This window comes from Hemiscyllium ocellatum, chromosome 27 (genome assembly GCF_020745735.1).
Source record: "Hemiscyllium ocellatum isolate sHemOce1 chromosome 27, sHemOce1.pat.X.cur, whole genome shotgun sequence".
NCBI lineage: Eukaryota > Metazoa > Chordata > Chondrichthyes > Orectolobiformes > Hemiscylliidae > Hemiscyllium > Hemiscyllium ocellatum.
This window is the reverse complement of record NC_083427.1, coordinates 8,530,602-8,674,780: the sequence shown is the minus strand read 5'-3', so window position 1 is coordinate 8,674,780 and position 144,179 is coordinate 8,530,602. Positions and strand designations below refer to the sequence as shown.

The 144,179-nt window shown below is 47.2% G+C and overlaps 4 protein-coding genes across 10 annotated transcripts; 1 reads left to right on the top strand and 3 right to left on the bottom strand.

Moving 5' to 3' along the window:
• Window positions 1-32,837: 32,837 nt before the first annotated feature.
• Window positions 32,838-46,082, bottom strand: LOC132828614 (gastrula zinc finger protein XlCGF49.1-like). Of its 2 annotated transcripts, none has more exons than XM_060845669.1 (3): window positions 45,503-46,082; window positions 37,805-37,875; window positions 32,838-33,925 (listed from the first exon to the last, which is right to left on the bottom strand). In XM_060845669.1, the coding sequence occupies exon 3, from the start codon at window positions 33,812-33,814 to the stop codon at window positions 33,197-33,199; it is 618 nt and encodes a 205-aa protein (XP_060701652.1). In that variant the 5' UTR covers window positions 33,815-33,925; window positions 37,805-37,875; window positions 45,503-46,082; the 3' UTR covers window positions 32,838-33,196. The 2 variants fall into 2 exon arrangements, with proteins under 2 accessions (XP_060701652.1, XP_060701653.1); XM_060845670.1 differs by having other exon boundaries at window positions 37,840-37,875.
• An 8,358-nt stretch (window positions 46,083-54,440) lies between these two features.
• Window positions 54,441-125,487, bottom strand: LOC132828646 (zinc finger protein 850-like). The gene is made up of 7 exons (XM_060845697.1): window positions 124,336-125,487; window positions 120,713-121,593; window positions 112,026-112,194; window positions 107,781-108,023; window positions 82,756-83,046; window positions 61,409-61,543; window positions 54,441-56,018 (listed from the first exon to the last, which is right to left on the bottom strand). Exons 1-7 carry the CDS (start codon window positions 125,485-125,487, stop codon window positions 54,822-54,824), a joined length of 4,068 nt encoding a protein of 1,355 aa, XP_060701680.1. The 3' UTR covers window positions 54,441-54,821.
• Window positions 65,612-71,761, top strand: LOC132828728 (zinc finger protein 239-like). 6 transcript variants are annotated; one of them, XM_060845843.1, is made up of 3 exons: window positions 65,612-65,661; window positions 66,118-66,246; window positions 70,743-71,761. In XM_060845843.1, the coding sequence occupies exon 3, from the start codon at window positions 70,842-70,844 to the stop codon at window positions 71,625-71,627; it is 786 nt and encodes a 261-aa protein (XP_060701826.1). In that variant the 5' UTR covers window positions 65,612-65,661; window positions 66,118-66,246; window positions 70,743-70,841; the 3' UTR covers window positions 71,628-71,761. The 6 variants fall into 6 exon arrangements, with proteins under 6 accessions (XP_060701826.1, XP_060701828.1, XP_060701825.1 ...); XM_060845845.1 differs by having other exon boundaries at window positions 65,612-65,666; window positions 66,118-66,216; XM_060845842.1 differs by having other exon boundaries at window positions 65,612-65,666.
• LOC132828730 (gastrula zinc finger protein XlCGF71.1-like) lies at window positions 78,632-107,875 on the bottom strand. The gene is made up of 3 exons (XM_060845848.1): window positions 107,804-107,875; window positions 106,588-106,694; window positions 78,632-83,287 (listed from the first exon to the last, which is right to left on the bottom strand). The coding sequence occupies exon 3, from the start codon at window positions 83,188-83,190 to the stop codon at window positions 82,576-82,578; it is 615 nt and encodes a 204-aa protein (XP_060701831.1). The 5' UTR covers window positions 83,191-83,287; window positions 106,588-106,694; window positions 107,804-107,875; the 3' UTR covers window positions 78,632-82,575.
• Window positions 125,488-144,179: the final 18,692 nt, after the last annotated feature.

Here is a 144,179-nt window from a genome sequence, read left to right as displayed (position 1 = left end):
TAGTGATGGCTGAGTAATATTATTGCCAAATTTTTAATTCAGAGATCCAGATAAGGTTTTCGGGGGCCAGGTGTCGAATCCAGGAGCGAGAGATGGTGGAATTTGAAATCAACAAAACTCTGGAATTAAAAGATTAAGATGACAATGAATCCATTGTCGAATGTTGGAAAAAAAGCATTTGATTCACCGATGTCCTTTAGGGAAGGTATCTGCCATCCTTACCTGATCTGGCCTACATATGACTCCAGACCCACACCAATTAGGGATGAGCAATAACTGCTGTCTAGCCATTGACGCCCTATTCCCATGAATGCATAAGGGAAAATTAAACATGAGGGAATAGCACCTGGTGGACAGACGTAGGAAATAAAGTCGAAACTTAATTGTAGGACAATAACACTAACCCTGCTTTGTTGCCCTGTTGCATACTGTCTCCTACAGGGATCAATTTCAAGATATCACGCTGAAGATAAAGGATGCCGAGGTATAGAATGGGCAATGCAGAACAGGCTAGCCAAATTCAGCATAATGAATTTTTGGTACTTCAATGTGTTGTGAGACCTTGCAGGTAAGCTTCTTACATTCTAACGTGAAATGCAACACATTCTAAGATCTATAAAAGACAGAGGGAAATGATTGCAAATTAAGGAGCTCAAAAGACAGAATGGACCAGCTTTTCCAAAGAGGAACACACCGCTTAATGCTCTGACATCTTGGAAGAAGAATCAAAGGTGCTTTCTTCCAATGACAGGTGATGGGCTGGCAACATACCAGATAGATTGCAGCACAATCCAAACTATCGTCACTTCCAGATCTTTCGCAGCAGATTATGAACATAATTGCACTCTGAGATGCTGGTATCTGGACTTCGTTTCTCTGTCAGATTTCAAGTACCTTCTGCTGAGCTGTCTCAATATATTCTGATTTGAACCTTTACACTTCTATTATGTGAACTAGTCTCTAAAAGCGCCTGATCAGTGTCTCTTCATGAGCTATGATATTTACCCTCCCTCTCTGTTTACCTTTCCTCCATCCAGCCGACTCCCACCCCTCCATTTCTCATGTATTTGTTATCTATCTCTCACATTTTTACAAGTCTCTATACCATTCTTCTTTCTTTACCTGTCTTCCCTACCTCCTCCACATTATCTCTCTGTCTCGCTCTCTGTCCGTAAATTCTGATGAGTCATTGATGAGTGAAATTGGAATTGTATGGTCTGACAGCCTGATTGTAGGCCGGAAGTTCTGGATATTATCAATGAGCTGGACGTCGTACTCCATCTATGGATAAAGGAATCAGTGTTTGATGAATCTAAATCATCAAAAAGGTCGCTTCCTGGAATTGTTGTCAGGTTCACAGGTGCAGTCACTCACAATTTGACTTTCTTGTCCACGGTGACCATTCCCTCTTCAAGTTTCACCTCGTGTCCACTGGTGCACCAAAGAACCACTTAGAATCTCCTATTGTTTATATCCACATCTGATGGCTTGGATTTAATGCCCTCACTTTTAGTATTGGGTTTGCCCAACTGTTCTTCAGCGTAGATTTCATTTAATACACGTTAAGTCTTGCTAAATTTTGACCGAGCTAATTAGTTATACCCTATCTATAAGAATTTGCTGTCCCATTATATTGAATGCATGAAGGTTCAGCAGCAATATACTTGACCATGAGGAACGAAAATTCACATGAACTACGTTTATTAAACAGAAAAGATGCAATCATGCCTGTGTGAGATTCCTAATGAAGGGCTTTTGCCTGAAACGTCGACTGTCCTGATCGTCGGATGCTGTCTGACCTGTTGTGTTTTTCCAGCGCCACATGTTTTGCCTCTGATTCTCCAGCATCTGCAGTCCTCACTTTCTCCTACCTTCCATAATCAGTTTTGAAACGGACTTCCTCTGGTTTACAGTGAGTTCAATATTCAATGCTTTCTCTTTAAGTTACGCACAACATCCGTCAGTTTCCTCACTTGATTTTCAAAAGGTTGCAAATATGCAGCGAACCTTGGCAATGAAATTGATTCCACTGAATACCATCTGTCCTCAAGAACGTGGAGTACAGAACATAGAACAGTTCAGCACAGTACAGCTCTTCGGCCCTTGTGCTGACCTTTTATCCCACTCTAAGATCAACTAACACACCTTCCCTTTACTTTACTATCACCCATGCACCTATCCAAGAGTCGCTTAAATGCCCTTGCATGTATCTGCCTCTACCACTACTGCTAGCAGTGCATTCCACGCACCCATCATTCTCTGTGTAAAGAACCGACCTTCTGACATCTCCCCGAACCTTCGCCCAATCACCTTCAACTTATGCTCCTTTGTGATTTCTGCCCGGGGAAACAGTCTCTGATTATTCACTCTATCTATGCCTCTCATCACCTTGTACACCACTATCACGTTGTTTCACTCATCCTTCTTCTCTCCAATTAGAAACGCCTCAGCTCCCTCAACCTTTCTTCATAAGACATATCCTCCAGTCCAGGAAGCATGCTGGTAAATTTCCTTTGCAGTCTGTTTAAAACTTGCACATCCTTCCTGTAATGAGGTGACCAGAACTGAACACATTATTCCAACAGTGCTCTAGCTATTAAGCACAATCCCTCTGCTAATGGAAGACAACACACTATACACCTTCTTCAAAACCCTATCAACTTTGGTGGGAACTTTGAGGAATTTATGGGCATGGAAGCCAAGATCCCTCTGTTTGTCTAGAATGCAAAGAATCCTGCATTTAACCCTGTAATCTGCATTTAAATTCGATCTTCCAAAACGAATCACTTCACACTTTTACGGGTGAAACTCCAAGTACCATTTCTCAGCCCAATTCTGCATCCTGTCAATGTCCCTTTACCAACTATGACAGCCATCCACACTATCATAAGACCATAAGACATAGGACTGGAACTAAGGCCATTCTGCCCATCGAGTCCACTCCGCTATTCAAACATGGCTGGTGGGTATTTCAACTGCACTCACCCGCAATCTCCCCGTAGCCCTTAATTCCTTGTGACATCAAGAATCTATCAATCTCTGCCTTGAAGACATTTAGCGTCCCGGCCTCCACTGCACTCTGCGGCAATGAATTCCACAGGAACACCACTCTCTGGCTGAAGAAATGTCTCCGCATTTCTGTTCTGAATTGACCCCCTCTAATTCTAATGCTGTGTCCACGGGTACTAGTCTCCCAACCTAACGGAAACAATTTCCTAGCGTCCACCCTTTATCATCACTCCACCTACCTTCGTGTCATCAAAAAATTTACTAATCTACCCTTCCACTTCCTTATCCAAGTCATTTATAAAAATCACAAAGAGCAGAGGTCCCAGAATAGATCCCTGCAGATCTTCAGTTACCGAGCTCCGAGCTCAACACTTCCCATCCACTACCGCTTTTTCTCTTCTATGGGCCAGCCAATTCTGTATCCAGACAACTAAATTTTCCTGTATTCCATGCGTCCTTACTTTCTGGATGAGCCACTATGGGGAAACTTATCAAATGTCTTGCAAAAATCCACATACAATACATCCACTGCTCTACGTTCATCGATGTGTTTTGTCACATCCTCAAAGAATTCAATAAGGCCTGTGGGACACGACCTTCACAAAGCCACGCTGACCATCTGGAATCAAATGACTATTGTCAAAGTAATCATAAATGTTGACCCTCAAAATCCTGTCCAATAAATGACCCACAATAGACAGGTCAGGAATTACCAAGATAATCCCTATTCCGTTTCTTGCACAAGGGAATAACATTTGCCATCATCCAATCAGCAGACACTACTCCAGTAAACAGGGAGGACACAAGAATCATCGTCAAAGATGCAGTAACCTCTTCCCTTGCTTCCTTGTAGTAAACTTGGGTGTCTCCCTTTGGGCTCAAAAACTTATCTATCCTGATGCTTATTTTTTCAACATTTTCAACACAACATAACATCAACATGTCCGAGCACATCAGCCTGTTTTTTCACGCAGTCCTCAGAAACGAGAAGGTCCCCCTTAGTGGTGAACACTGAAGAAAAGTATTCATAAAGGACGTCTCCTACTTCCTTCAACTCCAGGAAAAGGTTACTTCCACTATTCTTGATGAGGCCGACCCTCACTCTGGTCATTCTCTTATTCCTCACACAATTAGAAATTAGAATCCATACAATGTGGAAACAGGCCCTTCATCCCAACAGGTTCACACCGAATATCTGAAGAGCAAGCCATTCAGACCCATTCCCCTATCCTTAACATCCTATATTTACCCCGATTAATGCACCTAATCTACACATCACTGAACACTATGGACGATTTAGCATGACCAATTCAAGCAACCTGCACATCTTTAGATTGTGAGACGAAACTAAAGCACACGGAGGAAACCTACGCAGACACAGGGAGAATGTGCAATCCTCACACAGACAGTCGCCCAAGGCTAGAATTGAACCTGGAGCTGTGAAGCAGCAGCGCAAAACACTGACATACCATGCCACCACATGGAGTACAGAATGCCTTAGGATCTTAGGCAATCCGACATAAATGATGTGGAGGAAGGTGTAGGTGGTCTGATTAGCCAGTTTGCAGATGGCACTAAGATTGGTGGAGGAGCAGATAGTGAAGGGTACTGCCAGAGAATACAGCAGACTATAGATAGATTTGAGAGGTGGGTGAAATTGCAGATGGAGTTCAATCGGGACAAATGTGAGGTGATGCATTTTGGAAGATCCAATTCAAGAGCAAACTACACCGTAAATGAAAAGGTCATGAGGAGAATTGATGTACAGAGAAATCTAGTTGTTCAGGTCCATTGTACCCTGAAGGTGGCAAGGCAGGTCAATAGAATGGTCAAGCAGGCAAACGGCATGTTTTCCTTCATTGGACGGGGTATTGAGGACAAGTGTTGGCAGGTCATGTTCTAGGTGTATAAGACTTTGGTTCGGCCACATTTGGAATACTGCGTACAGTTCTGGTCGCCACATTACCAAAAGGATGTGGATGCTTTGGAGAGGGTGCAGAGGAGTTTAACGAAGATGTTGCCTGGTATAATGGGAGCTCGCTATGAAGAGAGGTTCAGCAGATTAACATTATTTTCATTAGAAAGACGGTGGTTGATGGGGGAATCTGATTTAGTTCTACAAAGTCATGAGAGATATAGACAGAGTGGACATCAAGAAGCTTTTTCCCTGAGTGGTAGACTCAATTACTCGGGGTCATGAGTTCAAGGTGAGAGGGGAAGAGTTTAGGGGAGACGTGCGTGGAAAGATCTTTACGCAGAGGGTGGTGGATGCCTGGAATGTGCTGCCAATGGGAGTGGGAGAGGCGGCACGATAGCGTCATTTAAGATGTATCTATACAAATACATGAATGAGTAGGAAGCAGAGGGATACAGACCCTTACAAAATAGGCAACCAGTTTCGATAGAGAGTCAGGATCAGCGCAGGCCTGGAGGGCCAAAGGGCCTATTACTGTGCTGTAATTTTCTTTGTTCTTCGTTCCTTGTTCTACCCGATAAAGCTTTTTCATGCCCACTTCCAGCTCTCCTCAGTCCATTTTTCAGTTCCTTCCTGGCTACCTTATAACCTTGTAGAATCCTGTCAGACTCTTGCCTCCTCAACCTTAAGTAAACTTCCGTCTACCTCTTTGACTTGATGTTCCACATCTCTTGTCGCTCAACGTTCCTTCATCCTACCATCCCTTCCTTGCCTCAATGGGACAAACGTATCCAGCACTATCAGCAAGTCCTCCCTGAAAAAAACCTCCTCGTTTTCCTGTGAACACCGTTTTCCAATTTAGGACCCCCAGTTCTCATCTAATTGCCCCTTCTCCAATTATACACTTTCCCACACCAGCTGTCTTTGTCCCTCTCCATGACCATAGTAATGCTCAAAGGGTTGTGATCGCTATCACTAAAACGCTCTCCCACCGAGGTGTCCCAATGACAACTGGCCTGGGGTTCGTTGCCAAGCACCAAATCCAATATGGCCACCACCACCTCCAACCACGAGTCGGCCTATATACATATTAAGTCAGGAATCCTTGCTGGATAAACCTGACAAAAAAACTGTTCCATGTGAACGATTTGAACTAAGGAGCTTCCAATCAAGAGGAGGGAAGTTAAAGTCACCCATGACAATAACCTTGTTACTTTGCACCTTTCCAAATTCTACCTCCCAATCTGCTTCACCGTGTCTCTGTTGCTATTGTGGGGTCTGTAGCAAGCTCCCAGTAAAGTGACTGCTCCCTTCCTGTTTCGGACCCCCACCCATATTGTCTCAGTAAACAATAAGCAATGCCACTCCCTCACCTCTTTTACCTCACCCCTCACCCCCATTCCTTTTGAAATACCTAAACACTGGAGCATTCAAGTCAACAGTATTGAACACGATATCATAATTACAAGTAGTAATCAGTCCTCTGCGGTCATCATCCTTATTGCTGATATTTCTTACGTTAACGTTTCGGAGAAGATTTGTCGCTCGGGTGCTCGTTGTTGTGGTTCTGTTCGCCGAGCTGGGAATTTGTGTTGCAGACGTTTCGTCCCCTGTCTGGGTGACATCCTCAGTGCTTGGGAGCCTCCTGTGAGGCATTTCCGTGATCTTCTCTCCGTCATTTATAGTGGTTTGTCTCTGCCGTTTCCGGTTGTCAGTTCCAGCTGTCCCTTGTAGTGGTCGGTATATTGGGTCCAGGTCGATGTGCTTATTGATTGCATCTGTGGATCAGTGCTATGCCTCTAGGAATTCCATGGCTGTTCTCTGTTTGGCCACACTGGTTCCCTCCATCACACTTAACCTATCATATTATAACACCATTATCTTCTACATTCGCTCATCTTCCTATAATTTAACTAATCTATCACAATGCAATACCATTTCTGTCACTGGAGCCCTGTAACATTATCCTGGGCATGCATTGTAACACTAAGTCAACTACATTACTGCCATAATAACTTCCATAGTAGCTGACAGTTCAATAGGTGGATGGAGGTGGGATTAATGGTGATAGGTCGGCGGGGGTGATGTGGAGCAGATAGTTTGAAAAAAAGATGGACCGGTAGGATAGGTCATGAGGGTGGTCCAAGTTGGAAGGTTGGATCAGGGATAAGGTGTGAGGAGGGGAGATGAGGAAACTGGTGAAATCCACATTGATGCCATGGGGTTGGAGGGTACCAAGGCAAAAGATGAGGGGTTCTTTTTCCAGGCACCGGGTAGTAAGGGAGTGGCAGTGGAGGAGACCCTGGACCTGCATGTCCTCAGCAGAGTGGGAGGGGGAGTTGAAGTGTTCAGCCACAGAGTGATGGGGTTGGTAGGTGTGGGTGTCCCAGAGAGCTTCTCTGAAGTGGTCTGCAAGTAGGCATCCTGTCTCCCCAATGTAAAGGAGAACGCATCGGGAGCAACGGATGCAGTAAATGGCGTGTGGAAGTGCAGGTGAAACTTTGATGGATGTGGAAGGCATTTCCCCTGCCTCAACCTTATCCTAGTTCCAAGCTTCCACCTCAGAACAGCTGTCATGACCCGTCCTACCTGTCCACCTTCCTTCTCACCTATCCACTCTACTCTACTCTCTGACCTATCACCATTACCCCGACCTCCATCCACCTGTCGCACTGTCAGCCAGCTTCCCCCAGCCTCCACCCTGCCATTTATCTCTCCACCCCCGAGGGTCCCAGCCTCATTCCTGATGAAGACTTTTTGCGCAAAACGTCGATTTTCCTGGTCCGTGGCTGCTGCCTGACCTCTGTGTTTTTCTAACACCACACTCTCGACTCAAATCTCCAGCATCGGCCGTTCTCACTTTCGCTTATTTTTCCAATAGTGGCCTAACCAATGTCCTGCAGAGCTCCAAATCCGATACTCAATGCACTAACCAATAAAGGTAAGCACACCTGAAGGCCAGGCAGCATCTGAGGAGCAGGAGAATCACACACTTTTCAACTCTCCTCTCCAGTATCTGCAGTCCTCACGTTCTCCTGGTGTACACCTGGACCAGAGGGGTAACAATATCCGGGGGTGTGGAGTAGGCAGTTTGCTGATGCTCTTGGGGAGGGTTTCAACTAAATCTGGGAACCTAAATTGTAGCTCTAGTGTCCAGGAGATTTCGAGTAAAAAGGTCAGAATTAAGGTTTCAAGGTCGCAAGATGAAACAAGCAGGCAGGGGTTGGTTTGAAATGTGTCAACATCAATGCCAGTAGCATCCGGACTAAGGTGGTTGAACCTGCAGCATGGATTGGTACCTGGGATTTTGATATTATGGTCATTTCCGAGATATGGATAGAGCAGAGACAGGAATGGTTATCGCAGGTTCCAGGGTTTAGATCTTTCATTAAGAACAGGGAATGTTGTAAAAGAGAAGGAGATGTGGCATTGTTAGTCCAGGGCAGTATTACTGTTGAAGAAAGGATGGTTGAGTGCTCATCTACTGAGGTAGTATGGGCTGAGGTTAGAAACACGAAAGGAGAGGTCACCCCGTTGGGGGTTTTCCACAGGCCTCCAAAAAGTTCCAGAGATGTAGAGGAAGGATTGCAAGGATGACTCTGGTAAGGCGCGATAGTAACAGGGTAGTTGTTATGGTTGACATTAACTTTCCAAATGCCAACTGGAAACGCCATAGTTTGAGGACTTTAGATGCGTCAGTTTTTGTTCGATGTGTGCAGGAGGGTTTCTGACACAGTATGTCGATAGACCCACAAAAGGCGAGGATACTGGCTAATGAACCGGGCCAGATATTAGATTTGAAGATCGATGACCACTTTGGTGATCGTGACCATGGTTCCTTTATGTTTACTTTTGCAAGGTATATATGGCATGGCGAGAGTTATTGCTGAAGTAAAGGCGATTAAGATGCGATTAGACAAGATTTGGGATTTATAAATGCAGGGATGAGCACAGCTGAAATGTGGAGATTGTTCAAGGAACAGTTGTTGAATGTCTTTGATAAGTATGTACCTGTTAGGCATGGAGGAAATGGTCGAGCTCAATGGTTAGCACTGCTGGCTCACAGCGCCAGAGACCCGGGTTCAATTCAAGCCTCAGGCAACTGTCTGTGTGGAGTTTGCACATACTTCCTCCCACAGAGGAAACCAGACCGGTAATCCGGTTTCCTCCCACATCACAAAGATGTGCATTGGCCATGTTAAATTGCCCGGAGTGTTAGGTGGATAAGGCAGGGGCAAATGTAGAGTTGGTGGGTTGCTTTTCGGAGGGTCGGTGTGGAATTGTTGGGACGAAGGGCCTGCTTCCACACTGTAAGGAACGTCATCTAATCTGAAGTTGAATCTCTTGTCATGAGGGACGGCTCGGTGACTCAGTGGTTAGCACTTCTGCCTCACAGTACCAGGGGCCAGAGGTCGGTTCCAGCCAGGGAGGAATGTCTGTGAGGAGTTTACACATTCTCCCCATGTCTGTGTGGAGTTTATACATTTTCCCCATGTCTGTGTGTGATTCCTCCCACAATCCAATGATCTGCAGGTTAGTTGAATTGGCCATAGGATTTTGCCCGTAATGTTCAGGGATGCGTAGGTTAGGTGCATTAGTCAGTGGTGAATGTAGAGAAATGGAGTAGGGGAATGGGCCTGGGTGGGTTACTCATTGGAGGAGCAGTGCGAACTTGTTTTGCCAAAGGGCTAGGTTCCACACGGTAGGGGATCTATGTTGAGCAAGAAAAAAAGCTTCTGTAAAGATGAGACGTGTAGACTCATTTTGGGCGCTTGACTGTGACAAGTTAGCTAGGAAGGGGCTAAAGGAAGAGCTAGGAATGAGACAGAAGGGCACATGAGAAGTTTTTGGCAAGCAGGATCGAGGAAATCCTTCAAGCTTTTCTCCTGTGTCAGGAGAGTTCGCCCTGGAGGAAGTTTTCAGTAGGGATTCGAAAAGTTCCAAAGATGTAAAGGTAAGGAAACTAAAGATGATTCTGGATAGGAGCGAGAGTAACAGGGTGTTTGTTATGGGGGACTTTAGCAATCGAAATATTGACTGGGAATACTATTGTTCAAGTACTTTAGACGGGTCAGTTTTGTCTACTGTGTGCAGGATGTTTTCCTGATACAGTATGTAGACAGGCCAACAAGGGGTGAGGCCACATTGGACTTGGTACAGGGTAATGAACAAGGTCAGGTTTCAGATTTGGAGGTAGGTGAGCACTTTGGTGATCGTGACGACAATTTGCTTACCGTAGAGATTGAAAGGAATAGGTATATACTGCAGGTCAGGAGCTATAGCTGGGATAAAGGCAATTAATTTGCACTGAGGCAAGATCGAGGATGCGAAGGATGGAGAAGGAAACCGCAAGGATGGGCACAATTGAAATGTGCTGTTCATTCAAGGAATAGCTACTGTGTGTCCTATATAAGTATGTACCAGTCAGACAAGGAGGAAATGGTCGAGCAAAGGAGCTGTGATTTACTGAGGAAGTTGAATTTCTTGTAAGAGGAAGAAGGAGGCTTATGTAAGGATGATACGTGCAGTCTCATTTATGGCGCTTGAGCATAACAAGTTCGTCAGGAAAGACCTAAAGAGAGAGCTAAGACGAGTCAGGAGGGGACATGTGAAGTCATTGGCCGGTAGGATCAACTGAAACCCTAAAGCATTTTACAGTTAAGTCAGGAATAAAAGAATGACCAGAGTAAATAAAGGACAGGAGTGGAAAGTTGTGCTTGGAGTCCAAGGTGATAGGAGAGGCGATAAATGTTTTTTTTCGTCAGTATTCACACAGGAAAAATGAAATGTTCACAAGGAGAACACTGAGATAGAGCATATGAGACGATATGAGAATGAGGTTAACAAAGAGGAGGTGTTAGCAATTCTGGAAAGTGTGAAAATACAGAAATCCCCTGGGCTGGATGGGATCTATCCTAGGATTCTCTGGCAAATCATTGAGGAGATTTCAGAGCCTTTGGCTTTGATCTTTATGTCGCCATTGTCTACAGAAATAGTGCCAGAAAACTGGAGAGCAACAAATGTCCTCTTGTTCAAGAAGGGGAGTAGAGACAACTCTGCTAATTATAGACCAGTGCGCCTGACTTCGGTTGTGGGTAAAGTGTTGGAAAGGATTATAAGGGATAAAATTGATAATCATCTAGAAAGGAATAATTTGATTACGGATAATCGACGTGGTTTTGCGAAGGGGAGGTTGTGCCTCACAAATTTAATGAGTTCTTTGAGAAGGTGACCAAACAAGTGTATGAGGATAAGACTGTTGATGTGTTGTATATGGAGTTCAGTAAGGTGTTTGATAAGGTTCCCCGCTGTAGGCTATTGCACAAAATACGGAAGCATGGGATTGAATATGATTTGGCTGTTTTGATCAGAAATTGGCTAGCTGAAAGAAGACAGAGGGTGATGGTTGATGGGGAATGTTCCTCCTAGAGTTCAGTTTCTAGTGTCTAACACAAAGATCTTCTTTGGTGCCACTGCTGTTTATCAGTTTTTAAATAAGTGATCTGGATGAGGGTGTAGAATGAGAGATAAGTGAATTTGTGAATGGCATTAAGGTCTGTGAAATTGTGGATGGTGTCAAAGGATGTTGCAGCTTTCAGAGGGACAAAGATAAGAGATTCGTAAAAGTGCTGAGAGGTGGCAAATGGAGTTTGGTATGGAAAATTGTAAAATGATTCACTTTGGAAGGATTAACAGGATGATAGAGTACTGGGCCAATGGCAAGCTTCTTAGCATTGTGGATGAGCACAGAGATCTCAGTGCACATGCATATATATCTTAGAAATTTGCCACTCTAATTGACAGGGTTGTTAAGAATTTGTATGGTCTGTTGGCATTTATTCATAGAGCAAACACGTTGTGGAGCCATGAGGTCACGTGGCAGGTGTACAAAACTCTGGTGCGGCTGCACTTGGAGTATTGTGTCCAGTTTTTTGTCACCGCATTTTAGGAAGGATGTGGTAGCTTTGGAAAAGGTGCAGAGGAGATTCGCTAGGATGTTGCCTGGACTGAGGGGCTTGAGACTGTTTTCGTTAGACAGAAAAAGGTTGAGAGGTGACTTAATAGAGACATACAAGATGATCACAGAATTCAATATCGTGGATAGTGAGAGCCTTTTTCCTCGGATGGTGATGGCTAGTACGAGGGGACATAGCTTTAAACTGAGGGGTGATAGACATAGTAAAGATGTCAGGGGTAGTTTCTTTACTCAGAGCAGAAGTAACGATGTGGAGCCGTCTACCTGCAACAGCAGTAGGCTCACTAACATTAAGAGCATTTAAATGGTCAATGGATTCGCATATGGATGAAAATGGAATAGTGTAGGTTAGGTGGGCATCAGATTGGTCCCACAGTGGCTTTTGTCTAATAGGAAATTGATGATTTTTTTTTAAATGCAAGAGGGCATTTCATAAATATCTGCTTCAGTGTTACAGACTATTGGATAATTATGCTTCTAAATTAATTTTGTTTCAATGACCCTTCGTAGAGCTCTTTGTTCTTTATTGCATTTTGTGTAAAAGTGAGCTGTGCCACATTGAATGCAATTCCTGGCCTATAAAACACTTTATATACTTTTGTTTAAATAAACCTTGCCACAACAATAGTAAATTTATTTAACTGGGCCATGCCATACTGAACATCTAAATGCCTTTTACACAATAGATGAAACGTTGATGAGTCTCATTCACAGTCTCAGGAAGATGTGGAATATTATGCGCATTACCCATGATTCCTCAGGCTGCAGGCTGAGGTCGATGAATCGGCTGTGCTCACAAACCAAGGACATGAGCCCTTATGATGGAGGGGCCCGGGAACCGATGTTTCCAAATGTCTCAGAGAATTCGGTCTTTCGTTTTCTGCTGGACCTGTTGTTAATTTGAAATCTGCAATCATTTTCTTTTGTCAGGAAGAAGTATAAAAGGATGTGACGCAAGGGCAATTATATGCATTTAAGCCACCAATCAGCCATCATTGCATTGAAAGACTGGAAATGTTTGAAGGGCTGAATGGCCTATTCCTATTCCATTGTTTATCGGGGGAGAAAATGTCATTTGAACCTGAGTGCAGTCTCTTGGATTTTGTTTTGAACCCGCACATTTTGAAGTGCATTCTATTCAATCAAAATATAAGCATGACTTCAGGATTAGCTGTGTCTTTTGTTTCAATTATTATCATTCCTATTCTTATTTGATAAAAATGAAAACTGGCTAATTGTGTCTCTAGAGCCTGAGAACAAGCATAAATGTGGCGTTCCTTCTATGCATTACACAACTTACCCAGAGCAGCAGATAGCTATGCATGGAATACCAAAGGGTCTGGTGTTTGCCATTTACTATCCCATCATTGCAGCTGTCGGGGTTCCAGGTAATGCATTCAGTTTTGATGAAGCAAATCACGATAAGTGGTATGAATGTTTCAAATTATCAAAAGAAAATTGCCTTATGGGAACGACATACCATCTTCCATTTAACTGCAAATTTTCGACTGTATTATGTGTTAATTTCACCTCCTGCCAGGAATACATGTGTTCTTAAAGTATGTAATGACACAATATTTTTAATGTGAACGGTTCACATTAAACTTCACAGAAAGAATTTCTAACATTAATGGTATAATTTCTTCATTTTCAAATTGACCATTCTCCTTATCAATGACATGGCTTCTATGCCTTCTTAATTCGATCAATTCGTACTTCAGATCATTTACTCTCTGATTTTCGATGCCTATACAATTGTCATATTGTTCTTACTGTTCTTACTCAAAGTGTGTCATTGAAAACGATATCACCAGACCGAAATTGCTGTATAATTGTGATACCTGCATTGGTGTTCTATACTGACATATCACAACATTATCATGTTGTAAAGACATAAGTTAAATGTCATTCTTGTCGTCAAGTTTGGTGAATTTTCACACTGCAAGCCACGTGTTTTTTTTAATGTTGTTTCTACAGGCGAATGCAAGCTAGAGATAAGATGTAAATGTTGTCCCATTTAACTATTGGCACCTACTATTTGGAATGGCACATTGTAATTATACTGAGGTTATCGTGTGATTGCTGTTCATAATGAGATTGGTTTTTAACATTCACTTGATTGATCTAGCAATTGCAAAGACAGGAAATGATCTTCTGAATTAATTTCGTGAATGGATACTTTTAAACTTTGAGTGTTTGATAGAAAAGAAGAAAACTATTTGTCATGACGACTTTGTTAGTGAACTGCATTGCCTGGAGAATTGTGTAACACAGAGGTTCTATTCTCAATCCTTGAAACCCGAAGCCAATATTGATTTTGAACAGTTCCAATGTTTTGATGATCATTGTTGGATCTCAATGCATTGCTGAATCTTACTTTCAACTAATGGGCCATTACGAACAGAAAAACAAGTTTATAATGAAAGCAGAAGTTTCCAATGCCGGATGGTGGCTGAAAGTAGTGATGCTCTCAAAGATCCTTCACAAAAGATAGTCCTACTTGGACGGAACCAAGCTTTTTTTCTTCCTACTCCCACTCACTCTGTCTCTTACACCGATATATGTACACTTTTGTCTTCTCAGCACGCATTGCCCTGACAATAACTTCTCTGATTATGTTGTGAAAGTGTCTGTGTCATTGTCCAGTTCCCAGAATTGTCATCCTCCTCATCCTCCAATGATTTTGCATTTAATTCCTTTGTGTCCTTTCACTCAGCATTGTGGTCCCAGCACAGTTCACGTCGAATATGGGGTATCTGAGGCCAAATCTCTTGCGTAAGCATCCAGTGTTTGTCGGGTTCATTGTCACTGCGCAGAGTTCGGAGCAATAATGAGGAGTCATGGAGTCACACAGCGTGCTAACAGTCCCTTTGGACCAACACGTCTGTGGGGACAATCACCCCATCCTATTTTAGTCCCATTTGCTAGCATATAGTTATATCCATCTCAGTATTTCTTTCTCATATGCCCTTCCAGATGCCTCGAAATGTTGTAACTGCACCTGCCAACAGCACCCTTTTTCTGGCAGCTCTTTGCATACACGGGCTACGCTTTGCGTGAAAACATGATTGATTGGGTCTTTTTTTTCTAAATCCTTCACCTAAAAACTCTAGTTTTGGACTCCCCAATGTAGAAAATTGGCTATTCACTTTATTCAAGTCGCCATAATATAAGAATCTATAAGGTCACTCCACAGATTCGGACACTCCAGGGTAAAAGTTCCAATCTGTCCAACCTCGGTGTATAGTTCAAATCTGCCTGCTTCAACAACACCTTTTAAATCATTCCTGCACCTTTAACAATATCCTTCCTATCGACGGGCCAACAGAATTGTGCACAGGTTTCTAAGAGTGGTCTTTTATCCAATGTATGGCCGCAACATGACGTCTCAACTTCTAGATTCAGTGCTATGACGAAAGTAGGCACGCATGCCAATTGCATTCTTCAGCACACTGTCGACCTGTGTTTCCACTTTCAAGGAATTCTGCACCTTCACCTTAGGTCTCTTTGCTTGGCAGCACACCACGGGGCTCCAGCATTAAATCTAGAAGTCCACCTTTGCCTGAGTAAAATGGAACGATAATACAGCAAATGTAACTCCATCTGCCATTCCGCAGCCAATTGGTCATCCAATCGAGGTACCATTGTACTCTGAGTTGATCTTCTTTATTACCCATAGCACCATCTATTTCAGTGTCATCTGCAAACTTAATGATCCCACCTCCTATATTCATATCTAAGTCTTTTATGTGAATGAAGGAAAGGTGAGAAGCCAGCTTTCAAACAAACAAATACAAATAATACATCAAAAACAGGTTGAAATTGAAATTGTCGTTCGAAAATCAAATCAAAGACCCGTCCCATCATGGTTACCCTCTCTTCCAAACGTTTCCGTTATGACGAAGACACTAAAGCCTAAACACACGTACTAAGGTCAGCTTCTTACAATATTTGTGGAGGTTTTCAATTCTAAGGGATCTTTGCTTCGAACTACTTTCTACATTTTCTTATTGACTTCGTCAGGGTGAGAACAAACTTCAAATGATCAACAGGGGAGACAGCATTGTGTGATAACAAACATTCTGTCCAAAAACTACAATTGTACAATTCCTCATGAAACTGTGATTTTTTTTATTTTAAATCAGTGGTTCAGTGCTTAGCATTGAAAACTCACAACATCAGAGACGTGGGTTCGAGTCACCCTCAGGCGAGTTGCTACATGGAGTTTTCACACTCTCCCCATGTCCGCACGCATTTCCTCTGCATGCTCCAGTTGCGGCCCACAATCCAGGGATGTGCAGGCTAAGTAATTAGTTAGGCAGATGCTGGTTCAGAAGGCTAGAATTGTTGCATGAGGCTAAATAGAATGATATTCATTTGGTTCATGTAATCTGGATGGTTCAAATACCCTGCTTCCAGTTTGTATGGATTCGATAATTCAAAGCAACTGCACAATTTTCTGACATGTAGTAAACATTCCCAATTTAGTAAACATTTTGAGGCAAGAGCATGTTCTTATCTCAGTAATATATTCACCATCTTTGTTTTGCTTCCAAACTTCTTAAATACTGCATTCCTGTTTTTCAATGGTACTATTCCCTGTCATCACTTTTAGATACGTTATCTTGACTAAATTGAAGATTTTGATTGATTTGATTTGATTTGAATTATTGCTGTCACATGTACGGAGGCAGTGAAACGTTTGTCCTGTGTACAGCTCAGTGCAATCATACCGCTAAGGGCATTAGGGAAGCAAAACAGAATGAGGGTTGCAGTGAAGGTGCACAACCAGCAAATTCAACATTAAATTTAAAATTTGTTAGCACCACTAGTAAGTCTAATAATAGACAATAGACAATAGGTGCAGGAGTAGGCCATTCAGCCCTTCGAACCTGCACCGCCATTCAATATGATCATGGCTGATCATTCCTAATTTGTATCCTCTTCCTGCCTTATCTCCATAACCCTTGATTCCACTATCTTTGAGAGCTCTTTCCAACTCTTTCTTAAATGAATCCAGAGACTGGGCCTCCACTGCCCTCTGGGGCAGAGCATTCCACACAGCCACCACTCTCTGCGTGAAGAAGTTTCTCCTCATCTCTGTCCAAAATGGTCTACCCCGTATTTTTAAGCTGTGTCCTCTGGTTCGGCACTCACCCATCAGCAGAAACATGTTTCCTGCTGCCAGAGTGTCCAATCCTTTCAGAATCTTATATGTCTCAATCAGATCCCCTCTCAGTCTTCTAAACTGAAGGGTATACAAGCCCAGTCGCTTCAGTCTTTCAGTGTAAGGTAATCCCGCCATTTCAGGAATTGACCTCGTGAACCTACGCTGCACTCCCTCAATAGGCAGAATGTCTTTCCTCAAATTTGGAGACCAGAACTGCACACAGTACTCCAGGTGTGGTCTCACCAGGGCCCTGTACAACTGCAGAGGCACCTCTTTGCTTCTATATTCTACAGTGGGGTAAAAGCTGATTTTGGTACGCGTGTTTAACCTTTTTGGTCCTCTGCACAGTAGAAGAGGTTGGAAGAGATGATAGCCACGATGGGAGGGTCTTTGATTTGACGTTCTAACCATGGTTTCAACCTGTTTTTGATGTATTGTTGGTATTCGCTCAGTTTAAATATATTGAAGGATCATAGGTTTGCCTCAATGATTATTATAAACAGAGAAACAATAATGTATCGCAAAAGGGTCACTTTTTAACTCGAGGAGAAAACCTCAGTGAGATCCTGTAAAAGGTTATTTTCCTTTCTTAGAGCTAATTGATTGTGTTGTTTCAGCATTACTCTCATGCACAAACATGGAACTTTCCTGTCTCTTCACAATCTTTTCTTTTAATTTCTTATTTCTTACAGCGAATGTTGCAGTCACTGTGATTTTGTCCCGAAACAGTTGCGGTCTGTCCAGATGTACCATTTACTACCTGGTGTCTATGGCAGTCACAGACCTCTTGCTCATTACCACGGCTGTAATATTGAACCGGATCACTGGAATTTATTTCCCATTCAGTTACTTGTCCATCACACCAATATGCAGCCTTCGTATTGCTGTAATCTATGCAGCTGTTGACAGTTCTGTCTGGTTAACGATCGCTTTTACCTTCGATCGATTCGTGGCCATCTGTTGCTCGAAGCTGAAAGCACGGTACTGTACAAAGAAAACAGCAGCATGGGTAATAGGAACAATTTGTACATTGAGCTGTCTACGAAATTCATGTTTGTATTTTATATTTGAACCTTTGTACACTATTAACAATGTTGCCTGGTTCTGTGAATTTAAATTAACATACTACACATCACCTATATGGGTCATATATGACTGGTTTCATGTAATTGTGACTCCTTGTTTTCCATTCATTTCGATTCTCCTGCTCAATGTTCTGACAATCAAACACATTCTGACCGCCAACAGAGCACGCAGAAGACTCAGAACCCCAAATAATGGAGAGAAATCGGCTGACCCAGAGATGGAGAAGCGGAGAAAGTCTATTATTTTACTCTTTGCCATCTCTGGCAGCTTCATCCTGTTGTACTTGTTACACTTCATGACCATAGTTTACGTACGAATTCCAAACAATTCTTATTACTCGGGTTCTGACGTTAGTGAGGCATCCTTTAGTCTGGAGGAAATTGGAATCATGCTTCAGCTTTTGAGCTCCTGTATAAACCCATTTATTTATGCAGGAACTCAGAGTAAATTCAGAAGGGAATTAAAGAATGGATTTATCTACCCGTACAGTTTAATTGTAAAAATATTTGAATGATGCAAAGGTAACATCAAATTGTAATTTTGTATTACATCCCATGTAATTCAATATTACATTCCGCATTTAATTTTCCTATCCATCTCATGGTTGACCTTCAATGCATAAGTTGACCACGTTAGCACATTTTGACGTTTACAATAGTTTTAATTATCCACAAAGTCATCTCTATAAGCTGTTCTCGTTTAATTTCTACCTTTACTCTGCATACTGACTCAATTCTGACGCAAACCCACGCGCTCAGCGAATTTAGCTCCATGAGGATAACGACCAATCCAATCTCATGATTAATTCATAACAATGAGCAACGAAAATATGGAAATTTGTACCCATCCTGGGTGTTGATTTAATGTTCAGTGCTATGATCCGCTTTGGAATAATAAGACACTCTTTCATATCAAAATATCACATGTTGAATAAATCCGTTCCAGAGCCACTGTACAGCACCAAATATCAACGACCTGAGGAGGTTGTGGAGGAAACATACAATCTAATGATACATTAATTCCCTTCCTACCCTTTCCATCCACAATTAGGAGAACATCTCTACTGTTAAGAAAGATTATACACTGGTTTTAATACATTTCAAATGCAAATGGCAACAAATGATTATGAACTTCACAGTGATGAATCAACTCTCTCAATCAATTTCTTGAATGTGATATTTACCAGAGGCTTTGGAGTAATTGAATTTCGGAGAGATTACTTGGGGAAATAGAACTTATAGTCAGGTATGGGAAACAAAAGTGGAAACTTACTGATAGGTCAACAGCAACAACAGTGTATTACTGCCCTGCTGCATACTGCCAATTTTTGGCTTCCTGACAGGATCCATTTGAGAAATCACACTAAAAACAATAGAGGCAGGGAAAAAGAATGGGCGTTGTACAACAGACTAACTGGAATTCACCATCATGTAATTATAAAAAAAAGGTTTACTACTTCAAAGTGTTGGCTATTTGACGTTTTTCTTATATGCAGTGAGACATTCTAGATAGATTTCATAGATTCTCATGCGGAACACAATACATTTGAGATCTGCCTGCAATTGAAAATTCTCTGGCAAACCTCCTCACTGTAGAAGGCAGACAGCAGTGGTCGAAAGTTGTTTGTTTCAGACTGGATATCCGTGATTAGTGGCGTTCCACAGGGATCCCGACTGGGACTACTGCTGTTCTCAATACATAAAAATGACTTGGATCAAAATGTAGGTGGGTGAGTTAGTAATTTTGCAAATGAGACAAAGATGAGTGGAGTTGTGAATCATTTAGAAATGTCACCAAAGGATACAGCCGGATATAGATCAGTTTACTCTAGGTCAAGTCTGCATAAGAAAGGAAGAAGTCTTGTGCATTCTAAAAGGCGTTAACGTGGACAAATTTCCAGGTCCGGATGTGATCTGATTAGATCAGATTCCCTGCAGTGTGGAAGCAGGCACTTTGACCCAACAAGTCCACACCGACCCTCAGAAGCAAAACCCACCCAGACCCATTCCCCTACATTTATCCCTTCACCTAAAACTGCAGGCAATTTAACATGGCCAATTCATCTAACCTGTACATTATTGGATTGTGAGAGGAACCCGGAGCAAACCCACGCAGTAATAGGATTACTTTCATTACAAAAAATGAAGGGGGGCCTGATTGACGTCGACAAAATCGTTACAGGTATAGGCAGGATTGATAACAAGAAGCTTTTCCCCAGAGTCAGGGATTCAATTACTCAGGGTCATGAGTTCAAGGAGAGAGGGCAAAAGTTTAAGAGAGATATGTGTGGAAAGTTCTTTACACAGAGCGTGGTGCGTGCCTGGAATGCATTATTAGTGAAGGTGTCAGAGGTGGGCATGATAGCATCATTTAAGATGGATGAATGGGCAGGGAGCAAACGGATACAAAACCTTAATAAATAGGTGATGGGTTTAGATAGAGGACATGGATCAGTGCAATGGTGGAGGGCCGAAGGGCCTTTTCCTGGGCTGTAACTTTCCTTGTTCTCTGTTTGTCCTTCATTACAGACATGGTCAGAGAAGTGACAGATGGGATTTGATCCGTCAAAGTGTGAGGTGCTGCAGGTTGGGAATCAGTTGCTCAGGAAAACTATCGTCAATGACAGGACCCTGAACAGCATTGATTTACAGAGCAATCTTGGGGATCAAGACCACAGCTCGCCCAAAAGTGGCCACGCAAGTAGATAGAGTGGTAAAGAGGGCTCATCGCGTGCTTGCATTTATTGGTTAGGGAATTGAGTACAAGATTCAGGATGTCATGTTGCAACTTACTTACAATTTGGTTAGGTCAGGCTTAGCTCTGATTGAGAGCTAAGTTCTCAGGGAACATAAGAACTGACTGGAAATGTTGTACTATATAATCAATCCCTTGGTCCTCCAATGCTGATGTTCCCAATTGCCCAACCTATTCTTTTTTCTTTGTCAATTTGCATACCTTTTATTGCATCTAATACTATCTCTAACTTCCCTTCTAAACCACAGCTTGAACACTGTGCCGTTTGTACATTTGCAACAGACAAGAATAGATGTTGTTTTTCCAAGTATATCCACTCATTGTTTGGATATTTGCCACCGCTTATCCAGACATTCTTTTCAGCAACATTACCAAATGTAATTGCCAACACATGTGTCAAACCCGAGGTTTCCCTTCCAGAGATTTAGGACACTCGCCTCAGAATCAATAATTTCATTCTCCATCTTGATGAAGAATTCCACCATATTATGGTCGCTCATCCCCAATGAGTCTCTCACGACTACATGACCCCTTATGTATTAAAGTAATTATTCCTTTATCAGAGGGTTAGATAGAGTGGACAGTGAGAACCTTTTTTCTTGGATGATGATGGCTAGCACCAGGGGACATATTTGTAAATTGAGGTGTGATAGATATCGGACAGATGTCAGAGGTAGTTTCTTTCCTCAGAGCAGTAGGGGCATGGAGCAAACTGTCTGCAAACAGTAGTAGACTTGGCAACTTTAAGGGCATTTAAATGGTCATTGGATAGACATGTGGATGAATATGGAATAGTGCAGAATAGATGAGTTTCAGATTGGTTCCACAGGTTGGTGCAACACTGAGGGCCGAAGGGCCTGTACTGCACTGTAATGTGCTCTGTTCTATGCAATTATACTCCCTCGGATGGTGTGTTCACTGCCTGGTTCTTCAACATATTGATCGAGGAAATCATCCTTTTTATCATCCCTTTTGCAAGGTATTGCGACTCATTTAATTCATCCAATCTATATGAGGACGCAAATCATGCAGAATTACAGATTTTTTTGCCACATGCAACTCCGATTTCCTGTTTAATTCCATTGTCACCATCACGACTGCAGTTTGTGATGCATCACTGTTTATTTTTGGCCTTTGGCATTTCTCAATTCTACCCATACCATTCTACATTTTCTAAGTTAATATCTTTCCTCAATATTGTGTTTATGTTCTCTTTAAACAGTAAAATTACCCCACCACCTGTTCATTTCCATCAGTCCTTCCGAAATACTGAATACCCCTATATGTTCCATTCACATCTCTGGTCAACCTGAAATCATGTCTTCATAATCCCGACTATGTCGTACCAGTTGTATGTCGTTTTGCATAACTAATTCATCCACGTGATTAAAATGCTCCAAGCGTTCAGGCACATGGTCTTATGGCTTGTCTTTATTTACCTTGGCATTATTTTATTATGGTCTTTGATTCCTCTGCCTATCTCTTCTCCTCTTTCCCTTGCACTCTTTTGTTCCTGTCCTTGATTCCCCTTCCTCCGATTTCTTGCCAACTTCGTGATTATTCCTCCCAACAACCCCCTCCCCTCCACCCAGACAACCACTCCAGCAAGAACTCCTCGGACCTTCGTTTTCCTGCTCCTCGGATGCTGCCTGACTTGCTGTGCTGTTCCAGCACCATTCTAATCTTGACTCTAATCTCCAGCAACTGCAGTACTCAGTTTCGCCATCAGTCCCAGACTTGCCTACGTGTAACATTTCCAATTTGCAATGGCCCCAGGAATTTGAAACCCGTCCCTTCTCACAAAATTTCTTTAATCTCGTTTATATCCAATCTATCTTTTGTTCTCTATTCTGACTAGCAGCAGCACAGGTAATAAACCTGAAATCGCTACCTTTAAGGTAGTACTTCTCAGCTCGCATCAGAATTCCCAGTATTCTGCTTTTAGGACCTCATTGGTCTTTTTTTCCCCATACATCATTGGCACTGATATTTACCACGAAAGGAGGTCTGTTCTCCCTCGCCTTCCAGATGTCCTGTAGCTGCTCTGGCATAATGTTGATCCTAGCACCAGGAGACAGCATATTATCTTAGGGTCCCATTTATGGCCACAGAAACGCCTGACTATCTAAACGCCTACAATTGAATCCCTTATGACTATTGCATTCCCATACTTTTTGCTCTTCCCCCTGCAGCAAAGCCAACTGATGTGCCACAAATTTAGCTGCTGCTACTTTCCCCTGATAGACCATTCCACCCAACAGTTTGCAAAGCGATATATCAAGGATTACAGGGAGGAGGTAGGAGAATTGGTATAATAGAACATAGAAATATACAGCACAGAACAAGCGCCTTGGCCCACGATGTTGTGCTGGAGATTATTCCTAATCTAAAATAAAATGCGCACCTCAATTCACTGCTGTCCATGTGTAATTGCTTAGATGTCCCGAATGACGCTGCTTCCAACGCACTGTCAATGCATTCCATGCATTCACAACTCTCTGTGTAAAAAACCTACCTCTGACGTCTCCTCTATACCTTCCTCCTAATATCTTCAAGCTAAAAACCCTCGTGCCAGTCAATCCTGCTCGGGGGAAAAGGTCTCTGGCTATTTACTCTATCCATGCCTCTCATTACATTGTATACCTTGATCAGGTCACCTCTCTTCCTCCTCTTCTCCAGAGAGAAACGACCGAGCTTATTCAACCTTTCTTTGCAAGGCAAGCCCTCCAGTTCAGGCAACATCCCAGTAAAACTTCTTTGCACCCTCTCCCAAGCCTCCACATCGGTCTTATAATAGGGCAACCAAAACTGGGCAAAATATTTCAAGTGTGGTCTCACCAGAGTTTTGTAGAGCTGCAGCAAAACCTCACAGCTCTTAAACTTGATCCCCCTGTTAATGAAAGCCAAAACACTAGATGTTTTCGAAACAACCCTATTCACTTGGGCGGCAAATTTGAGGGTTCTGTGCACCTGAACACCAAGATTCTGCTTTTCCTCCACACTGCCAAGAATCCTGTCTTTAATCCTATATTCAGCATTTGAGTTCGACCGTCCAAAATACATCACTTCACATTTATCCAGGGTGACCTCCATCTGCCATTTCTCAGCTCAGTCTGCATCCTGTCTATGTCACGCTGCAGCCTGCAGTAGCCCTCAGTAGTAACAAGGGTACCTCCAACCTTTGTGTCATCGACAAGTTTACTAACCAACCCCTCAACCTCCTCATCCAAGTCATTTATTAAATCTACAAAGAGCAGAGGCCCAAGAACAGAGCCGTGTGTCAAGCCACTTACCACTGATCTCCAGGCAGAATACGTTCCATCTACAAACACTCCCTGCCTTCTGTCAGTCAACCAATTCTGAATCCAGATAGCCAAATCTCCCTATATCCCATACTTCCTGACTTTATGAAAGAGCCGACCATAAAGAACCTTAACAAAAACCTTGCTGAAGATTACATACACCACGTCCACCTTCGTCGAGCAGTCCAGTCAACCCCTCAAAGAACTCAATAAGATTTGTGAGGCATGACCTGCCCCTCACAAAGCCATGCTGACTGCCTTTAATCATGCTCTGCTTTTCCAAATAGTCAGAAATCCTACCCCAGACTTCTTTCTAGAACCTTGCTGACCATAGGCCTAAACCCGACTGGTCTGTAATTGCCAGGGATTTCCATACTCCCCTTCTTGAAAACAGGGACAACATTCGCCTCCCTCTGATCCTCTGGTATGACTCCCGTGGGGGGGTATGGAAGCTTAGCAACCTCCTTTCTCGCTTCCCAGAGCAACCTGGGATAAATCTGGCCTGGCTCTGGGGACTTATCAATCTTAATATTTGCCAAAATTTCCAGCACATTAACTTCATCAATCCTGATCTATTCAAGCCTATTTCCCATCTCCTCAAAGTTCTCATTCACAATAAAGTCCCTTTCCTGAGTGGAAATTGAAGCAAAAAACTCGTTTAGGGTTTCCCCTAACTGCTCAGAGTACACGCACAAGTTCTCTATGCTATCCCTGACCGGCCCTACCTTATCCCTGATCATTCTCTTATTTCTCACTTATGAGCAAAATGCCTTTAGGTTCTCTCTAATCCTTCCTGCCAAACCTTTCTCCTGCTCTCTCCTGGCTCTCCTCAGTCCATTTCTGAGCTCCTTTCTAGCAAGCCTGTCATTCTTTACACTGTGCTACACCCTTGTTTCCTTCACCTTATATAAGTAGCCTTATTCATTTTGATGAGAAGCTCCTCTGTTCTCGTCATCCAAAGTTCTTTAATCTTACCTCTTCTTACCTGTCTCAGAGGAACAAATTTGTGCATCACTTGCAACAATTGCTCCTTAAACAGTCTCCACACGTTTGTTGTGCCCTTTCTGTGAAACAATTGCTCCCAATTGTACTTCCCAACTCCTATCTGATAGCGTCATACTTAATCAGGGGAAAAAAATCTTCCCATGGCAACTGTTCCTTTCCCTCCCCATGGCAATGGTAAATGCGAGACAGTTGTGATCACTGTCACCAAAGTGTTTTCCCACCACGAGATCTGACACCTGTCCAGTCTCATTGCCGAGCACCAAATTGAAAATAACCTCTTCCCTTGTTGGCCTGTCTACATACTGAGTAAGGAAACCTTCCAGAACACACCTGAAAAAAAGACTCCATTCAAATCATCTGCACTGAGGAGGTTCCAGTCAATATTGGGTAAATTGAGGTTACCCATAACAGCAATCTCCTACATCTGCATTTTTCCATAATCTGCCGGCTTATGAGTTCTTCGAACTCCCTACTGCTATTAGAGGATGTGTAGAAAATCCCCAATGCTGGGGCTGTTCCCTTGCTGTTCCTAACTTACACCCATACTGACTCAGTAGCCAAACCTTCCTCAACAACCTTCCTTTCTGTAGCTGTGATGCACTCTCTGATTAGCAATGCTACACCCCCTTCCTCTTTTCCACCCTCCTTGTTGTTTTAAACGTTCTAAACTCTGGAACATCAAGCAACCATTCCTGCCCCTGTGAAACCCACGTCTCCGTTATGGCCACAACATCATAGCCCCAAGTACTGATCCATGCTCTAAGTTCATCTCTCTTATTTCTGATCCGCCTTTTGTTAAAGCAGACACACTTTAACCGATCCCTTTGTTTCATCATATGAAAAAACTTTCTTTTAAGATTCACTGCATCCTGTAACTGCCCCATCCACAACTGTGCGCTCTCAAATGTGTACCTCTGGTTCCCACTCCCCTGACAAACTAGTTTAAACCCTCCCAAACCGCACTAGCAAATCTCCCACCCAGACATTTGTGCCCCTCCACTTTAGGCACAACATTCATGCACAGGCCTGTCTACATACTGAGTAAGGAAAGGCATCCCAATGGTCGAGGTATCTGAAGTCCTCCTTCCTGCAGCAGCCTAAGATGCACTGGCTGACTGTTGCTCATCATCCCATGGCACCAGTAGCATACCAGAGATCACTACTCCACTCGTCCTACTCCCTCGCTTCCAGCCTGGCTCTCTGTAGTCACCTTTCAGATCCTCAATTCCTTTCCTGGCTATATCATTGTTGCCAATATTTACCACGATTTCTGGTTGCTCACCCTCCCCCTTCAGAATCCTGTAAATCCAATCGGCAACATCCCGGACCCTGGCACCGGAAGGGACACCTACCTTCCAGGAGTCCTGATCTGACCACAAAATCTCCAGTCAATCCGTCTAACTATTGAGTCCCCTACACTACCGCTTTTCTATTCTCTCCCATTTCTCCTGTCCCCACCAGCAGTATCCAAGGCGGTATACTTACTGCTGAGGGGAACCGCCACAGGGGATCCCTGCTCTGTGTGTCGGTTCTATTTCAGAAAGTAGGTCCTATAGGGGAGTAATATCTGGATTATTCCCAGTGCTACGAGCTAATGAGGGTTGGAGGAATAGGAGGATAGAGCAGATGAATGCATGGCTGAGAAGCCGATGTATGGGAGAAGGATTCACATTTCTGGACCATTGGAATCTCTTCTGGGGTAGAAGTGACCTGTACAAGAAGGACAGGTAGCAACTGAATTGGAAGGGGACCAATAGACTGGCAGGGAGATTCAGGAAGATTTACTAAAGGTGCTCGGGAGTATTTAAGCTAGTAAGGAGGGGATGTAGGACCCAGGGAGATAGTGAGGAAACGGATCAATCTGAGGCTGGTACAGTTGAGAAAAGAAGCGTGTCAAACAGTCAGGGCTGGGAGGGATAAAGCAGAGAACAAGGTAGGATTGATAAATTAAACTGCATTTATTTCAATTCAAGAGGCATAACAGGGAAGGCTGATGAACTTAGGGCACGGTTAGGAACATGGAACTGGGATGTCATCCAATTACAGAAACATGGCTCAAGGATGGGCAGGACTGGCAGCTTAATGTTCTACAGGATACAAATGCTCCAGGAAGGGTAGAAAGGGAGGCAAGAGAGGAGGGGGAGTGGCATTTTTGATATTTTCCCTCAGCTGTACCGAGGGAGGATATTCCCAGAAATACATCCAGGGAAGTTATTTAGGTGAAACTGAGAAATAAAAAAAGGATGATCACTTTATTAGGGTTGTATTATACACCCCATAATAGTCAGCACAAAATTGAGAAACAAATTTAAGTGTGTAAAAGACAATTTTCAGATTCAGTATGTGGATGTACCTTCTGGGGAAGGTGCAAAACTTGACCTACACTTGGGAAATAAGGCACGTAAGGTGCCTGAGGTGTCAGTGAGGGAGCACTTTGGACCAGTGACCGTAATCCTATTTGTTATAAAATAGTGATGGAAAAGGATAGACCAGATCGAAAAGTTGAAGTTCTAAATTGGAGAAAGGCCAATTTTGACGATATTAGGCAAGAACTTTCAAAAGCTGATTGGAGGCAGATGTTCACGGGTAAAGGGACGGCTGGAAAATGAGAAACCTTCAGAAATGAGATAACGTGAGTCCAGAAACAGTATAATCCCTGTTAGAGTGAAAGGCTGGTAGGTGCAGGGAATGCTCGATGATGAGAGAAATTGAGAGTTTGGTTTAGAAAAAGAAGGAAACATATGTCAGGTATAGACAGAATAGAACGAATGAATTCTTAGAAGAGTACACAGGCACTAGAAGTATACTTAAGAGGGAAATCAGGAGGGCAAAAATGGGACATAAGATAGCTGTGGCAAATCGAATTAAGGAGAATCCAAAGGGTTTTTATAAATAGATTACAGACAAAAGGGTAACTAGGAAGAGAATTGGACCACTCAAAGATCAGCCAGGCAGCCTTTGTGTGGAGCCAGAGGAGGTGGGGGAAGAAAATAAGTGAGGATTTTGCATCAGTGTTTACCCTCGAGAAGGATACAGAAAATATAGACTAGGGAAATGGATGGTGACATCTTGAAAAATGTCCATATTTCAGAAGAGGAAGTGCTGCATGTCTTGAAATGCACAAAAGTGGATAAATCCCCAGAACCTGATCAGGTGTTCCCTAGAACTCTGTAGGAATATCGGGAAGTGATTGCTGGGCCCCTTGCTGAGATATTTGTATCATCAATAATCACAGGTAAGGTGCCAGAAGACTGGAGGTTGGCTAACATGGTGCCACTAATTAAGAAAGGTGGTAAGGACATGCCAGTGAACTATAGGTCAGTGAGCCTGATGTCGCTGATGGGCAAGTTGTTGGAGGGAATCCTGAGGGACAGGATGTACATGTAGTTGGAAAGAGGTTAGAAATATGGTGCTGGAAAAACACAGCAGGCCAGGAAGTATCCAAGGAGCAGGAGAATCGACGTTTCGGGCATAAGCCCTTCTTCAGGAATGAGCCCCTCATTTGTGCGTGGGAAATCATGTCTCACAAACTTGATTGAGTTTTTTGAAGAAGTAACAGGGGATTGCTGAGGGCAGAGCGGTGGATGTGACCTATATGGATATCAGTAAGGCATTCAACAATGTTCCCCATGGGAGAGTGGTGGGCAAAGTTAGATCTCATGGAATACAGGGAGATCTAGACATTTGGACACAGAACTGGCTCGAAGGTAGAAGACAGAGGGTAGTGGTGGAGGGTTGTTTTTCAGACTGGAGGACTATGACGAGTGGACTGCCATAAGGATCGGTGTTGGGTTCTCTACGTTTTGTCATTTACATAAATTATTTGCATGTGAATGCAGGAGGTATAGTTAGCAAGCTTGCGGATGACACCAAAATTGGTGGTATAGTGGACAGCGAAGAAGGTTACCTCAGATTAAAACGGGATCTTGATCAGATGGACTATGAGCTGAGGAATGGCGGATGAAGTTTAATTTAGAAAAATGTGAGGTCTTGGGAAAGCAAATCATAGCAGGACTTAATGATAAGGTCCTAGGGAGTGTTGCTGTATAAAGAGACCTTGGAGTGCAGGTGCTCAGCTCCTTGAAAGTAGAGTAGCATTTAGATAGAAATGTGAAGGTGGCGTTTGGTATGCTTTCCTTTATTTGTCACAGTATTGAGTACAGGAGTTGGAAGGTTATGTTGCAGCTGTACCAGGATATTGGTTAAGTCACTTTTGGAATACTGCGTGCAATTCTGGTCTCCTTCCTATCAGAAGGATGTTGTGAAACTCAATGGTTCAGAAAAGATTTACAAGGATGTTGCCACGGTTGGAGAATTTAAGCTGCAGGGAGAGGCTGAACAGGCGGGGACTGTTTTCCCTGGAGCATCGGAGGCTGAGGGATGACCTTATAGAGGTTTATAAAATCATGAGGGGCATGGATAGGATAAATAGAAAAAGTATTTTCCTTAAATTGGGGGAGTCCTGAACTTGAGGGCACAGCTTTAAGGTGAAAGGGGAAAGATATGAAGGTGACCTAAGGGGAAACCTTTCCATGCAGCGAATGGTGTGTGTATGGAATGAGCTGCCAGAGGAAGTGGTGGAGGCTGTAAAATTGCAGCATTTCAAAGTAATCTGGATGGGTATAGAAATAGGAAGGGTTTGAGGGCTATGAGCCAAGGAGTAGCAAATGGGACTGGATTAGATTAGGATAGCAGGTCGGCATGGACGAGTTGGACTGAAGGGTCTGCTTCAATGCTGCACATCTCTATGACTAACAGGGATAATCCTTCCAATTTAAACAAGTTCAAAATCCAGTGTAAACTTAGTTTTTTCTTTGTTCAACTGGCTGTCTCCTAACACAGCGCCAGTTCACATTCAATATTCGTCACTTGTTTGAGCATAATGCCTCACCAAACCCCAAATGGTTATAACTTTTGAAAAACAATCAACCTGCAATTGACTTCCAGATTTGACCTCATCAACAAATTGCAGTTCGTTTGTTCTCCTCTCTCCTTTTTTAAAAAAAAATAAAAGCTGCTATTCGCAGTTAAAGGTCAACTTTACCTCTCTGCTCAGTGTTACCAGGCAGGTAACTTTTCACAATCTTCAACAAGTGCTTCAATTAGAAAAATGTTCTAACATTCAAAGCCCTGGTGCTGGAAGTGGGACAGTGAAGATTTATAATTGTTTTGACAGTGCAGTTTTAACGGCAAAAGGGCCTCTTCAATCCTGTAGGATTCTATGACCAACATATCACCAAGCCCCAGGATCCAAATTGCTTTGTACATAAAAATATTGTGACATTGTGACGAGAATGACAGGCTTTGTCTCAGACAGCAATGAAGGAACAATATGTGTCCAACATAACAAAGTGACCGTTCATTTATACAGTACCATTCGTATAATAAAAATTACAAATCATTTCATGGGAGTGCTATAAAAGCAACATTTGGCACTGAGTTACGTGAGCAGCTATTAAATTTGTCATCAGGAAACTGAAACCAAAACATCACTTCAGGAGCAGTTGGAATTGTCAAGACTCTCATAACCTGAATATAAAACAGAAAATGCTGGAGAAACGCAGCAGCTCGGACAGCATTTGTAGCAAGGAACCAGAGTTGACATTCCGAGTCCAAGTCTGGACCTGAAACGTTAACTCTGCTTTCTGTCTCCCAGATGCTGCCAGACCTTCTGAGTTTCTACAACAACTTATCTTGGTTTCAGGGTTCCTCATTTCATTTTATGCAAGAATTCATTGACTCTTATTTGTTCACACTGATAATGTGACTGCTGATATATCCTGAATCTGCGAACTGCTTTGAAAGCAGAAAGAATGAGCAGAAAGACCAAAGCACAAACAGAGATGGTGGTTGCTTACCTGTTCCATGGACTTGCTCAGTTATCTCATCTGTTGAGAAACTGGCGTGGTCAGAAGTGACAACAAGGATCAGATTCTGCTTTTGATGTTTGCATCAACACCCGCTGCTCATCGCATCCAGGAACATAGAAACATTAGCAGGCCATTCATGATGGTGAAACTGCACCACCATTCATGATAATCATGATTGTTTGAATTCTTTAATGTTTCTCACTCACCTTCTCAAGCCCTTGACAGCACTGCTAATTAGAAGTCCAACAAACGAACTTCCTAAAATATTGACATCCAAACTTTTATCATTTATTTTACACGTGCACTGAACTCTGCATTCCTACAAAAATGGATAATATTGCATTTCCCCACGTGATTTTCCAACTCAAGTGCGCTTGCTCATTCACTGAGCCTGACTCAGTCCCCTTGGAGGAGAAAGTGAGGACTGCAGATGCTGGAAATCAGAGCTGAAAATGTGTTGCTGGAAAATGTTCCTCATTCCTGAAGAAGGGCTCATGCCCGAAACGTCGACTCTCCTGCTCCTTGGATGCTTCCTGGCCGGCTGCACTTTTCCAGCAACACATTTTCAGCTAAGTCCCATTGGAGTTGGAGAGTGTGCTGCTGGAAAAGCACAGCTGGTCAGGCAGCATCCGAGGAGCATGAGAAATGACGTTTCGGGCAGAACCTCTGGGCATTTCCAGCGTCACACTCTCGACTCTGATCTCCAGCACCGGCAATCCTCACTTTCTCCTAAATCTCCTTGGAATTGCTTTCTGTTTTCTTTGAAAGCTAAGTGGGATTGTGTGTTTTGTAAACCACAAATTTGTCTGTCCCTCCGAATCATTAATAAACATCGTGAACACCTGGGGCCCAAATATCGGTTCTTGTGCATGGCCACTGGTCAACGGGTGCCAGTGTAAAAATGATCCTTAAGGGCTCAATGAGTTCAGTCAGTCTAGATGATGTGAATGAAGTGCCCCATGATAACATGCTACATGCTTCCCTCCTCTCCTGTTTAATACCATGCCCCACACCATTATTACTATTTGGTGGCTCAGGAATTACTTCAACTGCTTGCCCCTGCTGTTCTGCCCACCCACATAAACACACAAGTTGTTCCTCTGATTGTAGATTCTCTTTTGCTGACAGCCTGACCCTAGCCCTTGGCAGCACAACTCCACCTCCTTCATGTTTGTCCTTCCTAGACGTTGAAAATTCTTGAGAATTCAGTTGCCAATCCGGGTCACTATGCAGCCACGTTCCTTCAATCATAAGGCAGATACACTGGGCACTGACAGTATATGATTGGGAGAAAGACTAGAGAACTGCATAGATTCATGGCAAAGAGCAAGGGAAAATAGGCGGCACGGTGGCTCAGTGGTTAGCACTGCTGCCTCACAGCGCCACGGACCCAGGTTTAATTCCAGCCTCGGAGTTTGCACATTCTCCCCGTGTCCATAGTGTTAGGTTCATTAGTCAGAGGGAAATGGGTCTGGGGGGGTTACTCTTCGGAGGGTCGGTGTGGACTTGTTGGGCCGAAGCGCCTGTTTCCACACTGTAGGGTATCTAATCTAATCAAAATGTCAGAGACAGCTGGACTAGTGGAAGGGAGACAATACAGGGAATTCATCAACCTGCCTTAGTCATGGTTTAAACAAAGTTCCCTAAGCTCCTCACACTGGCTTTTGAGGATGAAGGATATGGCAGAGAAGAACAGTCCTTTGAAAGGAGCTAACTAGTCTTCGAGATGCTAGAAAGACTCAACACACTGTGCGTTTAACAGAAAGTTGATTTATTCAATCTTTACCTCAAGTACATGATCAAACTTGAGTTTACAAACATCAGAAACAGCCCTCCACAAAACATGGTTGAGAGATGGACAGCCACTCTGACAAGTGGAGGTCATTGGATGAATCAGAAAATTTCACACAGTCCAGGTGAACATCTCTACACAGTACAAAGGCATTCACATGCAGCGAGTTGGGATTATTTTCTCAAATTCATCCTGTAGATTTGTCTTTATATTTGAAGTGCATCCACATTATGATTAAATATCATCCTCAGAAAGAGATCCTAATGTCTGTGGTTCATTCCTGTGCATACTTAAATAGCAGAAACCCCTGACTGTGATTACTTGTGAACTCGCTGATGTTTCAGTAGGTGGGATGACTGAGTGAACCCCTTCCCACACTGGGTGCAACTGAATGGTCTCTCCCCAGTGTGAACCCGCTGGTGCTTCAGCAGGTCAGACGACTGGGTGAACCCATTCCCACACAGGGAGCAGGTGAATGGTCTCTCCCCGGTGTGAACTCGGTGGTGTTTCAGGAGGTTTGCTAACTGAGTGAATCCCTTTTCGCAATGAGAGCAGGTGAACGGCCGCTCCCCGGTATGAACGCGCCGGTGCGACAGCAGGGTAGATGACTGAGTGAAACCCTTCCCACACTCAGAGCAGGTGAACGGCCTCTTCCCAGTGTGCACTCGCCGATGTGACAGCAAAGTGGATGATGCAGCAAAGCCTTTGCCACACTCAGAGCAGATGAATGGCCTCTCCCCAGTGTGACTGCGCTGATGAGTTTCCAACAGGGATGGATATTTGAATCCCTTCCCACACTCCGCACATTTCCAGACCTTCTCCACAGTGTGATGACGCTGGTGTATTGAAAGGTCAGATGAGTGACAAAAGACGTGTCCACAAACCAAACATGTGTAGAGTTTCTCCCCATTGCGATCGGTGCTTTGGCCTTCCATGGTCACACTGCTGTGATAAGCAGGCGACAAACAAAAAGGGAGCTACTCCGTCAGAGCAAGAGCAATGCTTGGATCGAGTTTGCTGGGTGCAAATCCACCTGTTCGAATTTCCTGAAAAATTGATTGAGAACAGAAGAACAAAAATGTGAGAGGGAACCCACAAACACCAGACAGGTTGTGAAATCAGGCTGATGGATCTGGTCACATTGTGGAGTGATGTGAACAGCCCAGCTCATTCACTGATGTCCTTCAGGGAAGGAGACGAGTCAGTGCTTGCCAATGACAATGGAAGGAGATCGTGAGGTGAAAGGGTCAGATGGTAAAGGAGTTAATATGTCAACAACTGAGCCAGAACGTCACCAGAATCTTCTACAGGCTCACCCGAGACGGCCCAGGCTAGCAGGTGCATGTCAACACCATCACCACGAGGTCATACAACACCCTGACTTACCCCGCCATCTGAATGAGCAGAAACTTTCTCACTTTCAAATACTAAGATGCAATCTCCCTGTCAGTGCTAATATCACTGTCTTTGGTCCAGAGCTAGCGGAAACGCTGTTTTAAAATTGAAGGTTACTCTGTTAGGGTAGATACAAGGCCTCCATTTTCCATCAGATGGTTGTGTAATTTTGGAACTCAGGAGACGCTGGAGTTGTAGCGTTTGAATATTTTTAACGCAGACACGCTTGAGAGGCCCCAAAATTCAAAACACAAACAAATTAGTCATAACCTTATTGAAGGACCAAACAGTCTATCTCTGCTCCTACATCAAACGTTTCTACGAACAGGAGGCCAGCCAAACATTTTGCTTCCTCTCTCACACACCAGATTTTCCTTTGTCCAACACCGTTCACCTCGCTGAATTACACAGAAACCGTTATTCAGCATCACCCAACTCACTGAGTGTTATGTTTCGAAAACAGGTGAAAGGACACATTACAAAAGGGATGCAAACAGTGCACCGAGATATTGGGAAGGGTGCAAAAAGGTGGCAAATGGAATATGATGGGAAAAATTATGAATTTGTTGATTTTGGGAGAACAAAAGAACGGATATTATTTCATGGGGAAAACACAGCAGAACGCTGAGACAAAAAAGGGGTTGGGGTAGTCATGCACAAAACAAAAGCTACCACACAGGTCAAGTGGGTAATCAGAAAGGCTAATGGCCTGTATTTCAAGAGGGTTGGAGTATAACAGCAGATAAGTCTGACTTCAGGAGGTGGAGTGGACAGCGAAGAAGATCACCTTAGATTACAATGGGATCTTGATCAGATGAGCCAATGGGCTGAGAAGTGGCAGATGGAGTTTAATTCAGATAAACGTGAGGTGCTGCATCTTGAGAAAGCAAATCTTAGCAGGACTTATATACTTAATGGAAAGGTCCGAGGGAGTGTTGCTAAACAAAGAGACCTTGGAGTGCAGGTTCATAGCTCCTTGAAAGTGGAGTTGCAGGTAGATAGGATAGTGAAGAAGGCGTTTGGTATGCTTTCCTTTATTGGTCAGAGCATTGAGTACAGGAGTTGGGAGGTCATGTTGCGGCTGTACAGGACATTGGTTAGGCCACTGTTGGAATATTGCGTGCAATTCTGGTCTCCTTCCTATCGGAAAGATGTTGTGAAACTTGAAAGGGTTCAGAAAAGATTTACAAGGATGTTGCCAGGGTTGGAGGGTTTGAGCTATAGGGAGAGGCTGAACAGGCTGGGGCTGTTTTCCTTGGAGCATTGGAGGCTGAGGGGTGATGTTATGGAGGTTTATAAAATTATGAGGGGCATGGATAGGATAAAGAGACAAAGGATTTTCCCTGGGGTGGGCGAGTCTAGAACTAGAGGGCACAAGTTTTAGGGTGAGATGGGGAAAATATAAAAGAGACCTAAGAGGCAACTTTTTCACTCAGAGGGTGATACGCGTGGAATGAGTTGACAGAGGAAGTGGTGGAGGCTCGTACAATTACTGTCTTTTGAGTAAATGCTAAACAGGTTGTGACCCAACTCACAGGAGTTTAGAAGAATGAGAGGTGATCTCATTGAAACATATTGGATTCTTAAGGCGCTTGACAGGGTAAATGCTGAGATGTTTCCCCTCACGGTAGAGTCTAGAACCAGAGGATAAAAGGAGCATCAAATTACAACTGAGATAAAGGAAAACTTCTTCTTCTGTCAGAGGATTGAGCCCCTTTGGAAGTCCTCGGCTCAGAGAGCTGTGGGGCCAGAGCACTGGGTAGATTTAAGGCCGAGATAGATAGATTCTCGATTAGTCACGGGTTAAATGGATGTGAGGAATGTCAGATCAGCCATCATCCTTTGAATGACAGTGCAGATGCTAGGGACCACATGCAGTGCTCCTCCTGCTCCTGTTTCTATGACGATGAGTTACACAGACTTGTTCATCCAACGCCACTCTGTTCATTGAGTGACAGGCTTCCAATGAAACAAAACTTGCTCATCCCTTTTATCCCAAACTCTTCACCGACCTTACCCCTCACTATGTCTAACGTCCTCAAAGGCTGAAATGCAGGCTGTACGAACTGCACTAAGTTCTGATTTGAATTTCCCCACTATTGGTGAGCACGCTGTGGTGATAAACTCTGCAATTCCCTCCTTAGATTGCCCTGTCATTCTTTAAGACCCTTCTTAAAACCGATTTCTTTGATGCAATCTCAAATTACATGAAAGACGCTTTCTGTGAAGTACATGGGGACCTTGTATTATATACAGGGCAGGAGAAAAAGATGTTCCTTCATTGTCTCTTTATCCATTGTGGACGCACCTTCACCTCAAGCAATGCAGTGATTCAGGAAGTTACCCCATCTCAACTTCTCAATGCTGACCTGGGTATGAGCAATAGCTGTGTGCCTTGTTAGCCCTGTCCAAATCCCAAGAATAAAACTCAATGATTTATACTTGTAAAAAAGCTCCTCTGGAAGTATTTGTGCTTAATAAGAAAACGCTTTAAAATGTTTTGAATCTGTCTGGATGGAATCCTAAATCTCCCTCCCTCCATGATCTCACATTGGAAATCATTGGGGCAAACATAACATGCATCGGAGCATAAGAACGTGGGGCAGGAGTAGGTCATCAAGCCTGCTCCACCAATCAATAAGATCATGGCTGATCTTTTTTGTGGTCTCAGCTCCACTTACCCACCTTCTCACTATATCCCTTACTTCCTTTCTTGTTCAAAACAAATCTACTTTAGCTTCAAAAACGTTTACTGTAGTAGCAACAACTACTTCACTGGCCAAGGAGTTCCATGGATTCACAACCCTCTGGGTGAAGAAGCTCCTTCTCAGTTCAGTCCTATATCTGCTGCCCCGATTTTGAAGCTATGCCCTCTCGTGCTAGTTTTACCTGCCAGTGGAAACATCCTCTCTACTTCTGTCTTATCTATTCCCTTCATATGTTTCAATAAGATCCCACCCCCAACCCCTCCCAACACACCAATTCTTCTAAATTCCAATGAATATAATCCCAGTCTCCTCAGTCTCTCCTCATAAACCAACCACCTTGACTCCGGAATCAACCTAATGAGACACCTCTGCACCCCCTGCAGTGCCAGTCCATCCTTTCTCAAGTAAAGAGACCAAACCTGCACACAGTACTCCAGGTGTGGCCTCGCCAGGGCCCTGTACATCTGCAACACAACTTCCCACTTTTAAACTCAATCTCTTTCGCAAAGAAGGACAAAATTCCATTTGTCATCCGAATTACTTGTCATATCTGCAGACCAACCTTCAGCCATTCGTGCACAAGGACACCCAGGTCCCTCTGCATAGCAACATACTGTAACTTCTTACCATTCAAGTAATAATCCTTTCTACTGTTTCTCCCACTAAAATGGATGACTTCACATTTATTAACGTCACATTCCATTTGCCAGACCTTCAATGAATTCAAAAGTCCTTTTGGAAACACCCAGCAACCTCGCCTCCACCTCTATTCCGGTTCAAACTGAAGCAGCAAGAAGACTGACAAAAAGATCAGGAACTGACCTCCTCATTCAACACCCAAGCAGATCCAAACCCACCTCCTGCTGTGTCCGTCGGTACATCCAGACTTGGTTCTATTAAACAAACAAACAAAACAGACGTTGTTACACGCAGGATCGGAAACAAAAGGATAAAACACTGGAAACTTTCAGCAGGCTGTTATGGATTAGGCCAGACCAAGCAAAACGTTCTTAAGCAGGTAGCCCCAGACAGTAACTTTGTGATTTATTTCGCTAAGTGTACAGTGAGAATTACCCGGAGTAAGTTAGCTCGGTTGACTACCAGGTTTTAAAACAGACAAAAGTTTACTCACAAAATTGCACCATGAAACATGAAGAACTGCTACAGAACTCAGTATATCCAAACTAGATTCATGGATGCTGTTCTGAATATACATAACAGTCCCAATTATCAAAACCTCTTAAAAGAAAAACAGTAAAAATGGAACAAATGCTCACAGGTTGAAGTTAGAAGGGCCGAAGGAGAGAGCGAGAGACTTTAGAAACCTGTTTCCACACAGCTTACTGTTGAATTCCTAACTGGTTCTGGACTGAACTGCTCAGCGAGAGAGCTGACCATTCCCCTTTCATTCTACAGGTCACTTCTAAAACATGACCACTTGGCCTGAAGTCTCATCTGTTTACATATAAACAAAAGGCCTCTCAGTGCCCTTTAATCCCTGTAGCTAACCAGTCTAATCGGAACCGGAAGCTGTTTACCACCCTCTGAAAATAAATAACCACACAGTATCCTTGAGAAAAGGAACAGCTTTTAGGAAAAATGGACCAAATTTGTGACGAGGCCCTGCAACATTCATGGAATGGGGAATGTAGTTAAAGGTGCAGGTCATTGATCTATCCTCAGCCTGCAATAAGACACTGATCAACAGCTGCTGGATAATAACACAAACAGAAAGTGCTGGAGAAACTCAGAAGGCCTGGCAATATTTCCAGAGAGAAAGAGAAAACAAGAGTTAACATTTCGAGTCCAGCGTTCCATCATCAGAATGTTCTTCCTACAGATGTTACCAGACGTGCTAAGTTTCTCCAGCACTTTCTGTTTCTATTTCAGACTGACAGCATCCACAATGTTTTGGGTGTTTTTTTTAAGAAAAGGCTGCTGAATGTTGGCAGACAGAGTTTCCACAACACTCTGCATCCCAGCCAACTCGGACGTTTCCCACCATTCCTTTACCGATTCACAGAAGCATTATGTCGCAGAAACAGACTGCTCAACCCATGAAGTCTACACCATCCCTCGGAGCAGTTTAACTTCTTGCCAAGACCCTAATTTTTCCCCATGAATCTGAAAGACAGTCTCCGCTGAAATAATCACCCACAGCACTGTTGAATGCCTCAGCCGAACCTGCCTCCACCACACTGTAGCGCACTGGAAAACCGGAACCATTCGCTGTGTGATCAAAGGTTTCTCACCTGACACCCGCTGGCTTTGTAAAACACTTTGAAATGACTCCACAGAAGCTGGTATCCTGTCACCAAGTCACCCTCTACAGATACATGGAAGGTCCTTACCACTGATCCAGCTCCTTCAGAGGCAGCTCTTGGAGTGAACAGAACCTCAGACACTCAGAGAACATGACTGCGTAGTACAGGCCCTTCGGCCCTCGATGGTTTCACAGGGTTAGCACAACAATCTGAAGTCTGTCTATCCTACACTATTAGGTTTTCATCCACATGTCTATCCAATAACCATTTAAGTGCCCATAACGTTAGCAAATCTACTCTTTTGCAGGCAATGTGTTCCACACCAAAATTATTCTGAGAAAAGAAACTACCTCTGACATCAGTCCTATATCTATCATCCCTCAATTTAAAGCTATGCCCCCTCGTGGTCACCGTCACCATACTTGGAAAAAGGCTCTCCCTGTCCACCCGATCTAACCCTCTGATTATCTCACATTTCTCATCTGTCACCTCTCGACCTTCTTCGCTGTCCCTCAGCCTTTCCTCATACAACCTTCCCTCCATACCAGGCAACATCCTGGTAACTCTCCTCTGAACTCTTTCCAAAGCTTCCACATCCTTCCTATAATGCGATGACCAGAACTGTGCACAATATTCCAAGTGCAGCCACACCAGAGTTTTGTACAGCTGCAACATGATCTCATGGTTCCAATACTGAATCCTTCTACTAATAAAAGCTAACATACTGTATACCTTCTGAACAATCCTATCAACCTGGGTGGCAACTTTCAAGGATCTGTGTACATGGACCCCGAGATCTCTACTCATTTACACTACCAAGCCCTCTTACCATTAGCCCAGTACTCTGTTTTCCTGTTACTCCTTCCAAAGTGAATCATCTCACACCTTTCTACATTAAACTCCATTTGCCACCTCTCAGCCCAGCCCTGCAGCTTATCTATGTCCCTCTTCAACTTACAACATCCTTCGGCATTATCCACAACTCTACCAACTCCTATTTATTTTTTTTTCCAAAAGTAGGCCCAGGACTCGGAACTCTCACCTCCTTCTGCCTCTGCCTCCTCCTCACTCACTGCGTGCTCCTTCTCCAAGGACACCCGGGCCCTAACGTAACCGCGGAAGAGGGGCAGGCAGTCGGCCCTAACGACCCTCTCCACGGCCCGCTGCCTGGACCTATTTATGGCCAGTTTGGACAGGCCCAGGAGCAGACCCACGAGGAGGTCTTCAGACCTGCCCTCCCTCCTCCGTACCAGGTGCCCGAAGATCAGGAGCGTGGGACTGAAGTGCAACCAAAAGCAGAGGAGAAGGTTTTTGAGAAAATTAAAAGGGAGTGCAAACGCCCACACCCAATATACACATGGTACACGGACTCCACAGCACCACAGAACAAGCAGTTGGGCTGGGAGTCTGTGAACCACCGCAATCTGCGGTTGCAGGGGACTGTTGCATGCAGCACCCTCCACCCCAGATCCCCGAGAGAAAGGGGGAGGACTAACACGTGATCAGGTCTTGAGGCCGACCTCCAAACCGTCACAGTCGACGAACAGGAGTTGCGCGTCGTAGTTGAGGTTACGCACCTGACGGAAAAGATACGTCGCCAGGGCGCACCACCTAGGAGGAGGCTCGACATAAAGGTATCGCTGCAAGGTCTGAAGGTGGAATGTCGCGACCTGGGTGCGGACGCACACCAGCGACTGACTGCCCTCCTCAATAGGGAGACTCAGAACCTGCGCAGCGACCCAGTGCATCTTTTTGTTCCAGAAGAAGTCGACCAACGTTCTCTGGATGTCAGCGACAAAGCCAGGAGGGGGGACCACAGTGACAAGCCAGTACCACAGCATGGCGGCCACCAGCTGGTTTATGACCAGCACTCGGCTCCTGTAAGATAGCACTCGGAGCAGTCCTGTCCAGCGGCCTAGGCGAGCAGAGACTTTGGCCTCCAGCTCCTGCCAGTTGGCCGGCCAGGATTCCCTGGTCGGGCTGAGGTAGACCCCCAGGTAGAGGAGATGGGTGGTACTCCAACTGAACCCCCGTAACTCCTCGGGCAGAGAGTCCACCCGCCACGGACCCACCAGTACCCCGGAACATTTGGCCCAGTTGATCCTGGCGGAAGACGCTGCCAAGTACACGGCCTGGCACTCGCGCATCCTCCCCAGGTCAGCCGGGTCGGTGAAAGTGAGGAGCACGTCGAGGGCATCAGCCGAGAGGACCACATCTGTACACGCGCTGCGCAGAACCAACCCCGACAACCTCCTCCACAAAAGGCGCAGGAAAGGCTCCACGCACAGGGAATACAGCTGGCCGGACAGGGGGCAGCCCTGACGCACTCCTCTCCCGAAGCGAAGGGGCGTCGTCAGGGACCCGTTAACTTTAACCAGACACTCTGCGGCGGCGTACAAAAGTCGGATCCGGGCGACAAACTGCGTCCCGAACCCGAATGCCCACAGAGTCCCGAGCAGGTACTCGTGATCGACGCTGTCAAATGCCTTCTTCTGGTCGAGAGACAGGAAGGCGCTCGGCAGACCAGCCCGTCGACAGAAATGGATCAGGTCCCGGACCAGGTGGATGTTGTCGTGTATCCCCCGGCCCGGGACCATGTAGGACTGGTCCGGGGGAATCATGTGGGCCAGCACGGAAGCCAGGCGAGAAGACACCACCCTGGCAAAGATTTTGTAGTCTGTGCTGAGGAGGGAGACCGGAGGTCCCCTTCTTTGGCAGCAGGACGATGACCACCCTGCGCCAAGAAAGGGGCAGCCCCCCTGCATTTAGACACTCCTCCCAGGACCTGTGCGTAGTCGCTCCCCAGAACGTCCCAGAACGCCCTGAAGAACTCCACAGTCAGCCCATCCAGCCCCAGGGATTTGCCCCTTGAGAGCCGGTCGAGGGCGCCGGTCAGCCCCTCTAAGGTGACGGGAGCGTTGAGCCTTCTGGGGTCCTCCAGGCTGAGCTGCGGCAGGTCCTCCCACAGAACTCTGCGAGCATCCTCGCTGACGGATCCGGAGAGAACAGAGCCGTGTAATAGCTCAGGACGTGGGCCAACAATTTAAGCATGGCCAATTCACCCTAACCTGCACCTCTTTGGATTGTGGGAGGAAACCGGAGCACCCAGAGGAAACCCACGCAGACACGGGGAGAATGTGCAAACCCCACACAGACAGTCGCCTGAGGGAGGAATTGAACCCAGGTCCCTAACGCTGTGAGGCAGCAGTGCTAACCACTGAGCTACCGTGCCACCCTTGTTGGGCTCGGGGGCCTGTTTTCCACACAGTAGGGAATCTAATCCAACATATATAAGCAGGCTGGCAGAGTGCAGAGATCGAGAATGAAATGTGAAATGAACAATTTGAGAGTGATTTGTTTCCTTGTTGATGGAAACAGACTATATTCAACCCTTTGGGCTTGCACAACTATAGCAGCCCCAATATTAATGCCAGCCCTGTGCCCAACTGCATGAAAGCCCAACAGACCTGTCACTCACTCCTCCCCGTCCACCCCAGTTCATCCAACAAGCTCCCAGCTTGCAGCTTCCTGAACCTTGACCCAGGCCTGCACAGGAGTGGGACAGCCCAAGGCAGCCTCCCCATGCTATACCAATTCTCTGACTCAGTGACATAGCTTCATCCTGCTGCTCTTTCCCATCAATTCCCACTACCTCCTGCTCTCTATGGCTGACTGTTTTAAATACGTATTTCCTCCCCTTGCTCCAGTTATAACAGTGTCTAATAGTCAATATTATCCCCAGACCCCAATATTAATTTATTCTTCCAGACCCTACATCCTGCTCATGTGTTTCGAAGACCACGCTTGAACTGCCATTGAGGAAACGTGTTCCAGACTTGTACCAACTTTACGATGAGAAGGGTTTTCTCATCCGTTCCTGAAGAGTTCTCGCTCTCATTCTTAGACCAAGCCGCCTCATTCTAAATCTCTCAAGTAGTACAAATGGTTTCTCTCTTTCCATCTTACCAGTTCCAATTAACTTCATGAAGCCTTGAAAAAACTATGCCAATTATTTGAAATCACATGAATAGAAGTATCAAATGAGCTTAAAATAGGAAATGCTTGTTTAAAAACAAAAGCAGAATTTGTGGAGCAAGAAGCAGAATTAACACTTTCAGTGGAACATGAACACACAGAAACGTGATGCATTTTGAGAGAAGAAATGGGGAGAAGGAATATATACTAAATGGCACAGATGTAAAATGTGTGCAGGAACAAAAGGAGACGCAGATTCATATGCAGAAATCTCTCTCGGTGACAGGACATACTCAAAGGGCAACATAGATGGTACCTTGGGCTTCACGAATAGAGGTAAAGGGAATCAACTCAGAGAAACAATGCTGACATTATAAAGCTCTGGCTCAGTCACTACTTGAGTATTACTACAGTTCTGGTCACCACACTACAGGAAGGATGTAAAGACCCTCAACGGATGCACACACCAGTTACTAAAGTGGTTCCTGGGAAGGAAATTTAGTTACAAAGTTAGTTTGGAGAAATGTCTGTTCTCCTTGAAGACGATATAATGACAGGACCTTTGATCGAGGTGTACAAGATGTTAAGAGGTGCACAAGATGGTAATAGGTGTAGATGAGGGAGACACAGACACAGTTGTAAACAATGATACCTGGAGGAACAGACAGACTTCAGTTTATGTGTAAGAAATGGATGGACAAGTGTTTTCGTTAATATGCTGGTGGTTAATATGCATCATGCATTGCATGTGAAGGTGGTCAATGTGGAGATGATCACAGACTGACAAAAGAAAGATCAGTACGTGAGGGAAATAACGTTGCAGGACTTTGGGGATAGAGGAGGGAATTAGATTAGATTCCACACAGTGTGGAAACAGGCTTTTTGGCCCAACTAATCCATACCGACCCTCCAAACATTAACCCACCCAGACCCATTCCGCCTAACTAATGCACTAAACACTACGGGCAATTTAGCGTGGCCAATTCACTCTAACCTGCTCATCTTTGTACTGTGGGAGGAAACCAGAGCACCCGGAGGAAACCCACGCAGACACGGGGAGAATGTGCAAACTCAACACATGCAGTCACCCGGGGCTGGAATTGAACCCAGGTCCGTGGCGCTGTGAGGCAGCAGTGCTAACCACTGAGCCACTGTGCCACCCCCTAGATAGACCGCATTCTTCCACAGACAGTCAGCACTAACGTGTCAGGACAAATGGCCTCATTCTGTTCCATAATGAATCTCCTATATTCTTTTTTTTAAAAGGCCGTTCTAATCATCCACTGCTTTTTTGTCATTTATATCAATGATTTGGATGCAAATATCGGAGAAATGATTAGTAAGTTTGCAAACATCACCAAAATTATTGGTGGAGTGGACAGTGAATCAGGTGATCTCACAGTACAACAGGATCTTGATCAGGTGGGCAGAGGAATGGCAGATGGGGTTTAACTTAGGTGAGAGTGAGGTGTTGTGTTTTGGTAAGGCAAATCACGGCAAGACTTCAATACTTTGCGGTAGGGATCTAGGGACTATTACCAGACAAAGAGTGCAGCTTCATAGTTCCTTAAAGGCAGAATCACAGGTAGACAGGGTAGTGAAGGCATTCGGTACACTTATCTTGACTGGGCAGTGCACTGAGTTGGGATGTCATGTTGCGGCTGTCCAGGACATTGGTTAAGCCACTTTTGGAATACTGCAATCAATTCTGTCTCCCTGCAATAGGGGAGAGGTTGTGAAACTTTAAAAGATGCAGAAAAAATTTACAAGGATGTTTCCAGGTTGGACGGTTTGAGCTATCGGGAGAGGCTAGAAAGGCTGGGTCTATTTTCTCTGGAAAATAGGAAACTAAGGGATGGCCTGATAGCGGTTTATAAAATCATGAGGGGCGTGGACAGGGTGAATACCTAAAGTCTTTTTCCTAGTGGAGGGGAGTCCGAAACAAGAGGGCACAGGTTTAAGGTGAGACGGGAAAGGTATGGAAGGGACCTAAAGGGCAACTTTTTCGCACAGAGGGTGGGTGAGTGGATGGAATGAGCTGACAGGCGGATGTAGTTGAGGGTGGTACAATTACAACAATAAAGGTGGGTGCATGAACAGGAAGGATTTGGGAGAGATATAGACCAAATGCTGGCAAACGGGGCGAGGTTGATTGGCATGGACCAGTGGCAACGAAGCTCTGCTTCCGTGCTGTCCAGCTCCACGGCTGTATTTAAGCCGAGACACCATTCGGGTCGATCTGCTCTGTGCTCCGTGTTGGGCTCAGTCTCATTTGTCTTACCTCAGGTCGGGAAGCTAGAGGAGGGGTCTCAACCAGGGGATGTGAACCTGCTTTTCCACCCCCCTCCTCCAGCAGCAGCAGAAATAACGATCGCCAAGTGCTGGCGAAACGAGTGCCTAGCAGATCCTGGTGCTTGTTCCGAGTATCCAGCCTGCGATCCTTTCCCATTGCATGCGGCTGCAAAGTGTTCTTGCACCGACCCCCATTGCAACCAGAAGGGACAATGATTCCTCCGGGCTCCGCTTTCTCGTGCGCGGATCCTCCCTTCCGAACCCGTCAATCAACCGACGCATGCGCCCTGCCACGAACTGACGCCACGAAGAACGACGGCCGCGCATGCGTCCCACGGGCCCGCGCCCTTAACCAAGATGGCGGCGGCGGCGGCGATACCGACAGTCTCTCCTCCGCCTCGGCCGCGTAGCCCCCGGGCAGCAGGAGTCTTTGTCCTGGTCTCCCGATCGCGTGGTCACGACACACAGAAGCGGCGCCGGATTCATCTCTCCCTCTTCGCGGCTCAAACCGCTCCGGGGTTCGCCCAGACCTAAGGTCACGACGCCTGCGCCGCGCCGCGCCGCTCAGCTCCCGGGGTCGGGAGGACCGTTAGCCCCGCCTCCTCCTCTCTCTCGAGCCGTTTGAAGGTGGCCATCTGCGCACGCGCGGTACTCCAGACCCGCCCACCGCGCGCGCACGGTTCTCCAGTCCCGCGCACGCACTGTCCTCTAGTCCCGCCCACTGCGCACGCACGGTCCTCCAGACCCGCCCACCGCGCGCGCACGGTCCTCCAGTCCCGCCCACCGCGCGCGCACGGTCCTCCAGTCCCACCCACCGCGCACGCACGGTCCTCCAGTCCCGCCCACCGCCCACGCACGGTCCTCCAGTCACGCCCACACACCTCCTATTGGACGGGAGCTGCCGCCACTCACCCAGACCGATTGTGAGGTGGGCGAAGCGCCCTGGGATGGGGACAGCGTGGGAAGAGGCCCTTCAGCCCCAACTGGTCCATGCTGACCACTCAGCCAATTCCAATTGCCTGCATTTGGTCCATATCCATCTCAACCCTTCCCATCCATGTACCTGCCCAAATGTTTTCTAAATGTTGCTATTGTACCTCCCTCAACCACTTTCTCTGACAGCCCTTCCACGTCTGTGTGAAGAGGTTGTCCCTCAGGTTTCCCTTAAATCTTTCCCCTCTCACCTTAAACCTGTGCCCTCTCGTTTTCAATTCCCCCATCCCTGGGGAAAAAGACTATCTGCACTCATCCTGTCTGTGCCCCTCACGATTTTATACACCTCAATAAAGGTCACCCCATACTCTCCAAGGAATAAAGCCCTATCCTGGCCAACCTGTCCCTATAATTCAGGCTCACTAGTTCTGGCCACATCCTTGTAAATCTTCTTTGCACTCTTTCCTGTTTAACTGTGCCTTGCCTATAACAGGCTGACCAGAACTGTACACTGTACTCCAAATACGGCACAACCAATGACTGATACAATGGTAACATTACGTCCCAACTCCTACACTCAGTGCCTCGACGGATGAAGGCCTGCATGCTAAATGCCTTCTTCACCGCCCATGTCTATCGGTGACAATACTTTCAAAGATCTATAAGCTTATACTCCTAGGTCCCTCTGTTCCATAACACTGCTCAGGACCTTAGCATTTACTATATAAGTCCCACCTTAGTTTGACTCTTCTTATGTCATGGGGTAAATCCTCCTACTTAATTTAAATCAGCAACACGGAAAAGATTTATACTGTGCAATAATGTGTGAAAATTTGAGAGGCCAAGACTATTTAAAATAAATATTAACAACTTTATTTCTTAAAATATACCACAGAATAATTAACTAACAACTATTTACAACTCCTTCCTCTATCCTATCTTTTATCCTCCCTTCTATAATAGTAGCCCATTAAAACCCCAATTAAGGTTTAGCAAAAATTCAAATTTTCAAAACCGGCCAGATGTCGAATTGTTTCATATCTTCCTCAGTCTTCTTTACTTCTTCAGAACTTGTGTTTCAAAGGCCGCGGATCGATAAAGGTACCTTTTTAAGAGAGCTATTTTTCAGGCAGTCTCTACATGCTGGTGGCTTTGCAGTTCACCTCCCAACTGTTCAATTTTCCCCAGTCTTATACCCCAAAAGCATTGGATTGTGTCATTGGCTTTGAAGATTGTCAATATTCAAACCTGACTGGAGTTTGGTATTTTTCATGGTATACTTTAAACTGATTGACCTAATTTGAATCTGTTTTCTCGTCTCCAGGCAACCAGCTAATCGGGTTGTTTGCCCAAATGTTACATTATGTCCTGTTCGAAACTCTTGATGCTGAATCAGGTACTTCTGCTCACTTTTAACTCTCTTAAAGGTACAGTACACATCTTCATAACACTTTGCAAAGTGCAACACCTCGCACTTACCTGTATTGAATTGCATTCGCCAATCCTCAGCCCACTTCCCCATCTGATCAAGATCTCTCTGTAATTTTTGATAACCTTCCTGACTATCAATGATACCTCCTAATTTTTGTATCATTCCTAAACTTGCTAATCATGCCTTGTAAATTCACATCCAGATCATCTATGTAAATAACAAATAAGAAAGGTCTCAGCACCACCTCCTGTGGCACACCATTAGTCACAGGCCTCCAGTCCAAGAAATAAACTTTAACCATTACCTTCAGCTTCCTTCCATTGAGCTGATTTTGAATCCAGTCAGTTAGCTCTTCCTGGATCCCATGTGACTGAACCTTCTTGACTAGCCTGCTGTGCCGGACCTTAGTAAAGGCCTTACTCGGCATGGTGGCACAGCAGTTAGCACTGCTGTCTCACAGCGCCAGAGACTCAGGTTCAGTTCCCGCCTCAGGCAACTATCTGGGTGGAGTTTGCACATTGTCCGCGTGGGTTTCCTTCGGATGCTCCGGTTTCCCCCCACAGTCCAAAAATGTGCAGGTTAGGGTGAATTGGCCGTGCTAAATTGCCCGTAGCGTTAGGTGAAAGGGTAAATGTAGGGGAATGGGTCTGGGTGGGTTGCTCTTCGGAGGGTTGGTGTGGACTTTTTGGGCCGAAGGGCCTGTTTCCACACTGTAGGGAACCTAATCTAAAATCTGTATAGAAAACATTGACTGCTCTACTGTCATCTCTCCTCTTGGTTACCTCTTTGAAAAACTCTAAAGATTTGTCAGACATGACTTCCTGCACACAAATCCATGCTGACTATCTGTACTCAGACCTTGACTGTCCCGCAGTATCCTCCCCAGCAACTCATCTACCACTGAAGTCAGGCTCACTGGCCTGTAGTTTCCTGGCTTGTTAAACAATGGACTAACATTAGCCACCCTTCAGTCTTCGCGAACTTCACCAGTGGCTAAAGAAGAAGCAAAGATCTCTGCAAGGGAGTCTGCAATTTCTCCCCTCGTCTCCCACAATGTCTGAGGATATACTTGATCAGGCCCAGGGGATTTATCCAGCTTAGTGTGCTATAAGGCGGCAAACAGCTCCTCTCTGCTTTATGCATCGGGTCCAAAACATCCTCTTGTGTCCCTTATTTCCTTAGCATCCATGATTCTCTCCTCAGTGTTTACTGAGAAATATTCAGTTAGAATCTCCCCCAGCTCCTGTGGCTTCACACATAGATGGCCATGCTGATCTTTAAGGGGAAACCTATTCTCTCCCTAGCCATGCTCTTCCTCTTCGAGTCATAGAGTTGTACAGCACGGAAACAACTTCGGTCCAACATGTCCACACCGATCAGATACTCATATAGCAGCACGGTGGCTCAGTGGTTAGCACTGCTGCCTCACAGCGCCAGAGACCCGGGTTCAATTCCCATCTCCGGTGACTCTCTGTGTGGAGTTTGCACATTCTCCCCGTGTCTGCGTGGGTTTCCTCCGGGTGCTCCGGTTTCCTCCCACAGTCCAAAAATGTGCAGGTTAGGGTGAATTGGCCATGCTAAATTGCCCCATAGTGTTAGGTGAAGGGGTAAATGTAGGGGAATGGGTCTGGGTGGGTTGCTCTTCAGTGGGTCGGTGGGGACTTGTTGGGCCGAAGGGCCTGTTTCCACACTGTAAATAATCTAACCTCTTGTGATTATCTTTATCCTTATCTGCCAGATCCATCTCATACCCTCTTTTTACTCTTGTGGTTTCTTTCTTAGGTGCGCCTACACTTTTCATAGTCACCTGGGGATTCACTTGAGCACGATAGCTTAAACCCAGTGTACCCCTACCTCCTTTTCCTGACCATAGCTTCAACATCCCTCGTCAGCCAGGGATCCCTAAACCTGCCAGCTTTTCCCTTTACCCTAACAGGGACGTACTGTCCCGGGACTCTTGATATAACACTTTTAAAAGCCTCCCTTCTGCCCTTCGTTCCTTTTCCTTCCAACAGACTCAGCCAACCAACCTCTGCTAGATCCTACCTATGGTCCCAATGTTGGCCCTGCTGCAGTTTAACGCCTTAACCTGTTGGACCAGTCTTATCTTTATACGAGGAATTTGAGTGATGTGCCCTCTCAGAGTAGGCCTCACTACATAATGATCTCAGAAACTTTCTTGGACACATTTGACAAATTCCACCCCACCCTGGGCCTTTTACGCACTGGGTGGCCCAGTCAACACAAGGGAAACTAAAATCTCGATTCCTGATGGAGGGCTCCTGCCCGAAACGTCGATTTTCCTGCTCCTCGGCTGCTGCCTGACCTGACCAGCGCCACTCTCAGCTTGACTCTGATCTCCAGCGTCTGCAGCCCTCACTTTCGCCAAATTAAAATCTTGAGCCAATCCTACTCTGTTATTCCTGCAGGTATCTGCGATCTCTCTGCACGTTCAGCTCCTCTAGTACCCACTTGTAACTTGGGGGTCTGAAATACAGGCCCAACAAAGTGGCTATCCCCTTCTTGTCGTCTAAGTTCTAACTACTTGGCCTCATTTGATGACCCCTTCAGAATATCTTCTCTAAGCACTGTTGTTATGTCCTCCCTTATCAAAAGGGCATCTCCCCCTCCTCGTAGACTTGTACTTCTATTACACCTGTAGCTTCTGTATCCTGGAACAATGTGAGGCAATAACATTAACCTACATTTGTGTAGCACCTTTCACATGTTAAAAGTTCAAAGCTGGAATTCCTACAGTGGATGTAATGAAGCTCAAAGTTACAATGCGGAAACAGGCCACTCAGCCCACTGAGTCTGCACTGACCGTCCCTAGGGCTGTACTGTGGCCCAGTGGGTTAGCAACATCTTTCCTCTAGCAGGGGGACCAGAATTGAACAAAGTATTCCAAAAAAACAGGCTGACCAATGTCCTGTGCAGCCGCGACATGACATCCCAACTCCTTGACTCAATGCACTGACCAATAAGGGCAATTGTATCAAACACTTCACCAACCCGTTTACCGGCAGCTCCACTTTCAAGGAACTATGAACCTGTACCCAAAGATTTCTGGCGACACTTCCCCTGGACCGTATCACCAAATAGTTACGTCATGCCCTGATTAGCCTTACCAATGCCTCCCATTTATTGAAATTGAACTCCATCTGCCGCTTCTCGGTCCGTATGATTGAGGTCCTGTTGTACTCTGAGATAACCACCTTCAATGTCCACTACACCATGAATTTTGGTGTCATCTTACGCTCCATTCCTCAGATTCACATCCAGATCATTTATATAAATTCCCTCCTTAATGGCACTGGCCTTAAGTCCCATGGCAGATGGACTGCTGCAATTCCAAAGGGCAGCTCACCACTTACCTTCCCAAAGGCAACCAAATAAATGCTGGGCAGCTAGCGATGCCCACATCCCTCAAAAATGAATTAATCGGAAAAAAATGAATTAAAAAAAAGCAGTAGACCGAGCACCGATCCTTAGGAGAAAGTGAGGACTGCAGACGCTGGAGATCAGAGTCGAGAGTGTGGTGCTGGAAAAGCACAGCAGGTCAGGGCAGTATCCGAGGAGCAGGAGAATCGACCGTTACGGGCATAAGCTCTTCATCAGGAATGAGGCTTCTGAGCCAAGGGGGTAGAGAGATAAATGGAAGGGGTGGGGGGTGGGGGGAGGCGGATGAGGCTGGGGGGAAGGTAACTGAGAGCGCAACAGGTGGATGAAGGCGGGGGTAAAGGTGATAGGTCGGACATGAGGGTGGAGAGGATCGGTGGGAAGGAAGATGGACAGGCGGGAGAGGACATGAAGATGGTGCTGAGGTAGAAGGTTGCAAATGAGATAAGGTGGGGGGGGGGGGAGGAGAAATGTGTCTGCGTGGGTTCCCTCCAGGTGCTCTGGTTTCCTCCCACAGTCCAAAGACGTGCAGGTCAGGGTAAAATGGCCGTGCTACGTTGCCCATAGTGTTCTGGGATGTGTAGGTTAGGTGCATTAGTCAGGGGGGGAAGTGTAGAGTCATGGGGAATGGGTCTGGGTGGGTTACTCTTCGCAGGGTCAGTGTGGACTTGTTGGGCTGAAGGGCCTGTTTCCACACTGTAGGGATTCGATTCGATTACATATCACAGGCTATCGAAAGAGGAAGGGAAGGGGATAACTGGTGCCCTTGCAGTAATTTTCAAAGCATCTTTGGTCACTGGTGAGGTGCTTAGGAACTACAAACCGAATACTGTCCCTACTGGAGCCGGAAATTACGGGCAAGTCCATCTCATCTCAGTGGGGAATCAGCCGTTAGAACGTTATTGCAAAGAGTTCTGGGCTATAAATGTATCTGCACTTGAAGAAACGTGGATCAAGCAGAGATGATCAGCAATTGAGTTATTCAGGTCAAACGATGCTTGACAAATTTGATTTGCTTTTTCTAGGTAAACAGGAGGTTTGATGCGGATAATGTTTTGGACGTGTTCTGCCTGGACTTTAGTAAAAGGCTTTTGGTAAAATACCTCATGGCAGACTACTCAAGAAAGTAAGAGTCAGCAAGCCCAAAATCTCCAGAGGCTCAGGGGACACCTGATTCCATCGGGGTCCCACAGGGCTCGGTGCTGGAGTCTTGGCTGTTTATGGTTTATGTTAATGATTTGGACTTCAATACTGTTTCGGAGCACAATCAAGAAGCTAACGGATGATATGGAATATTAATACGATCATAAATGATGAGAATGGCTGTGAATTGAAGGAGGGTATCAACGGACTGGTCCATTCAGCAGGACAGTGATAAATGGAGTTCAAACTTCAGGAGGGTACGACGAATAGGAGGACGCTGGCAAGTACTGAGGGTCAGGGGGACACTGTACCTATCCACACATTCTTGAAGGTAACGGGTCATAGAGTCATAGAGATGTACAGCATGGAAACAGACCCTTCGGTCCAACCCGTCCAGATATCCCAACCCAATCTAGTCCCACCTGCCAGCACCCGGCCCATATCCCTCCAAACCCTTCCCATTTATATACCCATCCAAACACCTCTTAAATGTTGCAATTGTACCAGCCACCACCACGTCCTCTGGCAGCTCATTCCATACACGCACCACCCTCTGTGTGAAAAAGTTGTCCCTTAGGTCCCTTTTATATCTTTCCCCTCTCACCCTAAACCCTCTAGTTCTGGACTCCCCGATCCCAGGGCAAAGACCTTGTCTATTTACCCGATCCATGTCCCCTCGTTTTCTTTTCTGATCGACTTGCAGTTGCTGAGCTTATCTTTTTAACACATTTTGAACAAGGTCCTATGTTATGGTCCCAGCTGATGTTCTTGCTTGACAAATCAGATTGGAATATGGTTTGAGACATCACATTTTGTGTTCCTTCCCTTTCACAAGTTGCTACTTTACCGAGACACAAGCATGCAGTGCTGCAGATCTGGTTTAAACAATAAAAACAAATTTTATGACGCATCCTAACCTGCACATCTTTGGACTGTGGGCGGAAACTAGAGCACCAGGAGGAGATCAACGCAGACACGAGGAGAACGTACTAACTCCACACAGACAGTCGCCCTGGGACTGGGATCAAACCTATCTAAGGAAAGTGTAAATTAAATCCTTGTCACAATGTTATAACTACCTCATTCTCAGACACAGGAGGCGATGTTACTGCTTTCCTTTTAATCCTCTTGCACAGCCATCCCTATTTTTTTACTCGAAGATTTGTACCTGTGTACTTGTACCTAAGATGGTACCATTAAAAAGCCACCATAGTAAAACCTTTTCGCTGTACTCCTGTGCTGGAGGACAAGTGGCAATAAAGGACATTCTATTCTGAGTTTAACCTTTCTCAGCTTCATATAACCCCTGCAAGGGTTCGAACAAAATACTTTTGGTCTTGACTTTCAAGTGGAAAGCTATTTTCTAACCTACTACAAGGAACTTCAGAGGAGATTTACCAGGATGTTGCCTGGTCTGGGGGGAAAGGTCTTACGAGGAAAGGCTGAGGGGCTTGAGGCTGTGTTTTCGTTAGAGAGAAGGTTGAGAGGTGACTTAACCAAGATGTATAAGATAATCAGGGGATTAGATAGGGTGGACAGGGAGAGCCTTTTTCCTGGGATGGCGATGGCTAGCACAAGGGGACATAGCTTTAAATTGGGGGGGGGGGGGGTGATAGATATAGGACAGATATCAGGGGTAATTTCTTTACTCAGACAGTAGTAGGGCCGTGGAACGTGCTGCCCGCAACAGCAGTAGACTCGCCGATATTGAGGGCATTTAAATGGGCATTGGATAGGCGTATGGATAATAATGTAACGGTGTAGGGTAGGTGGGCTTCAGATTAATTTCACAGGTCAGTGCCACATGGAGGGCCGAAGGGCCTGTACTGCGCTCGAATGTTCTATGTCCTATGTAACTCTTTACACCAGGAGAAACTGGATTCTCACACCTAACTTCAACCAGAATTTTTGTAAATTGAAACCAAAAGTCTCCTGCGTTCTGCATTTTTCTCCGAAGCAAAAGAATTCACTCCGACTATTGCTAAAGAAGAAGGCAGCTCATGTGTTTCAATATTTACTCTGCCTGTAGAATTCTCACAACGCTGTCTCTCATCTGGTTTTAAAGAAAAATCACAACTCGGGAAAATCTGGCTGTTCAGTCATTAAGTCCTCTCATACTGAGAGACCAAAACACAACTGCACATAATATAATTTAGTTTACATTTTGAACAGTTTTGCACGTAAGATTTTCAATGCTTCAGTCCTCTGGATCATCCCTGAGTGCGAGGAACTCCAAACCATTTGGCCACAGCCTCCATCCTTCCCACTGTCACTTCCCTCCATATCGTTGGCTGCACCTCAGCACAATGTGTGAAACGATAGACAACCGACCCACCACAGCACAGCATCAGTTCTAAACCCCTCGGGTGTCCGAGTCAACAACAGAATCCAATCCCAGCCGTCACTTGTGCACTCTCTGGTGTTTCAGCAGGGTGGAAGACTGGCTGAATCCCTTCTTACACTCGGAGCAGATGAACGGTCTCTCCCCGGTGTGAGTGCGCTTGTGTTTCGTGAGGTCGGAGGATCGTCTGAAGCCAGTCCCGCAGTCGGAGCACCTGAACGGTCTCTCGTCCGTGTGGACGCGCTGATGGGACTTCAGCTCCTTGGAACACTTAAAGCACTTCCCACATTCGGGGCATTTGAAAGGTTTGTCCCCGGTGTGAAGTCGCTGGTGAACAGTGAGCTCGGATGACTGCCTGAACCCGGTGCCGCAGTGACCGCACCTGAACGGTCTCTCGTTGGTGTGAATCCGCTGGTGGGACATCAGTTCCCAGGGACTTCGAGAACACTTCCCACAGTCAGGACATTGAAAAGGCCTCTCGCCGGTGTGAACCCGCTGGTGTCTCCGCAAGTTGGATGGCTGAGTAAATCGCTTGCCGCAGGAGGAGCAGGTGAACGCTCCCTCTGCATCGTGGACTCGGCGGTGTCTGAGCAGAGTGGAGGACTGAGTGAATCCCTTCCCGCACTCGGAGCAGGTGTACGGCCTCTCCCCGGTGTGGACTCGCCGGTGGACAGTGAGTTGAGACGATCGCTTGAAGCCAGCCCCGCAGCGAGAGCACCGGAACGGCCTCTCGTCCGTGTGCACACGCTGATGGGACAGCAGCTCCCCCGAACTTTTGTAGCAGCTCCCGCAGTCTGGGCACTTGAAAGGTCTCTCCCCGGTGTGAACGCGGCGGTGTATTAGCAGGTGGGAGGGCTCAGTGAATCCCTTGCCACACTCCGAGCAGGAGAACGGTCTGTCCACGGTGTGGACTCGCTGGTGGGAGAGCAGGTGGGACAACTGGGCAAAGCCCTTCCCACATTCGGAGCAGCTAAATGGTCTCTCTCCGGTGTGAATGCGCCGATGGGTTTCCACCTTTGATGGGGAGCTGAAAGCCTTCCCACAAACGCCACACCTCCACGGTTTCCCCCCAGTGCAACTGCAGTTGTGTCTCGACAGACCAGACGGTCGGCTGAAGCTTCGTCCGCACACAGCACACGTGTAAGCGTTCTCGCCACTTCCGACGGCGCTCTCACTTCCCATGCTCAAATTCCAACAGCCAAAATCCAATCCGGTCAGATGCTTGTTGGCAGTTTTGCAATTGCAAATGCTTCCTGTCTAATCTCCTGCCAAACGGATTCGAAACAGAAACAGTGGGGAGCGAGAGAGAGAGAGAACCCACAAGATCCCAAAGTCAGGTTGTGCGTGAGCGAAATGGATCTGGCAAACGGACAGAGGGAATGGCAAAAAAAAACTCTGACCGTGAAAGTTGTCCTAAAAATCTAACTGGTTCAGTCACGTCCTATTCAGGGAATAGAATCTGTCCAGACCTACCCTTAGACCCTGGCCTCGATGAGAGAGGAAAGAGGGAGGGAGGTGGAAGGGAGAGATAGGCAGTTAAACTAGAGGAATTTTATACTTGATTGGAACTGCATCTGAATCTCCAAAACCCTCACTGAAGGACCAGAGAAGCAGCAAGCGGTGAAGATGATCATATTTGCATTTCCTCCAAAACACACACTGTCCTGCCCGCCCTGAATGAGTAGAAGCTTCCTTTATTTAACTATTGGGAAGACTGACTCCATGGTCTTCAGGCCCCTGACTCCCTCACCACCAACACCGTCCCTGGCAACTGTTTTAAGGCTGAACACATTATTCATGGAAGTTCCCTCTACTTTTTAAAACTGAAATTAAACATCCAGCTGGCTGTGTCCATCAAACACTCGCAGGACGGATGCAACATAGTGTTAGATACAGAATAAAGCATCCTCTGTGCTTTGAAACTGAAATGAATGCTCCCTCCACCCTTTTAAACTGAGAGTAAAGCTCCCTTGTCACTAACTCCATCAAGCACTCCCCGGACAGGGACAGCACGGAGTCTGAAACAGAGTAAAGCTCACTCTACCTCTCTAAACCAGCCCCTCATAGGGCACAGTAACAAAATACAAATTTACGCTCCTGGAAATTGAAGGAAATGGCATCTTATGAAATTAAAATAACACTTTCCGCAGTGATGACACAGCGCCCACTGCTCTCCCGAGGGGTCTCTGTCGAGTGCACACGTTCCACCACCAAGGGACACTCAACAGGATTCATAACTGCCTCATGTTCCCTCGAACCTCAGCAGCTGTGCAGGTGTGCAGCTACGGCAATGTACAATGCTCAGGGATAGGTGTCCGCACGCCCGAACACGGCAATGTTCAATGCTCAGGGATAGGGGTCCGCACGCCCAATCACGGCAATGTACAATGCTCAGGGATTGGTGTCCACACACCCGAACACGGCAATGTTCAATGCTCAGGGATAGGGGTCCGCACGCCCAATCACGGCAATGTTCAATGCTCAGGGATAGGGGTCCGCACACCCGAACACGGCAACGTTCAATGCTCAGGGGTTGGTGTTTAAAAAATACCAATTGTTATTTATTTGGACATCTATCACTGTTCCTTCATGACAATTTGTCGTCTAACCTGTAATTCCTTACCTAACAGCATTGTGGGAGCACCTTCACCAGGCAATCACCAAGGGAGTCATTGGAAACAGGGGATAAGCAATACTTACTGACACTTGCAGAGAGAAAGACACAGAGTTCATACTTCAGGACATTCAAAACTAATGACAGGGAATAAACATGGTGCAGAATTTGATGGTTAAAATCAGCAGAAGAGAAAATAACTGAAGTGCAGAAAAAATAATTCCTGACTGGGAGATACGATGGAAAGATGAAGCTTTTAAGTCAGCAGCATATTGCCATGGTATGAGCAGTGGTGGACATCTCATTGGGACACATTTGGATAAGTAGCAGAGATGTACTAAACAGCCAAGTACTGTATCATTAGAGACAGGGGAAGGACAGAAGTAGAACAATGCAATGTCAAAATCGATTCTGCCCCTCAGTGAAGGAGATCCTGCCAGTCTGAGAGTGACAGAACCTATTACAAGTAAGAGAGCACCGCGGTGGAAGCTCAAAATTGTTGATGAATGGTCGAAAATGTTCAACTCTGGAATATTCTGCTGGAGACTGCAACTGGAAAGAAATCCAAAGAAATGCCTAGGAAGAGGGTGATATCGCCATGCAATTATGGGGAACGTCACACATAAGAGCAAAGAGCATCTTGGTCTCTGCAAACCAGAGACCGACACACGTTGTGAAGGGCAGGAGGATCCCTGGGAGAGGGCAGACTGGTCCAGACACCAAAATGGCTCAGCAAGGAGGGATTTTAGTTGGGATGCAAGGTGGGAGCAATTAAACCTGAAGGGACATTTGACAAAATTGATGGGTTTATGGTTGGTTTAGATAAGGTAGAGAAAGAAAATTACTGGGAGGTCAGGTTCGAGTCCCACCTGCTCCAGATGGTGTTCAACAACATCTCTGAACAGGTTGATTAGAGAGAGAAAAAAAGTAAGGAAATGGTTCACATTAGCTGATAGGAAATGGATCACTGGAAGCGGATTTTAGACAAGTTCCAGGAATGCTTTACAAATCTCTGGAAGTGGCACAGCAGGTTAAAAGGGTAGTTAAGGAGGCATAAGGGAATTGACCTTTATCTGTTGCATAGTTCTGTTGGAGTGATACAGGAATTTGATTATGATACAACTGGAATACTGTATGCTGTGTTCTGGTCTCCACACTATAGGAAGTGTATGATTGCAATAGATAGAGTGCATAGGGGTTTCACCAGGATGTTGCCTGGTATTTAAGCTCTGAAGAGAGCCTGGATAAGCTCTGTTGTTTCCCTTTCAAGCAGATTATCTTAAGGAGGACTTGATAAAGAGGCATCAGATTATGAGGGGCATGGACATGATTAGACAGTAGCTTTTCCCATTAGTCCAAGGGCCAATGACAAAGGGTCATAATTTTAAAATGAAAGGCAGGAGGTTTAGAGAGAACTTCAGTATTTTCATTTTCAACCAGAGAATGGTCAGGGTCTGGAATGCACTGCTTATGAGGAGAGCTGAGGAGGGGAACCTCACAAACATTTATAAAACTACTTGAAAAACTACTTGAATGTCATAACATTCAAGGCTATGGGCCTAGTACTGGAAAGTGAGACAAGTGTAGATTTCGACTAGCTTCGGCAATACGTCGGTGGAGTAGCGGACAGTGAGGAAGAATGTTACAGGTTGCAGGGAGACTTGGATAAACTGCAGAATTGGGCTGAGAGGTGGCAAATGGCGTTCAGTAAGGTGATGCACTTTGGGAAGAATAACAGGAAGGCAGAGTACTGGGTCAATGGAAAGATTCTTGGTAGCGTGGATGTGCAGCGGGATCTTGGAGTCCATGTACACAGGTCCCTGAAAGTTGCCACCCAGGTGGATAGTGCTGTTAAGAAGGCATACGGTGTGTTGGGTTTCATTGGTAGAGGGATTGAGTTCCGGAGCCGCAATATCACACTGCAACTATACAAAACGCTAGTGCGGTCACATTTGGAATATTGTGTACAGTTCTGGTCCCCGTATTTCGGGAAGGATGTGGAAGCATTGGAAAAGGTGCCGAGGAGATTTACCAGGATATTGCCTGGTCTGGAGGGAAGGTCTTATGAGGAAAGGCTGAGAGACTTGAACCTGTACTCATTGGCAAGAAGGAGATTTAGAGGGGATTTGATAGAGACATATAAGATGATCAGACGATTAGATAAGGTGGACAGTGACAGTCTCTTTCCTAGGATGATGACGTCAGTGTGTACGAGGGGGGATAGCTGCAAAGTGAGGGGTGATAGATTTAAGACAGATGTCAGAGGCAGGTTCTTTATGCATGGAGTGGAAAGGGTGTGGAATGCCCTACCTGCTAATATAGCCACCTCAGCCACATTAGGGAGATTTAAACAATCCTTAGATAAGCACATGGATGATTTGGGGATAGTGTAAGGGGATGAGCTGAGAATAGTTCACAGGTCAGTGCAACATCGAGGGCCAAAGGGCCTGTTCTGTGCTGGGTTGTTCTATGTTCTATACAAACCTGATGGGCCTCTTCTGTACTGGACTGTGTGATAGGATGAAGAAATTATGTGTAATGAGTGGAACTGTCAGGGAGCTCAATACTTACACTCAAAAGCCAATGTCATCCAGGTTCTGGTGACTTGAGTGATAGTGTCAGATTTTCATGTGAGGTTTAGTTGGAGTATCATTACTGCGAATCCTCTTCAAATATTCTGTAAAAAAGTTTAGAACAGTTAGTGTCAAGCTCGAAATTCAGACAAGAAAATTATTCCTTTTGAGTTTTCTGTGTGTATGTCCACCCTTCCAAGCCTCAGCAAAAGCAAATATTTCCAAAATATACCATTGTCAGTACAGGATAGAAAGGAGGCATAAACGGTAACACTGGTTTTGTCTCTCCATAGAGGCTGCCAAACCTATAGAGTTGCTCCAGGATCTTCTGTGTTATTTTAGAAATGCACATTATTCCCCACCTCCTACATCAGGATGGCAGTGCATGCTCCCTGCTTCACATTGCTGCTCATTGTATTGACAGACCCTCAACTCGAGGACAATGTCTACTCACGATTGTGACGTTTTGCACAAGGTCTTCATATAACTGAACAAAACCGCATTGGCGAAGGTGAGGACTGCAGATGGTGGAGATCAGAGTCGGGCGTGAGGCGCTGGAAAAGCGCAGCAGGCCGGGCAGCATCCGAGGTGCAGGAGAATCGACCATTTCGTGCAAAATGTCCTTCCTGATGAAGGGCTTCTGCCCGAAACGTCGACTCTCCTGCTCCTCGGATGCTGCCTGGCCTGCTGCGCTTTTCCAGCACCACACTGTTGGCTGTAACCGCATTGAGTCGAAAAATGCGGTGCTGGAAAAACACAGCAGGCCAGGCAGCATCCGAGGAGCAGGAGAATCGACGTTTCGGGCATAAGGCCTTCTTCAGGAATCTCTGCACTGAAGCTCTTCAGCCACGTCCTGAAACAGACTCGCTACCACAGCCACATCTCCTTCCTCAGCACCTGCCTACGGAACTGACTGACCCCAAATGGACTCCAGACTACATCCAGACCGACACAATTTGGACCCTCTGCCCTGTAACCACATTGGGCTCACTGGGCACATGGAATAGGACATCCTGCAAGGTAGTGCGATGCAGGAAGCAGGATTTTCCTCCCTTTTCAGTGAGACACTTGGACGTGAAAGGCTAATGCAGCAGGCTGGGACAAGTTGTCTCAATTCTGAACAATGAGCAGCACATTCCTCCCTGCCATTCCAGGCATTGCCCTAAACAAATATGGCCGTCACGAAATGCCCCGCTGCATCACTGCCCATAACAAAGATGGCGACCAGGGCCTGCTACCGAGCGGAAGCCTTTGCTCGAGTAGTCGTCCGGTTTGGTTCAAACAGGGGGAACGGGAAGTTTTTTATTCGGGGTTTGCGATATATGCAAGCTGTCCGCAGAGCCTCAATCGCTCCCTCCACATCGCCTGAGCCTTACCGTTTGCAGAGCCAGAAAGGAGACCATCCAGCCATCAGCCTATCCCAGACTGCTCCGGTCACCTTCCGCACCACGCATGCGCACCGCTCTTGTCGTCTGCGCATAGGGGATATTCCTCACCGCGCGGAATTCTGGGCTAACCATCCGCCATGGTTCCATTTCTTTGCCCTGAATTTGTTGCCGTTGCGTTTTGAGGGTGTTCCGCATCACCGGCATGCCCTACACTCGAAGAATAGAAATGTAAAGCCCGGACTGGGGTCTTCTCCAGGGCCTGATTGAGCTGCTGCATCCAGCTTTGTTATTACCCCGCAACCTATGCCCCACTTCAGACTCTGCAGTTCTAACGTTATTTTGATTTGTGTCATCTTAAATGTCAAAATCATTCCCAGCGCAGAGTACAGAATTTAAATAATGAAGTCGTACAAATTTGATTCTCCTGGAATCTTGCGAAGAAGAAACTTTACATCTCTCAGTACACTCACATACAGAGGGATGGATATTTAATGTTTATTTTAAATTAATCCCAATTTTCTATCACGTTTCTCAGTGACACTACTTTACACAGTTTTCAAACAAACCACCTATTCAAAGGTGTGTAAACAGTCAATGTTTATATATAACTCTGAATGTGCAAGGGTTGATAGTTCACAAATGCCAATGCACGGCAAGCCCAGGAAAAGCTGGAGCTGTTCTGGGCTGTGTTTGTCAATAACGAAGTTGGGCAGGTAGAATGAGGTGTTCTTATACTCAGGAGCAAGTGAGGACTGCAGATACTGGAGATCAGAGTCGAAGAGTGTGGTGCTGGGAACACACAGCCGGTCAGGCAGCATCCAAGGAACAGGAGAGCCAATGATTCGAGCATTAGGATTACCAGCATGGTGTTTGATGGGACACTCAACCACGAGTGCCCTACCATAATTTTCCCCTGGCCCCATTCCTCCCTCCCAGAAGTGATAGGGTTTCCTTTCTCCTCATTTTCCAAATTATCATGCTTCTTTTTCAACTCATTCAAATCTACAGCACAGGGAAAGACGTTTAAACCCATCATGTCTGGGCCGCTCAAAGCAATCATCATACTATTCTAACCTCATTTCACAGCACTGGATCCACAGTATTATATGCTTTGGTATTGCAGTTGCATATTTAATATTTCCTTCAGGTTATGAGCGTTCGGCCAAACCACACTTACAGTAAGTGAATTCCAGTTTCTCACCATTCTCTGGGCAAAAAAAAATGTTTCCTCACATCTCCTCCAATTGTTCTGTCCTTATCTCAGGCAAATGTTCCTCATCATGAATCCGTCCATCAAGAGAAAAGATTTTTCCTGTCTATCATATTTGTGCTCCCCATAATTTAAAACATCTCAATCATGTCCCCACTCAATCCTCTTTGCTCTGAGGAAAACAACTCCAGTCTGTCCAATCTCTCTTCATAACTGGAACTCTACAGCCCAGAAAACATCCGAGTAAATCTCCTCTGCACCTTCTCCAGTGTTATCACATCCTTTCTATACTAAAACTGCAAATAATGCTCTAACTGTGGTCTATTCAGTGTTTTATACCATTCCACCATGACCTCTAAATCTTAAACTCTATAACATGAATAATAAAGACAAACACACTATCTGCCTTCTTAACTACTTTAGTCACCGGTAGGGATTATACCTTAATGAACCATTGTACTTGACACAGAGATCCCTCCAATTCTGAGTGTTTTCTAGGGGTCTATCATTCATCATTCATTCCCTTGCCTTGTTTGTCCTGTCTAAGTTCACCACCTCACATTTATTCAGGTTGAATTCTATTTGCCATGGACCAGCCCATCTACCTAGCCTGTCTATATCCTCTTGTAATCCAAGGTTATTCTCCTCACTATTTGTCACCCACCAATAGTTGTAGTGTCTGCAAACTTACTGATCAACCCTTCTACATTCAAATCTAAAACTTTAAATAAACAACAACCTCAAGGGCCCCAGCTGGAAATACCTTGACCATCATGGTTGAGGCACGGTGGCTCAGTGGCTAGCACTGCTGTCTCAAAGCACCAGGGACCCAGGTTCGATTCTAGCCTTGGGTGATTGTCTGTGTGGGTTTCCTCCCACAGTCCAAAGATGTGCTGGCCAGGTGAATTGGCCATAGTGTTAGGTACATTAGTCAGAGGGACACGGTCTGGGTGGTTACTCTTTGGAGGGTTGGTGTGGACTTGTTAGGGTGAAGGGCCAGTTTCCACACTGTAGGGAATCTAATCACTGAGGTAATTGTGAACTTGACTTGAATCTCATGAGCTTTTCCCTTTGCTATCAATCTCCCATGCAGGATGATAGCAAAAGATTTGCTGAAGTTGAAGTAGACTGTATTAAATGCATTATGTTCATCTATGCACCTCTTGGAAACAGTCAATCATGTTGGTCAGATTTGACCTACCCTCAACAATACCATGCTAACTGTTTGTAATTCATGCCTGCTTCTCTAAATGCAAATTCACCTCTCAGAATTCTTTCAAAAAATTTCTTCACTGAGATTAGACTGACTAACTTGGATTATCCTGATGAAGGGCTTTTGCCCGAAATGTCAATTGTACTGCTCCTTGGATACTGCCTGAACTGCTGTGCTTTTCCAGCACCTCTCTAATCTAGACTCTGGTTTCCAGCATCTGCAGTCATTGTTTTTACCCAACTGAAAACATGAGCAATCACTTTGTGAAACACCCTCCATTCAGTTTCTAAGATGTTTTCTATTCAGAATCAGGATGCCACAAGAGTGGGATTGGAATGGGAGGCTGGTTTTACTTGACCAGCACAGACACAGCAGACTGAAAAGCCGCTTTCTGTGCTGTAACCTTTCTATGGTTCTATTTCTGCTTTTAAAACTAAAAGCAATTCATTTGACCTTCAGTACTTTCTGAGGAGAAAATTTCAAAGCTTCTGAGAAAGACAAATCACTTCATTTTCAAATGCAAGACTTTGCAAATTTAAATTATGTTCCTACTTCTAGTCTCTACCAAAAGGGGATACACCCTTTCAGCATCCAACCTGATAGAAGTTTTGTTTTAAAGGGAAGAGATTTGGAAGTCAAGCCATGAGGGAAGTCTCAGAATGCAAGACAGAGGAGCCAACTTATCAGTGCCACAGCCACTGGGTCTTCCACTAAAAGCCTTTGACAGGGTAAACTTGTGAAAGATGTTTCCACTTATGGATATCAGTAGATAATAATTAATCACCAATAAATCTAATGTTCAATTCAGAAGTCCTTTTACCGAATTTTACAGCAGAAAATTCTGTATATGCTCAGCATAGCTGATTCAGAAAGAGTATTTTTTTCAGGTTTTTGCAGTGACACAGTGAAGTTTGATAACATAACTTGTGTTCAGTTCTCCACAATCACTCGCAAAACTGCTGAATGCTCCTGCAGATTTTTTTAAACTTAAGATTTACTGCATCCATTTCACTTTAATTATATAAAGAATGTGGGAGCCATTACTACAGAGTTTCGCAATCCAAACTAAACTGGAAACGTGTGAAGACAGTTCAGCATCCGAAAGTGGCAAGGGCTTTGCCCAGTCATTTCATTTGGCGACACGGAGAGACACCATTTCAAGTATGTGAAGTCAGTTTCCCCAGCTGATTAACAATCTAGCTGCAACTCGTCAAAGCGTTTGAGGGGGGCCCGCTTGTGCTAAAGTGGTAGTGTCTGAACAGGTTAATTGGGAAAAATAGGTTAACTAAAAAAAAATTCAACGCATTTGAGGCACAGTTAGCACATTTTACAGGAAAGATAAAGCTTTGATGCTCTGCATACAGATAAACGATTCAGAAAATAGGATCAGCAGTAGGCCATTCAAGCTGATCATCTCACGCAGCTCGTGGTTCTTGCTTCCCTTCCTGGCCTCCCGCCCACACACTTGGGTCCTTGAGCCCAAAGATCCACATGCAACCCCTTCTCTGGCAGAGAGAATTCCACAGCCCCATTCCTGTCTGGGTGAAGAAAGCCCTCAACTAATTGGCCCCGTCCTAATCTCTCCACTGCAAGCCCTGGTCCTGAACTTCCTGACTTGTTCGCTCCATCCACTTCCTGCGTCAGTTCTTCTGCAAATTTTATATCTTGATTTGACAACTGCAATGATTTTGGAACAAAACAAAACACATCCCCATCATTTTGCATCCTTCCACAGTGCAATTGTATGGCACACTCCCCGCCCAGCGAGTCAGGTGACACTGTAGATGTCCCTGAGAGCTGAACGCATGCGTACTGCGGAACGCTGGTGGAGCATGCGCATTGCCACACCGTGAGTTGGAGCCGCAGCGAGCGGGTGGAGAAAATGGCTGCTTCGACAAAATAGTTAAGTAGGTTGCTGGGGGAGAGGAGTGGAGGTAACGGGGTGGGTCAGAAAGCTTCACGAAGTTGCAGAGCAGGCAGCAAGTGTGAATAAGAAGTGATCCGCCCCCACTTTGAAGTGAAAGGTCACAGTTACTGAAGCTGCCTGTTCGCTGGAGCTCGGCCACCATCTTTGTTTGGGGCAACGACGAGCACGGCGCATGCGGGGCGGCCATGTTTGTTTGGGGCGACGGGGAGCAGAACGCCTGCGTGACAGCTACCTTGAGGGCAAGGGAGAGAGAGGTGCGTGCGCAGTCATCCTGGACCAGCTGCAGAGATTTCTGAATTTCTGTCCTGCACTAACAGGGAGGGAATTTCCACAGGATGCTATAAAGAAAGGATTTACACGCAGCAAGAGAAAAATTGGTCTCTCCTGATTGGATATCCTGAGACTGACAGTAATGGATTTTGTATTTACAGGATTCTCCAAGCAAAAGATTGATGGATGCAAAGTTCAGACCAAACCCTGGATCAATTAGGACCTGAATCAGATGGACATCTGAATATGGAGGGATTAAGGTTTGCCTCCTCTGTCAGCAAAGATCTCAGGTACTAAGGTGACTGGGAATGTACTGAGACTCACAACCTCTGGTGAGATCACTGCTGGAGAACTGCAGTTTAAAAGAAAAGACAGAAAAAGCTGCAGAGTCTCAGCAAGTCTGTGGAAAGGATTACACAGTTAATGTTTCAAGTACGGTACAACTCCCTTTTGGAATCTGGAGAATTGTGTTCACTTCTGGGCAACAAAAGTGTGGAATGATCAAATGGGTTTTCAAGTATTGTAGCACAGATTACGAGACTAATATCTGAAGTGCAAGAGTTATATGAGAACACATAAAAGAGGCAGGGTCATTATGACAGGCTGCTTTTCAGCCTTGATTCCACACCAGCTCTGTAGACCAATCCAGTCTATCTCATTCACTTGCTCTCACCTCAAATTCTAGTAAATTTATTTCCTTAAAGTGCTGAATCAATTTCCTTTTAATGTTGAATCACTTTGCCTATTTCTACTCCCTGGTAGACAATAAGTTCTATATCATAACTACTGTCCATGTGAAAATGCTCCAATCACATCCGCCATCACTGATTAACCCAAAACCTTTGATCCATCCCTTGTCCATCTATGGTCAGCTAATGAGAACAGATTGTCTTTCTCCATCGTATTTCAACCTGTCATAAATCTCATACACCTCAAGCAAAATTCTCAACTACTTTTACTGGAACCATTCTAAGAAATGGTTCTGCCTCTTTTCAAAGAGCCATAATCCTTCCTGAAGTGTGGACACAATACTTGAATTGTGGCCCAACCAGAGCTTTATAAATGCTCTCAAAACTTCCCTGCTCTTTTCCTAACAACAGTTATTCACAGATTTCAAGATTCTTTTGTTTTGCTTACTAATCTCTGAGGAGGAGAAAGTGAGGACTGCAGATGCTGGAGATCAGAGCTGAAAAATGTGTTGCTGGAAAAGCGCAGCAGGTCAGGCAGCATCCAAAGAGCAGGAGAATCGACGTTTCGGGCATGAGCCCTTTCCTGAAGAAGCACAGTGGTTAGCACTGCTGCCTCACAGCACCAGAGACCCAGGTTCAGTTCCCGCCTCAGGTGACTGACTGTGTGGAGTTTGCACGTTCTCGCTGTGTCTGCGTGGGTTTCCTCCGGGTGCTTCGGTTTCCTCCCACAGTCCAAAGATGTGCGGGTCAGGTGAATTGGCCATGCTAAATTGCCCGTAGGTAAAGGGTAAATGTAGGGGTATGGGTGGGTTGCGCTTTGGCGGGTCGGTGTGGACTTGTTGGGCCGAAGGGCCTGTTTCCACACTGTAAGTAATCTAATCTAATCTAATTTTCAGCAGTTACTAATCTCTTAACATAGATTGTTATCTTGAACGTCCAGTGCACCTGAAACCTCAGCTCCCTCTGCCCACACACGGTGTTTATAATTGTACCATTAATTATATATTTCCAATTCCTACCCCTTCAATTAAAATGAATGGCTTCATTGTGAGGCAGATATTCTCCACAGTTTAAAGACTGAGAGGAAATTTCATCAAAGTTTTCAGGATATGAAATGGGAACTAATAGAGAGAGAGGATCGAGCTCAACTAGATGGGGGAATCAAGGACGGGAGGGTATAATCTAAATTTAGAATCAGGTTCCAGAAACTATTCAAGTCCATCCTGATAAACGTCCTCTGCATCTTCTTAAGGACCCTCACACCATTTTTAAAATGTGGGGTGACCAAAAGTGGACATGACACTGGAATTCTGGCCTAACAAGTGCTCTATAAATATTCACCAGGACCTGCCTCATTTTTTACTCAATGCCAACATTTATGAAACTTGAGATCCACATTGCTTTGCTGATTGATGAACATATTTGACAACCTTCAAAGATTTGAGCACATGAAACACAAATCCCTCGCTCCCTACATACTCTGTGGAGTTGTACCATTAATTATATATTATATTTGCCTTTGCCTTCTGCTAAGATAAAATGAAGAAGGTATTCCCTACAATTCAAAGACTCAATCGTTTAGATCAAAGCTCTGGATGTAAGTTTGCTCGCTGAGCTGGAAGGTTCATTTCCAGACGTTTCGTCACCCTACTAGGTAACATCTTCAGTGAGCCTCCGGCGAAGCACTGCTGATCAATTCCTGCTTTCCATTCCTATTAAACAAAAACAATATAGAAAGCAGGAATGACCAGCAGTGCTTCATCCAGAGGCCACTGAAGATGTTACCTAGTAGGGTGACGAAACGTCTGGAAATGAACCTTCCAGCTCAGCGAGCAAACCTACATCCAGAACCTCAATCTGAGCTACAAATCTTCTCCAACCACACTTGATCAAAGCTTTTTGGATGGGCATGGTACTGATATGATAACATAGAACATTCCAGCACTGTACAGGCCCTTTGGCCCTTGATGTTGCGCCCATCTGTGGAACCAATCTGAAGCCCATCTATCCTAGCGGGGGAGGGGACAAACTGGATGTTTAAGAAGGAAATTGAAAGGAAAGTTAGAACAAGGGAAGTCAAGAAAGACAACTGTTATCAGTGAGGCAGAAAACTCAAAAAAGGGATCATGCTGTAAGGTTGAGTGAAATAGGGGTTGATAGGAAGGGTGAGGGCAGTAAAAAATTTAAAATACCTATATTTGAATGCACGAAGCATTAGAAATAAGATGGATGAGCTTGAGGCTCTTTTGGAAATTGGCAGATATGATATTGTGAGGATAACTGAGACGTGGCTTCAAGTGGACAGGACTTGGGAAATGAATATTCAAGGCTACACGTGCTATCGTAAGGACAGACTGACGGGCAGAGGGGGTGGGGTGGCACTGTTGGTAAGGGATGATATTCAGTCCCTTGCACTGGGGGACCTAGAATCAGGGAATGTAGTGTCAGTGTGGATAGAGCTGAGAAATTCTAAGGGCAAAAAGACCCTCTTGGGAGTTATCTACAGGCCCCCAAACAGTAGTATCGATGTAGGGTATAAGTTGAATAAGGAGCTGAAATTGGCCTGTCGCAAAGACGTTACTACAGTTGTTATGGGGGATTTCAACATGCAGGTAGACTGGGAGAATCAAGATGGTATTGGACCTCAAGAAAGAGACTTTGTGGAGTGCCTCAGAGATGGATTCTTAGAGCAGCTGGTGCTGGAGCCGATCCGGGAGAAGGCAATTCTGGATCTGGTATTATACAACGAACCAGAATTGATCAGGGACCTCGAAGTGAAGGAGCCATTGGGAAGTAGTGACCATAATACAATAAGCTTCAATCTGCAATTTGAGAGGGAGAGGGTACAATCGGAAGTGACAATATTTCTGTTGAATAAAGGGAATGATGGAGCTATGAGGGAGGAGCTGGCCAAAGTTCAATGGTGCAATACCTTAGCAGGGATGACAGTGGAGGAACAATGGCGGATATTTCTGTGTATAATGCAGAAGATGCAGGATCAGTTCATTCCAAAAAGGAAGAAAGATCCCAGGAGGAGGCATGGGTGGCCATGACTGATGAGGGAAGTTAAGAAACATATAAAGTCAAAAGAGAAAAAGTATAACATAGCAAAGATAAGTGGGAAAACAGAGGACTGGGAAGCTTTTAAAGAACAACAGAGGATTACTAAGAAGGAAATACGCAGAGAAAAAAATGAGGTACGAAAATAAACTGGCCAAAAATATAAATATAATATAATATAGTTACCTGGACTTTCAGAAAGCTTTTGATAAAGTCCCACATAGGAGGTAAGTGAGCAAAATTAGGGCGCATGGTATTGGGGGCAAAGTACTGACTTGGATTGAAAGTTGGTTGGCTGACAGGAAACAAAGAGTAGTGATAAAGGGCTCCATTTCCCGCTATGGGCAATTTAGTATGGCCAATTCACCCTAACCTGCAGGTCTTTGGACTGCGGGAGGAAACCGGAGCACCCGGAGGAAACCCACACAGACACGGAGAGAATGTACAAACTCCACACAGACAGTTGCCTGAGGCGGGAATTGAACCGGGGTCCCTGGCGCTGTGAGGCAGCAGTGCTAACCACTGTGCCACCGTGCCGCCCACAGATACTTCACTGATGAGTAAATTGTGCTTACTGAAGCAAACTAATTGGCTGAATTTCAAATTCTAGTCCAGGATGTCGGGCTCTTTGACATCAACAGAGATAAACCCAAACTGTCAGAGTATCGATGGTTCAGTTCTGGCTGTGGTCAGCAGCGAGATGCAATCCCTTGGGCCTCACTGAGCCAGGGCTCGGTCTCTTCCTCCCATGACCTCACTCGTGTTTGCCTCAGAAGGGATTGTTCTCGCATGCGTCAGCTGCTCTCGTCTTTCCAAGTGTTGGGGTGTTGGAGATTCTGCTTGAATTGCTGATGAATGAAGTCCATCTCCTTTTCCTTTCTCTCTATCCCCCTCTCCCACCCCCCAAGTCATTGTCCTCGCTGTGTCTTCCTCTTCCTGCCCAGACATGGATCAGTGAAGGACATGACTGAATCAGTTAGGTTTTGACAGCACTTCTCTTGGCCCTCATGGATGACTGTTTGAAATATGTTTTATAGGGCATTGGAAAGGGACGATTTTCAGACAGCAAGCTCAAGGCAAACACCAAGTCAGAGACATTTAATTCGTCAGGACCGGAATGTCATCGGAATTTGAACATGGAAGGTGAAAGCACTTGTAGCAGTGGGGAGAAACCGTACTCTTGTTCTGTGTGTGGACGAGTCTTCAACCAATCATCTGGCCTGTCGAGACACAAAGTTAGTCACAGCGAACAGAAACCGTGGAAATGTGGGGACTGTGGGAAGGGGTTCAATTACCCGTATGAACTGGAGACTCATCAGCGAGTTCACACTGGGGAGAGACCATTCACGTGCAGCGAGTGTGGGAAGGGCTTCACTCAGTCCTCCAGCCTTCTGACGCACCAGCGGGTTCATACGCACGAGAGACCTTTCAAGTGTCCAGACTGCGGGAAGTGCTTTAAAAGCTCCTGGGAGCTGATGACCCATCAGCGTGTCCACACTGAGGAGAGACCGTTCAGGTGCTCTCACTGTGGGGCTGGCTTCAAGTACTCGTCTCAACTCACTGTCCACGAGCGCAGCCACACGGGGGAGAGGCCGTTCACCTGCGCGGAGTGTGGGAAGGGATTCACCCAGTCATCGATCCTGTTGAAGCACAAGCGAGTTCACACGGGGGAGAGGCCATTCACCTGCACCGAGTGTGGGAAGCAGTTCGCTCAGTCTTCCAGCTTGCAGACACACCAGAGAGTTCACACCGGTGAAAGGCCATTTGTTTGCCCCGACTGTGGGAAGCGATTCACGACCTTGTACAACCTGCTGATACATCAGCGCATTCACACCGGGGAGAGACCGTTCACCTGCTCAGAGTGTGGCAAGAGATTTATTAACTCGTCCCACCTGCTGAGGCATCAGCGAGTTCACAAGTAACTTGAGAGAATGGATTTTGTCGCTCGTCACATCGGGACTGAATCATGTTCGTTGGGGTTTGTTTCTGCCGCTGTTAATAAAGGCCAGCGTCCAGTAATATGTGCCAACATTCTGGATGAAAGTCGAAATGATAAGTCTCAGACACGCTGTGTCAACTATTTTCTAATATCGCTGAAACCCATTCGTTCCTCTCGAAGTGCTCTCTCTTTAGATAGAACATAGAAAAATACAGCGCAGTACAGGCCTTTCGGCCCTCGATGTTGCGCCGATCCAAGCCCATCTAACCTACACTAGCCCACTTTCCTCCATATGCCCGTTTAAATGCCCATAAAGAGGGAGAGTCCACCACTGTTACTGGCAGGGCATTCCATGAACTCACGACTCGCTGAGTAAAGAATCTACCCTGAACATCAGTCCTATACCTACCACCCCTTAATTTAAAGCTATGCCCCCTCGTAATATCCGACTCCATACGTGGAAATAGGTTCTCATGGTCAACCCTATTGAAACCCCTACTCATCTTGTAAAATCATCTTTGTCCGGTTTCCTCCAACAAGTGCAAGATATTTCTTTGTCACGAACATTGAGACGATCTGAACAACTGCCTGGGCCTCCGTTGCGTGAGCCGACTGGAGAAAATGCCTTCTGACGTTTGTCCACCTCCATCCCTGGGCGCTCAGCTTTCTCCAGTTTCACTCTCGATGTGCTGTCAGCACTCGGGTTGCCCACTGAGCCCCACCAACCTCGACCCAATTCTCCAAACCCTGCTGACTATTTCCCCATGTTTGCTGCTGCTAATGGTTCGCACTCTGTCTCTTCTGGTTCTGTCCCTCTCACCTTCACATCCATAATCCACCCGAAAATAAACCCTTAACCCCACCGTCCTTTCAGACCTCTGTCCCCTGTTCACACACTCCCTTTCATTCTGAGGCCTTGATGTCACTCAAGGATGTATCCTTGATCTTTCCTATTTCCTTGGTCACACCATCTGAAAGCACTGTGTTACTTTTCATACGGACACTGACAACATCCAGCTCTCCTCACCCAACATCCCTCACCATTCAGATCAAACTATTCATCCCACATCCAGTGCTGGATAAATGCAGTTTCTTCCAGTTATAAATTGGGATGATTGACTTGGTTCGCTCCTGATTAGATTAGATTCCCTAGTGTGTGGAAACGGGCCAACAAGTCTGCAACGACCTTCGGAAGAGTAACCCACCCAGTCCCATTTCCCTCTGAATGGGCAGTTTAGCACGGCCAATCCACCTGACCCGCACATCTTTGGACTGCGGGAGGAAACCGGAGCAAACCCGCGCAGACACAGGGAGAACGTGCGAATTCCGCACAGACAGTTGCCTGAGGCAGGAACTGAACCCGGGTCCCTGGTGCTATGAGGCAGCAGTGCTAACCCCTGAACCACCGTGCTGCCCACGGTGATTGAGGTAGAATAGCACAGCTAACAATTTCAGTTATATTTGACTTTAACATGAGGTTCAGAGTACATGTCCACACAATCATTAATGCCAAATAGTTCAGTCTCACCCATCTCCATCCCAGCCTAGCTTATCTGCTGCTGATACCCTCATCCAGTCCTGTGTTACTGGTAGAGTTGATGATTCCAATGCATTCCTGACCGAGCTCTCTCCCACCCTCCTCTGCAAATGCAAAAATCATACAAAATTCTGCTGCATCAAATCCTGTTCACCAGTTTGCACACTTTGGCTCCTGGACAGGCAATGTCTCAAATTTCAAAATTTGCAACCTTATCTTCAAATCCCCTGTGACCTTCTCCCTCCCTATCTTTGTAATCTCCAGTCACACAATTCTCAACACTTTGACTTGTGTCCTCTAGTCTCCCTGATTTTAATCATTCCGTCATTGGTACCGGGCAGGGGTGGGAAACTCTTAATGTTCTTTTCCTGAACCTTTTCGTCCCTCTCCTGATTAAAGACGGTGTTGCATTTTGGGAAAGCAAATCTTAGCAGGACTTATACACTTAATGGTAAGGTCCTAGGGAGTGTTACTGAACAAAGGGACCTTGGAGTGCAGGTTCGTAGCTCCTTGAAAGTGGAGTCACAGGTAGATAGGATAGTGAAGAAGGTGTTTGGTATGCTTTCCTTTATCGGTCAGAATATTGAGTACAGGAGTTGGGAGGTCATGTTGCGGCTGTACAGGACATTGGTTAGGACACTGTTGGAATATTGCCTGCAATTCAGGTCTGCCTGCTATAGGATGGATGTTGTGAAACTTAAAGGGGTTACAAAAAGATTTACAAGGATGTTGCCAGGGTTGGAGGATTTGAGCTATAGGGAGAGGCTGAACAGGCTGGGGCTGTTTTCCCTGGAGCGCCGAGGCTGAGTGGTGACCTTGTAGAGGTTTATAAAATCATGAGGAGCATGGATATAATAAATGGACAAAGTCTTTTCCCAGGGGTGGGGAGTGCAGAACTAGAGGGCGTAGGTTTAAGAGTGAGAGGGGAAAGATATAAAAGTGATCTAAGAGGCAACTTTTTCACGCAGAGGGTGGTACGTGTATGGAATGAGCTGCCAGAGGATGTGGTGGAGGCTGGTACAATTACAACATTTAAGAGGCATCTGGATGGGTATATGACTAGGAAGGGTTTGGAGGGATATGGGCCGGGTGCTGGCAGGTGGGACTAGATTGGGTTGGGATATCTGGTCAGCTTGGACACGTTGGACCGAAGGGTTTGTTTCCGTGCTGTACATCTCTATGAGTCTATTAACTGGACAGACTGTTTTTAACAAGCATAATCTCCATCATGTTGCCCTATCTGACTCTGTCAAATATTTCTGTTAAAAAATCTTCTTTGAAGCCCCTTAGGATATTTTATCACATGAGGCATATTATACAAATACACGTGGTTACTGATTCACACCAGTTTGTGCACAGTGAGACTGCACAAACAACGATCAATCAGACGAGTGACTGGTTTTCTTGGTGTTAAGATACACATGCTTGTCCTGCTGGGGAGGAGCTGTGGAACCCCCTGCGCTCAGAGGGGAGCTGACTGAGTTGCCGAGCCTGCAGTGAACCTTGAAGAACTGCTATGTGGGACCTTTCCTCTTCATTCACTGACTCCCAGGTGAAGTTGCTTGCACGGTAAAACCGGTCGCTTTGAACCTCAATCTCACTGTGATCTTTCGAGAAAAGGTTATGACATTCTGGTATTCAATTTCACATGGTTTCTCACCCTTAAAACATATCAAAACGATTCACAACTGAAGGACATGGAAAAGATAAATGAGAGGCAGAATAAATTTAACTTTACCTTTCTAAAATAAAAGGCTGCAATGACCTGAGAGTGTGTGAACATGATTCTTTGACTGTGACAGGATAAGTTGACCAAGTTGTGTTTTGAAAAATCTAATAGGTTGCTAATTAATTAATGGACACAGGATATACTAAAACATGAAGTTCTCCTGAATCGCTAAATTGCCGCATTGAAATATTGTCATAATTTCTGAGCACTAGACTTTCGAAAAGATGTCAGGTGTTACTAGGGGACATAGCTTTAAATTAAGGGGTGGTAGGTATAGGACAGATGTTAGGGGTAGATTCTTCACACAGCGGGTTGTGAGTTCATGGAATGCCCTGCCCGTATCAGTGGTGAACTCTCCTTCTTTATGGTCATTTAAGCGGGCATTGGATAGGCATTTGGAAGTTATTGGGCTAGTATAGGTTAGGTAGGATTCGGTCGGCGCAACATCGAGGGCCGAAGGGCCTGTACTGCGCTGTATCCTTCTATGTTCTATGTCAATGCCTTGGGGAGGTTATAGAGGCAATCTCAGAATAATATCAGGGATGTGTGGTTTATGTTCACTTGAAAAGACTGGAGGAGCTAGGATTGTTCTCCTCACAACAGAGAATGCGAAGGAGTGACTGAACAGAGGAGCTGAAACATTTGGAGGAGTTTTTCTAACACCCAGGGAGAAACGATTTGGATGCTCGGGTCGCCCATTGAATATCCTTGGCCTTTGACCTGGAAGGTTTCTTTGTGGTGTGAGATTTCAGATATGGGTGTGACTGAGAAAGCGCAGAGATTCAAAACCCTGGACAGACCGCACCCTACAAATGTATTCCGCTCTGGGCACCACACCCGAAGAAGGATGGACTTTTACTAGCCTGAGAGGATGTATGGAGCAGACTGACTGAAATGAGAATAGGAAAGAGGGGATTCCTTATGAGGGAGGGCTGCTAAAACGAGTCAGTGTCGTTACAGGATTCCTGATGAAGGGCTCTGGCCCGAAACGTCGAATTTCCTGTTCCTTGGACGCTGCCTGACCTGCTGTGCTTTAACCAGCAACACATTTTCAGCTCTGGTCTCCAGCATCTGCAGACCTCACTTTTTACTCACTACAGAATAGAGCAAGGCCAGTTGGCCCATCGGTCAGCATAAGATAGATCAATTGAGTTAACAATGTGGCTTCAAGATGAGTGTAGGAGCAATAGGGTTTAGTTCATGGGGCACTAATACTGTTACTGGGGCAGAGGAAACTGTTCTGGTGGAATAGAAGATACGCGTGGGCAGGGGGGATGTAGGCCCCTGAATCTCAAGCATATGGCAGCATTCCAAGGCACCAATTTCAGCAATCACACCAAAATGTGACAGGAAGGGACAGAGAGCAGCAAGCAGATGTTTGAACAAAAATCAGCACAAAGAGAGAGAGAGAAAACAAGAGGTAATAAGGCAAGGTTAATTGTTCTTTACTCAAATGTGTGCATCATATGTAACAAGACAACCAAGTTAATGGGAAGAAAACAGATTAATGGATGTGAACTTATAGGGGACTCAGTAATTAGCACTGCTGCTGGGATGCGAGTTCAATTCCAGCCTCGGGTGACTGTGTGGAGTTTGCACATTTCTCCTGTGTGTGTGTGTGTGTGTGTGTGTTTCCTCCGGGTGCTCCGGTTTCCTCCCACAGTCCAAAGAGGTGCAGGTCAGGTGGATTGGCTGTGCTAAATTGCCCCATAGTGTCCAGGAGATCAAGTGAATCGGCCATGGGAAATGCAAGGTTACAGGGAAATGGTAGAAAGGTGGGTCAGAGCAGGATACTCTTTGGAGGGTTGGTATGGACTCGATGGGTCGAATGGCCTGTTTCCACATTGTAGGGATTCTATGATTCATTACGGACACCCAGGAGATCAAAGCTAGGAACTATAACATTCAGGAGTCTCTCACCTTTCAGGAGGACAGGCAGGAAGGCAAGGGTGGCAGGTTGGATTTATTCATACAAGATGGAATTAGCACCTTAAGTAAGAAATGCTTCTGGATTGGATGATGTAGAATCCATATGGATGGAGTTAGCAATAGACCCCGAACACTAGCTAGAGAATAGCACTAGGAATAAATCAGGATATAACGAGGGCTTTTAAAAAAGGCAATACATAATCACGGGTAACTTTAATCTTATAAATTGGCTGAGGGAGCTGTGAAGAAAAAAATCATTGAGTGCATTTGGGTTAGTTTGTTATCCATAACATGTGAATCTCACCAGGGATCATGCTGCTTTGGAGAGGACTTATACACTTCATGGTAAGGTCCTAGGGAGCGTTGCTGAACAGGTGTGGTGCAGTTTCATAGCTCCTTGAAAGTGGAGTCACAGGTAGATAGGATAGTGAAGGCGGCGTTTGGTATGCTTCCCTTTATTGGTCAGAGTATTGAGTACAGGAGTTGGGAGGTCATGTTGTAGCTGTACAGGACATTGATTAGGCCACTTTTGGAATACTGCATGCAATTCTGGTCTCCTTCCCATCGGAAAGATGTTGTGAAACTTGAAAGGGTTCAGAAAAGATTTACAAGGATGTTGCCAGGGTTGGAGGATCTGAGCTATAGGGAGAGGCTGAACAGGCTGGGGCTGTTTTCCCTGGGGCATCGGAGGCTGAGGGGTGACCTTATAGAGGTTTACAAAATCATGAGGGGCATGGATAGGGTCAATAGACAAGGTCTTTTCCCTGGGATGGGCAAGTCCAAACTTAGGGGGCGTAGGTTTAGGGTCAGAGGGGAAAGATATAAAAGAGATCTATGGGGCAGCCTTTCCACACAGAGGGTGATGCATGTATGGAATGATCTGCCAGAGGAAGTGGTGGAGGCTGGTACAATTGCAACATTTAAGAGGCATTTGGATGGGTATATGAATAGGAAGGGTTTGGAGGGATATGGGCCGGGTGCTGGCAGGTGGGGCTAGATTGGGTTGGAATATCTGGTCGGCATGGACGCGTTGGACCGAAGGGTCTGTTTCCATGCTGTACACCTCCATGACTGTGTGCAACAAGCCAGGTTTTATAAGTGATGTCAGACTAAAAAATTTCATTCAGGATTGGTGACGATAAATTGCTCGAAATTAGCATTTCGTTTGAGAGTGGGAAAGCTGGGACACTAACAGTTGTGTTGAACTTAAAGATGGATACTCACATGGGATCGAGGAATAGCGCTTATGATGCAGTGTTATTTTCCCAGCCCCTGGGCCAGGAGGCCTAGATCCATATCCCACCTGTCTCAGAGGTGTGCAACAACATTTCTGACCAGGTTAATCAGACAATATCTGACATGGGAATGGGCACCGAACTGGCTGAAGTAGACAGCGAATGGAGTTCACCACAAACAGATAACCATTGGACAGTTAGCTTAATATCAGTCAGTAGGAAAACCTTCGAGTCTATTTGAAAGGATGTTATTGAGAAATACTTTGATATAATCAAGCTGAGTCAACATGGCTTCAGGATGAGGAAATTGTGCTATACACATTTAAATTTTTTGAAGATGTAACAAGCAGGGTAGATGAAGTAATGTATTTGGACGTGCAACACGTATTCAACGATGTAGGTCGCAAAGTGTGACGCTGGAAAAGCACAGCAGATCAGGCAGCATCCGAGGAGCAGCTAAGGCAATGTTTTGGGCATATGCCCTCCATCACCTCTCCTGCTCCTCGGACGCTGCCTGACCTGCTGTGCTTTCCCAGCGTCGCATTTTTCGACCCTGACTCTCCGGCCTACCTACAGTCCTCACTTTCTCCAGGGGACTGCATAAGGCTATTTAATAACGGTCCATTCCGTGGAGGGTGGGGTTAATGCATTAGTATCTTTGGAGGATTGTCCAATGAATAGAAAACAAAGCTGGAATGGGGGTGAATCTCTTGCAGCCCAGCAATCTGGAATGAGTGGAGCACCACAGGGATCATTTATCTCGATGAGGGAAGGCTGCAAAATAATGCAGCACTGAGTCATTTGGGGGGGGGTTCTGGTGCTTGGATAACATAAACAAAACTAACATCCATGTTCAGCAGGTAGGAAGGAAGGAAAGCAGATGGAATATTAGCATTTATTCCAAAGGGAATGGATTCTAAAAATCAGGAGGGGGAGCAAAGATTACACAAAGCACTAGTTCCCCCAGAACAGGAAATACGGTGAACAGGTTCGGTCACCTTATCTAAGGAAAGCTGTACTGGCTTTGCAGGTAACCCAGAGAAGGTCAATCACAGGGATGGTGAGATTTCTTCTGGTAAATAGTTGACTAGGTTCGGCTGAGTTTCAGGAAGATAAGAGGAGACATTATTGGAACATCGAGGATTCTTAGGGGGCTTAAGAAGAGGGGTTTCGAGCGTCCTGTACAAGAGGGCACCCATTTAAGACAGAGATGAAGACAAACGTCTTCGCTGGGTACTGAGTCTGCACAATGCACCTGTAATGACGAGGCATACAAGGCTATCGGCTAACTGCTGGAGAATGGGATCAGAACGGTATGTGTGGTTGTCTTTGACCGAGGAGGAACCGGGCTGTTCAGGCTTGGTCACTCAGTATATTCAAGGCCGAGACATGTGGTGTTTTAAGCAGACAGCAAACTAAGGGTTGTGGGTCAAGGCAGGGAAAGTGGAGCTGAGAATGATCAGATCAGCCGTGATTCTTGTTGAATGGTGCAGGCTAGCCCACCTCTGCCCCTTGCACACGACAGTCCACTTAGAAAATCAAGCATTTACCACCACTTCTGGTTGCTTGTCACTACATTTTGTTTTGTATTTGTATTGCTGCTGCTCCTGTTAACTCGTTGAGCTATCCATTTTCTGATTATTCTGTTGTGTGCCACTGCGTTAAATGTCTTTTCAGAGTCCACGTAAACTACAACATACCATTACCCTCATCAATGGCCTGTTCCCTCCTCAAAGAATTCCAGGAGGTTAATGCAACATGACCTTTCCTTGGGAAGTCCATGCTGCCTCCCCTTAATTAACCCACTTTTGTCCATGTGACTATTCATTCCGTCCTGAATTATTATTTTGAGGGAGTCAGCTGTTAAGTTGATCGGTCTGGAACTGCTCGGCTTATCCTTTTCGAAGGGGTGCATGATGTCTGCAATTCTCGAATCCTCTGGAAGCTACCCGAAGGATAGGAAAGCCAAAATGATCATGGTCACTGCCCCTGGAGGTGCCACTTTTACTTTCTTCAGAGTGTCTGGGTGGTTCTCAGCCTGTCCCGGCTGCTTTGCAACTTCCAGGGCTGGTTGCTTATCCATCGCTTCCTCCTCCAAATTTCAAACCCTTCTAGTGACTGTGTTACTTCCTCTGTCATCGCAGCATCGGGGGACACCGGAGTCCTTCGTAATGACTAATGCAAAGTGCTCACTGAACATGTCTGCCGTGCTCTTTGCCACTATGTGTGAATCCCCTTTTTGGTGCCTTTTTTTGGTTAAATTCACATGTGCAACATGGGAGTCACTGGCTGGCAAGTATTTATTGCCTAACCATAGGAGAACGTGTGCAAGGTATGAGCAGGCAAGGAACGGGGTAGGTTGTGAGGGACAAAGGCTCAGCTAGCGTGACTTGGATCAGATGAGAACTTGCAGTAAACAGTGAGGTGTTGGAGGCAACGGTCGTGGGTTAAGGAGGTGGAAAGCATTCTTTATGTGAAGCCAGTTAACAAGGTTAAGAGCATTCATTGTATAACTCCAGATGACTTAATCTTTACTGTTGATGCCCACTGAATGTGATGGTCACCCAATCAATATAGATGTTGCCTATTTGAATGCTGCTCCCTGTCAGTGACTATGTAATTCATCAAGAAACTGGTGTTCGAGCGAAGACCGAGAACATATATCTCTGTGCGCATGGGCCTGGAATAAAGATGAAGGAAGTAAAGCCGTACTGGATCTCTGAGTGTTTGCTTTGATTGATCTGGGGATTGGGAAACGGGACGACACATCGATGCCCCTGACAAAGTGGTGCTGAGCTGCCTTCTTGAGTCATTGCGACTCATGCGTATAGTTATACTCACAACACTGTTAGGGAGGGAATTCCAGCAATGCTGAAGAAACGGCGATATATTTCCAATCCTGGATGCCGAATGGGGGAACTTGCAGGGGGCGGTAAAGCTGCTGTCTTTCTCCCTCTCGTTGGAAGTGGTTGGGGGTTTGCAGTGTGTTGTCGAAGGGTCTTTGGTGAATTATAGACAGTACATATTGCAGCGATGGAGCATTGGTGGTGGAGGGACCGGATGCTTATTGGATGAGTTGCCAAGAAAGTGGGCTCCTTTGTCCTGGATGGTGTCAAGCTTGAGTGTTCTTAGAGTTGCACTCATCCAGGCAAATGGGGAGTATTCCATCACACTGCTGGCTCGTGTCTTGTAAGTGGTGAACAGACTTTGGGAATTCAGGACAGGAGTTACATACTCCTAATCTCGGAATTGCTCTTGTAGCCATTATTTATATGGCAAGTCCAATTGAGTTTCTGGTCAATGTTAACCCCCCCTGGATGTTGACAGCGGGGAATTCGGTAGTGGTAATGCCATTGAACGTCAAGGGGCAGTGGTTCAATTCACTCTTATTGGAAATGATTATTGCCTGGCATTTCTGTAGTGCAAATATTACTTGCCACTGTTCAGCAAAGCCAGGACATTGGCCAGATCTTGTGTTTGAGCCTGGACCTCTTTGGTACCTGAGGAGTCATGAACGGGACGGAACATTGCGCAATCTTCGGAAAAAAATTCCAACCTTATGAGGGAGGGAAGATTATTGGAGAAGTAGCCGAAGATGACACAACCCTGGAGGAACTCCGTCAGAGATGTCCGAGAGCTGAGGAGACTTGGAGCTGAGGCGCCTGACCTCTCATAACCGCAACCGTCTTCCTTTGTACCAGGTATGAGTCTCCCCCACCGGTTCTCACTGACTGCAGTTTCACTGGGGCTCCTTGATGCCACACTGGGTCAAATGCCACCTCGATCTAATGGCAGTGATTCTCACCTCCCCTCTGGAAGTCAGCTCTTTGAATCAAATCTGCAATGAGATCAGGGTTAAGTGACCTGGAGAATCCCAAATTGGGTGTCGGTGAGCAGATTATTACTGAGCATATGCTGCTTGATAGCACTGTTGATGACAGCTTCCATTGCTTCAGTATTCACTGAGAGTAGACTTGATGGGGCAGTAATTGGCCGGCTCGGATTTGTCCTGCTCTTTACGGACAGCATATACTTGGGCAACTTCCCATATGGGCCCTACGCCTCTTTGACCAACCTTTAACCAAGCAGGTACCTTACTAAGCGTGGTCAGTCTGAATCTGTGAGGCAATGCATCAAGGGTTTTCCAGTCCATCACCTCCTCCTCTTCCACTCTTTGTGTCATCCGATTTCAGCAGTACTAATTTGTGAAGAGAGGAGAGAATCTCACACCGTCATACGATACGGTTCAGATTTTGCTGGAACCGTCTGTTGTTGGACCATTTCTTACATTTAATTCAAAGGGTTTATGATTGACGTGGGTAAAACAGGAAGAAATGGGAGCAGTGGGTCATTCAGCCCTTTGGCTCTTCTCCATCATTGAATATGTTCATGTCTGATCAGCCATCTCACTATCCTGTTCCCACTTTCTCCACGCATCCTTCGGTCCCTTTAGCCCCAAGATCTGCAGCTGACTCCGAACAGCACCATCCCATCCCTGGAGCTACTCGTGAACTTGCTGGTGCCTCAGCAGGTTGTACGACTGCGTGAATCCCTTCCCACACACGGAGCAGGTGAACAGCCTCTCCCCGGTGTGAACCTGCTGGTGCCTCAGCAGGGCAGAGGAGGCGGTGAAGCCCTTCCCACACTCGGCGCAGGAGAACGGCCTCTCCCCGGTGTGAACCCGCTGGTGTTGCAGCAGGGCGGAGGACTGGGTGAACCCCTTGCCGCACTCGGAGCAGGTGAACGGCTTCTCCCCGGTGTGAAGCCGCTGGTGCTTGGTGAGGTCGGAGGATCGCCTGAACCCCGTCTCGCAGTCGGAGCACCTGAACGGTCTCTCGTCCGTGTGGAGAATCTGATGAGATATCAGCTCCCTGGAACATTTGAAGGACTTCCCACAGCCTTGGCAGGCGAACGGTCTCTCCCCCGTGTGGAGCCGCTGGTGCCTCAGCAGGTGAGATGACCGGGGGAATCCCTTCCCACACACAGAACAAGCGAAGGGTCTCTCCCCGGTGTGAACCCGCCGGTGAATCTCAAGGGCGGAGGGGGATTGGAAACCCTCTCCGCAATCTGAGCACCGCCACGGTTTCCTGCCACGGTGAGCAGCTTTTCCTTTCATCCTCCAAACTGGGAGACCCAGTCAGATCCTGGTGTCGTCTGTGCTGCCAGTCTCCTGACTGTAAGCGCTGGCCTTCTCATACACTGTGCAATGAGAACTGAAACAGTAAAAGACGGGTGTGAGGGAGCGGCCACCGAAACACAAAGACAGACTTTGAAATGGACTGAAATGAACGTAGTCATCTACGGAGCTGGAACCGGGGGCAGGGGGGGCGAACGGTGACAGTGAAAACTGATTCATGTCCTTCCAGGAAGGGTACCTGTCACCTGGTCTGGACCCACCCAACACTCTGGTCTCCTGTAATGGACAGAAAGTGAGGGAGACCAGGGGGGGAACTGCAGTGAGACAGGTCTGAAACAGCTGCCACCTGAACAAGAAGATTGACAGAGTCTCCCGAACCCCAATCCCTCCTCCACCTCAAAAGGACCCCGGTAGCAAGATTTTGTGAACACCACCACAAAACATCCTGACGTGTCTGAGCTGAAATTTCCTCTGCTTAAACATCGCAAAGACTGAAGCCGTTGACTTTTCAGTCCTCGCTACAAACTCTACTCCTTTCCGACGACTCTAGCCCTCTTCCTTGTAACGGTGAGCCAGACTGTTCACAACCACGGTGTAATAATTCACCTCACGATAAGCTCCCAATCACATAAGCCATCCTCTCTAAGGCCGCCTATTCATACCTCGGTAACATCACCCAAATCCACCTTCATCTGCTGCCGAAACTCTTAGCCATTCCTTAGTCACTGCAAGACTGAACCCTCCTAATGCACTGTCAGCTGGCCTCCCACATTCACCCTCACTGTCAGCTCGAGGTTATCCAGAACTCGGTTGTGCATGTGCTTGCTCACACCCAATTCCGTTCACACATCTGCGACGACGCTGTCAGGTTAAAAAGGTTATTCTGCCTTTGGGTTTTTAGTTGAAGAGAAGTTGTAAAGGCAGAGGTGCTGCAGAGTCTAGGAAGTCACAGCGAAACAATGGAAGGGGAGCGGCCAGCTCTCCCAGTTTCGGGTTTGTCTAGGATTTTTTTTTAAGTGTAGCAGTCGCAAGATGTTAGAATCCACAAGAGTTGCAAGCTTCAGTCAAGAATTCCTCTCACTTCCTCTGGGAGCTCTCTCTCTATGTTCTCTTCTGCCTGTAAGAATCTGAGTTTGAATTTACCTTCTTGCCGAGAGTTGATGGGATGCTACTGGATTGGAACAGTTCATTAGTTATAGTTACTGTATCGGGTCAGTTAAGTTTTCCAATGTTATTCTAAATTCTGCTTTTTTTTTTGTTTGTGTTTCAGATGTAGTGTTTAAATAAGTTCTGCCTTGCTTAAAGCCGAGTGGTTTGACCAGCTGCATCACACTTCACATCTGCCTTTAAAATTAGGAAAGGTTTGGGTCTGGGCTACCTTCTTAAAATATTCCGAGTGGGTCTGGCCTGGTGTATGACACATCCGTGCTGTGTTCACTCACCTAGCTTCTGAAGCAACAAAACTTTCAAATTCTCATTCGGGATTTTCAAATTCCGCCTTGGCGCCTGCTTCGCGGTGTTATCGCCTCCAGCCCTCGCTGTAATGTCACAGCCCTCTGAGTTATCCATGACTTCTTGAGCTTTTCGAAGAGATTTTAAATCACTCCACCCTTGCTGACTGGGTCTATATGTTGGCGAGTTTTGAGAAGATTTAAGGTTCTGAATGGAGGTTTGCTCACTGAGCTGGAAGGGTCCTTTTCAGAAGCTTCGTCCAGAGGTTCACTGGAGATATTCCCCAGTATGGTGACAAAACGTCTGAAAATGAACCTTCAAGCTCAGTGAGCAAACCTACATCCAGGGGTCCATATTTGCCAAGGCCACAAGCTTTGTCATTTCCTCCCTTCACCTCTCTGCCTCTGACCTTATTTCCCTCAGAGTCATCCTTTTCTGTCTCAGCTGCGGTTCCCTGTCTTACAGTGTGACCCTGTGTCAAAAGTCACTTTGTAACATATCTATGAATGAAATGAATTGTTTTATTCTTCAGTAGGTCTCATCTAAATACAAGTTACTCTTGTCGGTTTGGACACTGATCATAATGCCTGGTTCTGTCATAATACATGGATGAATACCTTGTAACTGTTGACCTAACAGCATTACCATGGCATTTGTTCAGACATGGACAACTGGGGATTGGCAATATTTGTTTCTCTCTCTACTGAAACCAGCAGAGTTAGTGTTTCACTCGTGTTTCACTAACACAGGGTGAAATATGCAATACAATTGGTGCAGAATTTGGTCAATATAAGGTCAGAAGTGGAAAAGAAATCGACAATAGCATCGGAGAAACAATCACCTGATGGTGAATTTCAGGCGGCACGGTGGCTCAGCGGTTAGCACTGCTGCCTCACAGTGACAGGGACCTGGGTTCAATCCCAGTCTCGGGGGCGACTGTGTGTGGAGTTTGAACATTCTCCCTGTCTCTGCGTGGGTTTCCTCCGGGTACTCTGGTTTCCTCCCACAAGCCAAAGATGTGCAGGTTAGGGAGAATTGGCCATACTAAATAGTCTATAGTGTTCGGGGATGTACAGGTTAGAGTGAATTGGCCGTACTAAATTGCCGATAGTGTTTAGGGATGTGTAAGTTAGGGTAGATTTGCCAGGCTAAATTGCCATAGTATTAGGTGTATTAATCAGGTATAAATGTAGGGAAATGAGTCCGGGTGGGTTACTCTTCGGAGGGTCGGTGTGGATTTATTGGGCCGAAGGGCCTGTTTCCACACTGTAGAGAATCTAATCTAATCGAATGAATATTGTACAGAGATAAAGCTGATGAATCCGCAGCACCTGGTCAGGTAACCTCATTCAGACACAGTCGGCAGAAATAACAACATATTACTGAACAGAGCTAAAAGGGGTGGGATGTTAGACAGACCAGGGAGGGACAGAGATGAACCAGATCAAAGGATGGACATGGATTCAGGTCAACAGGAAAGAAGCTACACCAGCTGCACAACCATGGACCTCGCACAGGTAACAGAGAACAGCACAAAAACCTCTAAATTAGAGCTGAAGTTCCAAAACATGCTCACCTTGACAATAATTACTAGGCTGGAGTCAGTCAACAAAACAATACTAGATTAGATTAGATTCCCTACAGTGTGGAGACAGGCATTTGGCCCAACCAGTCCACACCGCCCCTCTGAAGAGTAACCCACCGAGACCCATTGTCGTAACCTACATTCACCCCTGACTAATTCACCTAACCTACATATCCCGGGGCACTATGGGATAATTTAGCAAGGCCAATCCACCGTAACCTGCCCATCCCTGGGCACTATGGACAACTTAGCACGGCCAATCTACCCTAACTTGTACATCACACGGCACTATGGACAATTTAACATGGCCAATGCAACCTAACGTGCACATCCCTGGGCACTATGGGACAATTAAGCATGGCCAATCCACCCTAACCTGCACATCCCTGGGCACTATGGGACAATTTAGCATGGCCAATCCACCCTAACCTGCACATCCCAGGGCACTATGGACAATTTAGCATGGCCAATCCACCCTAACCTGCACATCCCTGGGCACTATGGGACAATTTAGCACGGCCAATCCACCCTAACCTGAACATCCCTGGGCACCATGGAACAATTTAGCATGGCCAATGCACCCTAACGTGCACATCCCTGGGCACAATGGGGCAATTTACCCTGGCCAATCCAACCTAACCTGCACTTCCCTGGGCACTGTGGGACAATTTACCATGGCCAATCCATCCTAACCTGCACATCCATGGGCACTATGGGACAATTTGGCATGGCCAATGCACCCTAACCTGCACATCCCTGGGTACTATGGGACAATTTAGCATGGCCAATCCACCCTAACCTGCACATCCCTGGGCACTATGGGACAATGTGGCATGGCCAATTCACCCTAACTGCACATCCCTGGGCACTATGGACAATTTAGCATGGCCAATCTACCCTAACGTGCACATCCCTGGGCACTATGGGACAATTTAGCACGGCCAATCCACCCTAACCTGCACATCCCTGGGCACGATGGGACAATTTAGCACAGCCAATTCACCCTAACCTGCATATCCTTGGGCACGATGGGACAATTTACCCTGGCCAATCCAACGTAACCTGCACTTCCCTGGGTACTATGGGACAATTTAGCATGGCCAATTCACCCTAACGTGCACATCCCTGGGCACTATGGGACAAATTAGCACAGCCAATTCACCCTAACCTGCATATCCCTAGGCACTATGGGACAGTTTAGCACGGCCAATCCACCCTAACCTGCACATCCCTGGGCACTATGGGACAATTTAGCATGGCCAATTCACCCGAACCTACACATCCCTGGGCACTATGGGACAATTTACCCTGGCCAATCCACCCTAACCTGCGCATCCCTGGGCACTAGGGGACAATTTAGCATGGCCAATCCACACTAACCTGCACATCCCAGGGCACTATGGGACAATTTAGCATGGCCAATTCACCTTAACCTGCACATGCCTGGGCACTATGGGACAATTTAGTATGGCCAATCCACCCTAACCTGCACATCCCTGGGCTCAATGGGACAATTTAGCACGGCCAATCCACCCTAGCCTGCACATCCCTGGGCACTGTGGGACAATTTATCATCGCCAATCCACCCTAACGCACACATCCCTGGGCACTATGGGACAATTTAGCATGACCAATCCATCCTAACCTACACATCCCTTGGCACTATGGGACAATTTACCCTGGCCAATCCACCCTAACCTGCACATCCCTGGGCACTATGGGACAATTTAGCATGGCCAATCCACCCTAACCTACACATCCCTGGGCACTGTGGGACAATTTAGCACGGTCAATCCACCCTAACCTCTCCATCCCTGGGCACTATGGGACAATTTAGCACAGCCAATCCACCCGAACCGGTCCATCCCTGGGCACTATGGGACAATTTAGCATGGCCAATCCACCCTAACCTACACATCCCTGGGCACTGTGGGACAATTTAGCACGGCCAATCCACCCTATCTTGTACATCCCTGGGCACTATGGGACAATTTAGCATGGCCAATCCACCCTAACCTGCACATCCCTGGGCACTATGGGACAATTTAGCATGGCCAATTCACCCTAACTTGTACATCCCTGGGCACTATGGGACAATTTAGCATGGCCAATCCACCCTAACCTGCACATCCCTGGACACCATGGGACAAATTAGCACAACCAATTCACCCTAACCTGCATATCCCTAGGCGCTATGGGACAGTTTAGCATGGCCAATCCACCCTAACCTGCACATCCCGGGGCACTATGGGACAATTTAGCACGGCCAATCCACCCTAACCTGCATATCCATGGGCACTATGGGACAATTTAGCATGGCCAATCCATCCTAACCTACACATCCCTGGGCACTATGGGACAATTTACCCTGGCCAATCCACCCTAACCTGCACATCCCTGGGCACTATGGGACAATTTAGCACGGCCAATTCAGCCTAACCTGCACATCCCTAGGCACTATGGGACAATTTAGCACGGCCAATCCACCCTAACTGGCACATCCCTGGGCACTGTGGGACAAATTAGCACAGCCAATTCACCCTAACCTGCATATCCCTAGGCGCTATGGGACATTTAGCATGGCCAATCCACCCTAAGCTGCACATCCCAAGGCACTATGGGACAATCTAGCATGGCCAATTCACCCTAACCTGCACATTCCTGGGCACTATGGATGATTTAGCATGGCCAATTCACCCGAACATGCACATCCCGGGGCACTATGGGACAGTTTAGTACGGCCAATCCACCCTAACCTGCATATCCATGGGCACTATGGGACAATTTGGCATGGCCAATGCACCCTAACCTGCACATCCCTGGGCCCTATGGGACAATTTAGCATGGCCAATCCATCCTAACCTACACATCCCTGGGCACTATGGGACAATTTACCCTGGCCAATCCACCCTAACCTGCACATCCCTGGGCACTATGGGACAATTAAGCATGGCCAATCCACCCTGACCTACACATCCCTGGGCACTGTGGGACAATTTAGCACGGCCAATCCACCCTAACCTGTACATCCCTGGGCACTATGGGACAATTTGCAATGGCCAATTCACCCTAACCTGCACATTCCTGGGGACAATGGATGATTTAGCATGGCCAATTCACCCGAACCTACACATCCCTGGGCACTATGGGACAATTTAGCATGGCCAATCCACACTAACCTGCACATCCCAGGGCACTATGGGACAATTTAGCATGGCCAATCCACCCTAACCTGCACATCCCTGGGCTCAATGGGACAATTTAGCACGGCCAATCCACCCTAGCCTGCACATCCCTGGGCACTGTGGGACAATTTAGCATGGCCAATCCATCCTAACGCACACATCCCTGGGCACTATGGGACAATTTAGCATGACCAATCCATCCTAACCTACACATCCCTTGGTACTATGGGACAATTTACCCTGGCCAATCCACCCTAACCTGCACATCCCTGGGCACTATGGGACAATTTAGCATGGCCAATCCACCCTAACCTACACATCCCTGGGCACTGTGGGACAATTTAGCACGGTCAATCCACCCTAACCTCTCCATCCCTGGGCACTATGGGACAATTTAGCACAGCCAATCCACCCGAACCGGTCCATCCCTGGGCACTATGGGACAATTTAGCATGGCCAATCCACCCTAACCTACACATCCCTGGGCACTGTGGGACAATTTAGCACGGCCAATCCACCCTAACTTGTACATCCCTGGGCACTATGGGACAATTTAGCATGGCCAATCCACCCTAACCTGCACATCCCTGGGCACTATGGGACAATTTAGCATGGCCAATTCACCCTAACTTGTACATCCCTGGGCACTATGGGACAATTTAGCATGGCCAATCCATCCTAACCTACACATCCCTGGGCACTATGGGACAATTCACCCTGGCCAATCAACCCTAACCTGCACATCCCTGGGCACTATGGGACAATTTAGCATGGCCAATCTACCCTAACCTACACATCCCTGGGCACTGTGGGACACTTTAGCACGGCCAATCCACCCTAACCTGTCCATCCCTGGGCACTATGGGACAATTTAGCACGGCCAATCCACCCTAACCTGCACATCCCTGGGCACGATGGGACAATTTAGTACAGCCAATTCACCCTAACCTGCATATCCCTGGGCACTACGGGACAATTTACCCTGGCCAATCCACCCTAACCTGCACATCCCTGGGCACTATGACAATTTAGCATGGCCAATCCACCCTAACGCGCACATCCCTGGGCACTATGGGACAATTTAGCATGGCCAATCCATCCTAACCTACACATCCCTGGGCACTATGGGACAATTTACCCTGGCCAATCAACCCTAACCTACACATCCCTGGGCACTGTGGGACACTTTAGCACGGCCAATCCACCCTAACCTGTCCATCCCTGGGCACTATGGGACAATTTAGCACGGCCAATTCACCCCAACCTGCACATCCATGGGCACTATGGGACAATTTAGCATGGCCAATCTACCCTAAGTTGTACATCCCAGGGCACTATGGACAATTTAACATGGCCGATCCACCATAACGTGCACATCCCTAGGCACTATGGACAATTTAGCATGGCCAGTCCACCCTAACCTGCACATCCCTGAGCCGTATGAACAATTTAGCACGGCCAATTCACCCTAACCTGCACGTCCCTGGGCACTATGGACAATTTAGCATGGCCAATCTACCCTAACCTGCACATCCCTGGGCACGATGGGACAATTTAGCATGGCCAATTCACCCTAACTGCACATCGCTGGGCACTATGGGACAATTTAGCATGGCCAATTCACCCTAACTGCACATTGCTGGGCACTATGGGACAATTTAGCACGGCCAATCCATCCTAACCTGCACATCCCTGGACACTATGGGACAATTTAGCACAGCCAATTCACCCTAACCTGCATATCCCTCGGCACTATGGGACAATTTAGCACGGCCAATTCACCCTAACCTGCATATCCCTCGGCACTGTGGGACAATTTAGCACGGCCAATCCACCCTGAACTGCACATCCTTGGGCACGATGGGACAATTTAGCACGGCAAATCCACCCTAATCTGTCCATCCCTGGGCACTATGGGACAATTTAGCATGGCCAATCCACCCTAACCTACACATCCCTGGGCACTGTGGGACAATTTAGCACGGCCATTCCACCCTAACTTTTACATCCCTGGGCACTATGGGACAATTTAGCATGGGCAATCTACCCTAACGTGCACATCCCAGGGCACTATGGACAATTTAACATGGCCAATCCACCCTAACGTGCACATCCCTGGGCACTATGGACAATTAAGCATGGCCAATTCACACTAACCTGCACATCCCTGGGCACTATGGACAATTTAGCACGGCCAGTCCACCCTAACCTGCACATCCCTGGACACTATGGGATAATTTAGCACAGCCAATTCACCCTAATCTGCATATCCCTAGGCACTATGGGACAATTTAGCACGGCCAATCCACCCTGAACTGCATATCCCTAGGCACTATGGACAATTTAGCATGGCCAATGCACTCTAACCTGCACATCCCTGGGCACTATGGATGATTTAGCATGGCCAATTCACCCTAACCTGCACATCATTGGGCACTATGGGACAATTTAGCACGGCCAATCCTCCCTAACCTGCACATCCCTGGACACGATGGGACAAATTAGCACAGCCAATCCACCCTAACCTGCACATCCCTGGGCACTATGGGACAATTTGGCATGGCCAATGCACCCTAACCTGCAGATCCCCGGGCCCTATGGGACAATTTAGCATGGCCAATCCATCCTAACCTACACATCCCTGGGCACTATGGGACAATTTACCCTGGCCAATCCACCCTAACCTGCACATCCCTGGGCTTATGGGACAATTTAGCATGGCCAATCCACCCTAACCTACACATCCCTGGGCACGATGGACAATTCAGCATGGCCAATTCACCCTAACCTGCACATCCCTGGGCACTATGGGACAATTTGGCATGGCCAATGCACCCTAACCTGCACATCCATGGGCACAATGGGACAATTTAGCATGGCCAATCCACCCTAACCTGCACATCCATGGGCACTATGGGACAATTTAGCATGGCCAATCTACCCTACGTTGTACATCCCAGGGCACTATGGACAATTTGGCATGGCCAATCCACCCTAACGTGCACATCCCTGGGCACTATGGACAATTAAGCATGGCCAATTCACACTAACCTGCACATCCCTGCCCACTATGGACAATTTAGCATGGCCAGTCCACCCTAACCTGCACATCCCTGGGCACTATGGACAATTTAGCATGGCCAATCTACCCTAACGTGCACATCCCTGGGCACTATGGACAATTAAGCATGGCCAATTCACACTAACCTGCACATCCCTGGGCACTATGGACAATTTAACATGGCCAGTCCATCCTAACCTGCACATCCCTGGGCACTATGGGACAATTTAGCATGGCAAATTCACCCTAACTGCACATCGCTGGGCACTATGGGACAATTCAGCACAGCCAATTCACCCTAACCTGCATATCCCTAGGCACTATGGGACAATTTAGCACCGCCAATTCACCCTAACCTGCATATCCCTAGACACGATGGGACAATTTAGCACGGCCAATCCACCCTAACCTGCACATCCCAGGGCACGATGGGACAATTTAGCACAGTCAATTCACCCTAACCTGCATATCCCTGGGCACTATGGGACAATTTAGCATGGCCAATTCACCCTAAGCTGCACATTCCTGGGCACTATGGACGATTTAGCATGGCCAATTCACCCTAACCTGCACTTCCCCGGGCACTATGGGACAATTTAGCATGGCCAATTCACCCTAACTTGTACATCCCTGGGCACTATGGGACAATTTAGCATGGTCAATCCACCCTAACCTGCACATCCCTGGGCTCAATGGGACAATTTAGCATGGCCAATCCATCCTAACGTGCAAATCCCTGGGCACTGTGGGACAAATTAGCATGGCCAATCCACCCTAACCTGCACATCCCTGGACACCATGGGACAAATTAGCACAACCAATTCACCCTAACCTGCATATCCCTAGGCGCTATGGGACAGTTTAGCATGGCCAGTGCACCCTAACCTGCACATCCCTGGGCCCTATGGGACAATTTACCCTGGCCAATCCACCCTAACCTGCACATCCCTGGGCACTGTGGGACAATTTAGCACGGCCAATCCACCCTAACTTGTACATCCCTGGGCACTATGGGACAATTTAGCATGGCCAATCTACCCGAATTTGTACATCCCAGGGCACTATGGACAATTTAGCATGGGCAATCCACCCTAACCTGCACATCCCAGGGCACTATGGACAATTTAACATGGCCAATTCACACTAACCTGCACATCCCTGGGCACGATGGACAATTTAGCACGGCCAGTCCACCCTAACCTGCACATCCCTGGACACCATGGGACAAATTAGCACAACCAATTCACCCTAACCTGCATATCCCTAGGCGCTATGGGACAGTTTAGCACGGCCAATCCACCCTAATCTGCATATCCCTAGGCACTATGGGACAATTTAGTATGGCCAATTCACCGTAATCTGCATATCCCTGGACACTATGGACAATTTAGCACGGCCAATCCACCCTAACCTACACATCCCAGGGCACTATGGACAATTTAACATGGCCAATCCACCCTAACGTGCACATCCCTGGGCACTATGGACAATTAAGCATGGCCAATTCACACTAACCGGCACATCCCTGGGCACTATGGACAATTTAGCATGGCCAGTCCACCCTAACCTGCACATCCCTGGGCACGATGGGACAATTTAGCACGGCCAATCCACCCTAACCTGCACATCCCAGGGCACGAAGGGACAATTTAGCACAGTCAATTCACCCTAACCTGCATATCCCTGGGCACTATGGGACAATTTAGCATGGCCAATCCACCCTAACCTGCACATCCCTGGGCCCTATGGGACAATTTAGCATGGCCAATCCATCCTAACCTACACATCCCTGGGCACTATGGGACAATTTACCCTGGCCATTCCACCCTAACCTACACATCCCTGGGCACTATGGGACAATTTAGCATGGCCAATCCACCCTAACCTGCATATCCCTAGGCACTATGGGACAATTTAGCACGGCCAATCCACCCTAACCTGCACATCCCTGGGCACGATGGGACAATTTAGCACAGTCAATTCACCCTAACCAGCATATCCCTGGGCACTATGGGACAATTTAGCACGGCCAATCCACCCTAACCTGAACATCCCTGGGCACCATGGGACAATTTAGCATGGCCAATGCATCCTAACGCACACATCCCTGGGCACTACGGGACAATTTAGCATGGCCTATCCATCCTAACCTGCACTTCCCCGGGCACTATGGGACAATTTAGCATGGCCAATCCATCCTAACGTGCAAATCCATGGGCACTGTGGGACAAATTAGCATGGCCAATCCACCCTAACCTGCACATCCCTGGACACCATGGGACAAATTAGCACAACCAATTCACCCTAACCTGCATATCCCTAGGCGCTATGGGACAGTTTAGCATGGCCAATCCAACCTAACCTGCACATCCCGGGGCACTATGGGACAATTTGGCATGGCCAATGCACCCTAACCTGCACATCCCTGGGCCCTATGGGACAATTTAGCATGGCCAATCCATCCTAACCTACACATCCCTGGGCACTATGGGACAATTTACCCTGGCCATTCCACCCTAACCTACACATCCCTGGGCACTATGGGACAATTTAGCATGGCCAATCCACCCTAACCTACACATCCCTGGGCGCTGTGGGACAATTTAGCACGGCCAATCCACCCTAACGTGTACATCCCTGGGCACTATGGGACAATTTAGCATGGCCAATCCACCCTAACCTGCACATCCCTGGGCACTGTGGGACAATTTAGCATGGCCAATTCACCTTAACCTGCACATCCCTGGGCACAACGGGACAATTTAGCATGGCCAATTCACCCTAACCTGCACATCCCTGGGCACTATGGGACAATTTAGCATGGCCAATCCACCCGAACCTGCACATCCCTGCGCACTATGGGACAATTTAGCATGGCCAATTCACCCTAACCTGCATATCCCTAGGCACTATGGGACAATTTAGCACGGCCAATCCACCCTAACCTGCACATCCCTGGGCACGATGGGACAATTTAGTACAGACAATTCACCCTAACCTGCATATCCCTGGGCACTATGGGACAATTTACCCTGGCCAATCCACCCTAACCTGCACATCCCTGGGCACTATGACAATTTAGAATGGCCAATCAACCCTAACGCGCACATCCCTGGGCACTATGGGACAATTTAGCATGGCCAATCCATCCTAACCTACACATCCCTGGGCACTATGGGACAATTTACCCTGGCCAATCCACCCTAACGCGCACATCCCTGGGCACTATGGGACAATTTAGCATGGCCAATCCACCCTAAACTACACATCCCTGGGCACTATGGGACAATTTACCCTGGCCAATCCACCCTAACGCGCACATCCCTGGGCACTATGGGACAATTTAGCATGGCCAATCCACCCTAACCTACACATCCCTGGGCACTGTGGGACAATTTAGCACGGCCAATCCACCCGAACCTGTCCATCCCTGGGCACTATGGGACAATTTAGCACGGCCAATCCACCCTAACCTGTCCATCCCTGGGCACTATGGGACAATTTAGCATCGCCAATCCACCCTAACCTACACATCCCTGGGCACTCTGGGACAATTTAGCACGGCCAATCCACCCTAACTGGTACATCCCTGGGCACTATGGGACAATATTGCATGGCCAATCCACCCTAACCTGCACATCCCTGGGCACTATGGGACAATTTAGCATGGCCAATTCACCTTAACCTGCACATCCCTGGGCACTATGGGACAATTTAGCATGACCAATTCACCCTAACCTGCATATCCCTAGGCACTATGGGACAATTTAGCACGGCCAATTCAGCCTAACCTGCACATCCCTAGGCACTATGGGACAATTTAGCACGGCCAATCCACCCGAACCTGCACATCCCAGGGCATGATGGGACAATTTAGCACAGTCAATTCACCCTAACCTGCACATCCCTGGGCACTATGGGACAATTTAGCATGGCCAATCCACCCTAACCTGCACATCCCTGGGCACTATGACAATTTAGCACGGCCAATTCACCCTAACCTGCACATCCCTGCGAACTATGGGACAATTTAGCATGGCCAATGCTCCCTAACGCGCACTTCCCCGGGCACTATGGGACAATTTAGCATGGCCAATTCACCCTAACTTGTACATCCCTGGGCACTATGGGACAATTTAGCATGGTCAATCCACCCTAACCTGCACATCCCTGGGCACTATGGGACAAATTAGCACAGCCAATTCACCCTAACCTGCATATCCCTAGGCGCTATGGGACATTTAGCATGGCCAATCCACCCTAACCTGCACATCCCTGGGCACTATGGGACAATTTAGCATGGCCAATGCACCCTAACGCGCACATCCCTGGGCACTACGGGACAATTTAGCATGGCCTATCCATCCTAACCTGCACATCCCTGGGCACTATGGGACAATTTACCCTGGCCAATCCAACCTAACCTGCACTTCCCCGGGCACTATGGGACAATTTAGCATGGCCAATTCACCCTAACTTGTACATCCCTGGGCACTATGGGACAATTTAGCATGGCCAATCCACCCTAACCTGCAAATCCCAAGGCACAATGGGACAATCTAGCATGGCCAATTCACCCTAACCTGCACATTCCTGGGCACTATGGATGATTTAGCATGGCCAATTCACCCGAACATGCACATCCCGGGGCACTATGGGACAGTTTAGTACGGCCAATCCACCCTAACCTGCATATCCATGGGCACTATGGGACAATTTGGTATGGCCAATGCACCCTAACCTGCACATCCCTGGGAACTATGTGACAATTTACCCTGGCCAATCCACTCTAACCTGCACATCCCTGGGCACTATGGGACAATTAAGCATGGCCAATCCACCCGGACCTACACATCCCCGGGCACTGTGGGACAATTTAGCACGGCCAATCCACCCTAACTTGTACATCCCTGGGCACTATGGGACAATTTACCCTGGCCAATCCACCCTAACGCGCACATCCCTGGGCACTATGGGACAATTTAGCTGGCCAATCCATCCTAACCTACACATCCCTGGGCACTATGGGACAATTTACCCTGGCCAATCCACTCTAACCTGCACATCCCTGGGCACTATGGGACAATTTAGCATGGCCAATCTACCCTAACCTACACATCCCTGGGCACTGTGGGACAATTTAGCACGGCCAATCCACCCGAACCTGTCCATCCCTGGGCACTATGGGACAATTTAGCACGGCCAATCCACCCTAACCTACACATCCCTGGGCACTCTGGGACAATTTAGCACGGCCAATCCACCCTAACCTGCACATCCCTGGGCACGATGGGACAATTTAGCACAGTCAATTCACCCTAACCTGCATATCCCTGGGCACTATGGGACAATTTAGCATGGCCAATCCACCCTAACCTGCACATCCCTGGGCACTATGACAATTTAGCATGGCCAATTCACCCTAACCTGCACATTCCTGGGCACTATGGGACGATTTAGCATGGCCAATTCATCCTAACCTGCACATCTCTAAGCACTATGGGACAATTTAGCACGGCCAATCCACCCTAACCTGAACATCGCTGGGCACCATGGGACAATTTAGCATGGCCAATGCACCCTAGCGCGCACATCCCTGGGCACTACGGGACAATTTAGCATGGCCTATCCATCCTAACCTGCACATCCCTGGGCACTATGGGACAATTTACCCTGGCCAATCCAACCTAACCTGCACATCCCTGGGCTCAATGGGACAATTTAGCATGGCCAATCCACCCTAACCTGCACATCCCTGGACACTATGGGACAAATTAGCACAGCCAATTCACCCTAACCTGCATATCCCTAGGCGCTATGGGACAGTTTAGCATGGCCAATCCACCCTAACCTGCACATCCCAAGGCACTATGGGACAATCTAGCATGGCCAATTCACCCTAACCTGCACATTCCTGGGTACTATGGATGATTTAGCATGGCCAATTCACCCGAACCTGCACATCCCTGGGCACGATGGGACAATTTAGCACGGCCAATCCACCCTAACCTGCATATCCATGGGCACTATGGGACAATTGGGCATGGCCAATGCACCCTAACCTGCACATCCCTGGGCCCTATGGGACAATTTAGCATGGCCAATCCATCCTAACGTACACATCCTTGGGCCCTATGGGACAATTTAGCATGGCCAATCCACCCTAACCTACACATCCCTGGGCACTGTGGGACAATTTAGCATGGCCAATTCACTCTAACCTGCATATCCCTAGGCACTATGGGACAATTTAGCACGGCCAATTCACCCTAACCTGCATATCCCTAGGCACTATGGGACAATTTAGCACGGCCAATCCACCCTAACCTGCACATCCCAGGGCACTATGACAATTTAGCATGGCCAATTCACCCTAACCTGCACATTCCTGGGCACTATGGACGATTTAGCATGGCCAATTCACCCTAACCTGCACATCCCTAAGCACTATGGGACAATTTAGCACAGCCAATCCACCCTAACCTGAACATCCCTGGGCACGATGGGACAATTTAGCATGGCCAATGCACCCTAACGCGCACTTCCCTGGGCACTACGGGACAATTTAGCATGGCCTATCCATCCTAACCTGCACATCCCTGGGCACTATGGGACAATTTACCCTGGCCAATCCAACCTAACCTGCACTTCCCCGGGCACTATGGGACAATTTAGCATGGCCAATTCACCCTAACTTGTCCATCCCTGGGCACTATGGGACAATTTAGCATGGTCAAACCACCCTAACCTGCACATCCCTGGGCTGAACGGGACAATTTAGCATGGCCAATCCATCCTAACGTGCAAATCCCTGGGCACTGTGGGACAAATTAGCATGGCCAATCCACCCTAACCTGCACATCCCTGGACACTATGGGACAAATTAGCACCTTCGAGTAAAAAATGAGGTCTGCAGATGCTGGAGATCACAGCTGCAAATGTGTTGCTGGTCAAAGCACAGCAGGTTAGGCAGCATCTCAGGAATAGAGAATTCGACGTTTCGAGCATAAGCCCTTCATCAGGAATAAGAGAGAGAGAGAGCCAAGCAGGCTGAGATAAAAGGTAGGGAGGAGGGACTAGGGGGAGGGGCGATGGAGGTGGGATAGGTGGAAGGAGGCTCTCTCTCTCTCTCTCTCTTATTCCTGATGAAGGGCTTATGCTCGAAACGTCGAATTCTCTATTCCTGAGATGCTGCCTAACCTGCTGTGCTTTGACCAGCAACACATTTGCAGCTGTGATCTCCAGCATCTGCAGACCTCATTTTTTACTCGAAGATTTTAACCTACTGCGAATCCTCTTACAAGGATGCCTTCCTTGAAGAAGCTCTCTTCCTCCCTCTACAAGGATTTCAGTGAGTCCCTCTCTCACGGCACCCCCCAGGTCATCTCCTCTGCACAGAAGCTCTTCAGCCACGTTCTCAAACAGACTCGTTACCACAGCCACATCTCCTTCCTCAGCACCTGCCTAAGGAACCGACTGATCCCACACGGACTCCGAACTACATTCCAACCAACAAAATTTGGCTTCCTCATTTCCCCTCCCCCCACCTTGTCTCAGTCGGTTCCCTCAACTCAGCACCGCCCTCCTAACCTGCAATCCTCTTCCTGACCTCTCCGCCCGCACCCCACTCCGGCCTATCACCCTCACCTTGACCTCCTTCCACCTATCCCACCTCCATCGCCCCTCCCCCTAGTCCCTCCTCCCTACCTTTTATCTCAGCCTGCTTGGCTCTCTCTCTCTCTTATTCCTGATGAAGGGCTTATGCTCGAAACGTCGAATTCTCTATTCCTGAGATGCTGCCTAACCTGCTGTGCTTTGACCAGCAACACATTTGCAGCAGACAAATTAGCACAGCCAATTCACCCTAACCTGCATATCCCGAGGCACTATGGGACAATTTAGCACGGCCAATCCACCCTAACCGGTCCATCCCTGGGCACTATGGGACAATTTAGCATGGCCAATCCAGCCTAACCTACACATCCCTGGGCACTGTGGGACAATTTAGCACGGCCAATCCACCCTAACTTGTACATCCCTGGGCACTATGGGACAATTTAGCATGGCCGATTCACCTTAACCTGCACATCCCTTGGCACTATGGGACAATTTAGCATGGCCAATTCACCCTAACCTGCATATCCCTAGGCACTATGGGACAATTTAGCACGGCCAATTCACCCTAACCTGCATATCCCTAGGCACTATGGGACAATTTAGCACGGCCAATCCACCCTAACCTGCACATCCATGGGCACGATGGGATAATTTAGCACAGTCAATTCACCCTAACCTGCACATCCCTGGGCACTATGGGACAATTTAGCATGGCCAATCCACCCTAACCTGCACATCCCTGGGCACTATGACAATTTAGCATGGCCAATTCACCCTAACCTCCACATCCCTAAGCACTATGGGACAATTTAGCATGGCCAATTCACCCTAACTTGTACATCCCTGGGCACTATGGGACAATTTAGCATGGCTAATTCACCCGAACATGCACATCCCGGGGCACTATGGGACAGTTTAGCACGGCCAATCTACCCTAACCTGCATATCCATGGGCACTATGGGACAATTTGGCATGGCCAATGCACCCTAACCTGCACATCCCTGGGCCCTATGGGACAATTTAGCATGGCCAATCCATCCTAACCTACACATCCCTGGGCACTATGGGACAATTTACCCTGGCCAATCCACCCTAACCTGCACATCCCTGGGCACTATGGGACAATTTAGCATGGCCAATCCACCCTAAACTACACATCCCTGGGCACTGTGGGACAATTTAGCACGGCCAATCCACCCTAACTTGTGCATCCCTGGGCACTATGGGACAATTTAGCATGGCCAATTCACCTTAACCTGCACATCCCTGGGCACAATGGGACAATTTAGCATGGCCAATCCACCCTAACCTGCACATCCCTGGGCACTATGGGACAATTTACCCTGGCCAATCCACCCTAACCTGCACATCCCTGGGCACTATGACAATTTAGCATGGCCAATCCACCCTAACCTACACATCCCTGCGCACTATGGGACAATTTACCCTGGCCAATCCACCCTAACGCGTACATCCCTGCGCACTATGGGACAATTTAGCATGGCCAATCTACCCTAACCTACACATCCCTGGGCACTGTGGGACAATTTAGCATGGCCAATCCACCCTAACCTACACATCCCTGGGCACTCTGGGACAATTTAGCACGGCCAATCCACCCTAACCTGCATATCCCTAGGCACTATGGGACAATTTAGCACGGCCAATCCACCCTAACCTGCATATCCCTGGGCACTATGGGACAATTTAGTATGGCCAATCCACCCTAACCTACACATCCCTGGGCACTCTGGGACAATTTAGCACGGCCAATCCACCCTAACCTGCATATCCCTAGGCACTATGGGACAATTTAGCACGGCCAATCCACCCTAACCTGCACATCCCTGGGCACGATGGGACAATTTAGCACAGTCAATTCACCCTAACCTGCATATCCCTAAGCACTATGGGACAATTTAGCACGGCCAATCCACCCTAACCTGAACATCCCTGGGCACCATGGGACAATTTAGCATGGCCAATGCACCCTAACGCGCACATCCCTGGGCACTACGGGACAATTTAGCATGGCCTATCCATCCTAACCTGCACATCCCTGGGCACTATGGGACAATTTACCCTGGCCAATCCAACCTAACCTGCACTTCCCTGGGCACTATGGGACAATTTAGCATGGCCAATTCACCCTAACTTGTACATCCCTGGGCACTATGGGACAATTTAGCATGGTCAATCTACCCTAACCTGCACATCCCTGGGCTCAATGGGACAATTTAGCATGGCCAATCCATCCTAACGTGCAAATCCCTGGGCACTGTGGGACAAATTAGCATGGCTAATCCACCCTAACCTGCACATCCCTGGACACTATGGGACAAATTAGCACAGCCAATCCACCCTAACCTGCACATCCCAAGGCACTATGGGACAATCTAGCATGGCCAATTCACCCTAACCTGCACATTCCTGGGTACTATGGATGATTTAGCATGGCCAATTCACCCGAACCTGCATATCCATGAGCACTATGGGACAATTGGGCATGGCCAATGCACCCTAACCTGCACATCCCTGGGCCCTATGGGACAATTTAGCATGGCCAATCCATCCTAACGTACACATCGCTGGGCACTATGGGACAATTTACCCTGGCCAATCCACCCTAACCTGCACATCCCTGGGCACTATGGGACAATTTAGCATGGCCAATCCACCCTAACCTACACATCCCTGGGCACTATGGGACAATTTAGCATGGCCAATGCACCCTAACGCGCACATCCTTGGGCACTATGGGACGATTTAGCACGGCCAATCCACCCTAACCTGCACATCCTCGGACTGTGGGAAGAACCCGGAGCACCCGGAGGATATTCAAGCAGACACGTAGCCAATGTGCAAACGTCACACAGACAGTGACCCGAGACTCAGATCGAACCCGGGTCCCTGGTCGTGTGAGGCAATAATGGTAACCACGGAGCCACCCTAAGTTACCTTTCTCTATCTAATGTTTCGGCTTGACTTCATCACTTCTCACAGCTCACTCCTGTGAACCATAAAATCTTCTGACACGAAAACTCAAAATAAAACTAAAAGCCTCGACTTGCTCAGTTCTCCTATCTTATGCAGGATTCCAAGTAAGCATTTCTAATCTGGAAGTTTCAAAAGCTAAATGTTGATATCAGGATAACTGCTTTCCCCAAATAGTCAGTTTTTATCCAATGTGTGCAGCAGGGTTTCCTGACACAGTATGTAGACAGGCCAACAAGGGGCGAGGACACATTAGATTTGGTACTGGGGAATGAACCCGGCCAGGTGTTAGATTTGGAGGTATGTGAGCACTTTGGTGATAGCGATCACAATTCTGTTATGTTTACTTTAGTGATAGAAAGGGATAGGTGTATACCACTGGGCAAGTGTTACAGATGGGGGAAAGGCAATTACGATGCGATTAGGCAGATTTAGGAAGCATAGGATGGGGAATGGAAACTGCAGGGGATGGGCACATTAGAAATGTGGAGCTTATTCAAGGAAAAGCTCCTGTGTGTCCTAGATGAGTATGCACCGGTCAGGCAGGGAGGAAGCTGTCGAGCAAGGGAGCCGTGGTTTACTAAGGAAATTGAATCTCTTGTCAAGGGGAAGAGGAAGGTTTATGTAAAGATGAGATGTGAAGGCTCAGTTAGGGCGCTTGAGGGTTACAGGTTAGCCAGGAAGGACATAAAGAGAGAGAGTGCAAAGAAGAGCCAGGAGGGGACATGAGAAGTCTTTGGCAGGTAGGGTCAAGGAAAACCCAAAAGCTTTCTGTAGGTATGACAGCAGTAAAAGAATGACTAGGGTAAGATTAGGGCCAGTCAAGGACAGTGGTGGGAAGCTGTGTGAGGAGTCTGAAGAGATAGCACAGGTACTAAATGAATATTTTTCATCAGTTTTTACACAAGAAAAAGACATTGTTGTCGAGGAGAATACTGAGATACAAGCTATTCGACGAAAAGAGATTAAGGTTCATAAGGAGGAGGTGTTAGCAATTCCGGAAAGTGTGAAAAAACAGATAAGTCCCCTGGGATGGGTGGGATTTACCCTAGGGTTCTCTGGAAAGCTAGGGAGGAGATTGCAAAGCCTTTGACTTTGATCTTTATGTCATCATTATCTACAGGAACAGTGTCAGGAGACTGAAGGATAGCAAATGTCCCCTTGTTCAAGAAGGGGAGTAGAGACAACCCTGGTAATTATAGACCAGTGAGCCTGACTTCTGTTTTGGGCAAAGGTTTGGAAACGATTATAAGAGATAGAATTTATAATCATCTAGAAAGGATTAGCTTGATTAGGGATAGTCAGCATGGTTTTCTGAAGGGTAGGTCGTGCCTCACAAACCTTATTGAGTGCTTTGAGAAGGTGACCCAACAGGTGGATGAGGGTAAAGCAGTTGATGTGATGTATATGGATTTCAGTGAGGTGTTTGATCAGGTTCCCCACGATAAGCTATTGCAGAAAATACAGAGGCATGAGATTGAGGGTGATTTAGCGGTTTGGATTAGAAATTGGCTAGCTGAAAGAAGACAGAGGGTGGTGGTTGACGGGAAATGTTCATCCTGGAGCTTAATTACTAGTGGGGTACCAGAAGGAACCGTTTTGGGTCCACTACGGTTTGTCATTTTTATAAACGACCTGGATGAGGGCATAAAGGATGGGTTAGTAAATTTGCGAATGACACGAAGGTCACTGGAGTTGTGGATAGTGCTGAAGGATGTCGCAGGTTACAGAGGGACATAAATAGGCTGCAGGGCTGGGCTGAGAGGTGGCAAATGGAGTTTAATGTGGAACAGAGTGAGGGGATTAACTTCGGAAGGAGCAACAGCAATAAAAAATACAGGGCTAATGATAAGATTCTTGGTAGTGCAGATGAGCAGAGAGATCTCAGTGTCCATGTACATAGATCCCCGAAACTTGCCACCCAGGTTGACAGGATTGTTAAGGAGGAATATGGTGCGTTAGCTTTTATTGGCAGAGGGATTGAGTTTTGGAGCCACAAGGTCATGCTGCAGCTGTACAAAACTCTGGTGTGACCGCACTTGGAGTATTGCATACAGTTCTGGTCAGCGTATTACAGGAAGGATATGGAATTATTGGAAAGGTTGCAGAGGAAGTTTACTAGGCTGTTGCCTGGTCTGGAGGAAAGGTCATATGAGGAAAGGCTGAGGGATTTAAGGCTGTTTTCGTTAGAGTGAAGAAGGTCGAGAGGTGACTTAATACGACATACAAGATGATCAGAGGGTTAGACAGGGTGGACAGGGAGAGCCTTTTTCCTCAGATAGTGATGGCTAGCACAAGGGGATATGGTTTTAAACTAAGGGGGTGATAGATATCGGACAGATGTCAGATAGTCGTTGGAGTGTGGAACGCACTGCCTGCAACAGGAGTAGACTCGCCAACGTTAAGGGCATTTAAATGGTCACTGGATAAACATATGTAGGATAGATGGGCTTCAGATTGGTTCCACACGTCGGCACGAGGGCCGAGGGGCCTGTATGCGCTGGAATGTTTTCTGTTGTATACTCCTTCATAGGAGAGAAATGACATTTACTTCTGACCCCAGTCAAGTCTGCTCCAGAAAGTTCAAAGATCTTTCATTCCCTGGGATTTCTGAATTAAAATAATTCCTCAAGTAGTCTCAACAAAAAGCAAATCAGATAATCAAACGGTGCAAAAGAGGCCCTTTGACCCATCAAGACTGTACTTCTAAAATACACTACGACCTACATTAGTCCCATAACTTTAAAGTTATGTCCCTTTGTTATTGACCAGCGGCCTTCTACTCAATCTATACAGTCTGCTAATACTCAGAAATACCTCGATCAGGTCCCCTCTCAAATTACCTGAGCTTACCCAGTCTCTTTCCATCACTAAAATGCTCCATTCCAGATAGGATCCTGGTAAATCTTCGATGCATCCTCCCCAGTGCAACCTCAGTTATCCGAATATCAATTATCGAAATTTTGGATTATCCGAACAAAATCTCAAGGTCCATTAAACATGTTATGAAATTCAAATTAAAGCACAGAGAGAGCAGGCAGCCTGGGCTGGCAGCAGGAGAAGGAACAGGGTCGCCAGGGGACCCCTGTCTCTGCTATTACCCCATCGCCAGGGGAACCCTGTCCCTGCTATTACCCCATCGCCAGGGGAACCCTGTCCCTGCTATTACCCCATCGCCAGGGGAACCCTGTCCCTGCTATTACCCCATCGCCAGGGGAACCCTGTCCCTGCTATTACCCCATCGCCAGGGGAACCCTGCCCCTGCTATTACCCCATCGCCAGGGGAACCCTGTCCCTGCTATTACCCCATCGCCAGGGGAACCCTGTCCCTGCTATTACCCCATCGCCAGGGGAACCCTGTCGCTGCTATTACCCCATCGCCAGGGGAACCCTGTTCCCTGCTACTGCCCGATCGCCAGGGGAAGTGAAAAAGATCTTTCTTAGGTGACAAAATGCAAACTTGTGGAAACTCAATCCTTACCCTTGAATGTCAAATATCCAGGTCCTGATAAATCAACCAACAGTGTCAGATCTCAAGGTGACAATTGGTTTGAATTTCCCAAATGCAAATCCTCCACTTGCAGTAACCTGAAAAAGACATTTACAAAGTTATTATTCTTAATCTAGGATCAAAGTTCATCAAAGTTACAAAAGCTATTCCAGTAAAGCTGCAAAACTGACATTAGATTACTTACAGTGTGGAAACAGGCCCTTCCGCCCAACCGCAACCCACCCATAACCCTAACACTACGGGCAATTTAGCATGGCCAATTCAGCTGACCTGCACATCTCTAAAATATGGATTATTCCCCAGCTAACGTCCTGGTCCACAGATAAATCCATCTGAATAATTTCTGCTCCATCAGTCTGTACTCCAGCAAAGCATGTTGTGAATAGAAAAACCAATCAGCACTTATGGAATACCAACTCGCCTCCTGACTCCCCAAAGCCAGTCCATCATCTCAAAGACCCTGTCCAGGAGTACGTTGGTGCGCTCTTTGCTTTCCTGGGTGAGTTAAAAGACAAACTTAGGTGAAAATGCAAGGACAGCTGGGACTGCAAGTTGTGAAGGCAGAATCTCTATACTGCAGAATAAGATGGACAGGTTCAACGAACTGATGAGGCAGAAATTGTTCAGATGGATTTGTCCTGACTTTTGTGGGCAGGACATAGCTGAGGGATGATCCATATTTTGGAGAGATGTCAGTGTTGCACCTTTATTGGGACAGCCTGGTACAGTAAAGTGAAAAGAGGCAGTTTCAATCCTGGGATTAAGAATCATAACTTTGCAAATGTGTGTTTTCAGGTTACTGCAAGTTGGGGGGGGGGGGTTGCATTTGGGAAATTAAATGAGTTGTCAGCAAGGTAGTGAGGAAACCCAACAGCGTCCAGGACAAAGCTGATTTTTGTTTTTTATTTTCTTCTATGACCAGCCCCATGCACACCCTCCATCACTGATGCACAGCAGCTGCAGCCTGGTCCAAGGCTGCAACTTGCCCCGCAGCAAGATGGCGGCCCGGTCGCCACTGCCCCCAACAAAGATGGCGGCCGCAAGCCCGGGCCTGCGAGGCGCGGCAGGCCGTAAAACCGGAGCGAGCCGATGCCCGGGGAGGGGAGCACCTCGCTCCCGCTCTGCGGAGCGCCGCGGGTGTCCACGCAGCCTTCCTAGCCCACTAGCGAGCTCCGCACGCACTCACCGCGGCCCCGACTACTCTCCTCCGCGACGGGAGCCCACCGCCGACGTTTCCGGCCGAGCCCGGGTCGCCGCCGGCAATGCGCATGCGCCTGGGGTGGGGTGCCATACGCATGCGCAGTGCAGGACTTGTGAATGCATTCCTGCCCCTGGCTTTGGCGTTGGGTCATCATCACATTGGCATGGGTTGTCTCTGTTGGTGTCTGCGTGGCAACGCTGTTGACCTTACAGTGTTTCAAGACAAACATGCAAAGTCTTTAGGTCAATTTATACAGCAGCCAGGGGTTTTATCACTTGTTCTAGTGATCCTTATGTGTGGAAAGTGGGAGAAAGACATAGAATAGAATCTCTGCAGTGTGGAAACAGGCCCAACAAGTCCACACCAATCCTCCGAAGAGTCATCCACCCTACTATCCTATGATTTGGAGATGCCGGTGTTGGACTGGGGTGTACAAAGTTAAAAATCACACAACACCAGGTTATAGTCCAACAGGTTCCAATTAGTGCTACTAGTGTGCTTCCAATTAAACCTGTTGGACTATAACCTGGTGTTGTGTGATTTTTAACTATCATCCTATATTATCCTGGCTAATCTACCGAGCCTACGTATTCATGTCCCTGAACACAATGGACAATTTAGCACGGCCAATTCACCTTAACCTGCACACCTTTGGATTGTGGGAGGAAACCAGAGCAAACCCACACAGACAAGGGGCTTGGGGGGAGAACGTGCAAACTCCACACAGACGTTCACCCAAGGCTGGAATCAAACCCGGGTTCCTGGTGCTGTGAGGCAACCGTGCTAACCACTGAGCCAACCGTGCCGGCAAGTCGCCAGGAGGAGGATTTTACACATGTGCAACTCAGTCACAGCACGCACAGAAACACAAATAAAACCCAAAACTGGGGATTCTGCAACAAAACCAGCAATTGCTGGAGCAAGTCAGCAGGCTTGGCAGCACCCGTGGAAATGGTCTGGGTCAGTGACAGCAGGTCTGGAGGAGGGTTGCCGGACATGAAATGTTACCTTTGCTTTCTCTCCACAGACGGTGGCATTTTCCAGCAATTTCTGTTCCTTTTTCATTTCAGAACATCACACCTTGCACACGAAGAAAGTGAACAGGTGCTTGGGAACACAAAAAGGCTAATGTCATTAATTCCTGTAATGGGGGTTTACTCATAAGGAAAGGTTTGACACACTCAGCCTGCATCCACTGCACATTAGAAGAATGAGAGTTGATCTTCTTGAAACATATTGCCAGGGTTGGAGGGTTTGAGCTATAGGGAGTGGCTGTACAGGCTGGGGCTGTTTTTCCTGGAGCTTCGGAGGCTGAGGGGTGACCTTATAGAGGTTTACAAAATCATGAGGGGCATGGATAGGGTAAATAGACAAACTAGAGGGCAGAGGTTTAGGGAGAAAGGAAAAAGATATAAAAGAGGGCAACTTTTTCACACACAGAGTGGTGCATGAATGGAATGAGCTGCCAGAGGAAGTGGTGGAGGCTGGTACAATTGCAACATTTAAAAGGCATCTGGATGGGTATATGAGTAGGAAATGCCTGAGAGGGATATTGGCTGGCAAGTGGGACTAGGTTAAGTTGGGATAGCTGGCCGGCATGAACGAGTTCGACTGAAGGGTCTGTTTCCGTGCTACAGATCTGAATGTCTTGATATGTATTGCTCAGGAGTCAGGGTGGACGCCTTGTGAGAAAGGCTGGAACTAGTTTAAATTTAAAATATCTCTCATTTAAGAGAAGGATGAGGAGGATTTCCTTTTCCCCAGTTCTGAAGAAGGGTCACTGAATTTGAAACATTAACTCTGCTTTCTCTCTGCAGGTGCTGCAACAAATGCTGAGTTTCTACAACAGTATCTGTTTTTGTTACCTTTTCTTCCAATCAGTCTTTGGAAACCTTTTCCACAGAGACTGGAGGATGTCAATGAATACTATTAAAGCAAATATAGATAGATTTTTGACTAACAAGGAAGGGAGCCGGCATTAATGTGATTTGAGGTCATAATTAGATCAGCCACAATCCAACAATATGGTGGGAGGCAGACATGAAGGGCTGAATGGCTGGAAGTGATATGGTAACATGTTAACAACACCGACATCCCCACATACTCAACCAAATCACATACTTTAGACATATTGCTTGTGCTCTTTGATCACTGACTGAAAATGCTGCAAGTCAGGATTGCGCCAAATGGCTGTCGGAGCACCTTCAACAAGCTGTGGCTAAGAAGATTGTGTTCCACTGTTTGGTAGAACAATCCACTGGGGATTGGCGTTATCTAAACTTTGTCTTAGATCCAATGCCCACAAACAAATACTTTAATGCCTCCACACAAATCTTTGTTTGTAAAATAACATTTAGACAAACACTGTCCACGCAAAATAATCAAGTTACTTTCCTCAGACTCTGACAGAAAACAAACAGCAAACCTTCCCCAGTCCACGAAGTGAAGAACGGATTTCAAGAGTCGTGTAGGAGCTGGAAATATCAGATGCACATCGAAAGACTTAGAAGAATAAAAGAAGATAATTGCTGAGATGATGTTTCTCCTCATGGAAGAGCCTAGGATTAAAAGGAATTAAGGGGCGCCAAGTTAAGACCATAAGATCATCAGACGCAGAAGTGGAAGTAAGGCCATTCGGCCCATCAAGTCCACTCCCCCATTCAATCATGGCTGATGGGTGTTTCAACTCCATTTATCCGCCCTCTCCCCGTATCCCTTAATTCCTTGTGAGATTAAGAATTTATCAATCTCTGCCTTGAAGACATTTAATGTCCCGGCCTTCACTGCACTCCGTGGCAATGAATTCCACAGGCCTGTCACTCTCTGGCTGAAGAAATGTCTCCTTATTTCCGTTCTAAATTGACCCCCTGTAATCCTAAGGCTGTGCCGAATGTCCTAGTCTCCCTGCCTGACGGAAACAATTTCCCAGCGTCCATCCTTTCTAAGCCATGTATTATTGTGTAAGTTTCTATTAGATCTCCCCTCAACCTTCTAACCTCTAATGAATACAATCCTGGGATCCTCAGCCATTCGTCATATGTTAGGCCGACCGTTCCAGGGATCATCCGTGTGAATCTCCGCTGGACACGCTCCAGTGTCAGTCTGTCCTTCCTCAGGTGTGAGGCCCAAAACTGGACACAGTATCCCAAACAAAGCCGAACTAGAGCTTTATGAAGTTCAGTAGCACATCACTGCTTTTACATTCCAACCCTCTTGAGATAAACAACAACATTACATTTGCTTTCTTAACCATGGACTCATTCCTGAAGAAGGGCTTATGCCTGAAATGTCGAATTTCCTGTTCCTTGGATGCTGCTTGACCTGCTGCGCTTTTCCAGCAACACATTTTCAGCTCTGATCTCCAGCATCTGCAGACCTCACTTTCTCCTCAACCTGCAAGTCAACCTTTAGAGAATCCTGGACTAGCACTCCCAGATCTGTTTGTACTTTGGCTTTATGAATTTTCTCAATTTTAAGGCTGAGTTGAAGAATTTTTTTTTCCCTGAGAGGGTTGAGAGTCTTTGGAACTACTTGCCAGTTAAGGTTCTGGAGCAGAATCTTTGTGTGTATTTAAGGCTGAGATAGAAACTTAGAAGATAGGAGAAGGCCATTCAGCCCCTTTGAGCCTGCTCCACTGTTCATCATGATCATGGCTGACCCTCCAATTCAAAAGCCTAGTCCTGCTTTCATTCCATTTGATCTCATTCACGCTGAATGCTATACCTCACCACCTCTTCAATGTTTTGGCATCAACTCCTTCCTGTGGTAATGGATTCCCCAGGCTCCCCACTCTCTGGCTGAAGAAATGTCTCCTCATCTCTATCTTAAGTGGTCTGCCCTGAACCGTTAGACTGTGAGCCCTGGTTCTGGACACACCCACCATCGAGAACTCGCTGAGTCGGCCCTGTCTGGTCCTGTTAGAATTTTATAAATCTCTATGACCCCTCCCCCCCCATTCGCCTGAACACCAGTGAAAACAATTCTAACCTAGGCGGTCTCTCCCCAGACGTCAGTCCCACCATCCCCCAAAACCAGCCTGGGAAACGTCAGCTTACTGAGACCAAAGTGTCCACAGTATTCTAGGTGTGGCCTCACCAAGGCCCTGTATAGCTGCAACAACACATAGCTCCTGTACTTGAAACCTCTCACAGTGAAGGCCAACGAAACCATTTGCCTTCCTTCCCGCCTGCTGCACCTGCATGCTTACCTTCAGTGACTGGTGCACACGGACATCCAGGTGTCGCTGTACTCTCCCCTCTCCCAGCTTACAGCCGTCCAGGTAGTAATCTGCCTCCTCGTCCTTGCTTCCCAAGCAAATCACCTCACATTTATCCAAATTATCCCGCATCAGCCAGTGATTTGCCCACTCACCTAACCTGTCCAGGGTTAGGGTGAGGGTTCAGGTTAGAGTTCAGTTGAGGTTTAGGATTGTTACAGTTCACCGCCCCCCCCACCCCCCAGCCCCAGTCCAACTTGGCATCTGTAAACCTTGACACGTGACATTTTGTTCCCTCATCCGAGATCATCAATATACATTGTGAATAGCTGGTTACTAGTTACTACCCTGTCAATTTGTAAAGGACCCATATTAACCTGCTGTTTGTTTCCTGTCTGCCGTCCAGTTTTCTATCCTGCTCAATCCACTTCTCCCACTCCTGTGCACTTTAATCTTGCACAATCATCTCTTCCGCAGGACTTTATCAAATGCTTTCTGTAAGTTCCAATCTACCGCCGTCTGGCTCCCCCAGAGAGAGATTCTTGACTAGTAGGGGATTCAAGGATTCCAGGGAAAATACTAGAAAGTGGATGTGAGGGACGTCAAGTTAGCCATGGCCTTACTGAATGGCAGAACTGGCTTGAGGGACAAATAAACTGAGTCCTTAGTGCCAGGGTTCGATTCCAGCCTCAGGTGACTGTCTGTGTGGAGTTTGCACATTCTCTCCTGGTCTGCATGGGCTTCCTCCGGGTGCTCCGGTTTCCTTCCGCAATCCAAATATGTGCAGGTTAGGGGGAATTGACCATGTTAAATCACCCAGAGTGTTAGGTGCTTTAGTCAGGGGTACATATAGGGTAGGGGGGAAATGGGTCTGGGTGGAGTACTCTTCAAAGGGTCTGTGTGGGCCAAATGGCCTGTTTCCATACTGTGGGGAATCTAATGAAAAAACTCTACTGTTACAATTCCGTATGGTCCGATAGAAAATCCAAATAGGAGGCAAGGTACCTGATATAAATGATCTAAAATCATGGTGGTGCAGTGACATAGAAACACAGGAAATAGGAGGAGTAGGACACATGACCCCATAAACCTGCTCCATGATTCATAATCATTATGGCTGATCATGGAGCTCAATACCTTAACCCAGCTCTGCCCCCATATCCTTTAATCTCTCGTCACAGGAAGTCTATCTACCCTCTTCTTGAAAGTACAGAATGTTCTGGCCTCAACCATTTTCTGTTCATTACTTTCTGGGTGATGCAATTGCTCCTCATCTTAGTCCTAAAAGGTTAACCCTTATCCTTAAACTATGACTTCTGGATTTAGACTCCCCCACCACCAGTTACACTCTTCCTGCATCTAACCTGTCCAGCCCTTTTAACTTCTTTTTTTAGGTTTCTATGAGATCTCCCCCCTTTCATCCTTCTGAACTCCAATGAATGCAGCACTAACTGACTCAATCTCTCTCAGAGTCAAAAATCACACAACACCAGGTTATAGTCCAACAGGTTTAATTGGAAGCACACTAGCTTTCAGAGCGACGCTCCTTCATCAGGTGATAGCGGAGGGCTCGATCGTAACACAGAATTTATAGCAAAAATTTGCAGTGTGATGTAACTGGAATTATACATTGACAAATTGATTGTCTGTTAAGCCTTTCATCTGTTAGAATATTGTGATAGTTTCACTTCTTTCATGTGTAAATCACAAAACCTTTCTTTTTAAAGTTGCATTCTCGGGTTAGCTGCCAACAATGGTGATAGCAAGACAATATGTTGGACTATAACCTGGTGTTGTGTGATTTTTAACTTTGAACACCCCAGTCCAACACCGACATCTCCAAATCATCTCTCAGAGTCATACAGCATGGGAAACACACCCTTCAGTCTAACCAGTCCGTGCCAACCACATTCCCAAACTAAACCAATCCCACCTGCCTGTGCTTGGCCCATATCCCTCCAAACGTTTCCTGTTCATGAGCTTATCTGGATGTCTTTTGAACTGTAGTAACTGTACCCACTGACACTACTTTCTTGAGCAGTTCAGTCCAAACATGAACCACTCTGTGTTTAAAAAAATGCCTTTCATGTCCTTTCCAAATCTTTCTCCTGTAACCTTAAAAAATATGCCTCACTCCTCCACCTGCCCTCCCTCCTTCTTCCCCCCCACCCCCCTGAATCAAGGTTATACAAGCCCAGTCACTCCAGTCTTTCAGCGTAAGGTAGTCCCGCCATTCCAGGAATTGACCTCGTGAACCTACGCTGCACTCCCTCAATAGCCAGAATGTCTTTCCTCAAATTTGGAGACCAGAACTGCACACACTATTCCAGGTGCGGTCTCACCAGGTCCCTGTACAGCTGCAGAAGCACCTCTTTGCTTCTATACTCAATCCCTCTTGTTATGAATCCTTTCTCAATTTGGAGCGTGGGAACAGCCTCTTCCCACTGCCGTGTGGAGTGAATTGAGATAATCGCCCAAATCTTGTCTCACAGCGAGAGTGATCTCTCCCCTGTGTGAACACATCGATGGTGCATCAGTTTCTTTGAACTTTAATAATGCTTTTTACAATCTGGGCACGTAAAAGGTCTATCCCCAGTGTGAGGTTATTGGTGTGGGAGCAGGATGGAAGAGTCAGTGAATCCGTTTGCACACACCGAGCAGGTAAACAGACTCTTACCTATCAGCAAGTGAGATGACTGGGTGAATTCCTTCCCAAACTCAAAGACAACGATATTACAATTCGAAATAAACTGTTGCTCACCTAGCACTAAATGATGGATTTGCAATCTGATAATTTAGCAACAGCATAGGAGTTGAAAGAGGTGACGTGTGGCATAGCTTGGTATTGTCAGTGTTCATCCGAAATCTAATAGTCTGCTTTTGGAGAATGTCGCCCAGTGGCACTGTGTAGATAGAAAGAAGGGGAGTTATTATTCATTTGGGGGAAATATGCATTCTCAAGCCCCTTGCTGTAAGTCTGCAGTAGTGAGTAGGTTCTTTCCTGATTTAATATTTTATTGAGATCTATCTCTTGATTAAAATTTAAAAATATAAACCATAAGTACTGAGTTAGCCTGAAGCACTTTTTTTAAGAGCAATAAGATGGTGCTATTTTCTGGGCCTGTAGATTGTGAAGGAGCAAAGATGGCCTTTTGTGGCGTGATGTGCTCTTCCTGTCAGATGTGAGAGTTTAGGGAGCGTTTCCATGTTACTGATGATTATGTCTGCAGGAAGTGTTTTTGGTTGCGAATCCTATCAAATCGCATGGATCAGTTGAACCTGCAGTTTGAGGCAATGAGGCATTTACAAAAGCTGGGGGTGTGATAAATGGCAGTTATAGGAAGGGAGAAAAACCACAGATACAGTCAGGTAGATAGGTTAACTCCAGGAAAGGTAGGAGAGGTAGGCAGGTAGCACAGGAATCTCCTGTGGCTATCCCCATCTCAAACAAGTATGCTGTTTTGGAAAATGTAGGGGATGATGGACTGTTGGGGAATATAGCACGAACAGCTAAGTTTTGGTATCGATAAAGGTTCTAATGTAATGAGGTGTACGTCAGGTTCCAAGCGTCAATTGAGATAGGAACTCGCTAGTCAGAGGCAGAAACAGATGTTTCTGGAGTCAGCAGTGAAAAATCCGAATGGTGTGTTGCCTCCCTGGTGCCTGGATCAAGGATGTCTCAGAGAGAGTGCAGAATGTTCTCAAAGGGGAGAGGGCATTGTACACATTGGAACCAACGATATAGGAAGGGAAAAGGATGAGATTCTGAAGGAGAATATAGAGTTAGGCAGGAATTTAAAAAGGTCCTCGAGAGTAGTAATATCTGGATTACCACGAGCTAGTGAGGGCAGAGCAGATGAGTGGCTAAGGAACTGTGCAGGGAAGAAGTGTTCACATTTTTGGATCATTGGAATCTCTTCTATGTAGGATTGATCTGTACAAGAAGGACAGATTGCACCTGAATTGGAAGGAGACTAATATACTGGCAGGGAGATTTGCCAGAGCTGCTCAGGAGGATTTAAACTAGGAAGGTAGGGGGTGGGGGGACCCAGAGAGATAGTGAGGAAAGAATCAATCGGAGACTGGTACAGTTGGGAAAGGGGATGAGTCCAATAGAGTGGGCAGGCAGGAGCAAGGTCGGACTGTTAAATTAAACTGCAATATTTCAATGCAAGAGGCCTAACAGGAAAGGCAGATGAACTCAGTGCATTGTTAGGAACATGGGACTGGGATATCATGGCAATTACAGAGACGTGGCTCAGGGATGGACAGGAGTAGCAGCTTAATGTTCCAGGATACAAATGCTACAGGAAGGACAGAAAAGGGGGGGGGGGGGGGGGGGGCAAGAGAGGAGGGGGAGTGGCATTTTTGACAAGGGATAGCATTCCAGCTGTACTTAGGGACAATATTCCTGGGAATACTTCCAGGGACATTATTTGGATGGAACTGAGAAATAAAAAAAAGGATTATCATCTGACTGGGATTGTTTTATACACCCCCTAATTGTCAGCACAAAATTGAGAAACAAATTTGTAAGGAGATTTCAGTTATCTGTAAGAATACGGTGGTTATGATCGGAGATTTTCACTTTCCAAACACAGACTGGGACTGCCAAAATGTTAAGGGTTTAGATGGAGAGGAATTTCTTAAGTGTGTACAAGAAAAATTTCTGATTCAGTATGTGGATGCACCTACTAGAGAAGGTGCAAAACATGACCTACTCTTGGGGAATAAGGCAGGGCAGGTGACTGAGGTTTCAGTGGGGGAGCACTTTGGGACCAGCGACCATAATTCTATCAGTTTTAAAATAGTGATGGAAAAGGATAGACCAGATCTAAAAGTTGAAGATCTACATTGGAGAAAGGCCAATTTTGACGGTATTAGGCAAGAACTTTCAAAAGCTGATTGGGGGAGCAGATGTTTGCAGGTAAAGGCATGGCTGGAAAATGGGAAGCCTTCAGAAATGAGATAACGAGAGTCCAGAGAAAGTATATTCCTGTCAGGGTGAAATGAAAGGCTGGTAGGTGTAGGGAATGCTGGATAACTAGAGAAATTGAAGGTTTGGTTAAGAAAAAGAAGGAAGCATACGTCAGGTACAGACACCACAAATCGATTGAATCCTGAAAAGAGTATAAAGGCAGTAGGTGTATACTTGAGAGAGAAATCAGGAGGGCAAAAAGGGAACATGGGCTAGATTTGGCAAATAGGGTTTAGGAGAATCCAAAGGGTTTTACTAACACATTAAGGACAAAAGGGTAACTAGGGAGAGAATAGGGCCCCTTAAAGATCAGCAAGGAAGCCTTTGTGTGGAAACGCAGGAGATGGGCGAGATACTGAACGAGTATTTTGCATCAGTGTTAACTGTGGAGAAGGATGTGGAAGATATAGAATGTGGAGAAATAGATGGTGACATCTTGAACAATGTCCATATCACAGAGGTGGTGGTGCTGGATGTCTTGAAACGCATAGAAGTGGATAAATCCCCAGGACCTGATCAGGTGTACCCTAGAACTGTGTGGGAAGCTGGAGAAGTGATTGGTGGGCACCTTGCTGAGGTATTTGGATCGCTGATACTCACTGGTGAGGTGCTGGAAAACTGGAAATTGGAAAATGTGGTGCCACTATTTAAGAAAGATGGTAAGGACAAGCCAGGGAACTATAGACCAGTGAGCCTGACATCAGCGATGGACAAGTTGTTGGAGGGAATCCTGAGGGACAGGATGTACATGTATTTGGAAAGGCAAGGACTGATTAGGGATAGTCAGCATGGCTTTGTAGGTGGGAAATCATGTCTCACAAACTTGACTGAGTTTTTTGAAGTAGTAATGAAAAGGACTGATGAGGGCAGTGTGAAGAGTGTGATCTATATGAACTTCAGTAAGGCATTCGACCAGGTTCCCGATGGGAGACTGGTTAGCAAGGTTAGATCTCACGGAATACAAGAGGACAACTGGATACAGAATTCGTTCGAAGGCAGAAGACAGAGGGTGGTGGTGGAGGGCTGCCTTTCATACTGGAGGCCTGTGACCAGTGGAATGCCACAAGGATCGGTGTTGGGTCCAATACTTTTCAGCATTTATGTAAATGATTTGCATGTGAACATAGGAGGAATAGTTAGTAAGTTTGTAAATGACACCAAAATTGAAGGTGTGGTGGACAGCGAAAATTATTACCTCAGAGTACGATGGGATTCTTGATCAGATGGACCTATGGACCGAGAAGTGGCAGACGGAGTTTAATTTAGATAAATGCGAGATGCTGCATTTTGGGAAAGCAAATCAGAACATGACTTATACAGTACGTGGTAAGGTCCTGGGGAGTGTTGCTGAACACAGAGACCTTGGAGTTCAGGCTCATAGTTCCTTGAATGTTGAGTTGCAGGTAGGTTGGATAGTGAAGAAGGTGTTTGGTATGCTTTCCTTTATTGGTCAGAGTATTGAGTATAGGAGTTGGGAGGTCATGTTGCGGCTGTACAGGACATTGGTTAGGCCACTTTTGGAATACTGTGTGCAATTCTGGTCTCCTTCATATCGGAAGGATGTTGTGAAACTTGAAATGGTTCAGAAAAGATTTACAAGGATGTTGCCAGGGTTGGAGGATGTGAGCAATAGGGAGAGGTTGAATAGGCTGGGGCTGTATTCCCTGGAGCATTGGAGGCTGAGGGGTGACCTTAAAAGAGGCTTACAAAATCATGAGGGGCATGGATAGAGTAAATAGATATGGTTTTTTTCCTTGGAGTGGGGGAGTCCAAAACTAGAGGGCATAGGTTTCGGGTGAGAAGGGAAAGAAAAAAAAATGATCTAAGGGGCAATGTTTTCACACAGAGGGTGGTACGTGTATGGGATGAGCTGCCAGAGGAAGTGGTGGAAGCTTGCAAAATTACAGCATTTAGAAGGCATCTGGGTGGATATATGAATAGGAGGGGTTTAGAGGGATATGGGCCAAATGCTGGCAAATGGGATTAGATTAGGTTGGGCTATCTGGTTGGCATGGAGTTCGACTGAAGGGTCTGTTTCCATTCCTTACATCTCTATGACTCCCAGGGTCACCACAAAAGTTAATAATTTAATTAAACATGCAGAGTTCCTGCTTTACCTTACTAATGGGATCCAGTTAACAGAAACACGAACCAGGTTCCTGTACTTAACAAGAACTATATTACAAATAAAGTAAATACTAATCACAAGTGAACAGCCATGAAGTGGTGCAGATTCAATGGGCTGAAGGACATTTTCCTATACTGTAAACCACTGTGACTGAAATTATCAGCTTGTGCCTCTACTATCCAAAACTCAAATGTGGCTCAGTGGTTAGCACTGCTGCCTCACAGCACCAGGGACTGGGGTTTGATTCCAGCCTTGGGTGACTGTCTGTGTGGAGTTTGCCCATTCTCCCCGTGTCTGCGTGGGTTTCCTCCGGGTGCTCCGGTTTCCTCCCACAGTCCAAAGATGTACAGGTTGGGGTAGATTGGCCAGGCTAAATTTCCCATAGTGTTAAGTGCATTAGTCAGAGGGAAATGGGTCTGGGTGGGTTACTCTTCGGAGGGTTGGTGTGGACTGGTTGGGCCGAAGGGCCTGTTTCCACACTGTAGGGAATCTAATCAAACCCCTACAGACACAAAAAAGTACATTACGTTTATGGGTGGAGGTAAACAAACTGGGTAACATAGTCCAAAGCTTCAGATCACAGGTTAGTTCACATGTTTTCTTTCTGGCTTGCTGTCTGTCAATCTCCTTTCTCCATGTTGTTTTCCTTCTTCAGAGGAAGCAAAGGCAAATGGTAGAGTCATGACAAAATCTCTTCAGTATTAGTTAAGGCAACAGCTTGCAGCATGCGGTGGGAGAAAAACTGGCTTTTTCAGGATTTGGAGACGCCGGTGTTGGACTGGGGTGTACCAAATTAAAAATCACACAACACTAGGTTATAGTCCAACAGGTTTAATTGGAAGCATTAGCTTTCGGAGCGACACTCCTTCATCAGGTCCTTCAACCATCTGATGAAGGAGCGACGCTCCGAAAGCTTGTGCTCCCAATCAAACCTGTTGGACTATAACCTGGTGTTGTGTGATTTTTAACTTTTTCAGGTATTTTTACAGTACAGAGGGAGAGACAGAGTCCTTCCAGTAGCCTACTGATCTGTCTCTATACCCTGTACAAGCTGTCCTCGAACCAACTGCAGAGTTGCCATCAGGCTGATGACCTTTGACATCCATGATTTAACCATCCAATCAGCTGACAAAGGCCAGCGAAATCTCGCTCTGCGCACTCTCATAACCCAGTGTCCCGCCATCCATAAACCTCTGCCTTCACAGTCTGAACATAGCAGCATTGTCAATAAGCGCAAAATGACATTCGGTCATTTGTTTGTGTAAATTCATCAATTCCTTCCACAGTCCTTGGTTTCGAACCATTCTTCCGTTTTCATCCACAATCAAAAATACAGAAAATAAAATGATGCTTTTTTTTGACAGAGGGGGCAAGGATCGAACCGCTGGGAGACACCAACGATATCCATATGGGAGCAGAAGAGTAGCTGCTGCAGGAGACTCTCCGTCAACGGTTAGATCAGTAAGAATGGAACCAAGAGACTGCACACCCAGGCAATGAGGCAAGATGCATTGGAGGAGGTTGGTGTGGTCAACCTTGTCATCAACAGCAAGATCAAATCACTGCAGCTACTTGTGAGCTCGTTGATGCCTCAGTAGGTTGGAGGACTGAGTGAATCCCTTTCCACACACGGAGCAGGTGAACGGCCTCTCGCTAATGTGAACCCGCTGGTGACTTAGCAGGTGAGACGGCCGAGTGAATCTCTTCCCACACTTGGAGCAGGGGAACGGTCTCTCCCCGGTGTGAATGCGCTGGTGATTGAACAGGGTCGACGACTGAGTGAAACCCTTCCCGCACTCTGAACAAGTGAAAGGCCTCTCTCCGGTGTGACAGCGCCGGTGGACAGTGAGATCAGAGGAGTGCTTGAACCCGATGCTGCACTGAGAGCACCTGAATGGTTTCTCATCAGTGTGAATACGTTGATGGGACATGAGCTCCCCAGAACTTTTATAGCACTTCCCACAGTCCAAGCACTTAAAGGGTCTCTCGCCGGTGTGAACCCGCTGATGCCTCAGCAGATGTGAATGCTGAGTGAATCCCTTCTCACACTCGGGGCAGGTAAACGGCCTTTTCCCAGTGTGAGATCGCTGGTGAGTCAGCAAGTTGGATGACTGAGTGAATCTCTTCCCACACTCAGGACAGGTGAATGGTCTCGACCCAGTATGAACCCGCTGGTGCTCCAGCAGATTGGCTGACTGAGTAAAGCCCTTCCCACACGTGGAACAGATGAATGGTCGCTCCCCTGTGTGACCACGCCGATGGATTTCTAGCACTGACGGTGAAATGAATCCCTTCCCACAGTCCACACATTTCCATGGCTTCTCTCTTTTCGAACTGCATTTGTGTCTCGATAGGCCAGATGACTGGGTAAAACTTCGTTCACACACAGAACATGCGTACGGTTTTTCCCTGATGTGAACACTGTTCTTATCTTCCATGTTCAAAATCCGGTGCTATTTAGAAACAAAAAACTGAAATTGATGGAAAAACTTAGATCTGGCAGCATCTGTGGAGAGAAAGCAGAGTTCATATTTCAGGTCCAGTGACCCTTCTTCGGAACAGATATTCAGGTTGAGATAAAATGTTCAGAACCTGGTGAGTTGTTTCCTGACTGCAAATCCCCCTTTGTTCATACCTTGGTGAGACTGACATAAAACAGAGGAAAGGCATGTGAGAAACAAAAACTAACAAAGGCAGAAAGGTAAATTATGAAATTGAGTTAAATGAATCCAGTAATTTGCAGGGTTTGCACTAGAAAAAATTACTGATTGTCATCAAAACCCAACCAGTTCATTAATGTCTTTCAGAAAAAGTAACCCTGCTGCCTGGTGAGAAACTACAGAAGATTCTGATGTCTATAAGTAGACATGGTCCAGAAGTGTTGACAAAATCTCACAAACCATCAACCTCTGCCAAGTAGAAATGAGAACAGGAGTTGGGAGGTCATGTTGTGGCTGTACAGGACACTGGTTAGGCTGCTGTTTGAATATTGCATGCAATTCTGATCTTCCTACTGAAAGGATGTTGTGAAACTTGAAAGGGTTCAGAAAGGATTTACAAGGGTTGCCAGGGTTAGAGGATCTGAGCTACAGGGAGAGGCTGAACAGGCTGGGGCTGTTTTCCCTGGAGCGTCAGGGGCTGAGGGGTGACTTTGTAGAGGTTTATAAAATTATGAGGGGCATGGATAGAATAAATAGACAAAGTCTTTTCACTGGGGTCAGGGAGTTTAGAACTAGAGGGCATAGGTTTAGGATGAGAAGGGAAAGATATAAAAGAGACCTAAGGGGCGATGTTTTCACGCAGAGGGTGGTACGTGTATGGAATGAGCTGCCAGAGGATGTGGTGGAGGCTGGTACAATTGCAACATTTAAGAGGCATTTGGATGGGTATATGAATAGGAAGGGTTTGGAGGGATATGGGCCGGGTGCTGGTAGGTGGGACTAGATTGGGTTGGGATATCTGGTCAGCATGGACAGGTTGGACCGAAGGGTCTGTTTCCGTGCTGTACATCTCTATGACCCTCTGACTCTAGAAAGGCCAGGCCAACAGCTGTAGATTTACACCATCACCATCACCCTGCCTGTCTGACATTCAGTACTGGATGGATAGGAATTTCATTTATTAAATATCTGGAAGACAGGAGTAATTCTCTTCAGTCCTCAGTACAAACTACACTCTCGTCCTGCCAACTGCCTGAGGTTAAGCCAGAGTGTTCAAAACCAGGCAGACTAAATACAGGTGGTACAGTGGTTCACACCGCAGCCTCACAGCACCAGGGACCCAGGCTCGATCCCAACCTCTGTGCACATAGACGGTCGCCCTTCTGCCCCCATGTCGGCGTGTGTTTCCTCCGGGTGCTCCAGTTTCCTCCCACAATCCAAAGATGTACAGGTTAGGGGTGAATTGACCACACTATATTGCCCATAGTGTTCAGGGATGTGTACATTAGGGTGAATTGGCCACGCTATACCACCCACAGTGTTCAGGGATGCGTAAGTTAGGGTGAATTGGCCACGCTATATCGCCCACAGTGTTCAGAGATGTGTAGTTTAGGGTGAATTGGCCACGCTATATCGCCCACAGTGTTCAGAGATGTGTAGTTTAGGGTGAATTGGCCACGCTATATCGCCCACAGTGTTCAGAGATGTGTAGTTTAGGGTGAATTGGCCACGCTATACCACCCATAGTGTTCAGGGATGTGTAAGTTAGGGTGAATTGGCCACGCTATACCGCCCACAGTGTTCAAGGATGTGCAGGTCAGGTGCGTCAGTCAGGGGTAAATGTAGAGTAATAGGGTAGAGGGAATGGGACTGGGTGGGTTACTCTTCGGAGGGTTGGTGTGGATCCGTTGGGCCGAAGGGTCTGTTTCCACACTGCATGGACTCTACGACGAGTCCGGAGCGTGGTGCTGGAAAAGCACAGTTGGGTCCCCCTTTCCCGGTGAGGTGGTGGGGGCAGTGCCCCGAAACGCCGGTTCCCTTGCTCCTGGGACGCTGCCTGACCTGCTGTGCGTTTCCACCGCTCTGACCTCCAGCACCTGCAAGCCCTCGCTTTCTCCTGGCGTCCCGCGGCGAGGGTTCTCCGAACCATCATCCGCAGGATGGTTCTGCTCCTGAAGAAGGGCTCATGCGAATCGAAACGTCGGCTCTCCTGCCCCCTTGGGTGCTGCCTGACCTGCTGCGCTTTTCCAGCAACGCATTTCCAGTCCTGTGACGGTTCTCAAACCAAGATGAGCTTCCAACCACATATCCCCCACCATCGCCTACCTCCACCTCAGTAACATCACCCCCTCCCTCCTTCCCCATCCCCCACCCACTGCACCCTGGGCACTGCTGCTGCTGCTCCTTTGTGACATCTGCACTGACGCAGAAGCCCCGCCCCCAATTCAACCCTGCCACCTTGGAGGTCATCCAAGGCATTGCCCCTCACAAACATGGCGGCCACGCGAGCACCCCGCCGCCCCCAACAAAGATGGCGACCGCCGCCTGCCTTAGAGTGGGGGGGGAGGGGCGGGGGAAAAGGGGTGGCGCCTACCGCCGGGACGGCGCACCGATTCCCTGCTCATCGCAAACGGAGCACCGGGAGGTAACGGTTTCCGTCTTTTCTTGCGGATGTCGCGAGGCGTTCGGTGGACCCTCATTCGCGACCTGCACCAACCCGCCCCGCCGCCGCCGCCGCCGCCGCCCGGTTCTCACCGTTTGGGGCTGCGGCGAAACGGGTTTCAGAGCCATCAGCTCGGAGCCGCCTTCCGAGGCAAGATGGCGTCCGCGCGTGCGCCCTGACGCGGCAGGGCGACGGCGACCGCGACCGCGCACGCCCCACCTCGCGACGGCGACTCCAACCAATGGCGAGCGCGGCCGGTCAGCCAGCCAATGGCAGTGAGCGGAGGCCGTAGCTGCGGCGGGACGTCCCTGACCGACAGCGACCCCGGCCAATGGTGAGCGCGTGGGGCGCGGTCGGCAGGCCAGCCAATGGAAGTCAAAGGAGGGCGGGCCGCATGGGGGACAGTCCAGATTGACAGTGAGCGAAACCAATGGCGAGCGCGGCCGGCCGACCTGTAAGCCAATGAGAGTGAGGGGAGACCGGGGTTGCAGCAGGACGTCCCTGACCGACAGAGACTCGGACCTATAGCGAGCCGGCCAGGAGCGCCCGCCGGCCCGCCAATGGGAGTGAGCGAAGGCCGGGGCTGCAGCGGGACGCCCCTGACCGACAGCGACCCCAGCCAATGGCGAGCGCGTCGCTTGCGGCCGGCAGACCAGCCAATGGAAGTGAAAGGAGGGCGTGGCCGCATGTGGAGAGTCCAGATTGACAGTGACACGAACCAATGGCGAGCGGGGCCGGCTGGCCTGCCAGCCAATGGAAGTGAGCGGAGGCCGGGGCTGCAGCGAGACGTCCCTGACCGACAGCGACCCCGGCCAATGGCGAACGCGTCGGGCGCGGCCAGTCAGCCAGCCAGCCAGCCAATGGGAGTGAGCGAAGGCCGGGGCTGCAGCGGGACGCCCCTGACCAACAGCGACCCCGGCCAATGGCGAACGCGTCGGGCGCGGCCAGTCAGCCAGCCGGCCAGTCAGCCAGCCAATGGGAGTGAGCGGAGGCCGGGACTGCGGCGAGACGTCCCTGACCGACAGCGAACCCGACCAATGGCGAACGCGTCGCGTGCGGCCAGCAGGCCAGCCAATGGAAGTGAAAGGAGGGCGGGGCCGCATGTGAACTGTCCAGATTGACCGCGACTGGAACCAATGGTGAGCGCGTCGGGCGCCGGGCCGCCATCCAATGGAAGTGAAAGGGGGGCGGTGAGGGGCGGGGCTACATCTGGACGTCCAGGATTGGCTGAGAGCGTTCCTCATTGTTGCAGGTCCCAGGGAGTGCAGTCATGTCCTCATCTTCAGATGGGGGTCTCTCCTCAAAGTCCCTCTGGGCAGCAAACATCCTCATCATCCTCACCATCGCTGCCTGGCTGGAGAGAAACTGCACCAAGCACTTCCACAACTCTCTTCATTGCTTCCTTTGCTTTCAGAATTAAAATTAGAATGAATTAGATTCCCTGCAGTGTGGAAACAGGCCCTTCGACCCAGCAAGTCCACATTGACCCTCCGAAGAGCAACCCACCCAGGCCCATTCCCCTACACCAAACAATACGGGCAATTCAGCCTGGCCGATTCACCCTAACTTGCACATTTTTGGACTGTGGGAGGAAACCGGAGCAAACATGGGGAGAATGTGCAAACTCCACACAGATAGTTGCCCGAGGCGGGAATTGAACCCAGGTCTGTGGCACTGCGAGGCAGCAGTGCTAACTACTGAGCCACCGTGCTGCACAATTAGATTCCCTACAGTGTGGAAACAGGACCATCGACCCAGCAAGTCCACACCGACCCTCCGAAGAGTAACCCACCCAACCCATTCTCCTATTAGTAAAAAATGAGGTCTGCAGATGCTGGAGATCACAGCTGCAAATGTGTTGCTGGTCAAAGCACAGCAGGCCAGGCAGCATCTCAGGAATAGAGAATTACTCTACATTTACCCCTGACTAATGCACCTAACCTATACACACTTGAATACTATGGAAAACTTAGCACGGTCAATTCACCCTAACCTGCACTTCTTTGGACCGTGGGAGGAAACCCAGAGGAATCCCACGCAGACACAGGGAGAATGTTCAAACCCCACACAGACAGTCGCCCGAGGCTGGAATCGAACGCGGGCAGAACAATCCCAGCTTTTCCAGTCTATCCAAACTGAACTGAAAGCCCTCGACCCCTAATGGTGTTGTGAGATTTTTGCCAAACCCACGCAATGTCCTTGACATAAACCTATACAGGTGAACAGCACAGAAAGAATAGGCCCTTTGGTCCAACTCACCCATATCAGCCAGATATCCGAAACTATTCCAGTTCCATTTGCCAGCACTTAGCCCACATTCCTCTAAAGTCGGGAGTGTGCTGCTGGAAAAGCACAGCAGGACAGGCAGCATCTGAGCAGCAGCAGCAGAATTGACACTTCCGGCAAAAGGCCTACATCACGAGATGAATGATGCCCAAAACATCAACTCTGATCTGCAGTCCTCACTTTCTCCATGTCTCTCTAAACCCTTCCTATTCATAAGCCCATCCAGCTGCCTTTTAAACACTGTAATTGTAGTAGCCTCCACTTCCTCTGGCAGCTCATTCCATTGTGGTTCTGTTCGCTGAGCTGGAAGTTTTTGTTGCAAACGTTTCGTCCCCTGGCTAGGCGACATCATCGGCCAAAACTTCCAACAAAAACATTGCAACAAAAACTTCCAGCTCGGCGAACAGAACCGCAACAACGAGCACCCGAGCTACAAATCTTCGCACAAACCTTGAGCTCATTCCATACTCATACCACCCTCTGCATGAAAAGGTTTGTCTGTTTGGTCCCTTTTAGGTTTTTTCCCTCTCACCCTAAACCTATGCCCTTGAGTTCTACACTCCCCACTCCAGGGAGAAAACCTTGTCTATTTACCCTATCCATGCCCCTCATAATTTTGTAAACCTCGATAAGGTCATCCCTCAGCCTCCGACACTCCAGGGAAAACAGCCCCAGCCTGTTCAGCCTCTCCCTGCATCTCAAATCCTCCAACCCTGGCAATATCCTTGTAAATCTTTTCTGAACCATTTCAAGTTTCACAACATCCTTCAGATAGGAATTGCATGCAATATTCCAACAGTGGCCTAACCAATGACCTATACAGCCGCAACATGACCTCCCAACTCCTGTACTCAATACTCTGACCAATAAAGGAAAGCATACCAAACACCGTCTTCACTATCCTATCTACCTGCGACTTTCAAGGAGTCATGATCCTGCACTCCAAGGTCTCTTTGTTCAGCAACACTCCCCAGGATCTTACCATGAAGTATATAAGACCTGCCCTGATTTGCCTTTCCAAAATGCAGCACCTCACATTTATCTAAATTAAACTCCATCTGCCACTTCTCAGCCCATTGGCCCATCTGATCAAAATCCCTTTTTTTTCCTGAGGTAACCCTCTTCGCTGTCCACTACATCTCCAATTTTGGTGTCATCTGCAAACTTACTAACTGCATCTCCTATGTTCACATCCCAATCACTTATGTAAATGATGAAAAGCAGTGGACCCAGCACCGATCTTTGTGGCCTCCAGTCTGAAAAACAACCCTCCACCAGCACCCTCTGTCTTCTCTGTTCAAGCCAGTTCTGTATCCACATGGTTAGTTCTCCCTGTATTCCATGAGATCTAACCTTACTAATCAGTCTCCCATGGGGAACCTTGTCGAATACCTTACTGAAGTCCATATATATGATGTCCACCACTCTGCCCTCATTAATCCTCTTTGTTACTTCTTCAAAAAAACTCAATCAAGTTTGTGAGACATGACTTACCACACACAAAGCCATGTTCACTATCCCTGATCAGTCCTTGCTTTTCCAAATGCATATAAATGCTGTCCCTCAGGACTCCCTGTAACAGCTAGCCCACTCCCAACATCAGGCTCACTAGTCTATAGTTCCCTGGCTTTTCCATACCACCTTTCCTAAATAGTGGCACCACGTTAGCCACCCTTCAGTCTTCTGGTACATTTCTCTGACTATTGATGATACAAATATCTCAGCAAGGGGCCCCGCAATCACTTCCCTAGCTTCCCACAGAGTTCTAGGGTTCTAGGTCCTGGGGATTTATCCACCTTTATCCATTTTAAGACATCCAGCACCTCCTCCTCTGTAATATAGACATTTTTCCAGATATCTCCATCCATTTACCCACATTCTATATCTTCCACGTCCTTCACAGTAGACACTGATCCAAATTACTAGTTTAATAGTTCCCCCATCTCCTGTGGTTCCATAAATTGGCTGCCTTGCTGATCTTGGAAGGACCCTCTTCTCGCCCTAGTTACCCTTTTGTCCTGAATGATTCCTGATGAAGGGCTTATGCCCGAGACGTTGACTCTCCTGCTGCTCGGATGCTGCCTGACCTGCTGTGCTTTTCCCAGCCCCACACCCTCAACTCTGATCTCCAGCACCTGCAGTCCTTGCATTCTCCTAGATTGTGGACGGCCTGTGAGAAGTCAGGAGGTGAATTACTCGCTGCAGTTTTCCGGTTGAATGTGTAATTTAGATTGACAGTGGGAGAAGCTCGGTAATAATCCGATTTGCTGCAGTTGTTGTGGTTTAGTCAGACACACTGAATGAGTTTGTACAAACATAACTCAGACTGTGTCATACAACAGTGGGATCTGAGCATGAGTCTATATGAATGTAACTCAGACAGACAGAGCTGGCAGAGTGCTGGTGGTGCTCTGGGGTTGTAGGGCTGGCAAGCAGTAACATCAATAGACAATAGACAATAGGTGCAGGAGTAGGCCATTCAGCCCTTCGAGCCTGCATCGCCATTCAATATGATCATGGCTGATCATTCCTAATCAGTATCCTGTTCCTGCCTTATCCCCATAACCCTTGATTCCACTATCTTTGAGAGCTCTATCCAACTCTTTCTTAAATGAATCCAGAGACTGGGCCTCCACTGCCCTCTGGGCAGAGCGTTCCACACAGCCACCACTCTCTGGGTGAAGAAGTTTCTCCTCATCTCTGTCCTAAATGGTCTACCCCGTATTTTTAAGCTGTGTCCTCTGGTTCGGGACTCACCCATCAGCGGAAACATGTTTCCTGCCTCCAGAGTGTCCAATCCTTTAATAATCTTATATGTCTCAATCAGATCCCCTCTCAGTCTTCTAGACTCAAGGGTATACAAGCCCAGTCGTTTCAGTCTTTCAGTGTAAGGTACTCCTGCCATTCCTGGAATTGACCTCGTGAACCTACGCTGCACTCCCTCAATAGCCAGAATGTCTTTCCTCAAATTTGGAGACCAGAACTGCACACAGTACTCCAGGTGTGGTCTCACCAGGGCCCTGTACAGCTGCAGAAGCACCTCTTTGCTTCAATACTCAATCCCTCTTGTTATGAAGGCCAGCATGCTATTAGCTTTCTTCACTACCTGCTGTACCTGCATGCTTGCCTTCATTGACTGGTGTACAAGAATACCCAGATCTCATTGTACTGCCCCTTTACCTAACTTGACTCCATTGAGGTAGTAATCTGCCTTCCTGTTCTTGCCACCAAAGAGGATAACCATACATTTATCCACATTAAACTGCATCTGCCTTGCATCTGCCCACTCACCTAACCTGTCCAGGTCACCCTGTAATCTTCTAACATCCTCCTCACATTTCACCCTGCCACCCAGCTTTGTATCATCAGGACACTCACGTGCATACACAACCAGTTATGTATCAGATAAAAATGCATTGGTTCTTTAAATGATGGAGACCACACAAAGGAAGGTAATTCCTGCAAAGACGCTTCTAAGGAGCCACTGGCCCTATTCTAGCACACTTCAGACATCCCAGAACACCTTGGAATGGAAGAAAAGGCCCAGAAAGCGATCAATCTGCTCCTCGCGTCCGTACAGGTAAAAATCCAGACACACTCTTTTCTCAATTTCCAGCACTCAGTCAGGTAAGGATGCAAACGATATGAATAAAAGGTTGATGTTGTGAAGTTGATGGCACGTACTGCACCTTTAGGAGGGAGTGAAAGCTGTTCTGCACGGACAGTGTCCAAGCACCTCTGTCACATGACTAGCCAGCAATCCCAGAGTGCACTGGGATATTGAAAATATGTAACATTTGGCTGTGAGACAGATACCTGGGGTTTGGTTGCCGTTTTGACAACAATTCGAACTTAACCAATCAGTCTCAGTTCTGCCCCGGGAGACTGAAACCTAATCGAGTTTGAACTTATTGATCCGATGTTGGGGGGGGGGGAATAATGATAAAGAAAGCAGACATTTTGAAAGTTGGACAGAGAGTAAACAGCCACTCAAAACACTCTCCATCAAAACATACCGTTTTCATATCGAGTCATAGAGATGTAGATTAGACTTACAGTGTGGAAACAGGCCCTTCGGCCCAACAAGTCCACACCGACCTGCCGAAGCGTAACCCACCCATACCCCTACATTTACCCCTTACCTAACACTACGGGCAATTTAGCTTGGCCAATTCACCTGACCCGCACATCTTTGGACTGTGGGAGGAAACCGGAGCACCTGGAGGAAACCCACGCAGACACAGGGAGAACGTGCAAACTCCACACAGTCAGTCGCCTGAGTCGGGAATTGAACCCGGGTCTACAGGTCTACAGGCGCTGTGAGGCAGCAGTGCTAACCACTGTGCCACCGTGCCGCCCAGATGTAGAGCACGGAAACAGACCCTTCGGTCTAACCTGTCCATGCCGACCAGATATCCCAACCCAATCTAGTCCCACCTGCCAGCACCCGGCCCATATCCCTCTAAGGGTGGCATGGTGGCTCAGTGGTTAAAATCTTCGAGGAAAAAGTGAGGTCTGCAGCTGCTGGAGTATCAGAGCTGAAAATGCGCAGCAGGTCAGGCAGCATCCAAGGAACAGGAAATTCGACGTTTCTGGCATAAGCCCTTCTTCAGGAAGAAGGGCTTATGCCCGAAACATCAAATTTCCTGTTCCTTGGATGCTGCCTGACCTGCTGCGCTTTTCCAGCAACACATTTTTGGCTCAGGGGTTAGCACTGCTGCCTCACAGCACCAGGGTCCCAGATTCAATTCCAGCCTCGAGCAACTGTCTGTGTGGAGTTTGCACATTCTCCCCGCGTCTGTGTGGGTTTCCTCAGGGCACTCTGATTTCCTCCCACAATCCAACGACGTGCTGGTTAGGGTGAAATGGCCAGGCTAAATTGCCAGTAGTTTTAGGTGCATCAGTCAGATGGAAATGGATCTGGGTGGGTAACTCTTCGGAGAGTCAATGTGGACTGGTTGGGCCGAAGGGCCTGTTTCCACACTGTAGAGAATCTAACCTAAACCCTTCCTATTCATATCCCCATCCAAATGACTTTTAAATGTTGCAATTGTACCAACCTCCACCACTTCCTCTGGCAGCTCATTCCATACACGTACCACCCTCTGTGTGAAAACATTACCCCTTAGGTCTCTTTTATATCTTTCCCCTCTCACCCTAAACCTATGCCCTCTAGTTCTGGATTCCCCTACCCCAGGGAAAAGACTTTGCCTATTTATCCTATCCATGTCCCTCATAATTTTGTAAATCTCTACAAGGTCACCCCTCAGCCTCCGACACTCCAGGGAAAACAGCCCCAGCCTGTTCAGTCTCTCCCTGTAGTTCAAATCCTCCAACCCTGGCAACATCCGCGTAAATCTTTTCTGAACCATTTCAAGTTTCACAACATCTTTCCGATAGGAAGGAGACCAGAATTGCATGCAATATTCCAACAGTGGCCTAACCAATGTCCTGTACAGCCGCAACATGACCTCCCAACTCCTGTACTCAATACTCTGACCAATAAAGGAAAGCATACCAACTGCCTTCTTCACTATCCTATCTACCTGTGACTCCACTTTCAAGGAGCTATGAACCTGCACTCTAAGGTCTCTTTGTTCAGCAACACTCCCTAGGACCTTACCATGAAGTGTATAAGATTTGCTTTCCCAAAATGCAGCACCTCACATTTATCTGAATTAAACTCCATCTGCCACTTCTCAGCCCATTGACCCATCTGGTCCAGATCCTGTTGTAATCTGAGGTAACCCTCTTCGTTGTCCCCTACACCTCCAATTTTGGTGTCATCTGCAAACTTACTAACTGTCCCTCTTATGCTCACATCCCAATCATTTATATAAATGACAAAAAGTAGAGGGCCCAGTGCTGGTCCTTGTGGCACTCCACTGGTCACAGGCCTGGGTGAAAACAATGACTGCAGATGCTGGAAACCAGATTCTGGATGAGTGGTGCTGGAGGAGCACAGCAGTTCAGGCAGCATCTGACAGGCCTCCAGTCTGAAAAACAACCCTCCACCAGCACCCTCTGTCTCCCACCTCTCAGCCAGGAAACTCTGCAATCCTTGTCTGCGCCTTGTGACCATTAGCAAGGTCACGTTCAACACAGGCTATTGGCATGATGGTTTCCTCCAGGACCAGTTATGCCTAGACAGTAACCCGAAAGAACTGCAGATGCTGTGAATCAGAAGCCAAAACAGACGTTGGTTTAAAAGCTCAGCAGATCTGGCAGCACCCGTGAAGAGAAATCAGAGTTCACATTTCAAGTCCAGTCACCCTTCGTCCAAACTGATGGCAGCTTGGAAAATGTTGGGTCATAATGCTGAAAGGAAGAGGGGCTAAGGAGTAAATGATGGGAGACAGCCAAACAGACAGCCCAGTTGGACAGGCAGAGGCCTGGCTAATGATCTGGCTGGGAGAGTGACTAGCTGCGAATGGAGACTGTTAGGGGCCAGCGTGTAAAGGCCGACTGGGTGTTAATAAGAATGCAGGTCCTGGGCCTCCTCCATCATCAAAGCCTAACCAGCCGACGCCTGGAGGAAGGACGCCTCACATTCGGCCTTCGGACCCTCCAACCACACAAGATCAACGTGGGTTTCACCAGTTTCCACATCTCCCCTTCCCCCCTCGCCCCCGAGCTTATCCTAGATCCAAGCTTCCAACTCGGCACCGCCCTGTTGAACTGAACTATCTGTCCATCTTCCTTCCCACCTATCAGCTCCACCCTCACCTCCGACCTTTCACCTTTACCCCCACCTCCATCTACCTATGGCACTCTCAGCTACCTTCCTCCCAGCCCCACCCCCCTCCCATTTATCTTTCCACCCCCTTGGCTCACAAGCCTCATTCCTGATGAAGGGCTTTTGCCCGAAACGTAGATTCTCCTGCTCCCCGGATGCTGCCTGACCTGCTGCGCTTTTCCAGCAACACACGCTTGACTCTGATCTCCAGCATCTGCAGCCCTCACTTTCTCCTATGTGATAACAAGGCCTGGTGTGTGGGGTTAGGGGCTAGGACATGGAGAGTTCAGGCCCTAAAATTATCGAACCCGATAGTCCGGAGTGCTGCACGGACCACAAGCAGAATATGAGGTGTTGTTCTTCCAGCTTGCGGTAGAATTCACGGGAACGCTGCAGCAAACCTGAGACAGAGAACAGGATGGTTGTACTTGCTTTAACTGCAAATCCATCCTTAAGAAATTTACACTTGTGGTGACGATGTTTCGACTCACTAATATTGATCAGAGAAAGCCAGGCAAAGGCCGTTTCCCCTGTGTGGGAGATTTGTTATAACCGGAGCAGCCATCTTGTCACATAGTAAAAGCCTGGCAGCCATTTTAAATCTCATATTAATGTCTGCTGGTTAAGCTTGTACGTTCCCAGGCTCAGTGAGGTGGTTGGCCTTGTAGCTGTGCTAACACGTGATAGTGGGCATGGGAACACTCTTCTTTCACAAAAATTTATTGTATATTGACACTTTCTTCGCAGCTACTAACCAACATTGTCCAGACACTACATGACTTTGTAGTGCCTCAGCTGAGCAGAAGTCAAGATGAATCTCATCCCATACTTGGAGCGTAGAATGGTCTCTTCCCTGAATGAATTTGCTGCTGAACCATGATGTGAGTTAATTGCCTGAACCCAGTCCAACAGGGAGACCACCTGAATATTTTCTCATCAGTGTGAACAAGTGGATGGCATGTCAGTTTCCCAGAACTTTCATAGCACTTTTCTGAAGGCTGCGTTTCTGCAGTGCAAACTCTCTCCTGTGTTGGCACAGCAGATGGCTGAATGCAGAAGGCACAGTGGTTCAGCGGTTCGCAGCGGTACCTCACAGTCATGATTTGGAGATGCCGGTGTTGGACTGGGGTGTACAAAGTTTATAAAGCACACAACACCAGGTTAAATTGGAAGCACTAGCTTTCGGAGCGACGCTCCTTCATCAGGTGATTGTCATCACGAAGGAGCGTCGCTCCGAAAGCTAGTGTGCTTCCGATTAAACCTGTTGGACTATAACCTGGTGTTGTGTGATTTTTAACTTTGTACCTCACAGCGCCAGGGACCTGGGTTCAATTCCGACCTCAGGCGACTATCTGTGTGGAGTTTGCATGTTCTCCCAGTCTCTGTGTGGGCTTCCTCTGGGTACTCTGGTTTCCTCCCACAATTTAAAGATGTGCAGGTTAGGGTGAATTGGCCGTGCTAACTTGCACACACAGTGTTCAGGGATGTGTAGGTTAAACATAGGAAGATATCAGAGCATTCAGTCTCTTGTGGCTAGACTGTGCAACAGTTTCTATCCCCAAGCCATCAGGCTCCTTAACACTGTACAAATTAGATTAGATTACTTACAGTGTGGAAATGGACTCTTTCCAATCTGAAATTCTTTTGTTTTGCTACAAGAAAAATGTCTATGATTCATTCTGCTTCTGTTGCACTGTAACTTGCATGTTATGCACTTCTTATACAACTGTGTAGTTTGCAGGTCCCCCAACCACTGGGTATGAATGAGAGGCGGGGCTGGAGGACTGAGTCGGAGCTGGTCCTCCAACCAATGGGACTGAATGAGAGGCGGGGCTGGAGGACTGAGCAGGAGCTGGTCCTCCAACCAATGGGACTGAATGAGAGGCGGGGCTGGATGACTGCGTCCGAGCAGGCCTTCCGTCCAATGGGACTGAATGAGAGGCGGGGCTGGACGAGGGAGCAGGCTGGTCCTCTGACCAATGGGAAGGAACAAGGGGTGGGACTGGAGGACTGAGCCGGAGCTGGTCCTCCGACCAATGGGCGTGAATGAGAGGCGGGACTGGAGGTCTGAGCCTTCAACCAATAGGACCGAGGGAGGGGGCGGAGCTGGAGGACTGAACTGGAGCCGGTCCTCCAACCAACGGGAGCGAATGAGAGGCGGTGTCTACCGGGCAACGTCGCGCATGCGCCTTGCTCCGAGCAGCTGTCAGGAAGGTGATGGGGTGTAAACTGGAGCCTGGGCAGCCACCACCATGAAGGCTATAGGTTAGTTGCAGTTTGTACTGACTGACATGAGCAGGGTACATTGCATTGAACCGTAGACACCTGTCCGGGTTTCCCTACAGATTGTACTTACCAATGTGAGTAGTATAGTGTGCACTGAACTGCTGCAAACAACTGAGTTGACCAGGCAAAAGTGAGGACTGCAGATGCTGGAAACCAGAGTCTGGATCAGAGTGGTGCTGGAAGAGCACAGCAGGTCAGGCAGCATCCCAGGAGCAGGAGGATCAACGTTTCAGGCAAAACCCCATCATCAGGAATAGAGGCAGGGAGCCTGCAGGTTGGAGAGATAAATGAGAAGGAGTGGGGGTGGGGAGAAGGTAGCAAAGAGCACAATAGGTGAGTGGGGGTGGGGATGGAGGTGATAGGTCAGAGGGGTGGGTGGAGCGCATAGGCGGGAAGGGAGATTGGCAGGTAGGACAGGTCATGAGGATAGTACTGAGCTGGAATGTTGCAACTGAGGTAAGGTGGGGAAGGGGAAATGAGGAAACTGTTGAAGTCCACATTGATGTCCTGGGGTTGAAGTGTTCCGAGGTGGAAGATGAGGCGTTCTTCCTCCAGGCGTTGGGTGGTGAGGGAGCAGCGGCGGAGGAGACTCAGGACCTGCATGTCCTCGGCAGAGTGGCAGGGGAAGTTGAAATGTTGGGCCACGGGGCGGTGTGGTTGATTGGTGCGGGTATCTCGGAGATGTTCCCTAAAGCGTTCTGCTAGGAGGCGCCCAGTCTCCTCAATGTAGAGGAGACCGCATCGGGAGCAACGGATACAATAAATGATATTGGTGGATGTGCAGATAAAACTTTGATGGATGTGGAAGGCTCCTTTGGGGCCTTGGATAGAGGTGAGGGAGGAGGTGTGGGCACAGGTTTTGCAATTCCTGTGGTGGCAGGGGAAGGTTCCAGGACAGGAGGGTGGGTTGTAGGGAGGCGTGGACCTGACCAGGTAGTCACGGAGGGAACGGTCTTTGCAGAAAGGGGTGGGGAGGGAAATATATCCCTGGTGATGGGGTCCATTTGGAGGTAGTGGAAATGTCAACGGCTAATGCGAAGGTTGGTAAGGTGGAAAGTGAGGACGGGGGGGGGGGGGGGGGGGGTGGTTTCCTTGTTGTAGTTGGAGGGATGGGGTTTGAGGGTAGGGGCACGGGATGTTAATGAGGTGTGTTGGAGGGCATCTTTAACCATGTGGGAAGGGAAATTGCAATCTCTAAAGAAGGAGGCCATCTGGTGTGTTCTATCGTGAAACTGGTCCTCCTGGGAGATGGCATTTTGCAGGAGATAGGGTGGGAAGAGGTGTAATCCAGGTAGCTGTGGGAGTCGGTGGGTTTGTAAAAATTAACTGAGTTTACCCTCTAGTTTGTAATTATTGACACAAACAGTATAACCCGAATTGAACTGTTAATATCTGTCATGTTTACTCTGCAGTTTGTAGTATTTGACGTAATCAGTATACTCTGCACTGAAGTGTAAATAGCTGTCTGAGTTTTACTTGTAGTTTTTAGATATTGACAGGAGCAGGAGACACTGCACTGAACTGTAAATGGATATCTGGGATAATCCTGTAATTCGTAATTATTAACATAAACAGTATAACCTGCATTCTGTAAATAGCTGTCTGAGTTTAACTTGTAGTTTGTAGTTATTGACATGAACAATGTTCCCTGCACTAAACAGTAACTATCTTTGAGTTTACCCAGTACTTTGTAGTTATTACATGAGTAGTATCACCCTGTACTCTGCAATTATTGACATGAGCATTATAACCTGCACTGAACTGTGAATAGCTTTCTGGATATATTCTGTACTTTGATGTTATTGACATAAGCAGTATACCCTGCAGCAAACTGTAAATACCTCTGAGGTAAACCTGATGTTTGTAGTTATTGACATGAACAGTTAAACTTGCACTTAAACGTAAATAGATCTGAGTTTACCCTGTAATTATTAGTTATTAACATGAGGAATATACCTTGAACTGAACTGTGAATTGCTTTGAGTTTACCCTGTAGTTGCTAGTTATTGACTTGAACAGGATATCCTGCACTGAACTGTAAATATCTATCTGAGGTTACTGTGTAGTTGTCATTATTAACATGAGCAGTATAACCTGTAGTGAACGATAAATAGCTTTCAAAGTTTGGGCGAAGATTTGTAGCTCGGGTGCTCATTGTTGTGGTTCTGTTCGCCGAGCTGGGAGTTTGTGTTGCAGTCGTTTCGTCCCCTGTCTAGGTGACATCCTCAGTGCTTGGGAGCCTCCTGTGAAGCGCTTCTGTGATCTTTCCTCCGGCATTTGTAGTGGTTTGTCTCTGCAGCTTCCGGTTGTCAGTTCCAGCTGTCCGCTGCAGTGGTCGGTATATTGGGTCCAGGTTGATGTGTTTGTTGATAGAATCTGTGGATGAGTGCCATGCCTCTAGGAATTTCCTAGCTGTTCTCTGTTTAGCTTGTCCTATAATGTAAAAAAAATCACACCTCACCAGGTTATAGTCCAACAGGTTTATTTGGAAGCATCCAACGAGCAGCGAAATCGATGTTTCGGGCAAAAGCCCTTCATCAGGAATAAAGGCAGAGAGACTGAAGCGTGGAGAGATAAGCTAGAGGAGGGTGGGGGTGGGGAGAGAGTAGCAAAGAGTACAATGGGTGAGTGGGGGAGGGGATGAAGGTGACCGGTCAGGGAGGAAAGGGTGGACTGGATTACACCTCTTCCCACCCTATCTCTTGCAAAAATGCCATCCCATATTCCCAATTCTTCCGCCTCCGCCGTATCTCCTCCCAGGAGGACCAGTTCCACCACAGAACGCACCAGATGGCCTCCTTCTTTAGAGACCGCAATTTCCCTTCCCACGTGGTTAAAGATGCCCTCCAACGCATCTCGTCCACATCCCACACCTCTGCCCTCAGACCCCACCCCTCCAATCGTAACAAGGACAGAACACCCCTGGTGCTCACCTTCCACCCTACAAACCTTCGCATAAACCAAATCATCCCCCGACATTTCCGCCACCTCCAAGAAGACCCCACCACCAGGGATATATTTCCCTCCCCACCCCTTTCCGCCTTCCGCAAAGACCATTCCCTCCGTGACTACCTGGTCAGGTCCATGCCCCCCTACAACCCACCCTCCCATCCTGGCACCTTCCCCTGCCACCGCAGGAACTGTAAAACCTGTGCACACACCTCCTCCCTCACCACTATCCAAGGCCCTAAAGGAGCCTTCCACATCCATCAAAGTTTTACCTGCACATCCACCAATATCATTTATTGTATCCGTTGCTCCCGATGCGGTCTCCTCTACATTGGGGAGACTGGGCGCCTCCTAGCAGAGCGCTTCAGGGAACATCTCCGAGATACCCGCACCAATCAACCACACCGCCCCGTGGCCCAACATTTCAACTCCCCCTCCCACTCTGCCGAGGACATGGAGGTCCTGGGCCTCCTTCACCGCCGCTCCCTCACCACCAGACGCCTGGAGGAAGAACGCCTCATCTTCCACCTCGGAACACTTCAACCCCAGGGCATCAATGTGGACTTCAACAGCTTCCTCATTTCCCCTTCCCCCACCTCATCCTAGTTTCAAACTTCCAGCTCAGCACTGTCCCCATGACTTGTCCGACCTGCCTAGCTCCTTTTCCACCTCTCCACTCCACCGTATCCTCCCTGACCTATCACCTTCATCCCCTCCCCCACTCACCCATTATACTCTATGCTACTCTCTCCCCACCCCCACCCTCCTCTAGCTTATCTCTCCACACTTCAGGCTCACTGCCTTTATTCCTGATGAAGGGCTTTTGCCTGAAACGCCGATGGATGCTGCCTGAACTGCTGTGCTCTTCCAGCACCACTAATCCAGAATCTGGTTTCCAGCATCTGCAGTCATTGTTTTTACCTTAATTGGAAGCACACTAGCCTTGGGAGAGACGCTCCTTCATCAGGTGATAGCACCTGATGAAGGAGCATCGCTCCGAAAGCTAGTGTGCTTCCAATTAAACCTGTTCTATAACCTGGTGTTTTGTGATTTTTAACTTTGTACACCCCAGTCCAACGCCGGCATCTTCAAATCATTGACCTATAATAGTAGTGTTGTCCCAGTCGAACTCATGTTGCTTGTCACCTGAGTGTGTGTCTACCAAAGATAGCTGGTCGTGTCGTTTCGTGGCTAGTTGGTGTTCATGGATGCGGATCGTTAGCTGTCTTCCTGTTTGTCCTATGCAGTGTTTAGTGCAGTCCTTGCATGGGATTTTGTACACTACATTGGTTTTGCTCATGCTGGGTATTGGGTCCTTCGTCCTGGGGAGTTGTTGTCTGAGAGTGGCTGTTGGTTTGCGTGCTGCTGTTATGAGTCCTAGCTTTATGTTTACCCAGTCGTTTGTAGTTCTTGACATGAGTAGTATAACCTGCTCTGAATTGGAATTAGCTTTCTGTATACGCTGTAATTTGCAGTTATTAACATTTGCAGAACAACCAACACTGAACTGTAAATAGCTTTGAGATTACCCTGTAGTTTGTAATTATTGACGTGAGCAATATATCCTACACTGAAATGTAAATAGCTGTCCGAGTTTACCCTGTCGTTTGTCATTATTAAAAGGAACAGTATAACCTGCACTGAGTTGTAAATAGCTGAGTTTACCCTGTAGTTTGGGGCGGCACGGTGGCTCAGTGGTTAGCACTGCTGCCTCACAGCGCCAGGCTCGGTTCCAGCCTCGGGGGGCGACTGCCTGTGTGCAGTTTGCATATTCTCCCCCCGTGTCTGCTTGGGGTTTCCTTCCACAGTCACCAAGCTGTGGAAAGATCCAGGTGACTTGGCTATGCTCAGTGGTCAGGGATGTGCAGGTTAGGTGCATTAGTCAGAGGTAAGTGTAGGGGGAAGGGGAATGGGGCTGGGATGGACACTGGTTTCCACCCTGTATGATGGTAACGTGAGAAAGCACGCTCAGGGAAAGTTAAGGGAAATCCCACTGTGTTTTACAGGTGTATAATGGGCAACAGAATAACCAGCAAAAGGGTCGGGCCCGTTGCTTTGCATCTGGACGTGTTTTTGTGAGCAGAGTGCAGGTATGCAAACCAGGGAGGTGCTTACACTTGAACGAATTAACACTGAGGAGGACACCAATGCAGCGTTACAGATAGTGGCAACATATCAGAGCCCCGCCCCGCCCCGCCCCGCCCCGCCCCGCCCCTCATTCACCACCATTGGTTGGAGGACCAGCTCCGGCTCAGTCCTCCAGCCCCGCCCCTCATTCAGTCCGACTGGTTGGCGGACCAGCTGCCTCGTGCACAACAATACAGCCCCGCCCCTCGGTCGATTCTATTGGTCGGAGAACCAGCTGCCTCCCGCCGCTGTCCTCCCCTAGCCCGCCCCTCATTCACTCCCATTGGTTGGAGGACCAGCTCCGGCTCAGTCATCCAGTCCCGCCCCTCAGTCAGTCCGACTGGTTGGCGGACCAGCTGCCCGGCGCGCAGCCCCGCTCCCTCGGTCGATTCTATTGTTCGGAGAACCAGCTGCCTCTTGCTGCTGTCCTCACCTAGCCCCGCCCCTCATTCACTCCCATTGGTTGGAGGACCAGCTCCGGCTCAGTCCTCCAGCCCCGCCCCTCATTCAGTCCGACTGGTTGGCGGACCAGCTGCCTCGTGCACAACAATACAGCCCCGCCCCTCGGTCGATTCTATTGGTCGGAGAACCAGCTGCCTCCCGCCGCTGTCCTCCCCTAGCCCGCCCCTCATTCACTCCCATTGGTTGGAGGACCAGCTCCGGCTCAGTCCTCCAGTCCCGCCCCTCAGTCAGTCCGACTGGTTGGCGGACCAGCTGCCCGGCGCGCAGCCCCGCTCCCTCGGTCGATTCTATTGTTCGGAGAACCAGCTGCCTCTTGCTGCTGTCCTCACCTAGCCCCGCCCCTCATTCACTCCCATTGGTTGGAGGACCAGCTCCGGCTCAGTCCTCCAGCCCCGCCCCTCATTCAGTCCGACTGGTTGGCGGACCAGCTGCCCGGCGCGCATCCGTGCAGCCCCGCTCCCTCGGTCGATTCGATTGGTCGGAGAACCAGCTGCCTCTTGCTGCTGTCCTCACCTAGCCCCGCCCCTCATTCACTCCCATTGGTTGGAGGACCAGCTCCGGCTCAGTCCTCCAGCCCCGCCCCTCATTCAGTCCGACTGGTGGGCGGACCAGCTGCCTCGTGCACAACCCTACAGCCCCGCCCCTCGGTCGATTCTATTGGTCGGAGGACCAGCCCCGCCCCCTCATTCAAACCAGTTGAGACTTATTATCCAGGGCCAGACATGAAGAACTTTCAACTGGACAAAGTATTGGATGACAACTGGGTATGTGTGAAAAGAAGGAGTCTGCTCCTTGAGAAAGTGTGTTGGGGTTTGGAGGGGATGTGCAAAATAAGGACTACCTTTATCATATAGTGCCTTTTATGTAGTAAAACATCTCAAAGTGTTTCACAAGACAGTTATCAGAGAAAACTTGACATGAATCCCATAAAGGAATATTAGGACTAGTGACCAAAAGCTCGATCAAATAGAAACTTTAAAGGAATATCTTAAATCAGGACAAGTTTTTAAAGAAGGGAGTCCAGGGCTCAGGATTTAGGAATGAAAGGCACAACTACTTATGGTGGAGTTAGGGAAGTCACACTGCACATGATTGGAGGACAAACAAAAACAGAAGGTGCTGGAAAAGCTCAGCAGGTCTGGCATTATCTGTGAAGAGGAATCAAAGTTAACGTTTCAGGCCGGGTGACCCTTCCTCGGCATTGTTGGGATTCCGAATGCTTAGAGAGTTGCAGAGCTGGAGTAAGTTACAGAGACGGCAAAGTCAGAGGGGAGTTTGAACATAATTACAAAGGGTTTAAATCTGAGCCATTGACAGACCAGGAGCCAATGTAGGTCAGTGAAAACAGGAGTGATAGGCAAACAGTTTGGTGCGAGCTAGGCCACAAAACTGTGCTTTATGATATTTACAGGCTGAATTACTGAATGTATCCACGCTCCCCCCCCATCTACTAGTCCATGTTTCACGGTTTAACTTCATACCTATGAATTCCACAGACTTGTTCAGCCCAAGGTAAGAGACTCTCACAATAGCTGTCGTTGACTGGGATCCTCAGGAAATGGCTGTCCGGGAAAAATGTGGGCTTTGGGCAGTTACTGCTCACATTCAAAATGTGGGTTATCCCATTCTGAGTGGTTAACTCCTGCAAGAGAAAGTCGCAGAGCAATTAAAATCAATTCGCTTTCCTGCACTACTTTCTTCCTTTTTTTTGTGCCATCATCATGTTTCTATGAAGATAGATTTCCTGCTCACCCCCCATTCTTTCCTGAAGCAGAGAACACTCTCAACGTTGCTTTCCTCGTCTAATTTACTGCCTTTAAACAACCCACCTCCTTTTCATGAAAACGATAAGAGACCAAGAAGTTTTTTTTTAGATTAGATTCCCTACAGTGTGGAAACAGGCCCTTCGGCCCAACAAGTCCACACCGACCCTCCGAAGCGCAACCCACCCAGACCCATTCCCCTACATTTACCCCTTCACCTAACACTACGAGCAATTTAGCACGGCCAATTCACCCTGACCTGCACATTTTTTGAATTGCAGGAGAAATCCGGAGCAAACCCACGCAGACACGGGGAGAATGTGTAAACTCCACACAGTCAGTCGCCTGAGGCAGGAATTGAACCCGGGTCCCTGGTGCTGTGAGGCAGCAGTGCTAACCACTGAGCCACCGTGCTATTAAAAGTCAGACAACACCAGGTTGTAGTCCAACAGGTTTAATTGGAAGTGCTAGCTTTCGGAGCGCCGCTCCTTCAGCAGGTGGTTGTGGCATGAGAGGGGAAGTCAGTTCTCATTTCATCCAATGCATTGCTGCATCCAACGATACCCAGTGAAACAATTTAAACCCGGATAAGCCACATTTTCCTTTAACTGTTTTTGTGATGGACTGTGTAAGGTAAGGTAAGTAAGACATGAATTACTCAAACGGCTTTGTGCTTATATCTACCTTTTATATCTTTCAGTGCCACCACTTGCCAGATAATCATATCTTCTTCAAAACACAATAACTTCAAAGCAAATCCTGCTGCTGTGTCACTGACCCGAGTGGAATAATGAATGAAGCTTGCGTTTCCTCCAGTCTCCCCATCAAAGCTGAAGCTGCCTCTGCAGTCTCCTGCACAGTCCACTCCAGTTTCCTGTGGCTCCCCCAAACCTACCACCTTCCACAGACCCCGCGCAACCGAACCTAACACACACTCTTGCGGCCACAGCTTAAACCGCTCCGGGAAAATTCTCGGCAGTGGCTCCTTTCGTTCTCAAAAGTGATTGAACAAAAATCCCAAGATCTCCATTATCCAGCTTCAATCCCATTCCTAATTGGTGGTTTCAATTCGATATCCCACAGCAAACAACTGGCAGAATTCCTAGAGAAAGGGTACAAACACCCATCTTTGTCATTTCTCCAAGAATTCCACCAATCCTCTGCCAAAGTTCTGGGACAATCCCATGGAGTGTCTTTGAAGCTGGGGGTAGGGTTGATCTTCCCAGTTTTCAATCAAAACTGGTTGTTGTAGCCCTGTATCCTCTAGCCCTGCGCCTTACACACCTTATTCAGAACATCATTCTGAGAGCCTAGGTAGAAGTAGGGG

Coding starts and splice junctions, on each gene's coding strand:
- LOC132828614 (XM_060845669.1), bottom strand. CDS start 33,814: ATGGAAGGCCAAAGCACCGATCGCAATGGGGAGAAACTCTACACATGT.
- LOC132828730 (XM_060845848.1), bottom strand. CDS start 83,190: ATGAAAGGAAAAGCTGCTCACCGTGGCAGGAAACCGTGGCGGTGCTCA.
- LOC132828646 (XM_060845697.1), bottom strand. CDS start 125,487: ATGAGGAACGCTCTCAGCCAATCCTGGACGTCCAGATGTAGCCCCGCC. Junction 112,195..120,712: donor AGGCATCAACGAGCTCACAA/GTAGCTGCAGTG, acceptor AACCCTGGACAG/GTTAGGTGAGTGGGCAAATC. Junction 108,024..112,025: donor GTGTGCACCAGTCACTGAAG/GTAAGCATGCAG, acceptor AAACACTGTAAG/GTCAACAGCGTTGCCACGCA.